The sequence below is a fragment of the Pinus tabuliformis genome, chromosome 3_1, assembly GCF_031772625.1.
Source record: "Pinus tabuliformis cultivar Carrire ecotype Pingquan chromosome 3_1, CPIR1, whole genome shotgun sequence".
NCBI classification, from domain to species: domain Eukaryota; kingdom Viridiplantae; phylum Streptophyta; class Pinopsida; order Pinales; family Pinaceae; genus Pinus; species Pinus tabuliformis.
In genome coordinates this window covers 949,310,282-949,436,334 of record NC_142301.1, presented here as the reverse complement: position 1 = coordinate 949,436,334, position 126,053 = coordinate 949,310,282, and the positions used below count along the sequence as shown (strand labels likewise).

Below are 126,053 nucleotides of genomic sequence, written 5' to 3'. Positions count from 1 at the left end.
TATGTTTCAACTCCACCTTTGTTAATCTTCTATGTTCTTATTGCGCTTACACCTATAAAACCAATATTGTTATATTTATTACTAAAATAGATGAGCCAATCATAGTGGATTTTTAAATCAATGTTAGAAAAAAATTCGATGGACTTCCTATAACAACCTAAGGTTAAAAGTTCATGTAATAAAGCTAATGTTAGGTCCCTATAATACTAGTGATTCCCCCATTACTATTGTCATTGTAGCCCTTATTTTTATTGTTGTGCCCCTATTGTCCCCATATTGTAATTATTGTGCCCCATAGAAGCCCACTATTGTTATTGTTGTGCCCTTATATTATTATTGTTATGTCGGCTTTGACTATATTGTGACCCCTTAGACTCTTATATATAGAAAGGAGGTTTTGTCATTTGTATCATCCAAGAATCATTCATTTGTGTAATGTAAATGAGGTTTCCCCATCGAAGAGGCTTATTTTAAAGGCATTGATCTATCTTTTTTTCTATTTTGTGAGCTAGTTACATAACATTTGGTATCAGAAGTTTGGATTCTAGGGTTTCACTACTCCAAACATGTCAACGTGGCATTTTCGCTATAACTTTTTCTCTACGAAGTTTCAAAAGCTAAAAAAAAACTCATTTGAGCCGAAATCGTTTTGAACCTCGGGTCCGAATTTCAGATCTTGTTTCACTATATTTTAAGAGATATGGACCAAGACATTTAGGGTTTTGTAGGCTCCCGAATTACATCCCAAACAGGTGACCTGGGAAAAATCATCATAACTTTCTCTTTGAGCATCAGATTGAAATTTCATAAGAAGTTACAGAAAGAGGACGACCTGTAGTTTTTTTTGTATCAGTTTCAGGTCCTAAGCTCGAAACAGTGACACGTGACACTTCGTACAAGTTCACTCTAATGAACCAATCTATAATCAGGCCATCGTGGGAGATTTGGCATAACCCTTCCTTAGAGGATCCAATCTTGATCAGACTTGTGGGGTTGGAAAGAGGACTCATAGGGCTACCAAAAGATGCAATTTCAAACCTTGGAGATCTAAAATTACAGATATACAACAGATTCAATATCAAGCTACTACAAAGTAAAAAAAGGTGTGCAGTTTTCTTAAAATTTTGCATAAGTTTGGTTTGAAAAATTAGTTTGAAGGAATCTAAAGGGCATAGTGAAGCATTATTATCATTAATTGATGTCCCGAAGAAAGAAAATGGAAACACCTAGTAAGCAACCTGAAATCTTTAGCATAACTCATGAGTAAGAGGAAGAAATGCAATATGATATATCAAAATTACGAGACCAAGTGCAACAAAATTCACTCTCACAAAAAGTAATAGAAGTTAAGATGGATAGTTTAAATAAAGGCATGGAAGCTAAGAAGGATGGCATGGAAGCTAAGAAGGATGGCGTGGAAGCTAAGATGGATGGCATGGAAGCTAAGATGGATGGTTTAAAGAAGGGTTTGGAAGCTAAGACAGATTTGACAAATTTGCTACAAGAAATGCTTACTAATGGAAAAAGGGTAGTAAAGGAAACTCATGAGGAGAACAAAAGAAATGTTAAGCATGATTTCATAGACTCTAACGACGGATTGAAGACCCACCATGTTCCAAAGATTGTTATGAGGAAGTTTGATGGCAAGGATCTCGTAACATGGATACTACAGATGGAGCAATATTTCAATCTCCATAATGTGAAAAACACACAAAAGGTACACATTGAAACTTTATATTTGGAACCAAAACAGTTTTTATGGTATCGATGGCTTTGCTCTCGTAAGCAAATTGTCACTTGGGCAATTTTTACGGAAGAAATGATAGCGCATTATGAGGATACAAAAAGCAACACCTTTTTTAGCTAATTGATAAATCTCAAACAAAAGGGTTCAATGATTGATCACATTGAGGACTTCCAAAGATTGAATATAAGGGTAAAAGATATTCGAGATGAGCATATGATTGATGTGTTCATAGGGACTTTAAAGGATAACATCCAACATGAGGTTCACCTTTGGGAACCTGATTCATTGGAGAAGGCATTCAGGTTGGCAAAAAAAATGGAAAGCAAAATTATGGCAACAAGGAAGCCTACCACTCACAACTATAAAGATGGAAGTGTTGTTGCCCCTAGCCTGCCACAACCTACAAAGTTGACACCACAACAATTGGAAGAAAAAAGAGCAAAAGGGCATTGTTACAGTTCTGATAGCAAATACATTAAAGGTCATAAGTGTGCTGAGAAGAAATTATTTTACATAGATTGTGAAGAGGAGGAAGAAAAGGAACAAGAAATGTCAAAAGAAGAGGATATACACCAAGAACAAACCCTAGAGAAATAAGAAATGAATCTGACCATCTCTTGTAATGCATTTGTGGGAATTACCACTCCTCAAACTATCAAGATAGAAGGACATATAAAGAAGAAAAAGGTAATAGCGTTGATTGATTCGGGAAGTACCCATAATTTTATTCATTGTAAGATAGCCAAGGAATTGAATCGCTTCCTATATCCAGCACCAGAGTCTCAAGTGATGGTTGCAAGTGGAGGAATCATAAATTTCTCTAGAAAGTGCCATAATATCAAGCTATCCATGGGAGAATATGTATTGAATAGCCCAATGCTTTCCATTCCAATGGGTGGTGCTGATGTTGTACTAAGAGTCCAATGGCTACAATCCTCGGGTATAATAGATTTTAATTTTCATGAAATTTTCTTTGGAAGGAAAGGAAATTGAATTAAGGGGTATCATAGGGAAATCAAGAAAGATAATAATCTCTAACGGAATGACAAAGCTTCTAAAGAAAGAACAACAAGGCATAATTGCACAATTATGTTCACCAGAGGTTCCCACATCGAAATCGCCCATTTCTCAAGATCTCCAAAAAGTCTTGGACAATCATTCCAAGGTATTTGATACTTCCAATGGCCTCCCACCTATTTGTGATCATGATCATGCTATTCATTTGATTCCAGGAAGTGTTCCTATAAACATCAGGCTTTACAGATATCCCTATGCCCAAAATAGTGAAATTGAACGTATGGTTGCAGAACTTCTAGAGGCTAGCATAATTCAACCTAGTCAAAGTTCTTTCTCTACTCCAGTAGTATTGGTGCACAAGAAGGGTGGGTCATGGTGCATGTGTCTGGATTATAAGGAGCTCAACAAGCTCGCTATTAAAGATAAGTTTCCCATTCCTGTCATTGATGAATTATTGGATCAATTTACTTCACCAAGTTGGATCTTCGTTCAGGATATCATCAAATCAGAATGAAGACTGGAGACATTCCAAAAACAACATTTAGAACTCATGAAGGTCATTATGAATTTTTGGTCATGTCTTTTGGCCTTACCAAAGCACCTTCTACATTTCAAGGTTTGATGAATTCCATTTTTAAACCCCTCCTTAGAAAATTTGTGTTAGTATTTCAAAATGGTATACTAATCTACAAAAAGTCTTGGAAGGATCATGTTCAACATGTTCACAGGGTTCTCAAACTATTGGAGGAGAAACAATTATATGCAAAAATATCCAAATGTTTCTTTGGAGTACAAGATGTGGAATATCTAGGTCATATTGTATCTCATGAAGATGTGAAGATAGACCCTGGCAAAATTAAAGCCATTAAGGAATGGAAAATTCTCACATCCATAAAGCATCTACGAGGATTTCTCGGGTTGACAGGATATTATCACAAGTTTGTTAAGAATTATGGATGAATAGCAACACCTCTAACAACATTATTGAAGAAAGATGCATTTTCATGGACTCCAGGAGCAACGAAGGCCTTTGAACATCTTAAAGAGGCAATGTATGAAGCACCAGTCTTAGCTACGTCGGACTTCACAAAAACCTTTAGTGTGGAATGTGATGCCTCAAGAAATGGAATTGGCGTTGTTTTAATGCAAGAAGAAAGACCCATTGCTTTCAAAAGTCGTCCAATCAACGAAAAGTATTTACCCAAAACTATTTATGAGAATGAAATGTTGGCAATACTACATGCACTTAAGAAATGGCGACCCTACCTAATGGGAAGACACTTCAAGGTAAAAACGGATCATGATAGTCTTAACTACCTTTTAGAACAAAGATTATCTTTAGAAGAGCAACAATGGGTCACAAAGATGTTGGGTTATGACAGGGAAATCATCTACAAAAAAGGGAAGCAAAATGTTGTGGCAGATGCACTCTCAAGAAAGAATGAGGATGTGGAAGCATTGCTTTGCGTCATTTCTATTATCCAACCAGATTTGATAAAAGAAACAAGGGATGAATGGAAGAATGACAAAGAAGTGTGGGCACTCATTCAAAAGATACAACAAGATCCCAGTACATCTGATACATTTAGCTGGAAAAATGATCTGTTATGGTACAAAGATTGCTTATACCTATGTAAGAATTCCCAACTCAAACAAAAGATTCTTATGGTATTGCACACCTCTCCCTTATGAGGGCACTCAGGATTTTAAAAAACTTACCCCAGGGTTAAGAAGGAATTTTTTGGGATGGCCTTAAATTGGGTATTCAAAAGTTTGTGGCGGAATGTTTGGTTTGCCAACAAAATAAAGTTGAAACAATTAAGACCCTCGGTCTATTAAAACCTTTATCCATTCCAAGCCAATGTTTGGAGGAGGTTTCAACGGATTTTATCACAGGCTTACCCAAGTCCGAAGGAAAGAGTGTCATCATGGTGGTAGTTGACAGACTTACCAATTATGCACACTTTTGTGCATTATTGCATCCATTTAAATCCAGTACAGTTTCTACTACATTTATGGAAACAATTCAAAAGCTGCATCGAAACCCAAAGATTATTGTAAGCGACAAAGATCCCATTTTCACTGGAAATTTTTGGACTAAATTATTTTCTTGTCTTGGTACTAAGTTAGGTCATAGCTCATCTTATCATCCTCAATCTGATGGGAAAACTGAGATAGTAAACAAATGTTTGTAAGGATATCTTCGTTTCTTTATATCTGATAAACAAACACAATGGGTCAAACGGTTGCCTCTGGCTAAATGGTGGTATAACACTTCCTTCCATGCTGCAGCAAAAATAACCCCATTTATGGCACTTTATGGATATCATCCACCGTCCATCACATCATATTTAAGAGAAAATTATAAGGTTCAAGTAGTGGAAGATCACATCGAGCATCAACAACAAGTTCTCCAACTCTTAAAGGATAACCTCACTTTGGTGCAGAATAGAATGAAACAACAGGAAGATCAACATCGCAACGAAAGAAATTTTGATGTAGGTGACTGGGTATTCCTATGGCTACAACCATATAAATAAATGTCCCTCAAGCAAGCTAAGAAGGATAATAAATTATCACAAAAGTATTATGGTTCGTACAAGGTATTGCAAAAGATTAGTACTATGGCATACAAATTGGAGCTTCCTGTAGCTTCCTGAGTGCACCCAATTTTCCATGTTTCATGCTTAAATAAGGTTATAGGTGACAAACTCGCAGTTCAAACAATATTGCTAGAACTTGATGAGGAAGGAAAAATAATATTGGAACCCGAAGAAGTCATAAAAACAAGAACTCGACAGCTACGAAATCGATCAATTTCGGAGTATCTCATCAAGTGGAAGAACTTACCCACTGAATATTCCACATGGGAGGGTGATAATTTTATATAGAAGCATCCAGAACTACTCAAGAGTTGAGGACAACACTTTTTTGAAGGAGAGGGGCATGTTAGGTCCCTATAATGTTAGTGATTCCCCCATTACTATTGTCATTGTAGCCCTTATTGTTATTGTTGTGCCCCTATTGTCCCCATATTGTTATTATTGTTTTCCATAGAAGCCCATTATTGTTATTGTTGTGCCTTTATATTATTATTGTTATGCCGAATTTGATTATATTGTGACCCCTTAGACTCCTATATATAGAAAGGAGATTTTGTCATTTGTATCATCCAAGAATCATTCATTTGTGTATTGTAAGGGAGGTTGCCACCTCGAAGAGGCTTATTTTGAAGGCGTTGATGTATCTTTTCTTCAATTTTGTGAGCTAGTTACATAGTGGATTTTTAAATCAATGTTAGAAAAAAATTCGTTGGACTTCCTGTAACAAATCAGGGTTAAAAGTTCATGTAATAAAGCTAATAAAGGTGAAATAAGACCAAGGTTAAGGGACACTTATTCCAAGTTGAATCTTGGATAAAACATCCTAGTGGGCATCACTTGTTGTTTATTATGGCTAAGGAAATTGGCAAAGGCTTTAGAAATGCAAAGAGGCATTATTGGCATTTATTTATGAAAATAAAGGAAAATAGGAGAAAAGGAAGGTGAAAGGTCACAGATTGCATGTGAGGAGGAAATTGAAGGAAAATATAGGAAAAATGAAGAAATTAGAGGCATCAATAATAAAAAGGCATCAGAGCATCAGTTTAGGGCCTTTTGTCAGTTTAGTTTTGGAATTGGTTTCAAAGAGGAGAAGAGCACCAAGAGGAGGAAGCAAGCAAAGGAAAGCAAAGACAAGCAAAGGAAGGACAGTATAGCAAAAGAAAACAAAGGAAAGCAAGGATCAAGTAAGGAAGAGTTGGATCAAGTGGCTACAACAGAATTACTTGCAGGTATCGAGTTGCATGTATGATTTCCTTGCTAGCTTTGGCATGCATGGTACATTCATGTGTGTATTTGGTTCATTTGTTGTCATTGGCATGGGTTTTGCCTGGTTTGATATTAGTTTTAGTCTTGCCTTTCCATTTCTTGATAGTCATGATGTGATGGGATTCATTCTTGGTTGAGCTTTGGATTGCCGGAAGGTTTTGGATCCGGATGAGGTGGTATCACGAAAATCCCAATTGTTGGGGGTGGAGATGGTTTTCTTCGAGAAGCCCTCAACAAGTGGGTGGAGACAGGAAAATTCCTCGAGGGATGGTGAAGGAATTCTAAGGCATCCGATTTTGGTTTGGTTTTGTGATCTTGGGACCAGTATAGGTGAAATCACGGTAGTGTGAGGGTGGAGGTGGTTTAACCTCTGGATTCTCTTGGTTATTTATGAATTGGTTATCCCATGAGATCCAACATTCATGCTTAGAATATGGCATGGGGGTGATTGGTTGAAAGAAATATTTGGTTCAAACCAATCTATGGTCGGGTGGTACATGGATGTCCCTGACTTTGTTGGTTTTTGAATATGTTAATAAGATTTATTTTCCCTTTGTATTTTATGAGTAAATGTACTTGTTATGATGTGCCTTTGATGGTTGTTCTATTATTGTTATTAATCTGGTTTTATGTTGGTTATAAGCATGGTTTTATAGTAGATTTCAGTTATGTTTTATCATGTTTTGATTGGTATATGAATGGCTATTAAATGCATGTTGTGCACCAACAAAACCCTCAATTACTAGCCCTTTCGACAACGACCTACAAGTAGGTCACAGTCTCACCTAAAGTAGTTATGGGTGGTTGCAAAACCAAGTTTCTGCAACCAAAGGGATATCCACGAAGTGGCATCGTGTATTTACTTCCACTGTATATCAATATTGTAACTTCGCAGGCATAAGAACTTTGCACAGATGATTAGTTTACAGAAACACATAAACTCTAACACATAATAATATATCTTACAGGTCTATGCATAATTTAGTAAAAAACATACATAATCAGGTACATAACAATTAACATATACAGAGATACAATACTTTACCAAAAAATCTTCTTTATTGAATAAATCTTCAATTACATTCACTTCTATGACCTGCGTACCTAGCTGCAGGTGGTCTATGCACTCAGTTGCAGACCCTTCAAGGTCTCCACCCACTCAGCTGTGGAGCATTCCCCAAAACTACAGACTACAGATGCGAATACAGAGATTCTATTCACTTCTAATATTTCAATACTTTCTTTTTTTCTTTTACAAAGTATTACACATCCTTTTATACAATTCATCTATGCAAAAACCATGGTCCACATACCATGGATCCATAAAACAATGAATACTATCTGATACTCGTTACAAAATAAGGGCTTTATCCCATCCCAAAAGCCCTAAAAGTCCGCGCGATGAATATATCTTCGCCAACTCCACGTAGTCTGATCCTTCTTTCACGGGGTCTTTTACCCAAAACTTGGACCAAGTTGGGTCATGCCCAATAGGCCCCAAACACTCACTCGTGAATCATCCCAAGTCACTTAGCTTCGACGCCCTTGATATTTGTCATGATCCTGTTATATACTACATTGTAATGATGGAGTGTTTCTGCCATCAACGTTTCTTCTTGTTGCACCTCCTTCAACAAAGCTTCTGTAGTAGGGCCAACGATCTTCTGCAGTAGCTCCGCTTCCATTTTTTTCAATTCCTTCAGTTGTTCATCTACTGCCTGTGAAAGTTCCAGGGCTTCCTCCTGCCACGGTTGAGTCATCTCATGCAAGATCTGTGCTTTCCTTTGTAGATCATCTATTTGCGTCTGGAGGTTCTTTCCTTAGGAAATTATGGAAAGCCTCTGCAAGACTAGTAAGGCCTTCACAACTGCCAAGATCTCATTGTGTTGCTTCTGCTTGGCCTGCAATTCTTCCTCAAAATTCAGGACGTTTGGATCCTCCTGTAGCGAGGTCCAAATCTGCATCATGTCATCGAGCAACTTACCACAATTTGCCACTATATCAGATATGCCTTTCAATGTTGCGCTGAGGTCCCTTTGTCTCTGCTCCCAAAAATTTGGTGGCGTACTTAGCTACAATCTTATTTGTAGATCTAATATCATCACTTCGTAATCAAATTTCAGCTTGGCTATAGAATTCTTTGAGTCTTTGATTGCAAGGGCAAGCTTCGCGACCTTTTCTCCTGGTGCTTCATCCTCACGAACCTTCACGTCTCAAACTATGCTGCAAGTCTCAACAATAGCCTTATCCAACTATTCTCATTACTACCTTGCTTCCTCCCTTTCCTTGGCCACTTGCTTCATCTCCTTTTCCATCATTGCTTTCTTTGACTCCGCATTTTCTTTCAACAATGACATACGTTGCTCTCGTTCATGCATCTCTGCGATGATTCCTTGATGAAATTCATGCAACACCTGGAGGGGTAGCGCAACGAAATTCATCTGGACACTGCGCCATGCCTTGGCTCACTCTTTATCTACTGTTGCTTCAAACTTCAGTGCCCTAGCTGGCACATGTAACATCCTCATTCCAAAGCTTGTTTCCAGTCTTTGTTCTTGCTGCGATGGTTGGGTTGCCTTCTCTGGTTGCTTCACTACTTGTGGCAATGCCTTTAGCTCCGCGATGCCCTGTTGTACCTCAGCCAAGATCGCTTTGTAGCGATCATCAATCTTGTCCCAGGTCTCTATGTTAATCTCCTAGATTTTCTCTACTATCTCATCAATATCCACATTAGTGAGGACAAGAGACATTGTTCCCTTACTCTTATCTGCTTTATGCTTATTTCTTGGTTGTATTTTTATCACAAAGGGTGAATCTTTTGATACCTCCACATCGTTGTGGTGTTCTTCGTGTTCCTTCCCTCCCCCTGTTTCTTTTGTTTCCTCATCGACATTCTTCTTACTTGTACCCACACCCTGTGAGGTACCTTTCTCTGCTCCCTCTCCTCCAACTGTTCCATTAGGTGGAGTCATCCATATCTTCAGTCAATCCTATACTACCATAAGGAGATCATATTTCGTTACCAGGTATGGCAATGGATGCCATGTCTCTGTTGGGTCCTTCATCGCTTTCACATATGCCCTGTGAAATTTTGCCTTAAACTTCGTTATATGACAGTATTGTTTGTACAGGCTCAGTGATAGTCTGGGATATTGATTCACCACCATATGCAAATCCATCACCATGACTACAAAGAACATCTTGTTCTCTATTGCGTGGGTCATCTCCTTCATAAACCATAGCGAAGCATACCTCACTACTTCGCATACATCCACCTCAATAGTAAAAAATTGAGAATCTTTCGGCTCCTTCCATGCAATAAGTGCAATAAGAATTAACAACCAGGCATAGTGGAAGGTCTTGCCTTCTTCCTGTGCTTCCTTGCAATCCATTAAAAACTCCTTACATAGATAAGAAGCCTAGTTGAACTAGACCCCTGCGCTACACTATTCTGCTAATGACACTACTGTTGCAGGCACTTCATTGGCCCTACACTTCCTCATGATCTTCCCCACTAAGATATGTGCGGCGAAGCACACACCCTGATCCTCGATGGAGTTTATCTCGTATCTACGGGATTTATTTACTAACCCAAACTTTTCTTTCATCATATGGGCCAACTCCTTGTCTTTGGTTTTACCACAAATCCATCTGCATGGTCCGTTCCTTGATATGGCAACCCTGCTAGTTTTCTGATGAGCATCTCATCAATTAGGATCCTTGTCCCTAACCAAATGTAATCATCATGCACCAGTGCGAGGAGTTGTCGCACACATATTGTACTAAATGGGCTTCGACCAAAGTGTGGCACATTCAACATGTTCAAAAGTCCTTCTCTCTACACTCCCACAACCCATTGTTGTGGCTCCAATCTTGTAACTCTGCTCTCCGAGTAGTGGACCTTCTTCAGGTACCTACTGGGCTCAAATTGTGGGTATTTTCTTCTATTTTTGAAATCCCAATATTACATTTTGAGTGTGGTTATCTTCCCCAACACTTCTCCTTTAAAAGGAACCTCTTCTGGCAACAACGACATATAAGTAGCAAATTTCCCTTCTTTTGGCTCCTTAACTGGCTTTGCGCCTGGTTTTCTTAGTGGCATGTATGCTGGGAGCACAGAGGGAGTCTCCACATCCTCTGTCTCCTTCCTGTGAAACTCAACTTCTTCCTCACTGTCATGGACTTGCTGAGGTCCCTCCTGCTACATCGGTCTCTTTCCTTTCTGCATGGGATTTTTTCCCTTGTCCTCTACGTTCTTCAACCGCACTTCCTTCTGTGTCTTCTTCCATGGTGATGTTCTCAATTTTGCTGCAGAGACCTCAAATGGTCTCTTCTCCTTCGTCTTCTGTGCCTACAACTGCAGTTGTGACTGTAGCACCTTCCTTGGTGACATTAAGCACGTTAGGGACATAGGTACATTTGCTCCTGCGGTCTTTCCTGCTTGTGGCTCCATGATACCATCTAGTCCTTTCTTCTTAATTATTCTAACCAACTCTTCCTAGCTCCTCTTAGACATGCAATAACTCTTCTTCACTTAGGCGCAATTTATAATGTCTCTTAGGCAACAAAGTGTCAAATGTGGCGCGTGATGCAGTTTTTATAACAATTTTGAATTCTGAGACGCATGATTGGCTCTAGATTTGGCTTATTAATGCATGAATGGGCTAGATACATCTAGTTGTGATTCATAAATGCTTTTCTCTCGTGCTCTTCAATGATACTTTCTTTTTAATGATTCCCTTTTTCCTTCCAACGGTCATATTTCTGGGCAACTTCGTATGAATTACCTTTTGGCGCAGTCACCTCTTCTTCTTCATAGCTCCTACGAACTTCTTCATACTCCTGAGTATTGCGTAGCAATCTTCCTTCAGTGAAGTCCCTTCCTGTACACTAATTTATAGTCCCATGCCCACTTTCAACTACAGGTGGCACTAAGACTTCATTCCCTTCATTCATCAGTGCAATTATCAAGGGACATAATCGTCCTTGTATATTTTTAATCTATATCCATTCAATCGTCATGGAATCATCTGACCATTTAACTTTGCGAGCTGAACAACATCACCATCTGTAATGTTCTTCACGATATATGGCCCCAACAATGCATTTTAAAATTTCCTGGGAACTTTTTGAACTTACTGTCATATAATAATACAAGATCCCCTTCGCGAAATATCTTCTTCTTGATGTGCCTGTCATGCCAGAATTTCTCCCTTGCTTTCTGCCCCTGTTGATGGAATCATGCTATGAATGTGTCTTCTTCTAAAGCTAGTATCTTCGACATTTTCTCGTTCATCATTTTGGGGTTTTCCATATTTGTGACAGCTGCAATTCTCAGACTTGACACAATGTATTCCAATGGCATAATTGCTTCTTGTCCCTATACCAACCTAAAAGGTGTCTACCCATACAATATCTTGCATGTTTTTATGTATGCCCACAACACCACTGGAATCCTCAAGTCCCAGTCATCTATGTTTACATTGCACACCTTGGTCAATGCATTCTCTAGAATCTTATTGAAAGCTTCCATTGTCCCATTTTTCTAAGGATGATAGGGAGTGCTTTTCTGATGGTAAACTTGGAATTCCTCTGCCAGTTCTTCAATCGCCTTATTCAAAAAATGTGTCCCTTGGTCACTCATCAAGATCTTCGGACAACCAAATCTAGACAATATATACTTGAAAATGAACTTCGCAGTAGTTTCTATGCTGTAATCCTTTACCGGTTTCACCTCAGCCCATCTTGTCAAATAATCCATCGTGGTGATGATATATCTTGCACCAGTATTTTTCCCCGGTGGACTGATCGGTCCAACAAAGTCAATTGCCCATTTATCAAAAGCCTGCAAAGTCACCTGGGGTACTAGTGGCATTTCATCTCTTCTAGATGGCTTTCCTGTCCTTTGACATACATCACATGCTTGACAAAAGTCTTTTGCTTCCTTATGCACTATAGGCCACCATAACCTAGCTCTCAAAATCTTCTGCGCAGTGGCTTTTCCTGCATAATGCCCACATGTGACTCCTCCATGAGCTTCCATCAGAATGTTCTGTCTTTCATGTTCAGGGACCTATCTGCGTAATACTTCTTCCTATCCCATTTTATACAAGCGTCTTGAAATTAGCGAGAAGTCAGCCTCTCGAACCACCAATTCCTTGTTTTGATTTATAGTGTACTCTACATCCACCATTCCTATGGACAAAAAATGAATAATATCCGTGAAGTGATCATATACAATTTTAATTGCAAACAACTGCAGATCAGGCAAATTATCTTCAAGACTTATAGGTTCTTCTCCTGTCTCTATCTTGGATAGATGATCCAACCCAACATTCAATCTTCCTAGCTTCACTATAACTTCAAAGTCATATTCTTGGAATAATAACAACCATAAACATATCTTTCCTCCTAAGACAGGCTTATTTACCAAATATTTCAGCGCGGAGTGATCTGTGAACATCTTAAAGTGTCCTCCCAACAAGTAATGTCTAAACTTCTATAGTGCATACACCATAGCTAACCCCTCCCTTTCTGTCATGCTGTAATTATTTTATGCCTTAGACAACTTCCTTCTTGCAAATGCAATGGGATTATCAATATCCCCTACTCCCAGTTGTGCTATTACTACTCCCAAAGCTATGCAAGATGCATTAACATGCACATTAAATTATTTCTTCCAGCCCAAAAAAACTAGAATTGGCGTAATTATCATTTTTTCTTTCAGTGCATCCAAGCTCTTCTGGCATTCTTCATCCCACTGGAAGGTCACATCCTTCTTCAACAAATTTTCCATCGGTGTAGTTATCTATGCATATCCTTTTATAAACTTCCTGTAGTAACCAGTGTGTCCTAGTATAGTATACAATTGTCTTACTGTTTTTGGTGCTAACAGGTTCACAATGACTACAATCTTCACCAGTCATACCATCAATCCTTGTTTACAAACCACATGTCCCAACAATATTCCAAATGGCGCACAAAAGATGCACTTCTTCAGGTTCAATGATATCTGATACTGCCTACATGTATCCAACATCAACCTCAAGCTCACCACATGCTTCTTTAATAGCCCAAATACTATCCAGTCATCAAAGTAAACTTCCAAAAATTTGTGTATGTACTCTTTGAAAGTTGTAATTACAAATTTGGAAAAAATGGCAGGTGTATTCTTCAACCCAAAACACATCACTGTGTACTGATAAGACCCCCATTCCGTGGCAAACGTTATCTTATGTCTATGTTCTAATGCAATTCTGATGTGGTGATACCCTGAGAAGCCATTTGTAAAAGAGTAAACCTCTTGTCCTCCTACATTATCCAACACTTCATCTATAAATGGGGTGGGAAAAGGATCATGCATGCATGCATCATTTAACTTCCTCAAGTTCACACAGATTCTTGCCTTCTTCTCCTGAACTACCATGGGACTTACCCATTCAGACTCTTTGACAGGTTCAATTATCCTCGCGACTAACATTTTGTCCAATTCTTCTTTTACATTTTCCTTATATTTTGGGTTCATTCTATAAGGCCTTTGCTTAACAGGCTTCACATCAAGCTTTAGAGGAATCCTCATAACTCCCAAATCCCCTAGGATGCCTTTCATATCTGAAAATTTAGAGGGAAACAACTCCTGGTATTCATGCAACAAATCTGTTATCTTGCTAACAATGTTGTCGTCCCAGTAATCTCCTATGGTTGCATACTTTGGTTCAACTTTTGTCCCTATATTTAATTTCTTCATTTTCAGTGGTTGCATTATATATAGTATCTCTATCTCAGGTCCATTCACTTCATGATGTCCTTCTAACTCTTTGATATCAATGTTGCGAGGATCTTCGTCCTCTTCTATAGTGAGGTTATAACATTCCATCACATTTCGGATCTACACAGCCCAATTAGGTTGCCAGATAACTGGAACTTCATTTTCAAAAATCTTCTTCTTAACTATATTCAGCGCTGCATCTATATGTGGACAATCATCTTCAAATCTGAATGTCATCACAAATCCATCCACCATTTCCGCCCAGCTAGTAGTGCCATGTCAAAGTTCAGTTTCCAAATACTAGTTCTGAGGGATCATTTCTAGGGTATGGATGAAACCATGCACCCATTCTTCTCACGAAATTTCTCTCCAAGTTGCCATACAGAGTTGTATATGGTCTCTAGGATCATTCTAGCCATCATACTTGTCTATGAGCTCTATTTCTACTTTTCCAAATCTTACCCACATCAACCTTCTACATTTTTGCCAATCTCCTATATTCTTCTTATGCATACCCCACCATCTAGCAGGCATATCCCTCAACTCTTCATCCAGTGCTCACAGTCTCTGACATTCTGGTACCCACCTTTCATAATCTTTAAATAAAGTATTTACATCACCCAAACCATCATATAAAGGTAAATCATGTACCTCAGCTGTCATGCAACACACTACTTTGGTGATCCTTGCACATCGCCTTGTAGACACTTCATGTAATCTATTCTGCTAGTTCTCCAATTCTTCTTCTGAATCTGAGGTACAGGAACTATCTTTCTCCCAATTCATCTTTCCATTTGCAGTGGTATTGATCTATTCTGCTTCCTTCGCTGTGATCTGATAAATATTATCAATGTCATCTATGTTATATTCCTCTCTGACAAGCTCTGTATACCTTGTCACTTCTTATGGATCCAATGGAACAATAACCCTCATATTATTGCTTTTGAATATCATTTTGTTGTAGATATATTTGGGCACTGCAACCCCAATCACATATGTCCATAAACCAAGGGCTTCTAAGTCCCTAAAAGTGTTGTTTCATACCCTAAAGGAGCAAGGTCAGTTGATTACATCATCTCCTAGAAGTTTTCCATGAAAAACCACTCAAAACTGGTCAAAGCAGGACCATACAGACTGCCCAGTGCAAAAGGTGCGATGCATCTCACTTGCCACATGCAAAAAGTGTGATGCATACTGAAAAGCCCTTTTGTAGGGTGCGATGAGCGAGAACAGACAAATGGCACAAGCAGTTTGCTAGGTGGAAACCCAGAGAATCTTCTAGAAACTGCTCATTTGACACTTGCCTCTCTGAGTTCGCCCAGGGATGAGTAAGAGATCTAAAATCTCCATGTGGAACTAAGAACTATCAGAGAGATGACACTAATCAAAATCCCAAAAGCTGACTCACCCCCCTGCAAATATCTATAAATGGATCCCTCATCCAAGAGATCCAAAGGTTGGAATTTGGTAATTTGCAAAGAGGTGCTGCTGGTTTCTCTTTGAAGACATTGTTGGGTGATCTTGCTTTGTGTGAGGTGAAGAGGGCTTTCAAGCTGGGAGGATGGCGCTGGGTCAGACCAAGTGGTTGTAATCCTCTCTTCTACGACTTTTACTAATAAAGCTATTTGAGTTTTCCTCCATATTCTTGTGTATCTCTGAACATTGTGTTGTTATATGCATTTATATGGTCAATATATATATGATCCTATATTGTTTACAGTGAAAGATCTCTATGCTTTGATGGTATTATGCTGCTGTGAATCTACAGGTGCTCTTTGAAGCTGGACAAGTAAGGAAGCAGTGGCGAGATTCTGTCAAAGGGGAAAGGAAACAAGCAAGGAGCCAAGCGGAAGACTGAGGTTGGTACTCTCTGCTTCTTTCTCATCTCTCTCTCGTAAAGGAAAAACAAGTGACTTTAATATGTTTGTTTCTAAGATAGCTACCCGTCTTAGTGGGACTAGCAGCTCTAAATAGACACTAGATTTCCCGATAACAAAATGGCGACTCCGCTGGGGAGCGATTAGTTTGATTGCTTGTCTCTATTTGTTTGATTCATAAACCACAGACGGAGCCTGAAGTTAAGCCAGCTAGCCTTCGAACTGCATTGCTATGCAAGTGCAGAGTAGATAAACTTTGCTTCAGTCAATCTCCGGGTTTGTTTATGAACTGAACAATTGACTTGCAAACATCCTAAATGCCCTAGAGGTAGCTTGAGTAACCTCATTAGATCAGCCCTATACTTTGTAGTTACTGACTATCATTTGCTCAGCCTAAATCCTTGAACTAAACTACAAATTGTGGCCAAAAACCAAGTTAAAGTCTCGTTCCTTGACCATCACACCCTCTCCTTTAGGAAATCTGGATGCATCGCACCTCCCATGTGCAGTAGGTGGGATGCATCCCTGTTTCCCTGTGTTACAGGTGCGATGATCAGACAAGACTAGATCTGCCTCCAGATTTTGGTTTTTTTGTTCACTGTCTTCAGTTTTATTCATGATTTTTGCTGTCTGTGATCAGTAGACCACTGTTGAAACCCCCTTCTTTGCATCATCCAACCTGTATTATACAAAGAACTGTGAATGTTTTTATGTATTGTGCACCATTTAAAGTTCTCTTTTACAAAATAGTAGCTTAATCGAACTATTGTCTTTTGATTTGGAAGTGTCGCAAGTGCCGTTTTCAGTCAAAGAAAAGAATCCTATTGTTCTTGATAGTCGATTGTATTGTTACTCTAGTATTTGATCTAAATTAGTAGTATTTCAAGTGTCGAAAGCAGTTTTCAATTCAAAATCGCAAAGTGTAGTCTTGTCTCCTTTTCGTTTTTTGAAAAGAAAATCGTTAGTACTGTCGCTTTGAAAAAAGGAATAGTTCAGATTTGTGCTTAGCATTCTTTTTGTCATTCACACATTAAGAAAGCGGAAAACAAATACATGCACGTGCATTTGCATTTAGACTGCTTGTTGATTTTGATTTAGGACAGTGCATCTAGTGTGTGCTCTCTGCTCTATGTTGAAAGGATTTCATTTCTCTTTCCTTAGTAGCTAGGATTTTCATTGCAAAAAGAAGATTAAACAACTGTTTATCATCTTAGATTGCATTTTAGGAATTGTATATCTACATCACGCGGTGAACCTAAAAGGCAAATTTCTTAAGAAAGATCAACTATAAAATAAATTTAGTGAACATAAAAACACTTTGGAACCTAACGCACAACATCTAGAAGTCTAGGATAGAGACGTATTTCGGCGTCGTAAAGCTTGGTAACTGTCGCTTTCATCGTAGGTTGGGTGATTCCTCCTCTTTGAGACGATAATTCCCAGTACGGACTTGTGCTCCCACGTACCGTCGAGTATATATTGGGAGACCACAATAGGCTATATCCTTTATCCTTAGGAAGCCGTGTCTGCTACCCTATCGATCGCAATGCACTAAACACAGCATTCGGGAAGATTGACTGTCGTACCGTAAAAAGTATTCTGCAGTTTTGCGATTGGTTTGGTAATCCCTCTGTCTAGATTTCCAGAGCAGTCTCTTTCATTCCTTTTCAGACTCCTTAAAGGAAAAGGTCCATCTGAGCACTTGTCACTTCAGGCTCATTAAAAATCGAAGGCGACTAGAGTCATCTTTAGCTTTTTCTCGACTCTTAAAAATTGAAAAAGCAAGTTGTGTCAAAGCGTCTAAAATTTATTTTAATCGGAATAACGTCACTGTTCCCTTGTTGGTCTTAGGTTGAGAAAATGGAGTCCACCAACCAAGGATTTCCCCTTGGGGGAAGTCCTAGTCCTTTCTCCTCTTGGGGAGATGTTGGTGCACCTCATATGGCCACATTGTCCCTTCCAGGACTGACAATTGGCCTGCCAGTATGGCTTTTCTTGACCTCTGTCGTTCAAAGCATTGTAATTCCTGAACAATCGAATTAGTAACTAGATGATACCAGAGTTTCCCCCCAACCTTCTACTTCATTTGTCTCTCCCTCTCCTTCTTCCTCTTCACTTGGTAAAGATAGTAAAACTAAAAACCAAGTAACTGAGAAGAAGAAGAAGGGGAAGGAGAAGAAGAAGAAGGAGCCAACGGCAAAAAGGGGCAACCGTGCATCGTCTAGCGAAAATCCACACACTACACCGTCCAAACCTAAATCTCCATGTGTCATCTGCAAAGGAGACCACTATCACCGAGATTTTCCTTGCATCCCACGGATCCTAAGGGACTGGTCTCCCCGCTTGCACAATCCGGTGTCGTCAACCTCTGACGATCATGTTGAAAGTACACCGTCAACTAGTGAAAGCAAAGTCACCGAACAAAAAGGAAAATCTAAATTTCCCTGCAGACTGTGTGAAGGTGACCATGCCCTCCACCGTTGTCCCTTCCTGGACGAAGCTAAAAGAGTCTTGGATAATCGTCCTATATCACCACAGCGACTCCCTCCTGGGTACAAGAAACTCTTGCTGAATCCATTGCTAGTTGAAAATCTGACTGACCCACCTTTGGAGTCGGTCGAAGCACCTATCATTGAAGATAAACCCTCTGAGTCCACATCAGACCAAAGTCAACAGGTCGAGATGGCAGTTGACCCCATCTTGACTTCAGAAGATTTACCTTCAGATGATACAGTCACCGAAGAGAATGAGAACGACACTGTTCAAATTCTTTTCGTAAACATAGACTCCGATGAACATGGGGGCAATCTGCCCATTCCTTTACCACAGGAAGGAAATTCGTCAGAGTTGTATCCAGCCGTTTATTCGGTCCCACCTCCAAGCAACCTAGTTGTTTCCTTCGATTGGAATCTACTAGGTAGACCCCGTTTACCATCTAATGTACCATTTCGAATCATAGTGCAAACTTACAAAATGGTCATGGTTGGTACCATCATAGATGAAGGGGCTTCTGTGAGTATCCTTTCCTCAACTGCTTGGAAAGCGCTTGGTTTGCCATCGCTTTTGCCTGAGATGCGAAATCTGACAGGCTTCGATAAAGGAACCAGTCGGCCGTTAGGGATCCTTCCAAGTTTGCCTATAACTTTGAGAAGGAAAACCGTTTATCTGAACGTAATGGTAGTCCAAGGACCTTTAGATTACAATCTACTCCTTGGGCGCGACTACATTTATAGCATGGGAGCCATCGTCTCCTCACTCTTTCAAGTAATGTGTTTTTCGCATGAAGGCAGAGTGGTCCAGCTCGTAGACCAGCTTTCATTTCCTGGTTCACAGATAGCTAATAGTCAAATGCCATCCCTAACAGGTCTTTTTGCACAAGGAATGTCTCATCAATCTCTAGTTCGTCCACCTGATGAACGTGAGTGATTCGATGGTTGTAACTGAAACCTAGGGGGCATGCACCCTGGTCTGCTTCGGTAGGGAAACTTCAGGTATAGGGTAGGTTCATGTAGAGGATATATGACTGGTTTGACACACCCGTCCATTTAGGAAAATGGGATTAGACCGGAATAAGATACCTCTGTTAGAAGGTAGGCCTTTCCCGATAGAACAAATGTTTTGTCTGCAAATTGAAGGGTAACCTGGAAAGGTAGGCCTTTCCCGATAGAACAAATGTTTTGTCTGCAAATTGAGGGGTAACCTAGGAAACTCTACTTCGCTATACCTGGGGGCATGCAAACTTTTTGCGTGAAAGTGAAAAGCGACCATTTATTTTCTTAGTTTGTAGGTTCTTAACCCTTTAAACTCGTAGGATTGGTCGTTCCTAGCTTACATAATGAAAGGAGTCGGAGCATAATTTCGAATGGTGCAAGCTCCCTAAAAAATGAACCTATCGATGAGACATCCTTATTATACGACTGGCATGAGCAGTTTTACGCGAAGTTCAAGCTCGTTAAAAATTAAACCTAGCAATGAGCATATGTTCCACCAGAGTTTAAGCTCATTAAAAAATGAACCCATCTCCGGTAAATAACCATTGTGAATGCATTATCATCAGCTTTTGAGCCTTGGTCGTGTTCTTACCATCACCTCCACTCTGTTGTTGCCGATCATTCGCCTCCATTTGATTGTTTACCCCTTTTGAGGAACAGCTGCGACGAGTGATCCTATTAGCCACCTTTTTACACTACCGTGATTGGAAAGTTCCAAACCTTACCTGGAACCAGCTGCTATCTGAAAACATCACTCGTTCCTCAAAAAACGAGTCTCCTTTAAGCTCTTTTCATCTGACTCGTAAAATATGAAAAGATTGCCGAGCGATTGGCCTCTCCAGCTCGTTAAAGTGATTGGAAGTGCTATCCCTCCTCTAGATTTTAATCTTTTTGGACCTGAGGGATTATTACACAAAAAGATCAAGTGTTTGTCTTGTTCGGCTCGTTAAAACTATCGAAAAGTCATCCCTTTCGCATTGTTTTATACTTTTTCGGACTTAAGGGATTATATTACGAAAAAGGAATATTGGAGTCTTCTTTCTGTCTCTTTTCAGACTCTCTAAAATTGAAAAGGACCGAGTTATCCTTGTCGTTAAACTTGTTAAAACAATAGCGACAAACTTGTCCATGCAGACAAGAGTGAGTTTCACTGTCGCTAGGCTCGTTAAAACATAGCGACGGGTTTGCCCAAAGGGCAAATTATAGAACAAGCATATGTTATCCTCCTCAAGCTTGAAAAAAATAAAGAGGTACTGGTCAGAAATGACTGGGGAAAATTGGGAAGAAAACTTGAAGAAACTTTATTGGTAGCAGGTCGCTCTTGAACATGACACTTTCACTCCATCACCATGATTGAGTCAGGTTGGGTTATTCCGTTCACCGGTCATATCACCATTGGTCCACCGTACCATCCACTTTTGGGGTTAATGCTACCAATCCATTTCAGTGTCACCGATATGTTCAAGAGAAGTCACTCAGAGAATTCACCTACCCAGCTTGTGTCTCATTCGCTATAATACCTTCACGCTTCATTCTTTCATGACCACCATCTTGAACCTTGTATCATCAGATCGTTTTCACCTCTACAAAATCATTTGCTCCGTTCTGTGTCGTAGATGTGGGATCCATTAATGCCCTCCTACAACGGGTCACTTCTTGTTGACATCAGCTCATTATCCAAGAAGCCGACCTAGGGACAACCCTTCCAGTACTTTGAAGCTTGCATGCCTCAATGGCAAGTTTCTCACTTCCAGCGACAAGTTTACACTAATGGCCTTCGATCGAAATATTTTGCGTGGTGTTCGACATCAACTCATGTATTCACACCACGTGAATTGTACTGCAGTACCTTGAGGGTCATCATCATCATCGGTGATTCCTCTCGCGTCTGTTAACAGCTTACATCATTGGCTAGTAATCAAGCGATGTCCTTCCATGTTCGACATCAGAACATCTTTTCACATGGATCGACTTGTACTTTCGGGCGAAGATTGAACGAGTTTTGAAGACCCTGGATCTAGTTTCATCCATCCGGGCTGCGATATAATCAGGAAAATAAAGACATCAAATGTACATCATTGCTGCACAGATAATCATCCAAACTAAGGGATGATGGCTCTACCAGAATCATCAGTCTGCACACAGACGGTTGTCTGTCCTATGTACATGAAAATTAATTTATCAAGCTGAGCATGGGAATGCCCGCCTCAGCTATATCATGAAAATATTATGAAGATAATGTATTGTATTGTATCTTATTACAGGTCACCTTCCAGTGCGAAAAACCTGGATCCTCATTATAAAGCATTTCACCCGACATCAAAATATTTACGACCTCATGCTTTAGGGGGCAACTGTTATAGACATATTTGGGAACTGCAACCCCAATCACATATGTCCATAAACCAAGGGCTTCTAAGTCCCTAAAAGTGTTTTTTCATACCCTAAAGGAGCAAGGTCAACTGATTACATCATCTCCCAGAAGTTTTCCATGAAAAACCACTCAGAACTGGTCAAAGCAGGACCATACAGACTGCCCAGTGCAAAAGGTGCGATGCATCTCACCTGCCACATGCAAAAAGTGCGATGCATACTGAAAAGCCCTTCTGTAGGGTGCGATGAGCGAGAGTAGACAAATGGCACAAGCAGTTTGCTAGGTGGAAACCCAGAGAATCTTCTAGAAACTGCTCATTTGACACTTGCCTCTCTGAGTTCACCCAGGGATGAGTAAGAGATCTAAAATATCCATGTGGAACTAAGAACTATCAAAGAGATGACACTAATCAAAATCCCAGAAGCTGACTCACCCCCCTGCAAATATCTATAAATGGATCCCTCATCCAAGAGATCCAAAGGTTGGAATTTGGTAATTTGCAAAGAGGTGCTGTTGGTTTCTCTTTGAAGACATTGTTGGGTGATCTTGCTTTGTGTGAGGTGAACAGGGCTTTCAAGCTGGGAGGATGGCGCTGGGTCAGACCAAGTGGTTGTAATCCTCTCTTCTACGATTTTTACTAATAAAGCTATTTGAGTTTTCCTCCATATTCTTGTATATCTCTGAACATTGTGTTGTTATATGCACTTATATGGTCAATATATATCTGATCCTATATTGTTTACAGTGAAAGAGCTCTATGATTTGATGGTATTATGCTGCTGTAAATCTACAGGTGCTCTTTGAAGCTGGACAAGTAAGGAAGCAGTGGCGAGATTCTGTCAAAGAGGAAAGGAAACAAGCAAGGAGCCAAGTAGAAGACTGAGGTTGGTACTCTCTGCTTCTTTCTCATCTCTCTCTCTTAAAGGAAAAACAAGTGACTTTGATCTGTTTGTTTCTAAGATAGCTACCCGTCTTAGTGGGACTAGCAGCTCTAAATAGACACTAGATTTCTCGATAACACATTTGCCTTTTCTTCAGATTAGTTATAGACACATTGTCAAACGCCCAATCCAATCCAAGCAACGTGGGCTAAGGATTACTATCATCTCTCAATCACCTTGAAGTCAGTGGTAGTGTGCACTTCGTTGATGTCCACTGTGACATTAGAGAACCTTCCTAGGGCTAAGATTTTATGTTGATTTTCCATCTTCATCTGAATAGTAGACCATTGTAGCTTTAAATTACCCATCGATTCCCAAGTTTGCCTTGGCAAGACATTGGCATCAGATCCCAGATCTAAGATAACCTGATCCATGTCATACTCTCCAATCTATGTTGTAAGCCTCATTTCTTTCCTTGTTCTCTTCTTGTGTCTATGCAGATTATTTATTGCACACATCTCGCTCTATGGTATCTCCCTAGAAGTACATGAGTCTATTAGTTCCTATAATCCCTCCATATCCTTCTAATTCCTCAACAACTTCATGCAGGTATGTAGAAAAGACTTCAAAACATTTGGATCCACCTCTTGTGTTGCAACCAATACTATTTCACAGTTATCCTTCTAAGTCGGCTACGCGACAGAGGTCGAGGCCTCATCATCCACAAAGCTTCACCTTGCCTCCATGAATGCTTTATTTTCCTTCAAGATATCAAATACATAAGAATTTTTTGTGGTTTTCCTTATCCATGTGGCTTCAAATTCCTTTTTTCCATTGGCCTTATCATTCCCAATCGTGGTTCCACTTCTTGTTACAATATCGATGCACAGTTGATCTTCTCTTGGCTCAACAGTCATCATTTATACAGTTGCTACAGGCTGCTAGTTTCTTTTCTCCTACATATTCGCAATGAGGATAGAACATTATTCTATGGAACAATAAAAAGTCTTATAATAATTGCAGGTTGTCGTCGGGTTCTGACAGTCTCTCGTGAAGTGTCCTGCCTATCCACAGTTACAGTAGACAATCTAGCTTCATCCTTAACCAACTCCTCCTCCTTGTCCTTGAAATCCTCCTCGTCCAGTGTGCTATCCTTGCTCTTCATGTGAGTGTCCTTCAACTTGCAGTCTACAACTATTAGCAATGCGCTCCATCATTAAGTCATAACTTCAACAATTTTTCTCGTCATGGCCTATTGATTTACACAAGTTACAAAATAGTTGTTTCGGGGTCTGTATATATTTCTGTAATAGATAGCAACCTTCAGAGCGATGTTGACCTCACGTCCTACAAATTTCACACCACAGACCCAAATTTACTGGATTAGGCACTCCACTTGCAATATAATCTCTGAATATTGGGCATTGATCCTTATAATGACCTTCCGCTTTGCACTTCGTACACCACACTTTTAATATTTCTGGTTTGACTTCTTTACCTTTCTTTAGATCCTACAATTCTAGGGTCAACATAGCTAGCTGATTTTGTATCTGATGTACTCCTGCATGAGTATCTCCAACTGGCGAGGCTTCCAACTTCATCGCAATCTCTAATGCTTCGGCTTGCATCCTGATCTTCTGTTGTGTCAATGGTAACCTAATATGTGGCAGTAGCATGGCTACAAACCATTCCTTATGTTGTTGTCGGGGTATCTCAAAGCTCACTTAACCCATCAAAACCATGAATCGCTAATCCAATTCCCACACAGATTAAGTCGATGCTTGCTTAATATATTTCAACTCTGTGATTCTGATTTTGGCTTCTTGAACTCTATTACTAAGGCCTTCTTAATTTCATCAAACATAGAATTCATCTTACTCATGGAGTATTTCATATACCATGTCAGTGCCCTCTCCCTCAGCGATGTGACGAGGTGTGCCTTCTTTACATCATCATTATTAATCTGTCTTTCCATCCATACTGCATCAGCTATGAACCAAAACTGGTCAGGGTCCTTTGTTCCCAGTCCTCTAAAGACAAGTAGCTTAATGTCATTAGCCATTCTTCTTCTCAAGGGGTTAGGTGGAGAGGGAGGTGGAGGTGCAGGGGATGTATGGGGAGGGGGATGGGGTGTGAGGGGGGTGGATGGATGGGGAATCCAAAAGACACCCTGATTCTTTTTAGCCCCTGACTTCGACATGCCTTCAGGATGGGTGGGGGAATATCGTGGGGTTGTAGGGTTACTTCTTTCTTCTTCGTTCTCAGATCCCAATAGAGGGCTATAGTCAGCCTTAATAAAATTCTTCAGATCTATTCTATATCGTTTTCCACTTCGTGTAGCTCCCGGTTCCGACTTATTTCTTCTTTTCCCAAACATTAATCTAACTACATCCATAGAATCTCTTTTTCACACAATAATATTTTAATCTAGAGCTTCAGAGAATTTAAAAACTTACCTCGTGGTCCTTTGAGGAATCTTCGTTCAACTTCACTATAGGACACAATTTGGTCGATCATGAACTCAGTGATAAATCCTCCCAAAATTCTATCGATCTAGAAATCAACAGCCCTTGAGAAACTGTTATCGATTCTCTTGAGCCGCTGTATCAAATCAGGGTCAATGTTACGAGGATCTTCTTCCTCTTCTATAGTGAGGTTATAACATTCCATCACATTTCGGATCTACACAGCCTAATTAGGTTGCCAGATAACTGGGACTTCATTTTCAAAAATCTTCTTCTTAACTATATTCAGCGCTGCATCTATATGTGGACAATCATCTTCAAATCTCAATGTCATCACAAATCCATCCACCATTTCCGCCCAGCTAGTAGTTCCATGTCAAAGTTCAGTTTCCAAATACTAGTTCTGAGGGATCATTTCTAGGGTATGGATGAACCATGCACCCATTCTTCTCACGAAATTTCTCTCCAAGTTGCCATACAGAGTTGTATATGGTATCTAGGATCATTCTAGCCATCATACTTGTCTATGAGCTCTATTTCTACTTTTCCAAATCTTACCCACATGAACCTTCTACATTTTTGCCAATCTCCTATATTATTCTTATGCATACCCCACCACCTAGCAGACATATCCCTCAACTCTTCATCCAGTGCTCACAGTCTCCGACATTCTGGTACCCACCTTTCATAATCTTTAAATAAATTATTTATATCACCCAAACCATCATATAAAGGTAAATCATGTACCTCAGCTATCATGCACCACACTACTTTGGTGATCCTTGCACATCGCCTTGTAGACACTTCATGTAATCTATTCTGCTAGTTCTCCAATTCTTCTTCTGAATTTGAGGTACAGGAAATATCTTTCTCCCAATTCATCTTTCCATTTGCAGTGGTATTGATCTATTCTGCTTCCTTCGCTGTGATCTGATAAATATTATCAATGTCATCTATGTTATATTCCTCTCTGACAAGCTCTGTATACCTTGTCACTTCTTATGGATCCAATGGAACAATAACCCTCATATTATTGCTTTTGAATATCATTTTGTTGTAGATATATTTGGGCACTGCAACCCCAATCACATATGTCCATAAACCAAGGGCTCCTAAGTCCCTAAAAGTGTTGTTTCATACCCTAAAGGAACAAGGTCAGTTGATTACATCATCTCCTAGAAGTTTTCCATGAAAAACCACTCAAAACTGGTCAAAGCAGGACCATACAGACTGCCCAGTGCAAAAGGTGCGATGCATCTCACTTGCCACATGCAAAAAGTGTGATGCATACTGAAAAGCCCTTTTGTAGGGTGCGATGAGCGAGAACAGGCAAATGGCACAAGCAGTTTGCTAGGTGGAAACCCAGAGAATTTTCTAGAAACTGCTCATTTGACACTTGCCTCTCTGAGTTCGCCCAGGGATGAGTAAGAGATCTAAAATCTCCATGTGGAACTAAGAACTATCAGAGAGATGACACTAATCAAAATCCCAAAAGCTGACTCACCCCCCTGCAAATATCTATAAATGGATCCCTCATCCAAGAGATCCAAAGGTTGGAATTTGGTAATTTGCAAAGAGGTGCTGCTGGTTTCTCTTTGAAGACATTGTTGGGTGATCTTGCTTTGTGTGAGGTGAAGAGGGCTTTCAAGCTGGGAGGATGGCGCTGGGTCAGACCAAGTGGTTGTAATCCTCTCTTCTACGATTTTTACTAATAAAGCTATTTGAGTTTTCCTCCATATTCTTGTATATCTCTGAACATTGTGTTGTTATATGCACTTATATGGTCAATATATATATGATCCTATATTGTTTACAGTGAAAGATCTCTATGCTTTGATGGTATTATGCTGCTGTGAATCTACAGGTGCTCTTTGAAGCTGGACAAGTAAGGAAGCAGTGGCGAGATTCTGTCAAAGGGGAAAGGAAACAAGCAAGGAGCCAAGCGGAAGACTGAGGTTGGTACTCTCTGCTTCTTTCTCATCTCTCTCTCGTAAAGGAAAAACAAGTGACTTTAATATGTTTGTTTCTAAGATAGCTACCCGTCTTAGTGGGACTAGCAGCTCTAAATAGACACTAGATTTCCCGATAACAAAATGGCGACTCCGCTGGGGAGCGATTAGTTTGATTGCTTGTCTCTATTTGTTTGATTCATAAACCACAGACGGAGCCTGAAGTTAAGCCAGCTAGCCTTCGAACTGCATTTGCTATGCAAGTGCAAAGTAGATCAACGTTGCTTCAGTCAATCTCCGGGTTTGTTTATGAACTGAACAATTGACTTGCAAACATCCTAAGTGCCCTAGAGGTAGCTTGAGTAACCTCATTAGATCAGCCCTGTACTTTGTAGTTACTGACTATCATTTGCTCAGCCTAAATCCTTGAACTAAACTACAAATTGTGGCCAAAAACCAAGTTAAAGTCTCGTTCCTTGACCATCACACCCTCTCCTTTAGGAAATCTGGATGCATCGCACCTCCCATGTGCAGTAGGTGGGATGCATCCCTGTTTCGCTGTGTTACAGGTGCGATGATCAGACAAGACTAGATCTGCCTCCAGATTTTGGTTTTTTTGTTCACTGTCTTCAGTTTTATTCATGATTTTTGCTGTCTGTGATCAGTAGACCACTGTTGAAACCCCCTTCTTTGCATCATCCAACCTGTATTATACAAAGAACTGTGAATGTTTTTATGTATTGTGCACCATTTAAAGTTCTCTTTTACAAAATAGTAGCTTAATCGAACTATTGTCTTTTGATTTGGAAGTGTCGCAAGTGTCGTTTTCAGTCAAAGAAAAGAATCCTACTGTTCTTGATAGTCGATTGTATTGTTACTCTTGTATTTGATCTAAATTAGTAGTATTTCAAGTGTCGAAAGCAGTTTTCAATTCAAAATCGCAAAGTGTAGTCTTGTCTCCTTTTCGTTTTTTGAAAAGAAAATCGTTAGTACTGTCGCTTTGAAAGAAGGAATAGTTCAGATTTGTGCTTAGCATTCTTTTTGTCATTCACACATTAAGAAAGCGGAAAACAAATACATGCACGTGCATTTGCATTTAGACTGCTTGTTGATTTTGATTTAGGACAGTGCATCTAGTGTGTGCTCTCTGCTCTATGTTGAAAGGATTTCATTTCTCTTTCCTTAGTAGCTAGGATTTTCATTGCAAAAAGAAGATTAAACAACTGTTTATCATCTTAGATTGCATTTTAGGAATTGTATATCTACATCACGCGGTGAACCTAAAAGGCAAATTTCTTAAGAAAGATCAACTATAAAATAAATTTAATGAACATAAAAACACTTTGGAACCTAACGCACAACATCTAGAAGTCTAGGATAGAGACGTATTCCGGCGTCGTAAAGCTTGGTAACTGTCGCTTTCATCGTAGGTTGGGTGATTCCTCCTCTTTGAGACGATAATTCCCAGTACGGACTTGTGCTCCCACGTACCGTCGAGTATATATTGGGAGACCACAATAGGCTATATCCTTTATCCTTAGGAAGCCGTGTCTGCTACCCTATCGATCGCAATGCACTAAACACAGCATTCGGGAAGATTGACTGTCGTTCCGTAAAAAGTATTCTGCAGTTTTGCGATTGGTTTGGTAATCCCTCTGTCTAGATTTCCAGAGCAGTCTCTTTCGTTCCTTTTCAGACTCCTTAAAGGAAAAGGTCCATCTGAGCACTTGTCACTTCAGGCTCATTAAAAATCGAAGGCGGCTAGAGTCATCTTTAGCTTTTTCTCGACTCTTAAAAATTGAAAAAGCAAGTTGTGTCAAAGCGTCTAAAATTTATTTTAATCGGAATAACGTCACTGTTCCCTTGTTGGTCTTAGGTTGAGAAAATGGAGTCCACCAACCAAGGATTTCCCCTTGGGGGAAGTCCTAGTCCTTTCTCCTCTTGGGGAGATGTTGGTGCACCTCATATGGCCACATTGTCCCTTCCAGGACTGACAATTGGCCTGCCAGTATGGCTTTTCTTGACCTCTGTCGTTCAAAGCATTGTAATTCCTGAACAATCGAATTAGTAACTAGATGATACCAGAGTTTCCCCCCAACCTTCTACTTCATTTGTCTCTCCCTCTCCTTCTTCCTCTTCACTTGGTAAAGATAGTAAAACTAAAAACCAAGTAACTGAGAAGAAGAAGAAGGGGAAGGAGAAGAAGAAGAAGGAGCCAACGGCAAAAAGGGGCAACCGTGCATCGTCTAGCGAAAATCCACACACTACACCGTCCAAACCTAAATCTCCATGTGTCATCTGCAAAGGAGACCACTATCATCGAGATTTTCCTTGCATCCCACGGATCCTAAGGGACTGGTCTCCCCGCTTGCACAATCCGGTGTCGTCAACCTCTGACGATCATGTTGAAAGTACACCGTCAACTAGTGAAAGCAAAGTCACCGAACAAAAAGGAAAATCTAAATTTCCCTGCAGACTGTGTGAAGGTGACCATGCCCTCCACCGTTGTCCCTTCCTGGACGAAGCTAAAAGAGTCTTGGATAATCGTCCTATATCACCACAGCGACTCCCTCCTGGGTACAAGAAACTCTTGCTGAATCCATCGCTAGTTGAAAATCTGACTGACCCACCTTTGGAGTCGGTCGAAGCACCTATCATTGAAGATAGACCCTCTGAGTCCACATCAGACCAAAGTCAACAGGTCGAGATGGCAGTCGACCCCATCTTGACTTCAGAAGATTTACCTTCAGATGATACAGTCACCGAAGAGAATGAGAACGACACTGTTCAAATTCTTTTCGTAAACATAGACTCCGATGAACATGGGGGCAATCTGCCCATTCCTTTACCACAGGAAGGAAATTCGTCAGAGTTGTATCCAGCCGTTTATTCGGTCCCACCTCCAAGCAACCTAGTTGTTTCCTTCGATTGGAATCTACTAGGTAGACCCCGTTTACCATCTAATGTACCATTTCGAATCATAGTGCAAACTTACAAAATGGTCATGGTTGGTACCATCATAGATGAAGGGGCTTCTGTGAGTATCCTTTCCTCAACTGCTTGGAAAGCGCTTGGTTTGCCATCGCTTTTGCCTGAGATGCGAAATCTGACAGGCTTCGATAAAGGAACCAGTCGGCCGTTAGGGATCCTTCCAAGTTTGCCTATAACTTTGAGAAGGAAAACCGTTTATCTGAACGTAATGGTAGTCCAAGGACCTTTAGATTACAATCTACTCCTTGGGCGCGACTACATTTATAGCATGGGAGCCATCGTCTCCTCACTCTTTCAAGTAATGTGTTTTTCGCATGAAGGCAGAGTGGTCCAGCTCGTAGACCAGCTTTCATTCCCTGGTTCACACATAGCTAATAGTCAAATGCCATCCCTAACAGGTCTTTTTGCACAAGGAATGTCTCATCAATCTCTAGTTCGTCCACCTGATGAACGTGAGTGATTCGATGGTTGTGACTGAAACCTAGGGGGCATGCACCCTGGTCTGCTTCGGTAGGGAAACTTCAGGTATAGGGTAGGTTCATGTAGAGGATATATGACTGGTTTGACACACCCGTCCATTTAGGAAAATGGGATTAGACCGGAATAAGATACCTCTGTTAGAAGGTAGGCCTTTCCCGATAGAACAAATGTTTTGTCTGCAAATTGAAGGGTAACCTGGAAAGGTAGGCCTTTCCCGATAGAACAAATGTTTTGTCTGCAAATTGAGGGGTAACCTAGGAAACTCTACTTCGCTATACCTGGGGGCATGCAAACTTTTTGCGTGAAAGTGAAAAGCGACCATTTATTTTCTTAGTTTGTAGGTTCTTAACCCTTTAAACTCGTAGGATTGGTCGTTCCTAGCTTACATAATGAAAGGAGTCGGAGCATAATTTCGAATGGTGCAAGCTCCCTAAAAAATGAACCTATCGATGAGACATCCTTATTATACGACTGGCATGAGCAGTTTTACGCGAAGTTCAAGCTCGTTAAAAATTAAACCTAGCAATGAGCATATGTTCCACCAGAGTTTAAGCTCATTAAAAAATGAACCCATCTCCGGTAAATAACCATTGTGAATGCATTATCATCAGCTTTTGAGCCTTGGTCGTGTTCTTACCATCACCTCCACTCTGTTGTTGCCGATCATTCGCCTCCATTTGATTGTTTACCCCTTTTGAGGAACAGCTGCGACGAGTGATCCTATTAGCCACCTTTTTACACTACCGTGATTGGAAAGTTCCAAACCTTACCTGGAACCAGCTGCTATCTGAAAACATCACTCGTTCCTCAAAAAACGAGTCTCCTTTAAGCTCTTTTCATCTGACTCGTAAAATATGAAAAGATTGCCGAGCGATTGGCCTCTCCAGCTCGTTAAAGTGATTGGAAGTGCTATCCCTCCTCTAGATTTTAATCTTTTTGGACCTGAGGGATTATTACACAAAAAGATCAAGTGTTTGTCTTGTTCGGCTCGTTAAAACTATCGAAAAGTCATCCCTTTCGCATTGTTTTATACTTTTTCGGACTTAAGGGATTATATTACGAAAAAGGAATATTGGAGTCTTCTTTCTGTCTCTTTTCAGACTCTCTAAAATTGAAAAGGACCGAGTTATCCTTGTCGTTAAACTTGTTAAAACAATAGCGACAAACTTGTCCATGCAGACAAGAGTGAGTTTCACTGTCGCTAGGCTCGTTAAAACATAGCGACGGGTTTGCCCAAAGGGCAAATTATAGAACAAGCATATGTTATCCTCCTCAAGCTTGAAAAAAATAAAGAGGTACTGGTCAGAAATGACCGGGGAAAATTGGGAAGAAAACTTGAAGAAACTTTATTGGTAGCAGGTCGCTCTTGAACATGACACTTTCACTCCATCACCATGATTGAGTCAGGTTGGGTTATTCCGTTCACCGGTCATATCACCATTGGTCCACCGTACCATCCACTTTTGGGGTTAATGCTACCAATCCATTTCAGTGTCACCGATATGTTCAAGAGAAGTCACTCAGAGAATTCACCTACCCAGCTTGTGTCTCATTCGCTATAATACCTTCACGCTTCATTCTTTCATGACCACCATCTTGAACCTTGTATCATCAGATCGTTTTCACCTCTACAAAATCATTTGCTCCGTTCTGTGTCGTAGATGTGGGATCCATTAATGCCCTCCTACAACGGGTCACTTCTTGTTGACATCAGCTCATTATCCAAGAAGCCGACCTAGGGACAACCCTTCCAGTACTTTGAAGCTTGCATGCCTCAATGGCAAGTTTCTCACTTCCAGCGACAAGTTTACACTAATGGCCTTCGATCGAAATATTTTGCGTGGTGTTCGACATCAACTCATGTATTCACACCACGTGAATTGTACTGCAGTACCTTGAGGGTCATCATCATCATCGGTGATTCCTCTCGCGTCTGTTAACAGCTTACATCATTGGCTAGTAATCAAGCGATGTCCTTCCATGTTCGACATCAGAACATCTTTTCACATGGATCGACTTGTACTTTCGGGCGAAGATTGAACGAGTTTTGAAGACCCTGGATCTAGTTTCATCCATCCGGGCTGCGATATAATCAGGAAAATAAAGACATCAAATGTACATCATTGCTGCACAGATAATCATCCAAACTAAGGGACGATGGCTCTACCAGAATCAGCAGTCTGCACACAGTCGGTTGTCTGTCCTATGTACATGAAAATTAATTTATCAAACTGAGCATGGGAATGCCCGCCTCAGCTATATCATGAAAATATTATGAAGATAATGTATTGTATTGTATCTTATTAAAGGTCACCTTCCAGTGCGAAAAACCTGGATCCTCATTATAAAGCATTTCACCCGACATCAAAACATTTACGACCTCATGCTTTAGGGGGCAACTGTTATAGACATATTTGGGAACTGCAACCCCAATCACATATGTCCATAAACCAAGGGCTCCTAAGTCCCTAAAAGTGTTTTTTCATACCCTAAAGGAGCAAGGTCAACTGATTACATCATCTCCCAGAAGTTTTCCATGAAAAACCACTCAGAACTGGTCAAAGCAGGACCATACAGACTGCCCAGTGCAAAAGGTGCGATGCATCTCACCTGCCACATGCAAAAAGTGCGATGCATACTGAAAAGCCCTTCTGTAGGGTGCGATGAGCGAGAGTAGACAAATGGCACAAGCAGTTTGCTAGGTGGAAACCCAGAGAATCTTCTAGAAACTGCTCATTTGACACTTGCCTCTCTGAGTTCACCCAGGGATGAGTAAGAGATCTAAAATATCCATGTGGAACTAAGAACTATCAAAGAGATGACACTAATCAAAATCCCAGAAGCTGACTCACCCCCCTGCAAATATCTATAAATGGATCCCTCATCCAAGAGATCCAAAGGTTGGAATTTGGTAATTTGCAAAGAGGTGCTGTTGGTTTCTCTTTGAAGACATTGTTGGGTGATCTTGCTTTGTGTGAGGTGAACAGGGCTTTCAAGCTGGGAGGATGGCGCTGGGTCAGACCAAGTGGTTGTAATCCTCTCTTCTACGATTTTTACTAATAAAGCTATTTGAGTTTTCCTCCATATTCTTGTATATCTCTGAACATTGTGTTGTTATATGCACTTATATGGTCAATATATATCTGATCCTATATTGTTTACAGTGAAAGAGCTCTATGATTTGATGGTATTATGCTGCTGTAAATCTACAGGTGCTCTTTGAAGCTGGACAAGTAAGGAAGCAGTGGCGAGATTCTGTCAAAGGGGAAAGGAAACAAGCAAGGAGCCAAGTAGAAGACTGAGGTTGGTACTCTCTGCTTCTTTCTCATCTCTCTCTCTTAAAGGAAAAACAAGTGACTTTGATCTGTTTGTTTCTAAGATAGCTACCCGTCTTAGTGGGACTAGCAGCTCTAAATAGACACTAGATTTCTCGATAACACATTTGCCTTTTCTTCAGATTAGTTATAGACACATTGTCAAACGCCCAATCCAATCCAAGCAACGTGGGCTAAGGATTACTATCATCTCTCAATCACCTTGAAGTCAGTGGTAGTGTGCACTTCGTTGATGTCCACTGTGACATTAGACAACCTTCCTAGGGGTAAGATTTTATGTTGATTTTCCATCTTCAGCTGAATAGTAGACCATTGTAGCTTTAACTTACCCATCGATTCCCAAGTTTGCCTTGGCAAGACATTGGCATCAGATCCCAGATCTAAGATAACCTGATCCATGTCATACTCTCCAATCTATGTTGTAAGCCTCATTTCTTTCCTTGTTCTCTTCTTGTGTCTATGCAGATTATTTATTGCACACATCTCGCTCTATGGTATCTCCCTAGAAGTACATGAGTCTATTAGTTCCTATAATCCCTCCATATCCTTCTAATTCCTCAACAACTTCATGCAGGTATGTAGAAAAGACTTCAAAACATTTGGATCCACCTCTTGTGTTGCAACCAATACTATTTCACAGTTATCCTTCTAAGTCGGCTACGCGACAGAGGTCGAGGCCTCATCATCCACAAAGCTTCACCTTGCCTCCATGAATGCTTTATTTTCCTTCAAGATATCAAATACATAAGAATTTTTTGTGGTTTTCCTTATCCATGTGGCTTCAAATTCCTTTTTTCCATTGGCCTTATCATTCCCAATCGTGGTTCCACTTCTTGTTACAATATCGATGCACAGTTGATCTTCTCTTGGCTCAACAGTCATCATTTATACAGTTGCTACAGGCTGCTAGTTTCTTTTCTCCTACATATTCGCAATGAGGATAGAACATTATTCTATGGAACAATAAAAAGTCTTATAATAATTGCAGGTTGTCGTCGGGTTCTGACAGTCTCTCGTGAAGTGTCCTGCCTATCCACAGTTACAGTAGACAATCTAGCTTCATCCTTAACCAACTCCTCCTCCTTGTCCTTGAAATCCTCCTCGTCCAGTGTGCTATCCTTGCTCTTCATGTGAGTGTCCTTCAACTTGCAGTCTACAACTATTAGCAATGCGCTCCATCATTAAGTCATAACTTCAACAATTTTTCTCGTCATGGCCTATTGATTTACACAAGTTACAAAATAGTTGTTTCGGGGTCTGTATATATTTCTGTAATAGATAGCAATCTTCAGAGCGATGTTGACCTCACGTCCTACAAATTTCACACCACAGACCCAGATTTACTGGATTAGGCACTCCACTTGCAATATAATCTCTGAATATTGGGCATTGATCCTTATAATGACCTTCCGCTTTGCACTTAGTACACCACACTTTTAATATTTCTAGTTTGACTTCTTTACCTATCTTTAGATCCTACAATTCTAGGGTCAACATAGCTAGCTGATTTTGTATCTGATGTACTCCTGCATGAGTATTTTCAACTGGCGAGGCTTCCAACTTCATCGCAATCTCTAATGCTTGGGCTTGCATCCTGATCTTCTGTTGTGTCAATGGTAACCTAATATGTGGCAGTAGCATGGCTACAAACCATTCCTTATGTTGTTGTCGGGGTATCTCAAAGCTCACTTAACCCATCAAAACCATGAATCGCTAATCCAATTCCCACACAGATTAAGTCGATGCTTGCTTAATATATTTCAACTCTGTGATTCTGATTTTGGCTTCTTGAACTCTATTACTAAGGCCTTCTTAATTTCATCAAACATAGAATTCATCTTACTCATGGAGTATTTCATATACCATGTCAGTGCCATCTCCCTCAGCGATGTGAAAAGGTGTGCCTTCTTTACATCATCATTATTAATCTGTCTTTCCATCCATACTGCATCAGCTATGAACCAAAACTGGTCAGGGTCCTTTGTTCCCAGTCCTCTAAAGACAAGTAGCTTAATGTCATTAGCCATTCTTCTTCTCAAGGGGCTAGGTGGAGAGGGAGGTGGAGGTGCAGGGGAAGTATGGGGAGGGGGATGGGGTGTGAGGGGGGTGGATGGATGGGGAATCCAAAAGACACCCTGATTCTTTTTAGCCCCTGACTTCGACATGCCTTCAGGATGGGTGGGGGAATATCGTGGGGTTGTAGGGTTACTTCTTTCTTCTTCGTTCTCAGATCCCAACAGAGAGCTATAGTCAGCCTCAATAAAATTCTTCAGATCTATTCTATATCGTTTTCCACTTCGTGTAGCTCCTGGTTCCGACTTATTTCTTCTTTTCCCAAACATTAATCTGACTACATCCATAGAATCTCTTTTTCACACAATAACATTTTAATCTAGAGCTTCAGAGAATTTAAAAACTTACCTTGTGGTCCTTTGAAGAATCTTCGTTCAACTTCGCTATAGGACACAATTTGGTCGATCATGAACTCAGTGATAAATCCTCCCAAAATTCTATCGATCTAGAAATCAACAGCCCTTGAGATACTGTTATCGATTCTCTTGAGCCGCTGTATCAAATCAGGGTCAATGTTACGAGGATCTTCTTCCTCTTCTATAGTGAGGTTATAACATTCCATCACATTTCGGATCTACACAGCCTAATTAGGTTGCCAGATAACTGGGACTTCATTTTCAAAAATCTTCTTCTTAACTATATTCAGCGCTGCATCTATATGTGGACAATCATCTTCAAATCTGAATGTCATCACAAATCCATCCACCATTTCCGCCCAGCTAGTAGTTCCATGTCAAAGTTCAGTTTCCAAATACTAGTTCTGAGGGATCATTTCTAGGGTATGGATGAACCATGCACCCATTCTTCTCACGAAATTTCTCTCCAAGTTGCCATACAGAGTTGTATATGGTATCTAGGATCATTCTAGCCATCATACTTGTCTATGAGCTCTATTTCTACTTTTCCAAATCTTACCCACATGAACCTTCTACATTTTTGCCAATCTCCTATATTATTCTTATGCGTACCCCACCACCTAGCAGACATATCCCTCAACTCTTGATCCAGTGCTCACAGTCTCTGACATTCTGGTACCCACCTTTCATAATCTTTAAATAAATTATTTATATCACCCAAACCATCATATAAAGGTAAATCATGTACCTCAGCTATCATGCAGCACACTACTTTGGTGATCCTTGCACATCGCCTTGTAGACACTTCATGCAATCTATTCTGCTAGTTCTCCAATTCTTCTTCTGAATTTGAGGTACAGGAACTATCTTTCTCCCAATTCATCTTTCCATTTGCAGTGGGATTGATCCATTCTTCTTCCTTCGCTGTGATCTGATAAATATTATCAATGTCATCTATGTTATATTCCTCTCTGACAAGCTCTGTATACCTTGTCACTTCTTATGGATCCAATGGAACAATAACCCTCATATTATTGCTTTTGAATATCATTTTGTTGTAGATATATTTGGGCACTGCAACCCCAATCACATATGTCCATAAACCAAGGGCTCCTAAGTCCCTAAAAGTGTTGTTTCATACCCTAAAGGAACAAGGTCAGTTGATTACATCATCTCCTAGAAGTTTTCCATGAAAAACCACTCAAAACTGGTCAAAGCAGGACCATACAGACTGCCCAGTGCAAAAGGTGCGATGCATCTCACTTGCCACATGCAAAAAGTGTGATGCATACTGAAAAGCCCTTTTGTAGGGTGCGATGAGCGAGAACAGGCAAATGGCACAAGCAGTTTGCTAGGTGGAAACCCAGAGAATTTTCTAGAAACTGCTCATTTGACACTTGCCTCTCTGAGTTCGCCCAGGGATGAGTAAGAGATCTAAAATCTCCATGTGGAACTAAGAACTATCAGAGAGATGACACTAATCAAAATCCCAAAAGCTGACTCACCCCCCTGCAAATATCTATAAATGGATCCCTCATCCAAGAGATCCAAAGGTTGGAATTTGGTAATTTGCAAAGAGGTGCTGCTGGTTTCTCTTTGAAGACATTGTTGGGTGATCTTGCTTTGTGTGAGGTGAAGAGGGCTTTCAAGCTGGGAGGATGGCGCTGGGTCAGACCAAGTGGTTGTAATCCTCTCTTCTACGATTTTTACTAATAAAGCTATTTGAGTTTTCCTCCATATTCTTGTATATCTCTGAACATTGTGTTGTTATATGCACTTATATGGTCAATATATATATGATCCTATATTGTTTACAGTGAAAGATCTCTATGCTTTGATGGTATTATGCTGCTGTAAATCTACAGGTGCTCTTTGAAGCTGGACAAGTAAGGAAGCAGTGGCGAGATTCTGTCAAAGGGAAAGGAAACAAGCAAGGAGCCAAGCGGAAGACTGAGGTTGGTACTCTCTGCTTCTTTCTCATCTCTCTCTCGTAAAGGAAAAACAAGTGACTTTAATATGTTTGTTTCTAAGATAGCTACCCGTCTTAGTGGGACTAGCAGCTCTAAATAGACACTAGATTTCCCGATAACAAAATGGCGACTCCGCTGGGGAGCGATTAGTTTGATTGCTTGTCTCTATTTGTTTGATTCATAAACCACAGACGGAGCCTGAAGTTAAGCCAGCTAGCCTTCGAACTGCATTGCTATGCAAGTGCAGAGTAGATAAACTTTGCTTCAGTCAATCTCCGGGTTTGTTTATGAACTGAACAATTGACTTGCAAACATCCTAAATGCCCTAGAGGTAGCTTGAGTAACCTCATTAGATCAGCCCTGTACTTTGTAGTTACTGACTATCATTTGCTCAGCCTAAATCCTTGAACTAAACTACAAATTGTGGCCAAAAACCAAGTTAAAGTCTCGTTCCTTGACCATCACACCCTCTCCTTTAGGAAATCTGGATGCATCGCACCTCCCATCTGCAGTAGGTGGGATGCATCCCTGTTTCGCTGTGTTACAGGTGCGATGATCAGACAAGACTAGATCTGCCTCCAGATTTTGGTTTTTTTGTTCACTGTCTTCAGTTTTATTCATGATTTTTGCTGTCTGTGATCAGTAGACCACTGTTGAAACCCCCTTCTTTGCATCATCCAACCTGTATTATACAAAGAACTGTGAATGTTTTTATGTATTGTGCACCATTTAAAGTTCTCTTTTACAAAATAGTAGCTTAATCGAACTATTGTCTTTTGATTTGGAAGTGTCGCAAGTGCCGTTTTCAGTCAAAGAAAAGAATCCTACTGTTCTTGATAGTCGATTGTATTGTTACTCTAGTATTTGATCTAAATTAGTAGTATTTCAAGTGTCGAAAGCAGTTTTCAATTCAAAATCGCAAAGTGTAGTCTTGTCTCCTTTTCGTTTTTTGAAAAGAAAATCGTTAGTACTGTCGCTTTGAAAGAAGGAATAGTTCAGATTTGTGCTTAGCATTCTTTTTGTCATTCACACATTAAGAAAGCGGAAAACAAATACATGCACGTGCATTTGCATTTAGACTGCTTGTTGATTTTGATTTAGGACAGTGCATCTAGTGTGTGCTCTCTGCTCTATGTTGAAAGGATTTCATTTCTCTTTCCTTAGTAGCTAGGATTTTCATTGCAAAAAGAAGATTAAACAACTGTTTATCATCTTAGATTGCATTTTAGGAATTGTATATCTACATCACGCGGTGAACCTGAAAGGCAAATTTCTTAAGAAAGATCAACTATAAAATAAATTTAATGAACATAAAAACACTTTGGAACCTAACGCACAACATCTAGAAGTCTAGGCTAGAGACGTATTCCGGCGTCGTAAAGCTTGGTAACTGTCGCTTTCATCGTAGGTTGGGTGATTCCTCCTCTTTGAGACGATAAGTGCCAGTACGGACTTGTGCTCCCACGTACCGTCGAGTATATATTGGGAGACCACAATAGGCTATATCCTTTATCCTTAGGAAGCCGTGTCTGCTACCCTATCGATCGCAATGCACTAAACACAGCATTCGGGAAGATTGACTGTCGTACCGTAAAAAGTATTCTGCAGTTTTGCGATTGGTTTGGTAATCCCTCTGTCTAGATTTCCAGAGCAGTCTCTTTCGTTCCTTTTCAGACTCCTTAAAGGAAAAGGTCCATCTGAGCACTTGTCACTTCAGGCTCATTAAAAATCGAAGGCGACTAGAGTCATCTTTAGCTTTTTCTCGACTCTTAAAAATTGAAAAAGCAAGTTGTGTCAAAGCGTCTAAAATTTATTTTAATCGGAATAACGTCACTGTTCCCTTGTTGGTCTTAGGTTGAGAAAATGGAGTCCACCAACCAAGGATTTCCCCTTGGGGGAAGTCCTAGTCCTTTCTCCTCTTGGGGAGATGTTGGTGCACCTCATATGGCCACATTGTCCCTTCCAGGACTGACAATTGGCCTGCCAGTATGGCTTTTCTTGACCTCTGTCGTTCAAAGCATTGTAATTCCTGAACAATCGAATTAGCAACTAGATGATACCAGAGTTTCCCCCCAACCTTCTACTTCATTTGTCTCTCCCTCTCCTTCTTCCTCTTCACTTGGTAAAGATAGTAAAACTAAAAACCAAGTAACTGAGAAGAAGAAGAAGGGGAAGGAGAAGAAGAAGAAGGAGCCAACGGCAAAAAGGGGCAACCGTGCATCGTCTAGCGAAAATCCACACACTACACCGTCCAAACCTAAATCTCCATGTGTCATCTGCAAAGGAGACCACTATCATCGAGATTTTCCTTGCATCCCACGGATCCTAAGGGACTGGTCTCCCCGCTTGCACAATCCGGTGTCGTCAACCTCTGACGATCATGTTGAAAGTACACCGTCAACTAGTGAAAGCAAAGTCACCGAACAAAAAGGAAAATCTAAATTTCCCTGCAGACTGTGTGAAGGTGACCATGCCCTCCACCGTTGTCCCTTCCTGGACGAAGCTAAAAGAGTCTTGGATAATCGTCCTATATCACCACAGCGACTCCCTCCTGGGTACAAGAAACTCTTGCTGAATCCATCGCTAGTTGAAAATCTGACTGACCCACCTTTGGAGTCGGTCGAAGCACCTATCATTGAAGATAGACCCTCTGAGTCCACATCAGACCAAAGTCAACAGGTCGAGATGGCAGTCGACCCCATCTTGACTTCAGAAGATTTACCTTCAGATGATACAGTCACCGAAGAGAATGAGAACGACACTGTTCAAATTCTTTTCGTAAACATAGACTCCGATGAACATGGGGGCAATCTGCCCATTCCTTTACCACAGGAAGGAAATTCGTCAGAGTTGTATCCAGCCGTTTATTCGGTCCCACCTCCAAGCAACCTAGTTGTTTCCTTCGATTGGAATCTACTAGGTAGACCCTGTTTACCATCTAATGTACCATTTCGAATCATAGTGCAAACTTACAAAATGGTCATGGTTGGTACCATCATAGATGAAGGGGCTTCTGTGAGTATCCTTTCCTCAACTGCTTGGAAAGCGCTTGGTTTGCCATCGCTTTTGCCTGAGATGCGAAATCTGACAGGCTTCGATAAAGGAACCAGTCGGCCGTTAGGGATCCTTCCAAGTTTGCCTATAACTTTGAGAAGGAAAACCGTTTATCTGAACGTAATGGTAGTCCAAGGACCTTTAGATTACAATCTACTCCTTGGGCGCGACTACATTTATAGCATGGGAGCCATCGTCTCCTCACTCTTTCAAGTAATGTGTTTTTCGCATGAAGGCAGAGTGGTCCAGCTCGTAGACCAGCTTTCATTCCCTGGTTCACACATAGCTAATAGTCAAATGCCATCCCTAACAGGTCTTTTTGCACAAGGAATGTCTCATCAATCTCTAGTTCGTCCACCTGATGAACGTGAGTGATTCGATGGTTGTGACTGAAACCTAGGGGGCATGCACCCTGGTCTGCTTCGGTAGGGAAACTTCAGGTATAGGGTAGGTTTATGTAGAGGATATATGACTGGTTTGACACACCCGTCCATTTAGGAAAATGGGATTAGACCGGAATAAGATACCTCTGTTAGAAGGTAGGCCTTTCCCGATAGAACAAATGTTTTGTCTGCAAATTGAAGGGTAACCTGGAAAGGTAGGCCTTTCCCGATAGAACAAATGTTTTGTCTGCAAATTGAGGGGTAACCTAGGAAACTCTACTTCGCTATACCTGGGGGCATGCAAACTTTTTGCGTGAAAGTGAAAAGCGACCATTTATTTTCTTAGTTTGTAGGTTCTTAACCCTTTAAACTCGTAGGATTGGTCGTTCCTAGCTTACATAATGAAAGGAGTCGGAGCATAATTTCGAATGGTGCAAGCTCCCTAAAAAATGAACCTATCGATGAGACATCCTTATTATACGACTGGCATGAGCAGTTTTACGCGAAGTTCAAGCTCGTTAAAAATTAAACCTAGCAATGAGCATATGTTCCACCAGAGTTTAAGCTCATTAAAAAATGAACCCATCTCCGGTAAATAACCATTGTGAATGCATTATCATCAGCTTTTGAGCCTTGGTCGTGTTCTTACCATCACCTCCACTCTGTTGTTGCCGATCATTCGCCTCCATTTGATTGTTTACCCCTTTTGAGGAACAGCTGCGACGAGTGATCCTATTAGCCACCTTTTTACACTACCGTGATTGGAAAGTTCCAAACCTTACCTGGAACCAGCTGCTATCTGAAAACATCACTCGTTCCTCAAAAAACGAGTCTCCTTTAAGCTCTTTTCATCTGACTCGTAAAATATGAAAAGATTGCCGAGCGATTGGCCTCTCCAGCTCGTTAAAGTGATTGGAAGTGCTATCCCTCCTCTAGATTTTAATCTTTTTGGACCTGAGGGATTATTACACAAAAAGATCAAGTGTTTGTCTTGTTCGGCTCGTTAAAACTATCGAAAAGTCATCCCTTTCGCATTGTTTTATACTTTTTCGGACTTAAGGGATTATATTACGAAAAAGGAATATTGGAGTCTTCTTTCTGTCTCTTTTCAGACTCTCTAAAATTGAAAAGGACCGAGTTATCCTTGTCGTTAAACTTGTTAAAACAATAGCGACAAACTTGTCCATGCAGACAAGAGTGAGTTTCACTGTCGCTAGGCTCGTTAAAACATAGCGACGGGTTTGCCCAAAGGGCAAATTATAGAACAAGCATATGTTATCCTCCTCAAGCTTGAAAAAAATAAAGAGGTACTGGTCAGAAATGACCGGGGAAAATTGGGAAGAAAACTTGAAGAAACTTTATTGGTAGCAGGTCGCTCTTGAACATGACACTTTCACTCCATCACCATGATTTTGGCAGGTTGGGTTATTCCGTTCACCGGTCATATCACCATTGGTCCACCGTACCATCCACTTTTGGGGTTAATGCTACCAATCCATTTCAGTGTCACCGATATGTTCAAGAGAAGTCACTCAGAGAATTCACCTACCCAGCTTGTGTCTCATTCGCTATAATACCTTCACGCTTCATTCTTTCATGACCACCATCTTGAACCTTGTATCATCAGATCGTTTTCACCTCTACAAAATCATTTGCTCCGTTCTGCGTCGTAGATGTGGGATCCATTAATGCCCTCCTACAACGGGTCACTTCTTGTTGACATCAGCTCATTATCCAAGAAGCCGACCTAGGGACAACCCTTCCAGTACTTTGAAGCTTGCATGCCTCAATGGCAAGTTTCTCACTTCCAGCGACAAGTTTACACTAATGGCCTTCGATCGAAATATTTTGCGTGGTGTTCGACATCAACTCATGTATTCACACCACGTGAATTGTACTGCAGTACCTTGAGGGTCATCATCATCATCGGTGATTCCTCTCGCGTCTGTTAACAGCTTACATCATTGGCTAGTAATCAAGCGATGTCCTTCCATGTTCGACATCAGAACATCTTTTCACATGGATCGACTTGTACTTTCGGGCGAAGATTGAACGAGTTTTGAAGACCCTGGATCTAGTTTCATCCATCCGGGCTGCGATATAATCAGGAAAATAAAGACATCAAATGTACATCATTGCTGCACAGATAATCATCCAAACTAAGGGACGATGGCTCTACCAGAATCAGCAGTCTGCACACAGTCGGTTGTCTGTCCTATGTACATGAAAATTAATTTATCAAACTGAGCATGGGAATGCCCGCCTCAGCTATATCATGAAAATATTATGAAGATAATGTATTGTATTGTATCTTATTAAAGGTCACCTTCCAGTGCGAAAAACCTGGATCCTCATTATAAAGCATTTCACCCGACATCAAAACATTTACGACCTCATGCTTTAGGGGGCAACTGTTATAGACATATTTGGGAACTGCAACCCCAATCACATATGTCCATAAACCAAGGGCTCCTAAGTCCCTAAAAGTGTTTTTTCATACCCTAAAGGAGCAAGGTCAGCTGATTACATCATCTCCCAGAAGTTTTCCATGAAAAACCACTCAGAACTGGTCAAAGCAGGACCATACAGACTGCCCAGTGCAAAAGGTGTGATGTATCTCACCTGCCACATGCAAAAAGTGCGATGCATACTGAAAAGCCCTTCTGTAGGGTGCGATGAGCGAGAGTAGACAAATGGCACAAGCAGTTTGCTAGGTGGAAACCCAGAGAATCTTCTAGAAACTGCTCATTTGACACTTGCCTCTCTGAGTTCACCCAGGGATGAGTAAGAGATCTAAAATATCCATGTGGAACTAAGAACTATCAAAGAGATGACACTAATCAAAATCCCAGAAGCTGACTCACCCCCCTGCAAATATCTATAAATGGATCCCTCATCCAAGAGATCCAAAGGTTGGAATTTGGTAATTTGCAAAGAGGTGCTGTTGGTTTCTCTTTGAAGACATTGTTGGGTGATCTTGCTTTGTGTGAGGTGAAGAGGGCTTTCAAGCTGGGAGGATGGCGCTGGGTCAGACCAAGTGGTTGTAATCCTCTCTTCTACGACTTTTACTAATAAAGCTATTTGAGTTTTCCTCCATATTCTTGTATATCTCTGAACATTGTGTTGTTATATGCACTTATATGGTCAATATATATCTGATCCTATATTGTTTACAGTGAAAGAGCTCTATGCTTTGATGGTATTATGCTGCTGTAAATCTACAGGTGCTCTTTGAAGCTGGACAAGTAAGGAAGCAGTGGCGAGATTCTGTCAAAGGGGAAAGGAAACAAGCAAGGAGCCAAGTAGAAGACTGAGGTTGGTACTCTCTGCTTCTTTCTCATCTCTCTCTCTTAAAGGAAAAACAAGTGACTTTGATCTGTTTGTTTCTAAGATAGCTACCCGTCTTAGTGGGACTAGCAGCTCTAAATAGACACTAGATTTCTCGATAACACATTTGCCTTTTCTTCAGATCAGTTATAGACACATTGTCAAACGCCCAATCCAATCCAAGCAACGTGGGCTAAGGATTACTATCATCTCTCAATCACCTTGAAGTCAGTGGTAGTGTGCACTTCGTTGATGTCCACTGTGACATTAGAGAACCTTCCTAGGGCTAAGATTTTATGTTGATTTTCCATCTTCATCTGACTAGTAGACCATTGTAGCTTTAAATTACCCATCGATTCCCAAGTTTGCCTTGGCAAGACATTGGCATCAGATCCCAGATCTAAGATAACCTGATCCATGTCATACTCTCCAATCTATGTTGTAAGCCTCATTTCTTTCCTTGTTCTCTTCTTGTGGCTATGCAGATTATTTATTGCACACATCTCGCTCTATGGTATCTTGCTAGAAGTACATGAGCCTATTAGTTCCTATAATCCCTCCATATCCTTCTAATTCCTCAACAACTTCATGCAGGTATGTAGAAAAGACTTCAAAACATTTGGATCCACCTCTTGTGTTGCAACCAATACTATTTCACAGTTATCCTTCTAAGTCGGCTACGCGACAGAGGTCGAGGCCTCATCATCCACAAAGCTTCACCTTGCCTCCATGAATGCTTTATTTTCCTTCAAGATATCAAATACATAAGAATTTTTTGTGGTTTTCCTTATCCATGTGGCTTCAAATTCCTTTTTTCCATTGGCCTTATCATTCCCAATCGTGGTTCCACTTCTTGTTACAATATCGATGCACAGTTGATCTTCTCTTGGCTCAACAGTCATCATTTATACAGTTGCTACAGGCTGCTAGTTTCTTTTCTCCTACATATTCGCAATGAGGATAGAACATTATTCTATGGAACAATAAAAAGTCTTATAATAATTGCAGGTTGTCGTCGGGTTCTGACAGTCTCTCGTGAAGTGTCCTGCCTATCCACAGTTATAGTAGATAATCTAGCCTCATCCTTCACCAACTCCTCCTCCTTGTCCTTGAAATCCTCCTCGTCCAGTGTGCTATCCTTGCTCTTCATGTGTGTGTCCTTCAACTTGCAGTCTATAACTATCAGCAATGCGCTCCATCATTAAGTCATAACTTCAACAATTTTTCTCATCATGGCCTACTGATCTACAGAAGTTACAAAATAGTTGTTTCGGGGTCTGTATATATTTCTGTAATAGATAGCAGTCTTCAGAGCGATGTTGACCTCACGTCCTACAAATTTCACACCACAGACCCAAATTTACTGGATTAGGCACTCCACTTGCAATATAATCTCTGAATATTGGGCATTGATCCTTATAATGACCTTCCGCTTTGCACTTCGTACACCACACTTCTAATATTTCTGGTTTGACTTCTTTACCTTTCTTTAGATCCTACAATTCTAGGGTCAACATAGCTAGCTGATTTTGTATCTGATGTACTCCTGCATGAGTATCTTCAACTGGCGAGGCTTCCAACTTCATCGCAATCTCTAATGCTTCAGCTTGCATCCTGATCTTCTGTTGTGTCAATGGTAACCTAATATGTGGCAGTAGCATGGCTATGAACCATTCCTTATGTTGTTGTGGGGGTATCTCAAAGCTCACTTGACCCATCAAAACCTTGAATCGCTAATCCAATTCCCACACAGATTTAGTGGGTGCTTGCTTAATATCTTTCAACTCTGTGATTCTGATTTTGGCTTCTTGAACTCTACTACCAAGGCCTTCTTAATTTCATCAAACATAGCATTCATCTTACTCATGGAGTATTTCATATACCATGTCAGTGCCCTCTCCCTCAGCGATGTGACAAGTTGTGCCTTCTTTACATCATCATTATTAATCTGTCTTTCCATCCATACTGCATCAGCTATGAACCAAAACTGGTCAGGGTCCTTTGTTCCCAGTCCTCTAAAGACAAGTAGCTTAATGTCATTAGCCATTCTTCTTCTCAAGGGGCTAGGTGGAGAGGGAGGTGGAGGTGTAGGGGAAGTATGGGGAGGGGGATGGGGTGTGAGGGGGGTGGATGGATGGGGAATCCCAAAGACACCCTGATTCTTTTTAGCCCCTGACTTCGACATGCCTTCAGGATGGGTGGGGGAATATCGTGGGGTTGTAGGGTTACTTCTTTCTTCTTCGTTCTTAGATCCCAATAGAGGGCTATAGTCAGCCTCAATAAAATTCTTCAGATCTATTCTATATCGTTTTCCACTTCGTGTAGCTCCTGGTTCCGACTTATTTCTTCTTTTCCCAAACATTAATCTAACTACATCCATAGAATCCCTTTTTCACACAATAACATTTTAATCTAGAGCTTCAGAGAATTTAAAAACTTACCTCGTGGTCCTTTGAAGAATCTTCGTTCAACTTCACTATAGGACACAATTTGGTCGATCATGAACTCAGTGATAAATCCTCCCAAAATTCTATCGATCTAGAAATCAACAGCCCTTGAGATACTGTTATCGATTCTCTTGAGCCGCTGTATCAAATCAGGGTTCCACTTCTTAGGTTCATCACCTTTGAAACAATTCTTATGCTCAACTAACTTAGATATCCACTCAAGCAATTCAATGTGGAACGAACCAAAGAAAATATCGTATTGATCTTCAAAGATATATCTCTGCAACCAAGCTTCAGTAGATAAACACGGGTTTCTATTCTCTTTTTATACAAATTCTCTTTCTTTTTGTTCGACCCACTCCTGGAGTTCTTTCTTTGACAAATGCCAAATCATATCCCTTTAAGTAGATCCCGGTCCCGACAATGGAACCATTTTTTGGTTTGAGGGGGCTTGACCCAGGTTCAGAGTGTGCTATGCACCAACAAAACCCTCAACTACTGGCCCTTTTAACAATGACCTGCAAGCAGGTTGCAGTCTCACCGAAAGTAGTTATGGGAGGTTGCAAAACTAGGTTTTCGCAACCGAAGGGAGATCCGTGAAGTGACGTCGTGTATTATTGTATATCAATCTTATAACTTCACATGCATAAGAACTTCACACAAATGATTAGTTTACATAAACACATAAACTCTAACACATAATATTATATCGTACAGGTCTTCACAAAATGCATTAAAAACATACATAATGAGATACATAATAATAGATAATTAACATATACAAAGATACAATACTTCGCCAAAACTTCTTCTTTTTTAAACAAATATTCAATTACATTCACTTCTCTGACGTGCACCTAGATGCAGGTGGTATGCACACTCAACTACAAACCCTTCAAGGTGTTCGAGCACTCAACTACGAAGCCTTCCCCAAAACTACAAACTACATATGCAAATACAGAGATTCAATTCACTTATGATATTTCATTACTTTCTTTTTTTCTTTTACAAAGTATTACGTATCCTTGTATACAATTCATCTATACAAAAAGCACGATCCACATACCATGGATCCATAAAACAAAGACTACTACCCGATACTCATTACAAAATAAGGGCTTTATCCCATCCCAAAAGCCCTAAAAGTCCGCGTGATGAATATATCTTCGCCAGCTCTATGTGGTCCGCTCCTTCTTTCGCGGGGTCTTTTACCCAAAACTTGGATCAAGTTGGGCCATGCCCAATATAACTTGTTCTTATTGTTTGTGGAATTTTTCTTTTAGAAGAAGGAGCACTTCCAAACTTGTTCTACAAATTCTGAGCTGGATTAGAAGGTGGTAGAATCCTTGTCGATAATTTCTTTTTAAGCTCTTTCTCAGAGATAGGTCCTTTGCTCCTAAAATCATATTGGTTGGTTGGTTGTTGAGGAGGAGCCTCACTCACTCGTATCTCATCAACACTCTATTTTTCATCATTATATATGACACGAAATGCATTAAATGAGCATTCAATACCAAAAATTTCATCGGTCATGGTAGGTTCATTCACTTCTTCAGTTTGCTCAGATTGTTCATATGCTAATAACATGTGTACAAAGTTAGTCATCATAACATTCATATTATGATTTCATTGGGGAAATTTATTCTCTAAATATTTCAGTTGATGAAAGTACAAAAGTTATCCATGCCCCAACTTTCAACATTAAACACTGCATTAGAACTTTGAGCAGATTTAGCTGGTTGAGAGTTGTCATTCCTTTTGAAGAAAGGTGGCTTAAAATACTTGTTACTGGTAGTGCCTCACTTGTCCTTCTTTTTAATTCAAATACTTCACTCATAAGAAAATTCAAAGACATAGTCAAGATTTCCATATCAAATTAATCTTTCTCTTTAGGTTTGGAGAAAGAGGCTTGAGTTTTATTACCATTTTCCTTGGAGTCTTTAGGATTGTCAGAGTCTTTAATGGCTCCAATATAATGCAGGTCATTTTCAAAAATAATAACTTCTGCAAAGTTTAAAGCCAAAGTATCCTTTGTATCCCTTTTAACGAACAAAATAATATTAGTTGGCAAGGTATCTATACAATATTTTTTTGTGTGATAGAATCATGCGGTTGTACATATGCAGACAACTTGTTCAATAAAACAGTAAATATTTGATTAAAATATTTCACTTTTTCCTTGTCCCCCATCTTAATATTCCCGAGTTCTTTTAACAACATGGTGGGAATCTTATCATTAGCAAACTTCTCTAATAATGGGTTGAATTAGCCGAAAGACTATGATACCATACTGGCGCTCTACCTTCTAGAGTATACGAAAAAAGTCTACAAGAAACGTCATCAAAACATACCTCAATCACTTGTAAATGCATGTAGAAATCATAAATATGGTCTTCAACTTTGGTCCTTTTATCAAGATCAAACTTTGATAGCAATTTTTCCTAGTGTTTAGGCATGCGGTGAAGATTATCTGAAAGAGGAAGTGGCCCTTGGGTTATCCAATCAGGGAAAGTTTCAGGGGATTATATTCATAGGTGGGCTAATTTTCCATGTTTTTTCCAAAATTTTTTTTGTTGCCAATTTCCATTTTTTCTAAAATGGTTCACCCAATTTTTATAGTACACCATTATTTTACCTTAAAAATCACAAAATTATTATATCGATTAATATAAAATCATTGGAAATCTAAATATTTCTAAAAAAATATCACCAAAAATTTTACAATTTGCATATTAGGGATTAGTAAGATTCGCTAAGCTTTCTAAACTTTAAGATAAACTTCCATCCTTAAAATTTTCCCCACATCCAATCCAAATTTGCATCATCCATGCCTTCTTCTCCTTTCTTCTCCTCTCTTTTTTGAATCAGAAGAGCCTTCTCCTTCATCGTTCAAGTCTTAGTTATAATCAGGCTACTCTTTGTCTCTTGGTTGTTCTTCATTAGAAAGTTGAAAATATTCCTCGTCACCATCCAAATCCTTGCCAATAGGTGGAAGGGTACCTTGTTGATTTCTTCTTTCCGCAAAATCAACTAATTGTTCAAGGGTGGCAATAACCAAATCTTTCGGCGAAGAAACCAATACACCACTAGGGGTTGTTTATTTCTTTACTAACTTGTGAGGAAGAATAACAGCAATGGGAAGTAACCAAGAGCTCTTGCAAACTAATGACTGATAGGCTGGATTTTCTGGAGTTGATCGTAAGTAACTTCAAATGCTTGTTCCAGACCAAGAGAAGACCCTCCTACCTCTAGAATATGAGTTGGATTAGAACTCATTATGTTACTGCCTTGCACAAAAGATGAATTATTGGGATGTGGAGAGTTATCAGTCATAAAAAGGTGGATTCCATCCTTATAGCACGAAAATGTTGACAGTGATAGAAACTACCAACATTTAAGGGGCCTCCATGAGGTGAAGTCCCAATTAGACTTCACACCATCTAGTATAGGATCACTTTCAGAAATAATGCTCAGCTACCATTCTTCTTAAAGATTTTCCTTGGCTACGATAGTTAGCACAAGAGAGAAATGTACATGTACTTTTGAATGAACAAGTGATTATGCCTTGTGGAATGTTCAATTGAAAAATGTATCAAGCTTCTTTCACTAGAGGGAAATGAAAGTGAGACTTTAGAGATAGTAATAGCAATATTCCAATAAAGACACATGCACATACATGTGAAAGAACTGTTAATCAACTAGCGAAATAGTGGACATAGAAGTAATGATCAGTAAAACAAGTACAACTGATCCAGGTTATCTTTTGTTTATAGATGCATTAAAAGAATTACATATACAGTTTGTAGCTTAACCAAAGAGAAACTTTAAATGTGCACATGTGAGAGAAAGAAGAAGAAACACATAAGAAGACAAGAAGACAAGAACTTGATAACGGAGTTCGTCCCTCCTGGACTACGTCTCTGGGCCCTGCTCGATCAATGGGGAGGCCTTCATTCATTAAAAATGGCATCAAAAGAAGTTACATTCATCAGTTACAAAAATGGAGCATTATACCTCCATGCTAAAAAATGCCCGAAAATTGGAGAGCTCTGTTGCAGAAACTAACACCACCAATGGATTCCCGTCGCCGAGAAGTGCAAAATCCATATAAAACTTGCCCAATTCTGAGTCTGGGCCAAAATCACCTTCCTGCAAAAATGCTGCTCAAGCAAGGTTCCACCAGTGTTTCTCAGCTGCTCAGGATTCCGCCACCTGGTCTCAAAATCCGTCCCTGTTGATCTCTCCCTCCTAATGGTAAAAAAATGAGTTTAAATAAACCTGGGCGGATTATTCCATAATGTTGTTATGGTTTATTTTTATCAAAACCCATTTTAACATAACTATTTACCAAACTTAATGAAACTGTATTCCATAATATATAAAATATGTTTCTTTGACTTTGATTGGGGAGTGGGCCCGTACTCCACGGGACCGCACTCACCCACCCTACGGAGCATGCTTAACTCAGGCTGTACATTGGGGGTGGCGGGACCACCACGTGGCTGCCCCCAACCACCATATCTCCATACGTATATTTACATCTCCGTTCATGGCATGACCGTTGGTAACTTCGTTGGGTTTCAAACTTTATAGCACCATATATACTAGCATTTGCACCTGATGTTGCAAAGGAAACGCCGTAAGGCATAGAGTGTGGAAGAATAGCGACATGTGAATGGGCATTGTTGAAAGCAAGGGTGGATGATAATGAGTTGCAATTGAAATTGTTAGTTATGTGTATGCTGAATATGGATATTTTGTAAATAATAGTGTGTAAAAGAATAGTGACATGTGAATGGACATTGTTGAAAGCAAGCGTGGATGATATTGAGTTACACTTGAAACTATTAGTTATGTGTGTTTTGAATAGGGATATTTTGTAAGTAATAGTAGTTTGTGGAAGAATAGCAACATGTGAATGGACATTCTTGAAAGCATGGGTGGATGATAATGAGTTATAGTTAATGTCAGGTAGAGGTTATCCATTATCCATGTAGTAGTTGTTGTTTATGTGAACGTGTTTTTGTACATTATTTTAAGGTTTTTCAAATGGGCATCTTTGAAATTTTGGAAAAGAAATTGAAGTGTTTGGCAAGTTTTGGCCTACTACTCATAAACATCAATCCGAAAAAGGGGTATGTGTTGTAGTATTTGTAAATGAGTAAACATTTAAAATTTGGTTTTATATGAAAAAAAGATTTAGTATGCATAATGAAACATTAAATCAAAACAATAATAATAAAACAATTTTGCATACCGTCATCTACAGATATTGTAAAGCAACTCTAGCCACATTTTGAATATTGCTACAGGGGCTTACGCTGTAAAGACTCCACATTCAAAACAAAATGGAAAGGTAGGATGAGAAACATATTGGATCATAAAGCAATAGAGAGTATAGTGGAAGCATGGGATCCTTATAATTATCGTTGGTCCTCCTTAAGCCTTACTAGGATTGGTGCCTTTTGGTGGCTTAGGCAAGAAGAGTGATTTTCTAGGTATCATTTTCATTTTGTTGCTCCTATGGGGCTTCTTAGATTCAGAATTTGAAGGGACCCAACATCGTAAAAGTGTTGTTTGGTGGCTTGGGCTTGTAACACATGAACTGGTACTTAGCCCCAAACAACTCGAGAGTGTACAAATTTCCGAGGGCAAAGGATAAAAAGGAGTTACTATTAAAATTTAAAATTCCCGCTTAACAAACTCTACTTGGGATTCCTTGAAAATTTTAATTTACCAGCCTCCACATTTCATCAAAAGATAAGAGCCTTACTGTAAAATAAGGATTGACAATGAAAAGTAATGAGTTGTTATCATTTTTTTCCATTCCACCAGTCACAAAACATTAAACATGTATGTACCAGTTCACTCTACATGATTCATGATTTATTGCAGAAATGGTAAAAAAACTCAATGCTTATTTCTTCTGATCTCAACAGAAATTTCATTTTGAAATCTTATAAATCTATTAAAATAGTAACAATAGTACAAAATTATATCTTATTTGTGATCAAGAACTTTATGGCCCTAAAATTTTTATTATGAGTAAAAGCTTATAATTTCATTGTCTTCTAACAGTTTTGTGTGAACGAACTCTAAATTTCTTGCACCATTCTGACTTAAAGTAAATGCACAGGTGGTATATTGTAGGGAGACAGAGTCAACCTGCAATTGTTTTGGAGAAACCGATAGAGCTTGTCAATCAGTAATCCTTCAAAAGGCCTAGCGCTCTTATTAGTCTTCAATGTGATTTTTCCTAGAAGATACACAAACCTTGTATTCTTTGCCAATTCAATCTACTACAATTCCTCATCTAAGAGTAGTTACTTTCTTCCACTGTATTTCTGCTTGCATAACTTCTGTCATGTGAGGAGGAATGAGTTCCTCTAAGCTTGAGATAGTCTTTTATGCTTCCAAAAACCTAGTTGATAAATTCAGAGCCTTCAATGTTTGGGGCATCTTTGTAACCATATTGGGCTACACATTTATATTACACTGTACAAAACAATTATTCAAGTGACACCTTCCATTACTTCCATTTCAGCAAACAACAATCTCAGTTGTATACCATGAACCATGTCGTCAAAATTTTGAGGTTTAGGGTAAATAACCAAGATTGCTTTTGTTGAAACAGAACTTATGGGATGTGTCGCTCGAATAATTGTTTTGTACAGTTTAATTTCTTGATGTACATTTGGATTACGTGGTTCATGGTATGTAATTGAGATTGTCGTTGCTCAGATGGAATTGATAGCAGATGTCTCTTTAATACTTGTATTGTACAGTGTAATTTCTTGATGTACATTGGCCTCAAATATAGAAAAGAAAGTATAGACACTAAGGGCTCACTCCTAGATGAGGATCTAAATTGGTGAAAGTTAGTCCTGGCTATTTAGTATTGTTTTTATATTACAGTACCATTTCCTATTAACGAACGATAAAAGATAAGATAAGACTAGTTTTACTAATGGCAGTGGGTGACCAAAAGAGAGGTCAACAGGGCTCAAAAGTACACCAGTTACAACATACTGTGGAAGTGCCCATTACTTGTCATTAGGTATAGATGTAAAAAGTAGAGGAGGGAGAAGAAGCATCCACATCTGTATCAATCACTCTGTAGCTACCGATGTGCTGCTTGATAATGTCACCTAGGGAGTGCCTGAGTAGTACCAATCTATAGTCTACATATTTAAATTAGTGCTGGAAAGGAGTTTAGCAAATTTCAGTGCTTTCATTAGTTGAGTAGGGTTTGATTCCCAACTTAAATCGTAATCTAGAATGAGATTCTTGATTTTTCCCACAAAGAAACTCTCTAAATTAGCTAATTTGTAAGTCTATTTCAATTGTTACCAACCTACATCCTTTCTGAGCTGGATGATAGGTATCACGCCTCGTTACCAAATGCATATATTTTTTATTATCTTATTTTTGAGCCCTGGGGTTGGCTTGATTGGCCTTGGAGTTAGACATTAAACTTCTCAGAAATGGGATGCCACAAGTTCAACTCTTACGATTCCTTTGGGGTTATGCATTGTAATCAACGCTGATGGTCTACCTGGTTTACCATCTATGAATCATGGGGAATACTTGTAATCAATGCTGATGGTCTACTTGGTTTACCATCTATGAATCATGGGGAATACTTGTAATAAATGTTGATGGTCTACCTGGTTTAGCATCTATGAATCATAGGGAATACTTGGAAGGTCTCTGTGAATTTAACAACATCTATTTAAATTCAACATCTATTTAAATTTTATAGTTGATTGTATTGTGACATGTATTGTTTTGCTATCGCTAGTCAATCAAAAATTAAAATTATACATTAAATTGGAGCAGATTCAAAGTTTCTTTCCATTTTCCAAATTGCATATGTTTATCTCAATTGCCTAACTTGATTGTAACTTGTGAAACAATTTCGTTTTCTCCTCTATTGGTTCTATTATGATGTTTCTACTTGCATTGACTTCATGGGTTAATTTCCTGTGTTTTATCTTTGGCATATGATATATATTGTTAATTGTAACATTGATCTTTGGCATATGATATATATTGTTAATTGTAACAATGATCTGCATCTATGAACAAGATTTTTCTAGTTGTGATATATCGCCATGTCCATTTCTCAAACCTCAAAGGCGAAGATTCTCCAACATTTTACTTCTCACATATAATGAATTTCTTGTTTTTCCCCATCATATTTCTAGTTGAATATGTTTCATGTGTAAATCCACTATTTTTCAAATAGCTTAAACTGTTCATATATTTCCTATACTTATATGTTCATGTGTCTCTTGCACCTATCCAAACAAAAAATGTCCAGTAGTAGCATCACGTCATGGCATAAAGCAATAGTGCTTCCTTATTGCAAAAATTGCATTTGCGACAAATCGTTATCATTTTTGATAATTTCCTTCATTTATATAAATATGATGGTTCTCAAATGACTCTTTAGAAAAAAATTGTATATCAGATGAGATTTCTGACTCTGATGCACATCCAGTAAAATGCTTTTACAGCTGATTTGCCATTTGTTGTATTGGTTGTCACTTGCTATTTTCAAAGTTTCGTATGGTGTAAAATGCTAATTAAGTATTTTAGTGCTGAGAAGTATCTCTGATAATAATGGAGCCGAAGTTCTGGACAGACCCAGAAAGTGCCATCAAGAATGCATACAACCGGACTGATGGGAAAATTTTAGCAAAGGCAGCTGATTTAGGGCCCGTTGGCTCCACAGCAGTCACTGCTATTTTAGTTGATGGGAAAAAACTCTTTGTAGCAAATACAAGACATTCCAAGGTTGTTATAAAAAACTCTTTGTAGCAAATACAGGAGATTCTAGGGCTGTTATATGTAAAAACGGCACTGCTATTCAGCTGACTGTTGATCATGAGCCAAGTATTGAACACCAGAACATCGAGAAGGGTGGATTTGTGACACTCTTGCCAGGTACCACTACAAATGTTGTGCAGAGATTAATTTTAATGAAAACATGCTTAAATAATTTCTAGCTCAAGAGTAACATTTGAATGGTCACAGGGAGAATTTGTATACTTAATGGCGTTCTTTTTTGATATATTAGGAGATGTACCTCGAGTTAATGGTCAGCTTGCTGTAGCTTGTGTGTTTGGTGACAGGAGTCTGAAGCAACATTTAAGTTCAGAACCAGATGTGAGAGACACAAAATTTCTCATTTTGGCTAGTGATGGATTGTGGAAGGCAAGGCATTTTTTCCAATCATTGACTTATTTGCATAGTTACTATACTCATAGATGACTATACTTGAAAGCCATCTAGGAAAAAATGTTTTACTCAATACTCAAATCTTGACTAGTCTGATTCAGCACCGTGGAAGGTATTTCAACAGAAAAACATCAATGCATCGTTACATCTTTATCTGTGACTTTCTGACTTGATTTGATGTGATAGTATTTCTTAATCAATAATAACATAATCACAAGAAAACGTAATTACTGTCATCAATAGTAATATAATCACAATTACCCTCATCAACAATAATATAATAACATAGAAGGTTATAGTTCATGGAAATGGCGGAACGCGCGCGCATTTTTCAGGATTCAAAGACTCCCATTTCCTCCATTCCGATCCTTATTTCTGCTTTGTCTGAACAGTTTTGATTCTGATGGTTATATACTGCCGTCCTTCAGGGATCTCTTTTTAATTTGGCTGTTATGGGTCTTCTGTATATACGATCTGCTCGTTTTGATTCTGATGCTTTTCCATGGACCTCTTTTGAGGGACTGTTATGATGGACTGATATGTCTTTTCGGTGTATTTATCTGCTCATCTGGCATATATCTTCCCATATCTGCTCAGCATCTGTCTATTTCTGGCCTATTCTTTTTGGTTAGATCATATGGTCTGATAATTGTATTAAGCCTATTATATCTCCTTAATATAATATCATGTCGCTTTTCTCTCTGAAAAAAAAATAGTTCATTAAGAACCTTATGATTATACGAAAAAGAGGTTAACTTTATACTTGGTAATGTGGGTAATTTAAAAAAGAGAGCTGATCCAGAGGAAAAACAAAAGGTTAAAAGTTAAAAAATCTTGAGGAAGAAATATTGTTCCAAATAAACAGATTACCCGTAGGTTTCATCTATTGATCAAGCTGTGTGGAATTGATATTATTACGATTCTCCAGATCATATACACATTTCAACATAGTTAGAAATTATAGGAGTTTCTTGGGCAAGAAGCAAAACACAAGATTACGGATAACATGAGTTTCCTCTAACCATAGTCAAACGCCCTAAAGGGAACAGTCTACTTCTCTGTTCCCTCATTCAATCAGACCATGGATTATGCAGTGACAACAGTTTCAATAGTTGCACCCGCTCGTCTTGAACGCACAACATATCTCCTTCTTCCCATATCTCAGGCAGGGCTTCTCTAATGTTGTGAATACTTTCAAGGGCAAAATCTGCTCCCTCTGTCCGGACCGAAGTGCCCACCTGTTGATGGTGAAAACGAATATTAAAATTAGATGAAGATTCAACCAATTATGCCTTTTTACAAAAGCATCAGATCCCATTAAGAATTATATGGTCTTACCAATACAGTATGCAGGCCTGCACGCTTTCCTGCGGCTATATTCCGGGGACTGTCATCAAAGAAAATCTTACAATAGATGCTGTTGAAATGATATGCATAAGGTAAAGAAAAATGGATGTTGTAATGTCTGCCAGAAGGCAGATGTCGAATTGCAGGTTGCCGAATTGTTTTGAGACTAGATTATGATTGAGTAAAACAGTCCCTTTCTAGCTCCTCTCTGCTGAAAAGAGGGGTTATGAGGTGAAACAGTTCATATCTTTTATAATTACGTGACCTCCTTGCCCCACAACATACAGCATTTAACAATCAATAAATTGTCTTTCTCCCACAAATTGAACTGATTTACTTCCTCTGTAGTAGGGGACTGAACAACACGTCTAGAAATGGTCCTTGTCAAGGTCATTATCACCGATAGAGATATTTTGACAAAGGAAATTTGACACTGCATGCAATCTACAATCACAAACAAATAAGAGATGGATTAAAAATAAAATTCCTATTTCCCACAGCCAAAGTGATGATCAAAGATTTTAGTCGATATTTTCAATACATCATAACAACACTAAACATTGATAAATCACAAACAAAAAGAGGCATACCTTCATTGCAAGTTCCTGATCGATGTTGCAACGATATCTAGCAGCACCTTCTAGGGGACAGTTTGTTCCTTTATACAAAAGATTGATATTACAAAGAGTTGAGAGCTGCATAAGAGCATCAGCCATAGGCCCCAAACCATTTTCATCAACTGCAGATATATTGTCAGATTGTAGATTTTCAAATTCTTCATCTGCCATTGCTGTGATGCATTGGAAGATTACAAGCAGCCTCTCCAGAGGGAAACTCCCTGGACCTTTAAGGAACTTTTCTTGCTCCTCATGTTCCTTTCTCTCTGTGGATTTTACACTCCTATTCAAAAACCAACAAAAGAGAGTATACAATAATTACTCCAAAGTGATGCTTGGGATTGCATAATTATATGGAGGAAACGTTAACTTCTTGCTAAAAGAAATCATATCCTTCCTTATGTGAAATCAACTAAATTTATTTTTAAGAATCAGATGAAAAGAAAAACAAAAAAGGATAAAAGCAAAGGATCAAAGGAACTAAAGTTCTTACTTTTTCCTTCGCTTACGATTATCTAATCCCCCAGACGAATCAAACAACGTGGCATCAAGAGTCGCAGGGTTCCTTGATGCAATGAAGGCAGAGATGAGCAAGTACTTGCCACAAACAGAAAGATGAAAATCTAGATCTTCATGTATTTCATCAAAACCTTGTCTTCTTGTCATGATTTTCCTTCTAACCTTGTCTCTAGAAGTAGGGACATTGAATATTTGGTTCAAGGCCGGTGCAATGTGTGGCTCAAGATAAGAAAACAGCCTCCGCTTTCCGTTTTCAGCAGGAACCACAGCTTCTTTGCTAATTGGTTCACAGTATTTTTGAAACAAAGGTTCCAATGTTGTAGAGAGTTCTGTAACTCACCTGCAAGCTCTACTGAAGGGCTTCAAAATAGCATTGTTCAATATCAGAAACAAAAAGAAAACAAGTGTAAATCAAGCAGCCACATATTTCATTGAAACTTTTAAAAACTTCGAAAGCCCCTTAACTTGAACAGCAAAGAGAACCATGGCACGGTTTGGACACCTAAGATCAGAGAAGCCCAACTTTCTTGCTGTTGGGTGGATCTTCCCATACAAAATAAGCAAGTGTATAGTGTGCAGAAGAGACAGAACTTTCAGCAAACCAAACTAATAACCTCATTGACAGGAGCCAATCAACAAGATTTACACATTGCGACATACTCCTATGGACGCAGAGAAATAGTAGACACATGAACCCAAATTTGCCTCGCGTTTTTCTAATAAGATTTGAGCATTATTGTTTCATTAACAGAAATCTATAAGCATATTTGAAGAAAAAGGTAGGCACAGGTACTTACTTGAGAAATGAGGCATACAGCTCAGTATTAGGCTACCCTTTGATAAGGATTTGATACAACTCATCATCAGTATAGTCCCGAAAGTACATTGTCAATGGCTCCAGAGCACCAGTATGGGAATAGAAGGAATCTGGAGTGATATTGCTGATAAAAATCAAACCCAAATTGGGCATTCTTGTCAAATCAGATAGCTTGAACAATGTCGAGATGAGGTTGAAACCATTATTCCACTCATGCAGAAGTTCAATATTTGTCAAATATCAAGTACACCACCTCTGGAAAATCCAATCTCCTGACTTCTTTACTAAAAGAATCATTGTCCCTCTTCCCTTTGTCTTTCTACGAAGGATCATCGCAACCAGAAGCCTGAAGCCCCCTTCCTGTATTTTTTTTGGAGGAACCCTTAAGCCCCTTTTCTGGACTTTTTTGGGTATTCTTGCGAGGGGAGCCCTTAAACCCTGATTCCTGAAACCCTTTCTGTGGACTTATTTGGGTATCCTCGTGGGGAGATCCCTTAAACACTGATTCCTTCAGCCCTTTATCTGGGATTTTTTGGGAATCCCTGGGAGGAAGCCTGTAAACCCTGGTTCCCCATCTTTCCGAGATTCTATAGACCCACCTACCAATTTATTTTCATATTTTTTCTCAATGGCCTGAATACAGGCTTCTTTCAAATACACAACAAAATCTGCAATTTTCTCGCAACGCTTCGCACTGCTATAGTTATTAGCTTTTGTTCTTCTGTGGGATATCAGCTGGTTTAGAATGGATTCAAACAACAGACGAGGGCTAAAACAAGATCTACAACATGCATAGGCAAAAGGGCGGTTCAAACGCTTAAATATATCTAAAACTACACTGGTTTTCCCAGTGGAAGGGCCCCCATAAACAAGCAATGGCGTCATAAAATCCCTTGGACCCCCAACGAGCGATATGAGCTCTTTAATCTGTCTTTGTCGCCCAGGAAATCCATCGCAGAGGCATTGGTGATCCGCCTTTTATTGCATGTAAAGTGAAACGTTTTTTTAAAACATTTTTTATCAAATCAGACGGCTGATTTTTGTTCAATCGTCTAACAAAAAATCTAATGACTACGAAACAAAAAATCTAACCGCTACAATTAAGACAGAAAGGCAATCCGAAATTTTTTTCTTGAGCACAATACCATAAAATTGATTTCCTTATGAAGAGTTCATTTCAGAGAAAAACGCTTTACGGTGTAAATATGCTCAAAAAATGTCACTCAAATTTATATTGTTATTTTCCATTCATATATATATACACGATTACACAATTAATCGAATTTGGTAATTTTAATTTACATTTCCTCTTTTTACAATTATTAATTTTTTTTTAATTTATATTCATTTTTTCTTTTGTCTTTAGAGTAATCTAAAATGTTTAACGTCACTTTTAAATTTTTAAAATACGTCAGAAATTGCAATAATCTATGCACCTTTATCATAATTCATGAAACTTAATTTTCGCGGGTTGTGGATTTCTTGTTTAGAAATTAAAATTTTAATTTCGCCATTAAATTTTAAAAAATATTTTAAAATCTCAATTTATACACCATTTTCATATTTCATCCCACCAAAATTACTTGGCCATTAAATTTTCAAAACTTGATTTTCGTGGTACTGGAATTTTTTGTTCAGATATGTGTCCATTCAATAATGTATTCGATATGGCAAATTAATGTTTATGTCCTCGTCGATCTTTATGATATTACAACTGTGAGCAATAGTTTCTCCACGTAGTTGTAACTACCGCACTGTAGGTGCATCTATCGCTTTTCTCGCTGTTATGGCTGTTGTGTCACTTTCATAGCTACTCTGTTCCTACCTACAGTAGTTAATAGCGCCGGTTTTTGGAGTTCTTCGCTGATACAGTTCCTCCTATACTTCGATAGCGTCCATGGCCCACTATACTTGGGTATGTGTCTGGCCACAGCCACCTGCTCGGGCATACAACTGTAGCCAGCTATATTTGATAGATATGACCCACCGAAACTCAAATAAGCATCCAGTTACCTATTTTGAACAGCAAACAACTAAATATATAATAAAAAATAAACTATTACTCTTCACTCAGTGGCAGGGACTTGCAAAGCTGCCGTCGCTAATTTTTCTGTGACTCTGGCTTTCCGGGTAAGCATGTGATAATGAAAAAGTGTATTGGGAAATAAATGTATTTATTAATGGAGTCGTTTTTAGTGTGATTTTTTGGATTTTTTAGTGTTCAAATTTGATGAAAAAATTTGAGGTGAAATCTTGATTTGTATTATTTAAACTAGTTTTTTTGATTCTATATATAGATTCAGCACCGTGGAAAACCCCAAGGTATTTCGATTGCACAGAATTATCCATAAACTTGTGATTTTAATAAATTCTTGCGGAATTTTAGAAAAATTTGACCAGAAAAACCCATCATAAAAACTTCCAAAAAATCACACTAAAAACAACTCCCTTACTAATTACAATTTTGCATCGTTACATCTTTATCTGTGACTTTCTGACTTGATTTGATGTGATAGTATTTCTTAATCAATAATAACATAATCACAAGAAAACGTAATTACTGTCATCAATAGTAATATAATCACAATTACCCTCATCAACAATAATATAATAACATAGAAGGTTATAGTTCATGGAAATGGCGGAACGCGCGCGCATTTTTCAGGATTCAAAGACTCCCATTTCCTCCATTCCGATCCTTATTTCTGCTTTGTCTGAACAGTTTTGATTCTGATGGTTATATACTGCCGTCCTTCAGGGATCTCTTTTTAATTTGGCTGTTATGGGTCTTCTGTATATACGATCTGCTCGTTTTGATTCTGATGCTTTTCCATGGACCTCTTTTGAGGGACTGTTATGATGGACTGATATGTCTTTTCGGTGTATTTATCTGCTCATCTGGCATATATCTTCCCATATCTGCTCAGCATCTGTCTATTTCTGGCCTATTCTTTTTGGTTAGATCATATGGTCTGATAATTGTATTAAGCCTATTATATCTCCTTAATATAATATCATGTCGCTTTTCTCTCTGAAAAAAAAATAGTTCATTAAGAACCTTATGATTATACGAAAAAGAGGTTAACTTTATACTTGGTAATGTGGGTAATTTAAAAAAGAGAGCTGATCCAGAGGAAAAACAAAAGGTTAAAAGTTAAAAAATCTTGAGGGAAGAAATATTGTTCCAAATAAACAGATTACCCGTAGGTTTCATCTATTGATCAAGCTGTGTGGAATTGATATTATTACGATTCTCCAGATCATATACACATTTCAACATAGTTAGAAATTATAGGAGTTTCTTGGGCAAGAAGCAAAACACAAGATTACGGATAACATGAGTTTCCTCTAACCATAGTCAAACGCCCTAAAGGGAACAGTCTACTTCTCTGTTCCCTCATTCAATCAGACCATGGATTATGCAGTGACAACAGTTTCAATAGTTGCACCCGCTCGTCTTGAACGCACAACATTTTTGGCGCTCTCTGCATCTCCTTCTTCCCATATCTCAGGCAGGGCTTCTCTAATGTTGTGAATACTTTCAAGGGCAAAATCTGCTCCCTCTGTCCGGACCGAAGTGCCCACCTGTTGATGGTGAAAACGAATATTAAAATTAGATGAAGATTCAACCAATTATGCCTTTTTACAAAAGCATCAGATCCCATTAAGAATTATATGGTCTTACCAATACAGTATGCAGGCCTGCACGCTTTCCTGCGGCTATATTCCGGGGACTGTCATCAAAGAAAATCTTACAATAGATGCTGTTGAAATGATATGCATAAGGTAAAGAAAAATGGATGTTGTAATGTCTGCCAGAAGGCAGATGTCGAATTGCAGGTTGCCGAATTGTTTTGAGACTAGATTATGATTGAGTAAAACAGTCCCTTTCTAGCTCCTCTCTGCTGAAAAGAGGGGGTTATGAGGTGAAACAGTTCATATCTTTTATAATTACGTGACCTCCTTGCCCCACAACATACAGCATTTAACAATCAATAAATTGTCTTTCTCCCACAAATTGAACTGATTTACTTCCTCTGTAGTAGGGGACTGAACAACACGTCTAGAAATGGTCCTTGTCAAGGTCATTATCACCGATAGAGATATTTTGACAAAGGAAATTTGACACTGCATGCAATCTACAATCACAAACAAATAAGAGATGGATTAAAAATAAAATTCCTATTTCCCACAGCCAAAGTGATGATCAAAGATTTTAGTCGATATTTTCAATACATCATAACAACACTAAACATTGATAAATCACAAACAAAAAGAGGCATACCTTCATTGCAAGTTCCTGATCGATGTTGCAACGATATCTAGCAGCACCTTCTAGGGGACAGTTTGTTCCTTTATACAAAAGATTGATATTACAAAGAGTTGAGAGCTGCATAAGAGCATCAGCCATAGGCCCCAAACCATTTTCATCAACTGCAGATATATTGTCAGATTGTAGATTTTCAAATTCTTCATCTGCCATTGCTGTGATGCATTGGAAGATTACAAGCAGCCTCTCCAGAGGGAAACTCCCTGGACCTTTAAGGAACTTTTCTTGCTCCTCATGTTCCTTTCTCTCTGTGGATTTTACACTCCTATTCAAAAACCAACAAAAGAGAGTATACAATAATTACTCCAAAGTGATGCTTGGGATTGCATAATTATATGGAGGAAACGTTAACTTCTTGCTAAAAGAAATCATATCCTTCCTTATGTGAAATCAACTAAATTTATTTTTAAGAATCAGATGAAAAGAAAAACAAAAAAGGATAAAAGCAAAGGATCAAAGGAACTAAAGTTCTTACTTTTTCCTTCGCTTACGATTATCTAATCCCCCAGACGAATCAAACAACGTGGCATCAAGAGTCGCAGGGTTCCTTGATGCAATGAAGGCAGAGATGAGCAAGTACTTGCCACAAACAGAAAGATGAAAATCTAGATCTTCATGTATTTCATCAAAACCTTGTCTTCTTGTCATGATTTTCCTTCTAACCTTGTCTCTAGAAGTAGGGACATTGAATATTTGGTTCAAGGCCGGTGCAATGTGTGGCTCAAGATAAGAAAACAGCCTCCGCTTTCCGTTTTCAGCAGGAACCACAGCTTCTTTGCTAATTGGTTCACAGTATTTTTGAAACAAAGGTTCCAATGTTGTAGAGAGTTCTGTAACTCACCTGCAAGCTCTACTGAAGGGCTTCAAAATAGCATTGTTCAATATCAGAAACAAAAAGAAAACAAGTGTAAATCAAGCAGCCACATATTTCATTGAAACTTTTAAAAACTTCGAAAGCCCCTTAACTTGAACAGCAAAGAGAACCATGGCACGGTTTGGACACCTAAGATCAGAGAAGCCCAACTTTCTTGCTGTTGGGTGGATCTTCCCATACAAAATAAGCAAGTGTATAGTGTGCAGAAGAGACAGAACTTTCAGCAAACCAAACTAATAACCTCATTGACAGGAGCCAATCAACAAGATTTACACATTGCGACATACTCCTATGGACGCAGAGAAATAGTAGACACATGAACCCAAATTTGCCTCGCGTTTTTCTAATAAGATTTGAGCATTATTGTTTCATTAACAGAAATCTATAAGCATATTTGAAGAAAAAGGTAGGCACAGGTACTTACTTGAGAAATGAGGCATACAGCTCAGTATTAGGCTACCCTTTGATAAGGATTTGATACAACTCATCATCAGTATAGTCCCGAAAGTACATTGTCAATGGCTCCAGAGCACCAGTATGGGAATAGAAGGAATCTGGAGTGATATTGCTGATAAAAATCAAACCCAAATTGGGCATTCTTGTCAAATCAGATAGCTTGAACAATGTCGAGATGAGGTTGAAACCATTATTCCACTCATGCAGAAGTTCAATATTTGTCAAATATCAAGTACACCACCTCTGGAAAATCCAATCTCCTGACTTCTTTACTAAAAGAATCATTGTCCCTCTTCCCTTTGTCTTTCTACGAAGGATCATCGCAACCAGAAGCCTGAAGCCCCCTTCCTGTATTTTTTTTGGAGGAACCCTTAAGCCCCTTTTCTGGACTTTTTTGGGTATTCTTGCGAGGGGAGCCCTTAAACCCTGATTCCTGAAACCCTTTCTGTGGACTTATTTGGGTATCCTCGTGGGGAGATCCCTTAAACACTGATTCCTTCAGCCCTTTATCTGGGATTTTTTGGGAATCCCTGGGAGGAAGCCTGTAAACCCTGGTTCCCCATCTTTCCGAGATTCTATAGACCCACCTACCAATTTATTTTCATATTTTTTCTCAATGGCCTGAATACAGGCTTCTTTCAAATACACAACAAAATCTGCAATTTTCTCGCAACGCTTCGCACTGCTATAGTTATTAGCTTTTGTTCTTCTGTGGGATATCAGCTGGTTTAGAATGGATTCAAACAACAGACGAGGGCTAAAACAAGATCTACAACATGCATAGGCAAAAGGGCGGTTCAAACGCTTAAATATATCTAAAACTACACTGGTTTTCCCAGTGGAAGGGCCCCCATAAACAAGCAATGGCGTCATAAAATCCCTTGGACCCCCAACGAGCGATATGAGCTCTTTAATCTGTCTTTGTCGCCCAGGAAATCCATCGCAGAGGCATTGGTGATCCGCCTTTTATTGCATGTAAAGTGAAACGTTTTTTTAAAACATTTTTTATCAAATCAGACGGCTGATTTTTGTTCAATCGTCTAACAAAAAATCTAATGACTACGAAACAAAAAATCTAACCGCTACAATTAAGACAGAAAGGCAATCCGAAATTTTTTTCTTGAGCACAATACCATAAAATTGATTTCCTTATGAAGAGTTCATTTCAGAGAAAAACGCTTTACGGTGTAAATATGCTCAAAAAATGTCACTCAAATTTATATTGTTATTTTCCATTCATATATATATACACGATTACACAATTAATCGAATTTGGTAATTTTAATTTACATTTCCTCTTTTTACAATTATTAATTTTTTTTTAATTTATATTCATTTTTTCTTTTGTCTTTAGAGTAATCTAAAATGTTTAACGTCACTTTTAAATTTTTAAAATACGTCAGAAATTGCAATAATCTATGCACCTTTATCATAATTCATGAAACTTAATTTTCGCGGGTTGTGGATTTCTTGTTTAGAAATTAAAATTTTAATTTCGCCATTAAATTTTAAAAAATATTTTAAAATCTCAATTTATACACCATTTTCATATTTCATCCCACCAAAATTACTTGGCCATTAAATTTTCAAAACTTGATTTTCGTGGTACTGGAATTTTTTGTTCAGATATGTGTCCATTCAATAATGTATTCGATATGGCAAATTAATGTTTATGTCCTCGTCGATCTTTATGATATTACAACTGTGAGCAATAGTTTCTCCACGTAGTTGTAACTACCGCACTGTAGGTGCATCTATCGCTTTTCTCGCTGTTATGGCTGTTGTGTCACTTTCATAGCTACTCTGTTCCTACCTACAGTAGTTAATAGCGCCGGTTTTTGGAGTTCTTCGCTGATACAGTTCCTCCTATACTTCGATAGCGTCCATGGCCCACTATACTTGGGTATGTGTCTGGCCACAGCCACCTGCTCGGGCATACAACTGTAGCCAGCTATATTTGATAGATATGACCCACCGAAACTCAAATAAGCATCCAGTTACCTATTTTGAACAGCAAACAACTAAATATATAATAAAAAATAAACTATTACTCTTCACTCAGTGGCAGGGACTTGCAAAGCTGCCGTCGCTAATTTTTCTGTGACTCTGGCTTTCCGGGTAAGCATGTGATAATGAAAAAGTGTATTGGGAAATAAATGTATTTATTAATGGAGTCGTTTTTAGTGTGATTTTTTGGATTTTTTAGTGTTCAAATTTGATGAAAAAATTTGAGGTGAAATCTTGATTTGTATTATTTAAACTAGTTTTTTTGATTCTATATATAGATTCAGCACCGTGGAAAACCCCAAGGTATTTCGATTGCACAGAATTATCCATAAACTTGTGATTTTAATAAATTCTTGCGGAATTTTAGAAAAATTTGACCAGAAAAACCCATCATAAAAACTTCCAAAAAAACACACTAAAAACAACTCCCTTACTAATTACAATTTTGCATCGTTACATCTTTATCTGTGACTTTCTGACTTGATTTGATGTGATAGTATTTCTTAATCAATAATAACATAATCACAAGAAAACGTAATTACTGTCATCAATAGTAATATAATCACAATTACCCTCATCAACAATAATATAATAACATAGAAGGTTATAGTTCATGGAAATGGCGGAACGCGCGCGCATTTTTCAGGATTCAAAGACTCCCATTTCCTCCATTCCGATCCTTATTTCTGCTTTGTCTGAACAGTTTTGATTCTGATGGTTATATACTGCCGTCCTTCAGGGATCTCTTTTTAATTTGGCTGTTATGGGTCTTCTGTATATACGATCTGCTCGTTTTGATTCTGATGCTTTTCCATGGACCTCTTTTGAGGGACTGTTATGATGGACTGATATGTCTTTTCGGTGTATTTATCTGCTCATCTGGCATATATCTTCCCATATCTGCTCAGCATCTGTCTATTTCTGGCCTATTCTTTTTGGTTAGATCATATGGTCTGATAATTGTATTAAGCCTATTATATCTCCTTAATATAATATCATGTCGCTTTTCTCTCTGAAAAAAAAATAGTTCATTAAGAACCTTATGATTATACGAAAAAGAGGTTAACTTTATACTTGGTAATGTGGGTAATTTAAAAAAGAGAGCTGATCCAGAGGAAAAACAAAAGGTTAAAAGTTAAAAAATCTTGAGGGAAGAAATATTGTTCCAAATAAACAGATTACCCGTAGGTTTCATTTATTGATCAAGCTGTGTGGAATTGATATTATTACGATTCTCCAGATCATATACACATTTCAACATAGTTAGAAATTATAGGAGTTTCTTGGGCAAGAAGCAAAACACAAGATTACGGATAACATGAGTTTCCTCTAACCATAGTCAAACGCCCTAAAGGGAACAGTCTACTTCTCTGTTCCCTCATTCAATCAGACCATGGATTATGCAGTGACAACAGTTTCAATAGTTGCACCCGCTCGTCTTGAACGCACAACATTTTTGGCGCTCTCTGCATCTCCTTCTTCCCATATCTCAGGCAGGGCTTCTCTAATGTTGTGAATACTTTCAAGGGCAAAATCTGCTCCCTCTGTCCGGACCGAAGTGCCCACCTGTTGATGGTGAAAACGAATATTAAAATTAGATGAAGATTCAACCAATTATGCCTTTTTACAAAAGCATCAGATCCCATTAAGAATTATATGGTCTTACCAATACAGTATGCAGGCCTGCACGCTTTCCTGCGGCTATATTCCGGGGACTGTCATCAAAGAAAATCTTACAATAGATGCTGTTGAAATGATATGCATAAGGTAAAGAAAAATGGATGTTGTAATGTCTGCCAGAAGGCAGATGTCGAATTGCAGGTTGCCGAATTGTTTTGAGACTAGATTATGATTGAGTAAAACAGTCCCTTTCTAGCTCCTCTCTGCTGAAAAGAGGGGGTTATGAGGTGAAACAGTTCATATCTTTTATAATTACGTGACCTCCTTGCCCCACAACATACAGCATTTAACAATCAATAAATTGTCTTTCTCCCACAAATTGAACTGATTTACTTCCTCTGTAGTAGGGGACTGAACAACACGTCTAGAAATGGTCCTTGTCAAGGTCATTATCACCGATAGAGATATTTTGACAAAGGAAATTTGACACTGCATGCAATCTACAATCACAAACAAATAAGAGATGGATTAAAAATAAAATTCCTATTTCCCACAGCCAAAGTGATGATCAAAGATTTTAGTCGATATTTTCAATACATCATAACAACACTAAACATTGATAAATCACAAACAAAACGAGGCATACCTTCATTGCAAGTTCCTGATCGATGTTGCAACGATATCTAGCAGCACCTTCTAGGGGACAGTTTGTTCCTTTATACAAAAGATTGATATTACAAAGAGTTGAGAGCTGCATAAGAGCATCAGCCATAGGCCCCAAACCATTTTCATCAACTGCAGATATATTGTCAGATTGTAGATTTTCAAATTCTTCATCTGCCATTGCTGTGATGCATTGGAAGATTACAAGCAGCCTCTCCAGAGGGAAACTCCCTGGACCTTTAAGGAACTTTTCTTGCTCCTCATGTTCCTTTCTCTCTGTGGATTTTACACTCCTATTCAAAAACCAACAAAAGAGAGTATACAATAATTACTCCAAAGTGATGCTTGGGATTGCATAATTATATGGAGGAAACGTTAACTTCTTGCTAAAAGAAATCATATCCTTCCTTATGTGAAATCAACTAAATTTATTTTTAAGAATCAGATGAAAAGAAAAACAAAAAAGGATAAAAGCAAAGGATCAAAGGAACTAAAGTTCTTACTTTTTCCTTCGCTTACGATTATCTAATCCCCCAGACGAATCAAACAACGTGGCATCAAGAGTCGCAGGGTTCCTTGATGCAATGAAGGCAGAGATGAGCAAGTACTTGCCACAAACAGAAAGATGAAAATCTAGATCTTCATGTATTTCATCAAAACCTTGTCTTCTTGTCATGATTTTCCTTCTAACCTTGTCTCTAGAAGTAGGGACATTGAATATTTGGTTCAAGGCCGGTGCAATGTGTGGCTCAAGATAAGAAAACAGCCTCCGCTTTCCGTTTTCAGCAGGAACCACAGCTTCTTTGCTAATTGGTTCACAGTATTTTTGAAACAAAGGTTCCAATGTTGTAGAGAGTTCTGTAACTCACCTGCAAGCTCTACTGAAGGGCTTCAAAATAGCATTGTTCAATATCAGAAACAAAAAGAAAACAAGTGTAAATCAAGCAGCCACATATTTCATTGAAACTTTTAAAAACTTCGAAAGCCCCTTAACTTGAACAGCAAAGAGAACCATGGCACGGTTTGGACACCTAAGATCAGAGAAGCCCAACTTTCTTGCTGTTGGGTGGATCTTCCCATACAAAATAAGCAAGTGTATAGTGTGCAGAAGAGACAGAACTTTCAGCAAACCAAACTAATAACCTCATTGACAGGAGCCAATCAACAAGATTTACACATTGCGACATACTCCTATGGACGCAGAGAAATAGTAGACACATGAACCCAAATTTGCCTCGCGTTTTTCTAATAAGATTTGAGCATTATTGTTTCATTAACAGAAATCTATAAGCATATTTGAAGAAAAAGGTAGGCACAGGTACTTACTTGAGAAATGAGGCATACAGCTCAGTATTAGGCTACCCTTTGATAAGGATTTGATACAACTCATCATCAGTATAGTCCCGAAAGTACATTGTCAATGGCTCCAGAGCACCAGTATGGGAATAGAAGGAATCTGGAGTGATATTGCTGATAAAAATCAAACCCAAATTGGGCATTCTTGTCAAATCAGATAGCTTGAACAATGTCGAGATGAGGTTGAAACCATTATTCCACTCATGCAGAAGTTCAATATTTGTCAAATATCAAGTACACCACCTCTGGAAAATCCAATCTCCTGACTTCTTTACTAAAAGAATCATTGTCCCTCTTCCCTTTGTCTTTCTACGAAGGATCATCGCAACCAGAAGCCTGAAGCCCCCTTCCTGTATTTTTTTTGGAGGAACCCTTAAGCCCCTTTTCTGGACTTTTTTGGGTATTCTTGCGAGGGGAGCCCTTAAACCCTGATTCCTGAAACCCTTTCTGTGGACTTATTTGGGTATCCTCGTGGGGAGATCCCTTAAACACTGATTCCTTCAGCCCTTTATCTGGGATTTTTTGGGAATCCCTGGGAGGAAGCCTGTAAACCCTGGTTCCCCATCTTTCCGAGATTCTATAGACCCACCTACCAATTTATTTTCATATTTTTTCTCAATGGCCTGAATACAGGCTTCTTTCAAATACACAACAAAATCTGCAATTTTCTCGCAACGCTTCGCACTGCTATAGTTATTAGCTTTTGTTCTTCTGTGGGATATCAGCTGGTTTAGAATGGATTCAAACAACAGACGAGGGCTAAAACAAGATCTACAACATGCATAGGCAAAAGGGCGGTTCAAACGCTTAAATATATCTAAAACTACACTGGTTTTCCCAGTGGAAGGGCCCCCATAAACAAGCAATGGCGTCATAAAATCCCTTGGACCCCCAACGAGCGATATGAGCTCTTTAATCTGTCTTTGTCGCCCAGGAAATCCATCGCAGAGGCATTGGTGATCCGCCTTTTATTGCATGTAAAGTGAAACGTTTTTTTAAAACATTTTTTATCAAATCAGACGGCTGATTTTTGTTCAATCGTCTAACAAAAAATCTAATGACTACGAAACAAAAAATCTAACCGCTACAATTAAGACAGAAAGGCAATCCGAAATTTTTTTCTTGAGCACAATACCATAAAATTGATTTCCTTATGAAGAGTTCATTTCAGAGAAAAACGCTTTACGGTGTAAATATGCTCAAAAAATGTCACTCAAATTTATATTGTTATTTTCCATTCATATATATATACACGATTACACAATTAATCGAATTTGGTAATTTTAATTTACATTTCCTCTTTTTACAATTATTAATTTTTTTTTAATTTATATTCATTTTTTCTTTTGTCTTTAGAGTAATCTAAAATGTTTAACGTCACTTTTAAATTTTTAAAATACGTCAGAAATTGCAATAATCTATGCACCTTTATCATAATTCATGAAACTTAATTTTCGCGGGTTGTGGATTTCTTGTTTAGAAATTAAAATTTTAATTTCGCCATTAAATTTTAAAAAATATTTTAAAATCTCAATTTATACACCATTTTCATATTTCATCCCACCAAAATTACTTGGCCATTAAATTTTCAAAACTTGATTTTCGTGGTACTGGAATTTTTTGTTCAGATATGTGTCCATTCAATAATGTATTCGATATGGCAAATTAATGTTTATGTCCTCGTCGATCTTTATGATATTACAACTGTGAGCAATAGTTTCTCCACGTAGTTGTAACTACCGCACTGTAGGTGCATCTATCGCTTTTCTCGCTGTTATGGCTGTTGTGTCACTTTCATAGCTACTCTGTTCCTACCTACAGTAGTTAATAGCGCCGGTTTTTGGAGTTCTTCGCTGATACAGTTCCTCCTATACTTCGATAGCGTCCATGGCCCACTATACTTGGGTATGTGTCTGGCCACAGCCACCTGCTCGGGCATACAACTGTAGCCAGCTATATTTGATAGATATGACCCACCGAAACTCAAATAAGCATCCAGTTACCTATTTTGAACAGCAAACAACTAAATATATAATAAAAAATAAACTATTACTCTTCACTCAGTGGCAGGGACTTGCAAAGCTGCCGTCGCTAATTTTTCTGTGACTCTGGCTTTCCGGGTAAGCATGTGATAATGAAAAAGTGTATTGGGAAATAAATGTATTTATTAATGGAGTCGTTTTTAGTGTGATTTTTTGGATTTTTTAGTGTTCAAATTTGATGAAAAAATTTGAGGTGAAATCTTGATTTGTATTATTTAAACTAGTTTTTTTGATTCTATATATAGATTCAGCACCGTGGAAAACCCCAAGGTATTTCGATTGCACAGAATTATCCATAAACTTGTGATTTTAATAAATTCTTGCGGAATTTTAGAAAAATTTGACCAGAAAAACCCATCATAAAAACTTCCAAAAAAACACACTAAAAACAACTCCCTTACTAATTACAATTTTGCATCGTTACATCTTTATCTGTGACTTTCTGACTTGATTTGATGTGATAGTATTTCTTAATCAATAATAACATAATCACAAGAAAACGTAATTACTGTCATCAATAGTAATATAATCACAATTACCCTCATCAACAATAATATAATAACATAGAAGGTTATAGTTCATGGAAATGGCGGAACGCGCGCGCATTTTTCAGGATTCAAAGACTCCCATTTCCTCCATTCCGATCCTTATTTCTGCTTTGTCTGAACAGTTTTGATTCTGATGGTTATATACTGCCGTCCTTCAGGGATCTCTTTTTAATTTGGCTGTTATGGGTCTTCTGTATATACGATCTGCTCGTTTTGATTCTGATGCTTTTCCATGGACCTCTTTTGAGGGACTGTTATGATGGACTGATATGTCTTTTCGGTGTATTTATCTGCTCATCTGGCATATATCTTCCCATATCTGCTCAGCATCTGTCTATTTCTGGCCTATTCTTTTTGGTTAGATCATATGGTCTGATAATTGTATTAAGCCTATTATATCTCCTTAATATAATATCATGTCGCTTTTCTCTCTGAAAAAAAAATAGTTCATTAAGAACCTTATGATTATACGAAAAAGAGGTTAACTTTATACTTGGTAATGTGGGTAATTTAAAAAAGAGAGCTGATCCAGAGGAAAAACAAAAGGTTAAAAGTTAAAAAATCTTGAGGGAAGAAATATTGTTCCAAATAAACAGATTACCCGTAGGTTTCATTTATTGATCAAGCTGTGTGGAATTGATATTATTACGATTCTCCAGATCATATACACATTTCAACATAGTTAGAAATTATAGGAGTTTCTTGGGCAAGAAGCAAAACACAAGATTACGGATAACATGAGTTTCCTCTAACCATAGTCAAACGCCCTAAAGGGAACAGTCTACTTCTCTGTTCCCTCATTCAATCAGACCATGGATTATGCAGTGACAACAGTTTCAATAGTTGCACCCGCTCGTCTTGAACGCACAACATTTTTGGCGCTCTCTGCATCTCCTTCTTCCCATATCTCAGGCAGGGCTTCTCTAATGTTGTGAATACTTTCAAGGGCAAAATCTGCTCCCTCTGTCCGGACCGAAGTGCCCACCTGTTGATGGTGAAAACGAATATTAAAATTAGATGAAGATTCAACCAATTATGCCTTTTTACAAAAGCATCAGATCCCATTAAGAATTATATGGTCTTACCAATACAGTATGCAGGCCTGCACGCTTTCCTGCGGCTATATTCCGGGGACTGTCATCAAAGAAAATCTTACAATAGATGCTGTTGAAATGATATGCATAAGGTAAAGAAAAATGGATGTTGTAATGTCTGCCAGAAGGCAGATGTCGAATTGCAGGTTGCCGAATTGTTTTGAGACTAGATTATGATTGAGTAAAACAGTCCCTTTCTAGCTCCTCTCTGCTGAAAAGAGGGGGTTATGAGGTGAAACAGTTCATATCTTTTATAATTACGTGACCTCCTTGCCCCACAACATACAGCATTTAACAATCAATAAATTGTCTTTCTCCCACAAATTGAACTGATTTACTTCCTCTGTAGTAGGGGACTGAACAACACGTCTAGAAATGGTCCTTGTCAAGGTCATTATCACCGATAGAGATATTTTGACAAAGGAAATTTGACACTGCATGCAATCTACAATCACAAACAAATAAGAGATGGATTAAAAATAAAATTCCTATTTCCCACAGCCAAAGTGATGATCAAAGATTTTAGTCGATATTTTCAATACATCATAACAACACTAAACATTGATAAATCACAAACAAAAAGAGGCATACCTTCATTGCAAGTTCCTGATCGATGTTGCAACGATATCTAGCAGCACCTTCTAGGGGACAGTTTGTTCCTTTATACAAAAGATTGATATTACAAAGAGTTGAGAGCTGCATAAGAGCATCAGCCATAGGCCCCAAACCATTTTCATCAACTGCAGATATATTGTCAGATTGTAGATTTTCAAATTCTTCATCTGCCATTGCTGTGATGCATTGGAAGATTACAAGCAGCCTCTCCAGAGGGAAACTCCCTGGACCTTTAAGGAACTTTTCTTGCTCCTCATGTTCCTTTCTCTCTGTGGATTTTACACTCCTATTCAAAAACCAACAAAAGAGAGTATACAATAATTACTCCAAAGTGATGCTTGGGATTGCATAATTATATGGAGGAAACGTTAACTTCTTGCTAAAAGAAATCATATCCTTCCTTATGTGAAATCAACTAAATTTATTTTTAAGAATCAGATGAAAAGAAAAACAAAAAAGGATAAAAGCAAAGGATCAAAGGAACTAAAGTTCTTACTTTTTCCTTCGCTTACGATTATCTAATCCCCCAGACGAATCAAACAACGTGGCATCAAGAGTCGCAGGGTTCCTTGATGCAATGAAGGCAGAGATGAGCAAGTACTTGCCACAAACAGAAAGATGAAAATCTAGATCTTCATGTATTTCATCAAAACCTTGTCTTCTTGTCATGATTTTCCTTCTAACCTTGTCTCTAGAAGTAGGGACATTGAATATTTGGTTCAAGGCCGGTGCAATGTGTGGCTCAAGATAAGAAAACAGCCTCCGCTTTCCGTTTTCAGCAGGAACCACAGCTTCTTTGCTAATTGGTTCACAGTATTTTTGAAACAAAGGTTCCAATGTTGTAGAGAGTTCTGTAACTCACCTGCAAGCTCTACTGAAGGGCTTCAAAATAGCATTGTTCAATATCAGAAACAAAAAGAAAACAAGTGTAAATCAAGCAGCCACATATTTCATTGAAACTTTTAAAAACTTCGAAAGCCCCTTAACTTGAACAGCAAAGAGAACCATGGCACGGTTTGGACACCTAAGATCAGAGAAGCCCAACTTTCTTGCTGTTGGGTGGATCTTCCCATACAAAATAAGCAAGTGTATAGTGTGCAGAAGAGACAGAACTTTCAGCAAACCAAACTAATAACCTCATTGACAGGAGCCAATCAACAAGATTTACACATTGCGACATACTCCTATGGACGCAGAGAAATAGTAGACACATGAACCCAAATTTGCCTCGCGTTTTTCTAATAAGATTTGAGCATTATTGTTTCATTAACAGAAATCTATAAGCATATTTGAAGAAAAAGGTAGGCACAGGTACTTACTTGAGAAATGAGGCATACAGCTCAGTATTAGGCTACCCTTTGATAAGGATTTGATACAACTCATCATCAGTATAGTCCCGAAAGTACATTGTCAATGGCTCCAGAGCACCAGTATGGGAATAGAAGGAATCTGGAGTGATATTGCTGATAAAAATCAAACCCAAATTGGGCATTCTTGTCAAATCAGATAGCTTGAACAATGTCGAGATGAGGTTGAAACCATTATTCCACTCATGCAGAAGTTCAATATTTGTCAAATATCAAGTACACCACCTCTGGAAAATCCAATCTCCTGACTTCTTTACTAAAAGAATCATTGTCCCTCTTCCCTTTGTCTTTCTACGAAGGATCATCGCAACCAGAAGCCTGAAGCCCCCTTCCTGTATTTTTTTTGGAGGAACCCTTAAGCCCCTTTTCTGGACTTTTTTGGGTATTCTTGCGAGGGGAGCCCTTAAACCCTGATTCCTGAAACCCTTTCTGTGGACTTATTTGGGTATCCTCGTGGGGAGATCCCTTAAACACTGATTCCTTCAGCCCTTTATCTGGGATTTTTTGGGAATCCCTGGGAGGAAGCCTGTAAACCCTGGTTCCCCATCTTTCCGAGATTCTATAGACCCACCTACCAATTTATTTTCATATTTTTTCTCAATGGCCTGAATACAGGCTTCTTTCAAATACACAACAAAATCTGCAATTTTCTCGCAACGCTTCGCACTGCTATAGTTATTAGCTTTTGTTCTTCTGTGGGATATCAGCTGGTTTAGAATGGATTCAAACAACAGACGAGGGCTAAAACAAGATCTACAACATGCATAGGCAAAAGGGCGGTTCAAACGCTTAAATATATCTAAAACTACACTGGTTTTCCCAGTGGAAGGGCCCCCATAAACAAGCAATGGCGTCATAAAATCCCTTGGACCCCCAACGAGCGATATGAGCTCTTTAATCTGTCTTTGTCGCCCAGGAAATCCATCGCAGAGGCATTGGTGATCCGCCTTTTATTGCATGTAAAGTGAAACGTTTTTTTAAAACATTTTTTATCAAATCAGACGGCTGATTTTTGTTCAATCGTCTAACAAAAAATCTAATGACTACGAAACAAAAAATCTAACCGCTACAATTAAGACAGAAAGGCAATCCGAAATTTTTTTCTTGAGCACAATACCATAAAATTGATTTCCTTATGAAGAGTTCATTTCAGAGAAAAACGCTTTACGGTGTAAATATGCTCAAAAAATGTCACTCAAATTTATATTGTTATTTTCCATTCATATATATATACACGATTACACAATTAATCGAATTTGGTAATTTTAATTTACATTTCCTCTTTTTACAATTATTAATTTTTTTTTAATTTATATTCATTTTTTCTTTTGTCTTTAGAGTAATCTAAAATGTTTAACGTCACTTTTAAATTTTTAAAATACGTCAGAAATTGCAATAATCTATGCACCTTTATCATAATTCATGAAACTTAATTTTCGCGGGTTGTGGATTTCTTGTTTAGAAATTAAAATTTTAATTTCGCCATTAAATTTTAAAAAATATTTTAAAATCTCAATTTATACACCATTTTCATATTTCATCCCACCAAAATTACTTGGCCATTAAATTTTCAAAACTTGATTTTCGTGGTACTGGAATTTTTTGTTCAGATATGTGTCCATTCAATAATGTATTCGATATGGCAAATTAATGTTTATGTCCTCGTCGATCTTTATGATATTACAACTGTGAGCAATAGTTTCTCCACGTAGTTGTAACTACCGCACTGTAGGTGCATCTATCGCTTTTCTCGCTGTTATGGCTGTTGTGTCACTTTCATAGCTACTCTGTTCCTACCTACAGTAGTTAATAGCGCCGGTTTTTGGAGTTCTTCGCTGATACAGTTCCTCCTATACTTCGATAGCGTCCATGGCCCACTATACTTGGGTATGTGTCTGGCCACAGCCACCTGCTCGGGCATACAACTGTAGCCAGCTATATTTGATAGATATGACCCACCGAAACTCAAATAAGCATCCAGTTACCTATTTTGAACAGCAAACAACTAAATATATAATAAAAAATAAACTATTACTCTTCACTCAGTGGCAGGGACTTGCAAAGCTGCCGTCGCTAATTTTTCTGTGACTCTGGCTTTCCGGGTAAGCATGTGATAATGAAAAAGTGTATTGGGAAATAAATGTATTTATTAATGGAGTCGTTTTTAGTGTGATTTTTTGGATTTTTTAGTGTTCAAATTTGATGAAAAAATTTGAGGTGAAATCTTGATTTGTATTATTTAAACTAGTTTTTTTGATTCTATATATAGATTCAGCACCGTGGAAAACCCCAAGGTATTTCGATTGCACAGAATTATCCATAAACTTGTGATTTTAATAAATTCTTGCGGAATTTTAGAAAAATTTGACCAGAAAAACCCATCATAAAAACTTCCAAAAAAACACACTAAAAACAACTCCCTTACTAATTACAATTTTGCATCGTTACATCTTTATCTGTGACTTTCTGACTTGATTTGATGTGATAGTATTTCTTAATCAATAATAACATAATCACAAGAAAACGTAATTACTGTCATCAATAGTAATATAATCACAATTACCCTCATCAACAATAATATAATAACATAGAAGGTTATAGTTCATGGAAATGGCGGAACGCGCGCGCATTTTTCAGGATTCAAAGACTCCCATTTCCTCCATTCCGATCCTTATTTCTGCTTTGTCTGAACAGTTTTGATTCTGATGGTTATATACTGCCGTCCTTCAGGGATCTCTTTTTAATTTGGCTGTTATGGGTCTTCTGTATATACGATCTGCTCGTTTTGATTCTGATGCTTTTCCATGGACCTCTTTTGAGGGACTGTTATGATGGACTGATATGTCTTTTCGGTGTATTTATCTGCTCATCTGGCATATATCTTCCCATATCTGCTCAGCATCTGTCTATTTCTGGCCTATTCTTTTTGGTTAGATCATATGGTCTGATAATTGTATTAAGCCTATTATATCTCCTTAATATAATATCATGTCGCTTTTCTCTCTGAAAAAAAAATAGTTCATTAAGAACCTTATGATTATACGAAAAAGAGGTTAACTTTATACTTGGTAATGTGGGTAATTTAAAAAAGAGAGCTGATCCAGAGGAAAAACAAAAGGTTAAAAGTTAAAAAATCTTGAGGGAAGAAATATTGTTCCAAATAAACAGATTACCCGTAGGTTTCATCTATTGATCAAGCTGTGTGGAATTGATATTATTACGATTCTCCAGATCATATACACATTTCAACATAGTTAGAAATTATAGGAGTTTCTTGGGCAAGAAGCAAAACACAAGATTACGGATAACATGAGTTTCCTCTAACCATAGTCAAACGCCCTAAAGGGAACAGTCTACTTCTCTGTTCCCTCATTCAATCAGACCATGGATTATGCAGTGACAACAGTTTCAATAGTTGCACCCGCTCGTCTTGAACGCACAACATTTTTGGCGCTCTCTGCATCTCCTTCTTCCCATATCTCAGGCAGGGCTTCTCTAATGTTGTGAATACTTTCAAGGGCAAAATCTGCTCCCTCTGTCCGGACCGAAGTGCCCACCTGTTGATGGTGAAAACGAATATTAAAATTAGATGAAGATTCAACCAATTATGCCTTTTTACAAAAGCATCAGATCCCATTAAGAATTATATGGTCTTACCAATACAGTATGCAGGCCTGCACGCTTTCCTGCGGCTATATTCCGGGGACTGTCATCAAAGAAAATCTTACAATAGATGCTGTTGAAATGATATGCATAAGGTAAAGAAAAATGGATGTTGTAATGTCTGCCAGAAGGCAGATGTCGAATTGCAGGTTGCCGAATTGTTTTGAGACTAGATTATGATTGAGTAAAACAGTCCCTTTCTAGCTCCTCTCTGCTGAAAAGAGGGGGTTATGAGGTGAAACAGTTCATATCTTTTATAATTACGTGACCTCCTTGCCCCACAACATACAGCATTTAACAATCAATAAATTGTCTTTCTCCCACAAATTGAACTGATTTACTTCCTCTGTAGTAGGGGACTGAACAACACGTCTAGAAATGGTCCTTGTCAAGGTCATTATCACCGATAGAGATATTTTGACAAAGGAAATTTGACACTGCATGCAATCTACAATCACAAACAAATAAGAGATGGATTAAAAATAAAATTCCTATTTCCCACAGCCAAAGTGATGATCAAAGATTTTAGTCGATATTTTCAATACATCATAACAACACTAAACATTGATAAATCACAAACAAAAAGAGGCATACCTTCATTGCAAGTTCCTGATCGATGTTGCAACGATATCTAGCAGCACCTTCTAGGGGACAGTTTGTTCCTTTATACAAAAGATTGATATTACAAAGAGTTGAGAGCTGCATAAGAGCATCAGCCATAGGCCCCAAACCATTTTCATCAACTGCAGATATATTGTCAGATTGTAGATTTTCAAATTCTTCATCTGCCATTGCTGTGATGCATTGGAAGATTACAAGCAGCCTCTCCAGAGGGAAACTCCCTGGACCTTTAAGGAACTTTTCTTGCTCCTCATGTTCCTTTCTCTCTGTGGATTTTACACTCCTATTCAAAAACCAACAAAAGAGAGTATACAATAATTACTCCAAAGTGATGCTTGGGATTGCATAATTATATGGAGGAAACGTTAACTTCTTGCTAAAAGAAATCATATCCTTCCTTATGTGAAATCAACTAAATTTATTTTTAAGAATCAGATGAAAAGAAAAACAAAAAAGGATAAAAGCAAAGGATCAAAGGAACTAAAGTTCTTACTTTTTCCTTCGCTTACGATTATCTAATCCCCCAGACGAATCAAACAACGTGGCATCAAGAGTCGCAGGGTTCCTTGATGCAATGAAGGCAGAGATGAGCAAGTACTTGCCACAAACAGAAAGATGAAAATCTAGATCTTCATGTATTTCATCAAAACCTTGTCTTCTTGTCATGATTTTCCTTCTAACCTTGTCTCTAGAAGTAGGGACATTGAATATTTGGTTCAAGGCCGGTGCAATGTGTGGCTCAAGATAAGAAAACAGCCTCCGCTTTCCGTTTTCAGCAGGAACCACAGCTTCTTTGCTAATTGGTTCACAGTATTTTTGAAACAAAGGTTCCAATGTTGTAGAGAGTTCTGTAACTCACCTGCAAGCTCTACTGAAGGGCTTCAAAATAGCATTGTTCAATATCAGAAACAAAAAGAAAACAAGTGTAAATCAAGCAGCCACATATTTCATTGAAACTTTTAAAAACTTCGAAAGCCCCTTAACTTGAACAGCAAAGAGAACCATGGCACGGTTTGGACACCTAAGATCAGAGAAGCCCAACTTTCTTGCTGTTGGGTGGATCTTCCCATACAAAATAAGCAAGTGTATAGTGTGCAGAAGAGACAGAACTTTCAGCAAACCAAACTAATAACCTCATTGACAGGAGCCAATCAACAAGATTTACACATTGCGACATACTCCTATGGACGCAGAGAAATAGTAGACACATGAACCCAAATTTGCCTCGCGTTTTTCTAATAAGATTTGAGCATTATTGTTTCATTAACAGAAATCTATAAGCATATTTGAAGAAAAAGGTAGGCACAGGTACTTACTTGAGAAATGAGGCATACAGCTCAGTATTAGGCTACCCTTTGATAAGGATTTGATACAACTCATCATCAGTATAGTCCCGAAAGTACATTGTCAATGGCTCCAGAGCACCAGTATGGGAATAGAAGGAATCTGGAGTGATATTGCTGATAAAAATCAAACCCAAATTGGGCATTCTTGTCAAATCAGATAGCTTGAACAATGTTGAGATGAGGTTGAAACCATTATTCCACTCATGCAGAAGTTCAATATTTGTCAAATATCAAGTACACCACCTCTGGAAAATCCAATCTCCTGACTTCTTTACTAAAAGAACCATTGTCCCTCTTCCCTTTGTCTTTCTACAAAGGATCATCGCAACCAGAAGCCTGAAGCCCCCTTCCTGTATTTTTTTTGGAGGAACCCTTAAGCCCCTTTTCTGGACTTTTTTGGGTATTCTTGCGAGGGGAGCCCTTAAACCCTGATTCCTGAAACCCTTTCTGTGGACTTATTTGGGTATCCTCGTGGGGAGATCCCTTAAACACTGATTCCTTCAGCCCTTTATCTGGGATTTTTTGGGAATCCCTGGGAGGAAGCCTGTAAACCCTGGTTCCCCATCTTTCCGAGATTCTATAGACCCACCTACCAATTTATTTTCATATTTTTTCTCAATGGCCTGAATACAGGCTTCTTTCAAATACACAACAAAATCTGCAATTTTCTCGCAACGCTTCGCACTGCTATAGTTATTAGCTTTTGTTCTTCTGTGGGATATCAGCTGGTTTAGAATGGATTCAAACAACAGACGAGGGCTAAAACAAGATCTACAACATGCATAGGCAAAAGGGCGGTTCAAACGCTTAAATATATCTAAAACTACACTGGTTTTCCCAGTGGAAGGGCCCCCATAAACAAGCAATGGCGTCATAAAATCCCTTGGACCCCCAACGAGCGATATGAGCTCTTTAATCTGTCTTTGTCGCCCAGGAAATCCATCGCAGAGGCATTGGTGATCTGCCTTTTATTGCATGTAAAGTGAAACGTTTTTTTAAAACATTTTTTATCAAATCAGACGGCTGATTTTTGTTCAATCGTCTAACAAAAAATCTAATGACTACGAAACAAAAAATCTAACCGCTACAATTAAGACAGAAAGGCAATCCGAAATTTTTTTCTTGAGCACAATACCATAAAATTGATTTCCTTATGAAGAGTTCATTTCAGAGAAAAACGCTTTACGGTGTAAATATGCTCAAAAAATGTCACTCAAATTTATATTGTTATTTTCCATTCATATATATATACACGATTACACAATTAATCGAATTTGGTAATTTTAATTTACATTTCCTCTTTTTACAATTATTAATTTTTTTTTTAATTTATATTCATTTTTTCTTTTGTCTTTAGAGTAATCTAAAATGTTTAACGTCACTTTTAAATTTTTAAAATACGTCAGAAATTGCAATAATCTATGCACCTTTATCATAATTCATGAAACTTAATTTTCGCGGGTTGTGGATTTCTTGTTTAGAAATTAAAATTTTAATTTCGCCATTAAATTTTAAAAAATATTTTAAAATCTCAATTTATACACCATTTTCATATTTCATCCCACCAAAATTACTTGGCCATTAAATTTTCAAAACTTGATTTTCGTGGTACTGGAATTTTTTGTTCAGATATGTGTCCATTCAATAATGTATTCGATATGGCAAATTAATGTTTATGTCCTCGTCGATCTTTATGATATTACAACTGTGAGCAATAGTTTCTCCACGTAGTTGTAACTACCGCACTGTAGGTGCATCTATCGCTTTTCTCGCTGTTATGGCTGTTGTGTCACTTTCATAGCTACTCTGTTCCTACCTACAGTAGTTAATAGCGCCGGTTTTTGGAGTTCTTCGCTGATACAGTTCCTCCTATACTTCGATAGCGTCCATGGCCCACTATACTTGGGTATGTGTCTGGCCACAGCCACCTGCTCGGGCATACAACTGTAGCCAGCTATATTTGATAGATATGACCCACCGAAACTCAAATAAGCATCCAGTTACCTATTTTGAACAGCAAACAACTAAATATATAATAAAAAATAAACTATTACTCTTCACTCAGTGGCAGGGACTTGCAAAGCTGCCGTCGCTAATTTTTCTGTGACTCTGGCTTTCCGGGTAAGCATGTGATAATGAAAAAGTGTATTGGGAAATAAATGTATTTATTAATGGAGTCGTTTTTAGTGTGATTTTTTGGATATTTTAGTGTTCAAATTTGATGAAAAAATTTGAGGTGAAATCTTGATTTGTATTATTTAAACTAGTTTTTTTGATTCTATATATAGATTCAGCACCGTGGAAAACCCCAAGGTATTTCGATTGCACAGAATTATCCATAAACTTGTGATTTTAATAAATTCTTGCGGAATTTTAGAAAAATTTGACCAGAAAAACCCATCATAAAAACTTCCAAAAAATCACACTAAAAACAACTCCCTTACTAATTACAATTTTGCATCGTTACATCTTTATCTGTGACTTTCTGACTTGATTTGATGTGATAGTATTTCTTAATCAATAATAACATAATCACAAGAAAACGTAATTACTGTCATCAATAGTAATATAATCACAATTACCCTCATCAACAATAATATAATAACATAGAAGGTTATAGTTCATGGAAATGGCGGAACGCGCGCGCATTTTTCAGGATTCAAAGACTCCCATTTCCTCCATTCCGATCCTTATTTCTGCTTTGTCTGAACAGTTTTGATTCTGATGGTTATATACTGCCGTCCTTCAGGGATCTCTTTTTAATTTGGCTGTTATGGGTCTTCTGTATATACGATCTGCTCGTTTTGATTCTGATGCTTTTCCATGGACCTCTTTTGAGGGACTGTTATGATGGACTGATATGTCTTTTCGGTGTATTTATCTGCTCATCTGGCATATATCTTCCCATATCTGCTCAGCATCTGTCTATTTCTGGCCTATTCTTTTTGGTTAGATCATATGGTCTGATAATTGTATTAAGCCTATTATATCTCCTTAATATAATATCATGTCGCTTTTCTCTCTGAAAAAAAAATAGTTCATTAAGAACCTTATGATTATACGAAAAAGAGGTTAACTTTATACTTGGTAATGTGGGTAATTTAAAAAAGAGAGCTGATCCAGAGGAAAAACAAAAGGTTAAAAGTTAAAAAATCTTGAGGGAAGAAATATTGTTCCAAATAAACAGATTACCCGTAGGTTTCATCTATTGATCAAGCTGTGTGGAATTGATATTATTACGATTCTCCAGATCATATACACATTTCAACATAGTTAGAAATTATAGGAGTTTCTTGGGCAAGAAGCAAAACACAAGATTACGGATAACATGAGTTTCCTCTAACCATAGTCAAACGCCCTAAAGGGAACAGTCTACTTCTCTGTTCCCTCATTCAATCAGACCATGGATTATGCAGTGACAACAGTTTCAATAGTTGCACCCGCTCGTCTTGAACGCACAACATTTTTGGCGCTCTCTGCATCTCCTTCTTCCCATATCTCAGGCAGGGCTTCTCTAATGTTGTGAATACTTTCAAGGGCAAAATCTGCTCCCTCTGTCCGGACCGAAGTGCCCACCTGTTGATGGTGAAAACGAATATTAAAATTAGATGAAGATTCAACCAATTATGCCTTTTTACAAAAGCATCAGATCCCATTAAGAATTATATGGTCTTACCAATACAGTATGCAGGCCTGCACGCTTTCCTGCGGCTATATTCCGGGGACTGTCATCAAAGAAAATCTTACAATAGATGCTGTTGAAATGATATGCATAAGGTAAAGAAAAATGGATGTTGTAATGTCTGCCAGAAGGCAGATGTCGAATTGCAGGTTGCCGAATTGTTTTGAGACTAGATTATGATTGAGTAAAACAGTCCCTTTCTAGCTCCTCTCTGCTGAAAAGAGGCTGTTCGGGAATAGATGTATAATTGAACGGTTGTGATCAGACTAACAAGCATCTCTTTCTTGTTTAAACAGCTCTGTCACACACCTTCAGCTTTATGTTTTGTGACTGAATTATTGCTGATTCTCTTTGTAGATCCTCTTTGTTGAAAAGGGATTGTGTTTAGAAACAAGTGGATAATTGGGCAGTATATGGAACATGATCAGAAAAACATGCATCTCTTTCTTGTCAAAATACAACTGCAACACAACTTCTCAAAAGACAAGTAAGTCTTTCACCCTGGGCCAAGTTTTTACATTTAAATGAGAATTGGCTCTCCAGATTTCAGCAACAATGGCCATTTTTAGTAAACTTATAGATATAGATACCCCTGGGCCCTCCCACTGGGGCCAAAGCAGAGATGGTAGCTATCCTTGTTTGTTTACTAAGGGGAATATGGTATAAACTTTCTACGGTACCTGGATGAGTCAATCTTGATGTAAATCTATACTGATTTCTGATGTATTATATAAATCATTTTCATGAAAAAATGAATAGCTGAAAGAAAAAGGTCATCAAAATCTTTAGTGCCTTACCGTTCTTTGTGGATCAGCGTTTGCAAGGCGAAGCGCCTGCTCCATGGCCTCTTTTGAGGGCTTGCAAATTATGGGTGTCTTCGGGATTTTAGAGTTATCAGTGGGCATATTCCGTTTATTATTTTTTTCAGCAATTTTTGAAGGAGGATTAAGTGTCTCAAAGCATATTATGCCCTCAAAGCAATCTTTCAATCCCAGCCTGTTAAGGACCTTTGCAGCATGAACTTTGTCACCATTTGTAAATATTTGTTTTACATAACAAAGTTACAAGCGGTTAAGAAATATGGTTATAAATTTACAAGAAAACCTAGGACTTTATCATGTGTTATCATTATATAAAGAATTTGAAGGGATCCAAATGATCTTACAATTTTCCTTTGAGGCATGCTTAATAACAAATTCTTCAGCACAGGATCTGGTTTAAGATTCTCATATGGCAATCTTCCGTGAACAAAACTGTATAAGAAATATTTGTTTCAAGTGAGTGAAGATAGCGTTTAAGGCCAAAAGCAATCAATGGTATTCCAAACAGTCTAAACAATGAAAGTCAAACCAGTGGCTCATTCTCTGGTTTTGTTCAAATTTGAAATATTAGATAGCTGTAAATTCACCAGCCAGAAGATACAAGATTTCTTAGGTACCTGTGGTAATCGTCATAGTCAAATTCATAGCCCACTGCCTGCATAGATCAAAGAATATTGGCAAAAAAATAAGCAATGAAATCATGAACATGAAAGTCGAGAAAGAGGATCTCAATTCAATTGCAATTCTAAGCCATGATGTTGATCATAAATCCGTAAGTGGCATATTTTAGAAATTGACAAGGGTAATAATTGTTAAATAAAGACATCTAGAACACCTTCAATTTGTATTCATACATCATCATTACTGGGGCAACAAGAGAGATCCTTCAGGCTTAAAGACCACAGATGAGAAACAGGGTTTCAGTCTCATGAAATTGCAAAAGGGCTCTTGGCAGAGTGGTGGCCAGTAAAATCATAAAAACCCATAGAGTAATTATGGATAATATGTCTCAGATGTTCTGCAGCCATTCCAGGAAGCAGGTTCTGATTTAAAGCAGCTGATAACCCCACTCTTAAGCTACTCGCTAACCAATTACACATGAGGGGGTTGCAGAATTCCTTAGTAATCAGCTATAGAAGGATCCCAATGCTAAAAATCAGTCATTTTAATCTTAAAAGTTGATATATCATGCTGAATTACATAAAACAATAGGGATTGAACGCTTACCCTGAGTCCAGCCATGGTTGTCCCATAAGTTTTATACAGCTCTCTGGTGAAGTCAGGGACTCTGCTCTTTTCATCTCCCAGTTTTTTATTCACATAATCTGTTATACAACAACCAGACCGCACACACAATTCAAACCTCAAAAGTTCCCTCAATTCCAAATGCGAAGTCTTAATTGCATCTAAAACAGGAGTAGGATTGGGGTGATCCAACTCTATGTGTGTGCAACAGTGCATTGAATCTGCACAATATATTGGGCGTATTGGATATGAACACTAAGCCCATAGTCCATCTGGGTTTGATCACCTTCAAGTTGCAAAGTTGGAGATGCATATAACAAGCTCATGTAAATTCTAAGGAATTAATCAGTGGCAATCTAAATATGCAACTCCAAGCTTTCCGGGTTGCATTTCAGACTCTGGTTTAGATTAAAATCTAAAGATTAATATTTCCTTAAAAAGAACACTTAAATTACATAATTTTTGAAGGGCAGATTAGCTACAAGATGCTGCAGCTAGTCCGGAGCTTAAGGGATATAATGTGTCATCCATATCTAAAACAGCAGATTGAAATCAGAAACGAATACATAGAGCAGCAGTTCGATACCCATTGAAAAAAGCAAAAACGTAAAAAACAAAGAAAGAAGTGTGATACTCACCAAACAGAAGGCAGTCATATCGAGACCCATGCTCTGTCACGCATCGTTTGTGATCCAGCACCATTATTGATCACTCTGCAGTACATATACCAAACAATTATCATCCCATCCCCATCCCCCTAGACACTAATAAGCCGTTGACACCCCTGTGACCGCACTAGACAACTTTGAAGGAATAGTACCCCTATGGCCGCACCATAGACAAAGGGAAGTGCTGGTCTTAATGGTACAACCTTCGAGAGACATTCCTCTCACACAGACAGGTATCCTGTGTTATCAATAAGTCAATATAAACTGCACCATTTACAAAACCCTAACTCCAGTCAGATATTAAATCAAACTTACCACTTACGCAGATAATTTCGTCGATCCCTTTTCCTTTCAACTCCTCCGCCTTCTCAACAAACCCCGGAACATGCTTCATACTGCCACGGCGACAACATCTCAGTGTGTATTTTATTGATTTAATAGCAAGAAGAAACTCAATGAGCCATTAACCTTACAGCCTGATAATTAAATCCAGACTCTAATAATCCAAATGCCAGAGCATAGCACTATCAATCATATCTCAAATCAAGCGTTCAAGCAGAAATTCAAGTTACAGAAGACTTATTGATTTAATAGCCAGAAGAGGTTCAATCAGCCATTTAACCGTACAACCTAATAATTAAATCAAGATTCTAATAATCCGAAAGCCAGAGCATAGAACTATCAATCATAGCTCAAACCAAGCAAAAATTCAAGTTACAGAAGAATTAAAAAAACCCTGACCTGCAACTGGGAGTGAAAGCCCCCCGGGACGCCGAAGAGAATAATCTTCTTCCCAGCGGCCAAAGAGTGGACGGAAACTTGCTGGAGCTTGCTCTCTTCGTCAAAATAGGCCAGAACGCCATCTGGAATCTTATCACCGACTGCTATGGGTGCCATTGTAAACTCTCTTATCAAAATCTAACACAGCCCACGGGGATTGGAACTCAAGCGCAGCTGCAAATACTCGATCCCAATACCTGAGTGTCTCTTTGTGATGCAGTTACATGAAGGGAGAGCAACGGGCCGAGGGAGTCCCAACCGGTCACCAACCAATTCAAATCAACGGCTGAGGATAATCTAATCGTCTAACAAAGGATCTAACAGCGTAGAGTGATGACAGAGAGGCAGTTGGGAGAATTGATTTCAGAGGGGAACGCCTTACGGCGTAAATATCCACCCTACGTTGGTTACGGCATGCGTATTTGGTGGTTCAAACCTTTACCCTGTATGGATCATAATGCGTTTGTTTGGATAAGATGTATGAACTATAATATATAGTTTGAATATTTGTTTTATACGGTTTTGTTTACCATATATGTGATTTGTTATATGGTATATAATATAACCATATTATATGTTTTGTTTGGGATATGGCTATATATATATATATATATATTTTGGATTTTGGTTATGAATTTGGGTTTTGTTTATATAGTTAAGTTAATAATTATATAAAAATAATGATTTTTGTTGCTTGTGCAGGTTTAGGAGGCTATTGGAGGAATGCCAAGTGTCAAGCTGCCATGTGGGTCCCACGTGCTGACTGGGATGCCATGTGGCATCCTGTGGGCCCCATTTTTCCTCTGTCATACCAATCTTTGAAGAGCTCTATCTTTTGCATACGAGCTCAGATTGACACCCCGTTCGCGCCACCGCGATTAGGAAGATGAGCCCTCTCAGCTGATGCCATCAAATTCTCGTTTCTACCATTTTGAATTTCGAGCTTTTATCGATCCCCTTCCTGTCTCGAGATCCTCTTGGATCAACAACACACATTCAACAAAGTGAGAACCAAAGCCAATGAAATAGTTCAATTTCTTTAGTACAAATGAGAACAACATATACCACAAACATTCAAAGAATATTATTATAACATTTAAAATATATGCATTAAATTGTGTTGGCTCAATGAGCTTCAATTATTAAGTGAAAGTTCCAAGATACATCGATACAATGAATACCATTAGCTCCAATAGTGGAGCATTAAGCCATAACTTTCTCTCCAAAACAACTATCTTCCTCTCTAATGACTAGTTGGAGAAGCCAAGGCGAAAAGTCCTTTGCTTGAGTTATGAGGGTGTATATATAACAAATGAGGTGACTCTCCACATCTCCTATGACTCTATAGCTCCCCTCATCACTCTTGAACTTCCATATGACTTTTCAAATTCTCATGAGACACTTTGAAATCTACATGACCTTTCAAATTCTATAGGTGACCTTTCGACTTCCACTTACTTTACATTTCTCATTTTATTGAAAATTACATAATTACATCCACAATGATGTGGAACATGAGGACTCATACGACTCTTGAGATGAAGCTTTGACAAGACATGACTTGACATTGATGAAATAGACTTGATGGTTATGTGTCAATGTCAAGTTTCTCCTCTTGCTTCTATCCTTGTGTCTTCATGAAATATGCAACATGTTCTTTTTCTTCCTCCTCTAAAAGGTTTGAGGTTAAAGAGTCTTCATTATGATCTTAATTCTTCATCTTTTGTCGCAATCTAGTGTCCCTTCATATTCTTTTTCAACGATCATCTTGTCTTCATAAATTCATAAGTGTCTTCTAGCATAGTCTCCTTCTCCTCCTTTCTGAGCATCATCTTATCATGTCAAGATATGGTACCTGCAAACAGGGAAAATTGTAAGGATGGATGTTTATCTTAAATTTTAGCAACCTTGGTGAATCTTACTAGTCCCTAATATCCAAATTTAAAAATGTTTGATGATAATTTTGTAAAAATGTTTAGATTTCTGATTATTTTATATTAGACAATATATAATGTTGGTGATTTTTAAGGTAAAATATTTTTATACTATAAAATTTGGGCAAATTCATCTTTAGAAAAATGAAAATTAGCGAACCTTTTTTTGGAAAATGCATGGAATATTAGCCCACCTACGAATATTAACCCCTAAAATTTTCCCTGCCTGCAAATGAAATTCAGTCATGAGAAGACGACATCTTTCTGGAAATATCCTAGTATAATTTTTTTCATGAGAATCACTTATTGGCATGGAATTGAGTATTAGACCGAGAGGAAGGCTTAGGGATTGCAAGTGCATAATTTTATAGGACAGGGGTGAGGGATAGATGGCTGTGACTGCGCAATGCACAATAATTGGAAGCCTAAGAAGTAAGGTTGCACAATTGAGGGTCACAGTGAGGCAGCCTTGCCCACTATAACTTTTTAATGTGTAGTTTTACAAGGATATTTAGCAACTGGATTGCACAATTATGCAGTTCAAGTAGACAAAGAGAGAAATTGTTGAATGAAACTACGCAGTGCATAGAAAGAGGTTGGTTTGAAGGCAGGATTGCATAGTTTTGAGGAGCAAGAGGTTGTTGTTGAGCATTGTGAATGCACAATGTGCAATCCTTGGAGGAAATGAATACACATTGAATAGTTTCAGGAGGCAGGGATGAAAACTAAGGCTTGAAATTGCACAATGCACAATTTAGAGGGGCAGAGTGAGTCCAGGTTGGTTAGGCATGAAACTTTCCAGAAATTGGCTAACTGTGGGATCAGTGAGATAGAGATGAAACCAAGATAAAATTTGAACATGATCACACAGTTGGAACAATCAATGAAACAAAATTGAACACTTAGCACCTAGAATCAACATAATCCCTTTGATATGATAGGAAAACAAAACTTCCCCCCAATTGTGACACTTAAGATACACTTTATAATGCCAATGAAAAAACTAATAAAACAATGCATAAAACTTTAGGAATGAGTATCGTACATGTAGACATGGTAAATAGTCCCCATTGGCACCAAATATTCCTCTTATATCGAATCATAACTCTGCTTTTACAACATGCGACACTTTCGATGCCAAAGGATGACACTTATGTTTTCTTCAAAAAAGGACTAGAAAACTTAGAGGATTTACATAGGATGGATCTTGCTACTAGAAATGACAACTTCCAAGGTCAAAATAGGATTTAAAATTTGGATATTGGCCAAAAGTTTGCAGGGTGTTGTAGCAGCGACAACAAAGCTATTCTTTCTTTACCCATCATCCTATTTAGAGATAGTCCTCATTATAGATAAAACACAATATTGTTGTACCAATCATATGATCATAGGAAATAATCTTGACTTTCTTCATTACAAGACTCTATATTCACTTATTTGACCCCTACAATTAATTTACATAAGCTATTTTTCTTTACAAATTTTAGGGGCTTGATTTCAATATTATATTATTGTATTTCGGCTAACTAGCCAAGCCATTTCCCTTCTCGCAAATGGTGTGGAAACATCATCTTAATGGATGGATACAATACATAAACTATTACATCTGATGTTAAAATGTAACTTCTAAAGTATGTAATAGATTTAACCAAGGGATAATATTGTTTTCAATCGAGGAATAATTTAATTCATGTTTTGGTAATGACTTACTCATAAAAGAAATAAGATGATCTTCTTTTATTTCCTTTTGTTGAGTCAAGACTGTCGCAATGTTTTTGTTTGATGCGAAGGTGTACATGATAAAATCCTTTGTGAGCTCAAGTCTAATCAAAATAGGATAAGAGGTTATTTATATGTCAATATCATTGAATGCCTTCTGAGTGTCCATTCAAACTTGACATCCTTCTTCAACAGTTTTTTCGGAGGTTTAACAATATATGAAAAATATGGAAGAAGGTGCCTTACAAAATTTGTTTTCCCAAAAAATGTTTGGACTTCTTTTCTTGTAGTATAAGGCTTCAATTCACATATTTATTTGATTTCCTTTGGGTCTATATAAATCCCTTTTTGTCTCAATACATGGCCAAGAAATAATCCATCCGATATTGTAAATAAATGCTTCCTATGATTAATGGATACTCCATATTGTATATATCTTTCAAAGATTTGTTGTAAATGATCCTAGTGAGATGTATTGAGTATGCAATACACAATCAAGTAATCTTGATAAATTTTCAAGATTTTCCTATTGTTTATCTAATTGTGTAATCCATGGCCCTCCAAAATGTTTCCCTAATGTTTTTCCATCCAAAATGGAATTTAAGAATAAGAATAAGTTCTCCATTGTGTAGTGAATATAATCTTATGTCTATCCTCTTATGCCAGTAATATTTGATTATATCTAGAAAATCCATTTAAGATCGAGATTACTGCTACTCCAGTCACTTGTTGTGATAGCCATTCCATATCTAGAAGGGGCTAATTATCTTTAAGGGATGCTTTATTAAGATCATGGAAATCAATGCATAACCTTATTTCTCCACTTTTATTTCTAACAACGATTGGATTTGTAATCCATTTATAATTCCTTATTAGAAAATAATTCTAGCCTTTTCCACTTTTTATATTTCTAACTTAATCAAAGGTTTTAATTTCATATTAATTATTCATGGTTTTTTTTTAACTAGCTTAGCCCCTTCTTTCAAAGGAATGACATGTTTGAGGATCCTTTTATCATACTTCAACTATTGATATGTCCATGCAAATATATTCTAGATTTTCTTAAACAAGGTGATATATTGATCAACTTCATATTGAGTACAAGTTGTCCCAATATTTAACCGTTTGGAGCTTTAGGAATTCCAATATTTATCTTTCTAATTTCTTGGATTTTCTTGCTTGATGATTCTTTTGATAACTGGAACATCTGAATAAACATTGATTCAAAATACACTAATGTCTTCTCTTTTTCTAACATCTCTTCATTCTCTTCATCTTCTTGAACAATAAATTCATAATATGTTCTTCATTATTATTTTATTTTTTTTGGTCGGTAAGCACCCACGGGGGATTTGAACCAGTGACCTACCGCAAGGAGTGCCTTAACAACACACCCATTCACTGTCAATCCAAAGCCCCATGGGCAATATGTTCTTCATTATCAAGACCTTGTGAGATTTCCTATTTTTTTCGGGACAAATTAGTGACCTAAAACTTCATGATGATATGAATTATCAATTAGTTTATAATTAAATAGAGAAAATTCCATTGCGAAAGAATCAACCTTTTGATCTTGTTCGTGTGGGATAAAAAATATTTTGTAGGAACCAAAATCATGTAGTAACTCCAAAATTCTCTTTGGATAACTTTTAATCTATTCCTCCTTATATTAGACTTATTTCTAATATGTTTGAAAATCAACTTGAAATCTCCAAAAAAGGTAATATTTTTAATTCGTTTTTGTTGAGCAAGAATCAAACCTTGAACAAAAACCTCATATTCCACTTCATTTTTTGTACATGAAAATTGCAAACAAAAATCATATGAAAACCGCTCTACATTTGGGATTTGGAATACTATACCAATTTTGGATTCCATGTTTTGTGAAACACCATTGAAGATAATTTTTCATTTTTGTTGGGATAAATGAAAAATATGGCGTACTTTCCATGGCAATTGTAAATATACCCAATTTCTTGATGAATCTCTTTCTTCTTGAAAAATACCGGACTCCTCAATTCTCTTGGTATTCTTATCACATGACCATATTTGCCTAGAAGCATCATGCAACTTCTATCATTCATCATGTATCCTCCTAAAGCAAAACTCCACTCTCTTTCCAAGACAAGTCAATATGAAATAGTTAGTTCCACCACTACTACGGTAAAGGGAATAGTGATGCTTGGTGTTGAACTTATAGAAGAATAAAAATGTTTAATTTCACTTTAATTTGGCACTGGTCTTGAATCGATTGCACAAATACTTTCCCATGTCTCATAATGTTTAGTGCAATCTAGGCCTATTTATTTCATGATGTGAAGTGGCATGATGATATTTGTTGCACCATTATCCACCAAAAAATATATATAAGAGGTAAAAAGGAGGCATTTTATCTTGAGTCTTGACAAGAGGGGTAGGATTGCTTTTTTGGGTGTGATATAATAGATGCCTCTACACTCGTATTGGATAAATCTTCATTTTCAAAAGATTTGAGAAGGTTTTATCTTTGCTAAGGAATCTTTATCACCTCAAAAAATGGCAAAGTAGTTTGAAGATTACACAAGTAATCCATAATATCATAAAAGAATTTAGCTAGATTGACTGGATTATTTTTCATTACTTGAGTTAGTCCAGATTTTCCTTGTGCACTTTTTGGTACTAATGTTTCTCCTTGATTCCTTGTATTCGCCTATTGAACTTGAACCTTCAATTTTTCTTTATTCAACTAAACTCTTATTTTTATAATATTTTGTTTCTCCATGAAATATTCATTTTCTTTGATAAGATCTTCCTCTAGTAAATATGCTTGGACATCTCCCATATCCATGGACTTTGACGTGGTCAAATATTCCATGGGAATTTTAGGCAAATCTACATCTTCTTCTTCTTTGATTTCTCATTATTCCATGACCAAAACACTTGTATTTTGAAATATTTGAGGTCTCTATCCCCTTGGAGCTACATTACTAACATTCTAACCTCTATCTCATTTCTCTCTAAGCCATGTGTTAGTCCTCCAAAATTTTGTTCACACTGAGGCCTCTATTCATTGTCTATTTTTTTTATCTTATTCTTTAATTTTGCATTTCCATGATTTTTTTATTCAATTGGAAAATTTCTACATATATCTTTGAAGAATATGATTCTTATAATGTAGGGATATTTCACACATAAGGAGGAATTCCATGAAAAATCCCTCTTCCAAATGATGTATATTGAAAACATCAAACTAGCATTAGTTTCTTTGTTTTTGATATCTTCAAGGAAGACATGTCTCTTTATACTTTTGCAAGAATACTTTCCAAATCAAAATTACTTTCTAACATATGTTCTTCCATCTCTTTTTCTCTTCACATGGCTTCCTGTAATGTATTGATATGTGCAAAATTTATAGCATACTTAACATTTGCCAACATTGCATTTATATAACAACCAAATATGATTGGATCATATGGAAAAGCATCTTGGTTTTTTTTTTTTTTTTTTTGAATAAATACTAATTCTATTAAGATAAGAAATGTATAGTACAAGCAAGCTTGCTTGCAAGAGAAGCAGAAAAGCAAGGGAGCCGTAGGTGAAAGGCTATCTACCTCGCTTCTTAGAGACAGTCAAGGAAAGGGCCATAGAAAACACAGGAATACAAAAAGATAGAACTAAGCAGAGAAAACTACCCCGAGGGGTCAGTTCCTGCCACACAACATTTTTTGCCTTTTTTCTTGCTTACTTTGACCCATCCAGTGGAGTTTGGCTGAGCCATAACAAGTTGTAGACTATTCTGCACTGGCGATGGAATATCCTTATCAGAGTCTGAGGATGAAGATAAATGAGTGTGTTTCTGAGAAATCTGAGGGTTAGGGGGGACTGCCGGACCGACCGAGGGAGCGTCCATCAGAATCTCATCATTCTGCACATCTGCTTCAATTTCCTCCTCATTCAAACTAGAGGAATCTGTATCGTCCATAGGAGGGGGTGGCACACAAGGATTCCAGCTCTTGGATTTGGGTTTGCGTTTCAGATTCTTCTTTTTGTCGAGGAACTGGGTACATGTACTCTGGAGGTGCCCCGTTTGATGACAATGGCGGCAACGGAAGGCTGTATTCTCGTAATCCAAGGTTTGAGTCCAGTGGAAATCTCCAATCTTGAGATTAATCTGATCCGACAGTCCTTTGCTGATATCTATTTCTGCACAAAGTCTGCCGTAGGTGTAGAGTCCATTTTCCTTTCTTGAAGAATCTGTAGCCAGGTAGCGTCCTAAAGTGTCTCCAATGGCTAAGAAGACAGAGATATGCCATAGATGTGCCGGAAGATTCGGGAGCCTGACCCAAATGGGAAGCTTGGTGATGACAACTGTAGAAGGGTCGAAGTCTGGAAACCAAGGGGTGAGAAAAAGCCCAGCCGAACCCCAGAACCAAGGGCCTCCCGTTAAGGCCTTCTGGTAATCTTCATTTAAGTCAAAAACCACAATGAAGAATCCTTTTGAACATAAGTAGATCTTGCTTTTTTTAGTCCAAGTGGTATGGATCCATTGGTATAGATCTGTTGTGCGAGGCCAAAGCCCATTAAATCTACATATGAGTGCGGATTCTGCAAATATCTGGTAGCGATTTTCAATCTCAGGATGAGAGAAATTGATGGAAGGAATTTCCTCTGATTTGTCTACCAAAAATGGCTTTGGAGCCCCAGTTGGTTGGGCTGCTTTCGAAGAGGACTGAGGTTGGGCAGCGTCTTTGCGAGCTGCATCTTTATAAGAGAAAGAAGGGGCAGAGGAGGTCTGCCCAAAGGAACCACCTCTTAAACGAAAAGAAGCCCCAATAGAAGCGTCCTTATGAATGCTGTAAGAGGAGAGAGGAAGGGGATTCATAAGTTGCTTACCCTTATATAGCAATCTGAGGTAAGAGGAGGGGATCCCCAGCCAGCGTTCGAGTTTTTGCAAAAGATCCTACACGAGATCTGTTGCGCGTACCCATTGCATCATCATCTTGCCCAAGAGTTTGACTTGGATCTGAAATGCATGTGTTTCTTTAGACAGATCTAGCTGGTTCAAGAGAGGAACCTGCTTCCAACAACCCAGATTCGCCAGTCTTTGAGCATTGACCAAAGCTGGACAAGGAGCAGAGTGGTTGTGTGCTGCTAACCTTAATACCTCTACAAGCAAATCTGGTGAGAACGAGACGCAGATCCGCTGGTTGCTTACGACAGAGAGGAAATCTGGAGCATTCCTGCCGCGGAAAAGGGATGATATGGAGACAGAGATCCATGGCTGAATCCTTGGCCTGTTGCTTCGGAAATTAAAATCAGCCCTGTTTGTCGCAGGAGAAAAGGGGCATAGCGGTTTCCTGGCATCGCTCTCTTTTTCTTTAGCTGCGGGAGAAACATCTGTGCGCCGAATCACCAGATTTGGGAATTTTGCGGAGCAGGTCTTCGATCTCTGGATGCAAGTTACAGCGATAGCCATAGCTTAGGGTTCAGAGCTCTTCCCTCCAATTTATGCATCCTCTAGCTTCTAGTCAAAGATTTGTACTCTATTAATATAATCTTGTTTATGGGGTATCTATTGTAAAGTCTCAAGAAATTTAAGATTTAAATCTCTAATATTCTCATTCTTTTCAAGATGGATCTCAGTGAATTGAGTAAGAAAGGGATGATATCGAATAGGATGGGAATATATTCCTATGAAATCTTCTTGTATATCAACAAAGTAAGTAATTGAAGAAACAAGAAAGGAAATATACCAGTCATAAATAGGTATAGTTAGAGTTTGAAGAAATAATGTAGCCATAACAACTTCATATACAATCCCCTGTATATCACAAATGGATAGGAATTAAGCCATATGTTTATCTGGATAAATAACACCATCCTCATTAAGTATAGGTAAAAATCTAGAAGATATAGTAGGAGGGGGATGTTTCTCACCTTTTAAAGCGAGAGGACTTGCCCTTATTAATGTTTAATTCCTTATATTTCCACCCTCTTGCCTTTCTTTCCATCTTTCTTCATGGTCTTCCATTTCTTCCTTTCTTATAGTGGAGAGAAATATATGACTCTTCTTCTTAGAATTTCTAGCCTTCTTAGCAAGCTTCTTTTTTGTGTTTCTGGTCAAGGGCATTTTGAATTCTCTAACTTCTCTACTTCCAAATTTATATTGCAATGCAGTCACCTCTATGGATTTTGGGAATGTAGGAAATTCCTACTAGGCTAAAACTTTCCACGATCATTCAAGGTTTTCTTGGGTTCATGCAGTCTCCAAGACCAAGTTATATAACTAACAAGATATGATTCAATGGAATTCCAATCCAATGGGAAGGTAAGGTTGAACTTGAATAGGATGAGTCATTTATTATGAAAAAATATTGGTCATTCTATCCTCCCCAATAGGGTCACCAACAAATGTCAATTCCTTTTCTTGATAGGGAAAAAGGTTCAACCTCGTAGTTTCTATTTCCAAAATCCTTGTACATTTTTAAAGAGGTGGTTCTCCTCTATTTATCACACTCTAGTATATATAACTTGAATATTAAGGATTAAACATTCAATTGATGCACATGTGAGGAAAAATATTTGAAGCCAATTCAATCATACATAAATAGAAATTATTGGTCCACATATTTAGAGAACTATAAAATGATATAACACATTTAAAATCGCATGAGCATAAGAAAACATTCACAAGGCTCTTCTTTTTTGAAAATTAAAGTTAGTAGAATTATAAATGAAATGCCTTCTCAAAATAAGCTATCTATGAGAGTCAAAGAATAATTTATGGACTTAAAGTCTTAGAATAGAGTCATGTTCCTAAAGCACAATAACAAAATCATGTTACTTAAGTGTAAAAGTGATTGTATTCATCAAAAGGGATTGAGATTGGGCTCCCATGGACCAAATGGTAATGATGAAAGGTACTTGGGAGAGACGAGAAGAAATACAATTAGGGATTGGCTTTAAAAACATGCAACTATTCATTAAAGTCATATTGATCCAAGAATGAGAAGTTAGTAGGGAATTGCTTCAAAGAAAAATAAACTCACAAAATTGTAGGAGATCACATGTGGAATGGGTGTCGCCTTGATGTTGAAGAAGTGTCTATTTATATGGTTTCATCAAAGATAATTATCTTAATTTATTGGGATGTTACTAAGGATTAATGATTTATTTTAATAATTGATATAACCATTCTTCAATATACTATTTGATTAGAGGAATGATGATGTATTTATTTACTCATAACTCAAATATTTCTTCCTTTATTTATGGGGCATCTGAGTGTAATTTTCTAGCCATAGACAATTGGTCCTCATTTTCATTGACAAAATTAACCAACCACTTCTTAATTTGAGTCTCTTGAATGTTTGTTAAGGTTTTTAACTTAGAACGCCAATGATGTTTAATAATGTCTAATTCTTAATTCAGTATATACTTCAGAATAATTATGGGATATCTGATCATTCATGGGCCATGATTGTCTTCAATAACTTTAATATATTTGAGAAAGGTGTTACTCCTACAATCATCAATACTCAAACACTTAGTAATGGAATCTTGTAACATTTTTATTCTAGCAAACCTTCCATATTTGGTTTTCTTTATCCTTTTCAGGCATTGAAGGCCTTGTTGGGTTCTTTGGAATTAACTTAGAGTATTGACCTTATTTACAAAAGTTAGACAATTGATTATCAACAATTTTTTTATTATCATGAATATCCTTCTTCATATATTCAATAAATGATCAAATCATTTGGGATAAGTTCCTCAAATGTAATGCAATTTCCAACACTTCTTCAATAATTTCTAGTTGCATATTAATATTGGATACAATATATGATATAACACCATTCAGTAGATGTGCTGATTTCCTAATTTTCTAGGGGGTGTTGGGTGTAGTAGTTCTGATATTTAGTTCTTGAATATCCAACAAGGTCATAAACAATGAAGCAAGATTAAGAGCTTCATCAAGTTCATTTATCGTCTTTTGAGCTTTAAATTCTCTAATTTTTTTTAATGACAAAGTGTGTGAGACCTTCATCTATATCCTAATGTAACTTTATAATACATGTGGTTCTAGCTTCAGAAACATCAACCTTTGGCTTCTTCTCGATAGTAACATTCTTATTTCGAACCTTAGCATTTTCAAATTACATTCTCTTGGTTGACTAGTCATACTAGGTATTCTATATGGTTAAGGAATGGTCTTCAAAAGTGGCCAGTTCCTCAACAAAATTTTTCTCTATTATTCTTTGGGCTTTGACCATACGTATTGTAACCCCATCAGGTATTGTAACACTTTCAATCTCCATGTCATTGGGTCCTTTTTCACTATGAAACCCTTTTTTCTAGAATTCTTAATCTTGAATGAAATAATAATATGTGGTTTTTCCAAAGTCACTCAAAGTGGTGGCTCCTTTCCATCTCCTCCACCAAAGAACCTTTCATTACTATCTCTCTAATATAGATAATGTCTCTTCTCTTGTGATTAGAAGAGGAACTTGGGAATGCTTGTGGTATTGAAGTTGGATGAGCACTCATATAATTCTAACCTCTTTGTTTGGTTTTCCCTCCCATGTTGGTGTTGGTTTCCATGATCACTTGTTTAGCACGGGTGGATACTTCCTTTTCTTTGGTTGGAATGGTATGAATTTATTCACTTTCTTTAGAAATAATTGTAAATAAATTTTTGTATCTAACTACATCTATGTGCTTTGAGAATATCTCTTAAGGGTTGAATCCCTAGATGGGTTTTGCTTCAGTTAAAATTAAAGAATTTAACTACTCAGAGTATTATTCTAGATGAGAAAAAATTATTACTGTAATCTATCCAATGGTAAAAAGTAAGGATATGCACTTATTTTCCTTTTTTCATTTAAACAGAATTAACCATAGGTTCTAAAGTTGGCAGACTTCAATAATAAAGTATCAATCGAGCATGAAATTAGGGAGTAAGAAGGGTTTGTATTGAAATCCATAAATTATGACAAGAGTGTGGTATTCTCTTTCCTCATGTATTTCCTTTCCTCATAGGAATGTTTGTACTTCAGTAGAAATCCTTCAGGGATCCTTCTTAGTCAACATATAATTTTGTTTGACAAATAAATCTTGAATTCGATGAAAATGAATGGAGCCTTATGCTTCAATAGTATGGGATCTGAGATTGTATTGGCTCGACATGTAGAATTAGGTTACTTTCATGTGGTAACTCACGAAAAATATGACATGAAATAAGATCCATAACTAGATAAAAAATCAGGGAAAACCTGTGAGTATTAAATGAATTTACTAAATAAAAGGAAATCTCATTGGAGATGACCTCCACCTAGTTGGAGACAAAATATTCGTTAGCAACATAATACAACACATACAAAATTGGCCTGGGAACAATTAATGTTGTTTGTTGTCACATTAGTTGTGTAAATAGCTAGGATAAATCTTTTTATGGCAGAGAAAATATAGAAATATCAATAAAATAGTTGTTGCGTAGGACTTATGTTGAGTGTGGTAAGAAAATTTGGATGATATTCATTCCATCACCTTGAGAATCAAGAAAAGCAATGGCTTCAAACAAATTGAGCTACTTAGTGGGATCTAGTAGTTTCAATATTTACCTGAAGACCTTGAGAGTCATTGGAATTGGAATCTTATTTATGAATAGCTTGATAGTTTTAGCCTTTGGGTTGAATTGCTTGGCCCATAGATAAATATTTCTCTAAAGATCAAACACTTATGGTACACATGCAACATTTACTAGCCCTGTGGTCCAAATTTTGTTGTTTTTTCTTTCTTTTGGGGCTAGATTCAAGTACCATTTGTATGTAGTGGAGTAGTGAAAAATCTTACCTTTGCGAGGGAGTGAATTAGTTGTATCCCCACAAATTGCATGCTTCTTTCTTTTAGTAGCCATCTGTACTACCCATTTGTTTTCTATGCTAATGATTGACTATTTTTAGACGTGGCCTATTTTTAGATTGGATGGATAAGGAAATCGTGTTAGACTTGTGAAATAATGTGATCAATAAAATTATTGTGATGTAACTAATAAATTATTACTAATAAATAAAAAAGTTGGAAATTACTCAAGAAAGAAGCACTAGAGTTAGAATATTCTTTCCAAGATGGAAACAACTATTGGTGGTTAAATTCAAGATAAATCTTTCCCTAAATATCTCCTAAAAATCCCTAGGAGGAAATATAAAGGATTTAATATCATGGGAGAGAAAGATCTTATTAAATCACTTAGTTGGAGAAATATACTAAATTTGGGTGAAACAAAGCGACGTGGGAGAAAAAGGTAGGATTTATGGAAAAAGGAAAAGAACCTTTTTTGAGAAAAAACAAAAAAAAAAGGCCTAGGCACGTGGGTTGGCAAACCCAAAAAACGGGTTGATGCTAAAATTTACTAGGGAAGGAAAAATTTATAAAATACACCATCCCAGAATAAATGAGGCTGTTGATTCCATTGGCAAGCATATATTAGCTCGGGGGGAACTGGTGGAGTCAGTTCGTGGTCAAGAGGAACATCCTCAGTTCCTAAGTGATTTCCTAAGTAGTAATTTCGGTTAGGATTATGGTTATATTCTTTCAATTATGATGCATTTTAATTATAATATCATAATTCTATTCATTTTTGGATGATAGAGGATTATTATTTCGGTTCACTAGCTACAATAGAGACTAAACAATCTCTCATAAAGGACTAACTTGCTACAATAGAGACTAAACAATCTCTCATAAAGGACTAACTTTGTCCGTGCATGTGTTGTGTACTTGTATGTGTAATAGTTATAAATGAGATTATTATCGTGTAGGTATTTAAATGGGTTTGAAGTACTATGGATTTGTGAGGAATCCTTAAGTGAAGAAAATGCAAGGTGAAGGACATAAATATATATTATTGTAGATATATAGAAAAGTTAATTGGAAAAACAAAAAAAAAAACTTGGGATTCTTTTCCTTAAGGTAATGAAGAGTAGAAAATTTATGTTGGAATCTATTTTCTTGAGCGATATCATTATAATGAGTTCATTCAATTTTCTTAAACTAGAAATAGTCAGGTACATTCGCAGAGAGGGGGAGACTCTAATACAAAGACCCTGCAATCTAGAAGGTGTAGAAGTACTCATAAATATATGACGGTTGGAGAATAATTACCATGTAAGGGTTTGAGTGCCTCTAACTCTACTTTAGAAGCCCCACTACCCTTTAGTATTTTTGGATCCTGTATGCTCTTGGGTTTTAATAAGGGGAGAGATACATAGATTTTCCTTGAACCTAAAGAGAAATTGACAAGCATTGAAAAGGAATGTACTTTTATTTTAGTGAAATTTTTGAAAGGAATTAATAAGTGTTGGTGGTAATATTAATGACAAAGTAGATATCAAGTAGTTATTATTCTGTATGCAAGGGATCGCAACTAGGTAGTATAAAGTTTGTAGAGTGCGAGAAAATATACTCTGTTGCCTTATAGGTTACAACAAAATTTTAGAAAATAAAGTGAATACCACGCACCCAATACCAATTAACCAAACTTTAAATAACTATGAGAGTTGGAGGATAGAGTTAACGCTCATGCGAGTAATGGATATCAAAACATTACTAGATTCAAGCAACCAAAGACATGGAGTCCATACAGGTCATATTTAAATGACATGCCTCCAGCAAAGCAATTTGCAGTCATGCAAAGCATACAACAAAAGTACAATATGAAAACAATTTTACAATGATTTCCTAGTATAAATATTGTGACAAACTTCAAATCTAGACACAAAATTGTTGTAAATGGAATGGTATGAACTAGGGGCCATATTATACAAAATCAAATTTAGAAGCAATAATCTAGAACTGAAAGTAATTAACAATTTTTTTTGCTTAAACGCTATTATAAATTCCCAAAGAGAGAACTTTCTAGAGAAATCAAAATCCATTCACTATAAAAACTATCACTCTGTTTTCTTTTAAAAAAAGAAGAACATACATACATCATTATGCAAGAGAATTCAAAACATGGCATATACAGGGAAATATACATTTGATTTAATTAAAAGAAAAAAAAAAACCTTTAATGTATTGGGTACATTGTGATAACATAATCCACCTCAGAAGGATCTCAAATTTCCAAGTTGCAAACCCTTGAGGGCTCCCAGTTCAGAGTATATTGGATACACAACATCAAATAAGGAGTATAGGCATCATGATACAAAAATTATACAAAGTTTAGTAGGAAATGTCCTTGGAATTCATATACATAACAGGCCATAAGCCATACTATTAAACTTGATGCTAGTAGTGTGATAATTTCCCTAAATAAATTACCCTCATAAGAAGGAGTTAGTAGCACTCACTCTATATCGAGTGACTATGACGAGAATTGTAAGCCAAATCTCAATGTGCCTTGAGTTTAACAGTAAGAAACCCAGAAGAAAACCTGATGGAAACTGACCTTTGGCATATAAGGAAAAAATTAGTGATGGGAGGCACATCCTCTGTCATTTGAATCAGAGCTAACAATGGCTTCATACATATCTAAATTTATATTCATATAAGAGGTGAGTGTGAGTATAATTTAGGATAGTTCAACTAAATAAAATCTAGAAATCACTATAGAAGAACGAAAGTATAACTATTGCAGAGATGATCTTGAGCACTTCCCCTTATACATTTCAATATGACCACTATTAGTGCAGTGAGAGTATACATAGACTTATACACACCATAAAAATACATGGTAAATCATTAAAGATAAAGAAAGGAAAATATATTAAGATAATAGACACCTGAGTGACCCGAGCCTTCTCTTGAGACTAATAGAGAAGGCATGGATCGAATTTTGCAAATCCATCACACCCATTTTGGAAAAACACATAAAACCCTCAAAAGAAGATTACATGCTCCTTTGCTAGAGTGAAGACTACTCCAAGAGAATCCCACCAAACCCTACGTAGTAAGTATTAACATCCTAAGTCAATGAAACAAGTGGAAAAGGAACATTTAAGCACCCCAGAAGTCGAATTACTAACAAAGTTAAAGTACAAGCAATAAATCCACATTAAAGGATAAATATCACAGTTACCTGTAGGAACCGTCATGGAAGAGTTTTCTATAGGAAGTTACAATGACAACTATAAACTGGAGTCGAACTCACCTTATCACGGTAGGCTTAAGGAAAACCCTAGAATGGCATACAAATAAAATTATTCCATATAAATAAAAACAAATCTTCTCAAACTACTAATGCGATGAAAAAGAAGAAATGTAGGTAACCCTTACCAGTGTCCATATGGAACAAATCACAGAGGAGAGTAGAGGATATAATTGCCAAGAAACCCTAGTAACAATACAGATTCTAGTTCACAAACACCTCTCATCGCAATGCTCTACAAGCATGACGCAATCCAACAATAGAGAAAACCAAAATGAAATGGAGGCAAATTTGACTTCGTAATTTTAGGGTTTGGGTGAATGAATTCCCATCTTTGGATTGGTAAATCGAATATCCACCAATGAGATGAGGAGGGTACTGATAATCATTTGATATTCACATGGGTCGTGGGTATGTGGCCACTATAATTTCGCCTCGCTCATCTCTATGGCCACTTACCCATCGTTTCCGTTAATCCCACATGAGCACCATTGATAGGAAGAACCATATAATATAATGTAGAAATCAACAATTTCTTAATAGTGGTCAAGTGAATCCACTATCCAAAGCCTTAGTTTCATCTGTGATAATTTATGGAAACCATATATTATCATCTATGCGCCTTAAGGGGGAATAATAACAACCTTGTTTTGGGGTTGATTTCATTAGTATAGGAGAAGTCCTAGTGAAATGGAGGTAGGGGATTATTAAATGAGATAATAACATTAGGTGTGTAAACCATAAGTGGGGAAAAATAAAGACCCAAACCTTTATGTCAAGATGTATGGAACATCCCATTACTTATGAAGAAAATGACATATATGGACCAACCCATTAGTTGTGAAGAAATTGTATAAAAAACAAATTTGTTGGAATCTAGGTAGTTGACATATGGTATCAGAGCATCAACTTCAAAATTGGCCTATGGGGAACCATCACATTTGGAATATAATTATGAGTAGAATTGTGAATCATGTTTAAGAGGGGTATAATAATGTTGGGCTATGTTGACTGTAAGGTACTCAAGCAAAGCAAGATTATAACAAAGAATGGAAAATGATTCCAATTCATATGCAATAGAGGGAGAATGAATATATGTGGAGTTAGGAGGAGGAACTACCTCACCAAAAACTCAACTTATGGAGATTGTGAAAGTTTACAACAAGAGATGATTCACCTTAGAACCAGTAATGAATGTTTGTTGAAGGCTAGTGAAGAACAAGAAAGGATGATAAGAGATCTAACTGAAAAACCTAGTAAAAAATTAATAGAAACAAGAGAAGATGGAGAAAAAATAGAACCACTGAAAAGAAAAAATGCTAAGATCGAAACAAAAAGTTTGAAAGTGGGGATGAATCAGACAAAACCTATCCAAAAACACAGAAAAGGAAGAATAAATTGGAGTTTCAAGGGGAGTTCAAAAAAATAAAACTCCCTACAATTGATGGTGAAAAAGAAGAGAATGCAGAAACATGGATTCTGAATATGACAAAGTACTTCCAATTTTATGAGTATGAGAGTAATTTGAAGGTCATATTGGCCATTTATCAACTAGAGGGGAAATATTCCCTCTGGTGGGAGGAGGTCAAATCAGTGCACTCATTGGAAGAAAAGGAAGTTTCTTGGGAAGAGTTTCAGAAATAATTCAAATCTAGATATTTAAATGAACGATATTAATCGAGCAAAGGAATTCCACGAGTTAGGATTGGGAAGTTAACCATTGACGAGTTTGTGGCTAAATTCACCAATTTTCTGTGTTATGTTCCCTACAATAAGGAAGAAAATGTCAAAGTGAAAAGTTTTTTAAGTTACTTACTGGTTTATTATAAAGAAAGGATTGAGTTTGACAATCCTAAAACAATGGACGAAGCAGTGAGAAAACAAATATTGTGTTATCAGCAGTTTAAAAATAGAGGAGAAGGATTGAAACCTTGGCAAGGTAAGGATTGAAATAAATCTGTAGTGGGGGCAAGAAAACAAAAGCCTGCATATATAAAAAATTTGGAAGAGATCACCATTGAAATAAATTCAACAGAGGGAATTCAACTTAGCTGACACAATCTCAAACTAGGTCCAAGCCCATGGATTTAAATAATAAACATATAGGTGGGCTCAAAGAGAGAGAACCAGTGAAGTGTTGGGGGTGTGGGGAACCTCATTTATTGACGGATTATCTCCATAACCCTAGGTATATTCAAAACATACATGCAATACATGAAATAATGATAGTAAATGATATTGCGAGAAACATCCCAAAGATAAGTGCAATGCCGGAGGATAGACAAGCAGAGCACTAATCCACTATGATCAAGATTCAAGGTACTATTTTGAACCATTCTGTCTCAATCTTGATTGAACCATGGGCTAGCCTTAGCTATATTAGTCCTCAGATCATGGAAAAATGTAAGCAAAAAACTGAATAATTTAAGAATGCACAGCTGGTACAAATAGCAACTCGCACAAAAATGAAGGTTACTTCCATGTAAAATAATGTCCCACAGATTTAAACACCTATCCCACTGAAGTAAATTTAAATGTACTTCCATTAGGGTCATATGATCTGTTAATAGGTATGGATTGGTTGGAAAAACATGGAGTGGTAATAAACTGTTTAGAGAAAATAATAATTTATGTAAATCACTAGGGACAAACATAGTTAATAAAAGGCATACCAAAACCAATTTCAGTTAGACAGATCTCAGCATTACAGCTAAAAAAGAGTGCTAGGAAAGGGTGTCAATTATTTGCAGTGCATGTTGAAGTAAATGAGCAACAAACAAATAAACAAAAACTAGATGAATTTCCAATTATCAGAGATTTTAAGGATGTTTTTTCTAGAATAGATTTGAGGTCTACCTCCCCATAGAGATATATTTCTCAATTGATCTAGTGCTAGGAGAAACCCCAATGTCTAGAGCACCTTATCGAATGAGCATTTTAGAACTATTAGAATTGAATATGCAATTGCAGGAACTACTCAATAAAGGCTATATTGGACCCATTGTTTCAATGCGGTGGGCCCCAATGTTATTTGTGAAGAAGAAGGATGACACATTTACAATGTGCATAGATTATTGAAAATTAAATAAATTGACCATTAAAAATAAATACCCATTGCCATGTATCCATTTGATCAAATAAGAGGGGGAACCATATTCTCAAAAAATTATTTGAGAACCGGGTATCACTAGTTTAGAATAAAGGATGAAGACATTCATAAGACAACTTTTAGAACCATATATGGTCACTACAAATTTGTAGTGTTACAATTTGGTTTTACCAATGCATCAACGACATATATGTGTTTAATGAATACCATTCTTAGTAAATGCCTTGATAAATTTGTGCGGGTGTTTATTCATGACATTCTAGTGTATTCCAAAAATTAAGAGGAGCAGAAGGAACATTTGATTCTAGTACTACAAACCTTAAGAGAACATCCATTGTATGAAAGGTTTAGTAAATGCGAGTTCTACAAGGACAAAATACAATTGTTGGGCCATATCATTTCAAAGGAGGGACTATTTATTGACCTTGAAAAGGTTAGAGCCATTTTGAATTGACCCATACCAAAGGGTGTGTTAGATGTTTGATCCTTCATAGGAATTATAGGATACTAAAAAATATTGATTGAAGGTTTCTCAAAGTTGGTATATCGTATTCCTTTATTACAAAATAAAGGAACAAAATTTGAGTGGATAACTAGGTGTCAGGAAAATTTTGACAAACTAAAACATTTGTTAACAGTAGCACCTATTTTGAGAATTGTGGATCTAGAAAAGGAATTCGTTGTATGTACAGATTCTTGTTTGGAGGGTCTAGGTGGAATTTTAATGCAGGATAATTATGAAGTGGCCTATGAATCTATAAAATTAAAACCACCTGTAAAGAACTATGCAATGTATGATTTAGAATTGGCTGCTGATACACAATTTAAAAATGTGGAGACACTACTTGTTAGGAAAAAAATTCACTTTGATAACAAATCACATTATCTTAAAATATTTTTTCAGCCAACCAGATCTTAATGCCATACATGCTAGGTGGATGGATTTCCTCAGTGAATTTGATTTTGAGATAAAACATATTAAGAGTAATGAAAGTAAACTAGCAGATGCTTTAAGTAGACATGCACATGTCCTTATGGAAATTTCTGTTAGTAGTGTCACTACAAATTTTGTGGAGCATATAAGGAATTCAATACATGAAGATCAAAATTATCTGAAAAGTAAACAAAAATTACAATAGGTAGAAATTTCGGGTTATGATGAAAATTCAGAAAAAATGTTAACCTACAAAACCAAACTCTACATTCCAAACACAATGACGAGCCTCAATATTGCAACAAGAATGTTGCAACTCCCAAGGCTACCTACTTTAATTATCAACCCGGGGTTCGTACAAACTTAAGAGGTATCGACATTATATGTGAAACATACAATGTGCCCTTCCTTTGTTGTCATGATGTAATGAAATCAAATCCTAAACTAATTGCAGAAAATGAAATGCTTGAATTAGAAACCTTAACCTATTGCAAGAAAGAAAGTACAAGGAAAGAAACCTATTCTAATTGAAAAAAATAAAGATCATGAACTAAATTTCAACCATTAAATTTCAAAGAGTTTAGATCCATTAACAAAGTTCATTGGATGTGTCAATCAAGAAAATCATCTTTCTATTATCCAGTTCATAAATTTGTCCATTAACCCAAATCGCTGAGATGTTTTGCATGGGTAAAAAGGCAAGTCCTAAGTGGTCTTTAGTCTTCCACAATCATTGATTTAGAGCCTAGGGGTATTGATTCAACACTAAGGGACAATAACCAAGCTTCTTGAGCAAATCTGGGTAAGTATAGACATGTTGGAAGGCTGCTACAGGAGATCTTGTAGTTACTACAGGAAACTATAATTCACCGATAGACCAAACAAATCAAATCGAAATTGGATGGGACAATTTTTTTTATTGAATATGATGTCTCATGTCTCCATTCCAAGTGGAATCACTCAAAAATACCTCTGTTAACCCATGCTAAAAAATAGTAGAAAATTACTAGTCTAAATCTAGAAAGTGGAAAACTAGTGAGTTAGTAAATCTATCAAATGCCTAACCTAATAATGTGCAAATGCAATGGGGTAATTTTTGTTATTAAATAGAATGTTTTTGTGATCTAATGCAAGTGGAATCTACTTGATTGAAACTCATTAGCATGCTCTAAAAAATAGCAAAAATATACTGTTATTTGCCACAAAGGACTTCTAGTTATCGTGAACAAGCTATCTTAGTCAAATCTGGCCTTCTTGGAGTGCTGGGCTGGGCCATGGGTGATGTTCACCTTCCCCACACTTTTCACAACTGTCATGCCCCTTACCATCACTTCATTTCACCTTCCCTACCTTCCTATAACCTTCATGTTAAAATTGGCAACTAGGGCCAAACTCCATGTAGGTCCTCTTATTTATGGCAGTTGATATTTTTCTTGGATCCCTCTCATCGAAAGGTGTAGGATTGATCTAAAGATCATCCAATTCCGATAAGTATTCATGGAGTTATGAATTTATTTGTGTTATAAGACAATTTGTCAAGGTTGGCCAGCAACCAAATAAACCCCACATGTGCACAACGTTTTAGTATAAATAGAGTTGGCCTTCAAGTCATTTCAACACACACTTGGCATCTCTTCCTCTCTCTACTTGTCTTTGGGTTTTAGTAGGAGGAGAGATCCTAAGGGATAACGCTGCCTTGATCCAGAGGGCAGAAAGTCGAAACTGCCGAAAAAGTCGGAATTGATGGAAACTGCTGGAACTGCCGGAAAAGTCGGAACTGACGGAAAATCTGGAATTGCCGGAAAAGCAGGAAAAGCCAGAAAAGCCAAAACTGCCGAAACTACTAGAAAAGTAGGAAAAGCTGGAAAAGCCAAAACTACCGAAACTGCCGGAAAAGCCGGAACTATTGGAAAAGCTAAAACTGCTGGAAAATTCGGAATTGCCAGAACTGCCGGAAAAGCCGAAACTGCCAGAAAAGCTGGAACTGCCAGAAAAGCCGGAATTGCTGGAAAAGCTGGAAAAGTAGGAAAAGTCGAAAAAGCTGGAATTGTTGGGAAAGCCGAAAAAGTCGGAACTTCTGGAAAAGCCGGAAAAGCCAGAACTGCCAAAAAAGTCGGAACTGCTGGAAAAGCAGGAAAAGCCGGAAAAGCTGAAACTGCCAGAATTTTCGGGAACAGCCGGAACTGTCGGGAACAGCCGAAACTGTCGGTAATAACAAGAACTACCAGAACTGTCAGGAACTGCCAGAACTGCCGGAACAGCTGGAGCATCTGTCTCCGAAGGAGAGCAGCATGCAAGGGACAACTAACTAACATTGGGACAATTGTATGGTACTTAGCAGCAAATACACCAAGCATGCAAGGGACAACTAGCATGCAACAACAAGCATGCTAAGGACAACAAGAATGCTAGGGACAACAAGCAAGCAAGGGACAACAAGCAAGCAAGGTGCAACCAACACATAGGTCAGGATGGCAACATGGTGCAACAATGTCACATAATGTAGTACAGTGATGGGTACAGTCATGATTAATGAAGCATGATGAGATACAACATAGTGATGATGGGTGCAGCATGGTACAGCACGGTGAGGTGCAACATGATGATGAAATGCAGCTCAACGATAGGTGAAGGAGTCACCTTGGAGAATCAGTTGAAGCAACATGTCTTCAACTGATCTCATGTATCATCTTCTTAGAGATGATCTATGCTCTTATCTAGATATGTCAAAGTGTTGACTTTTGTTGTAAACATACTATCTCTCTCTCTCTCTGCTGAACTATTGAAGAACATATAAGAAGAATTGATCAAGGGTTTCCCCACATTGGCGTTTTTCCCTAGCTAGCGCCACATCTTGTGTCCTCTTGTCTTGGCTTGTCTTCTGCGATTTATGTTTATGTTCTATCTGCAGTTTAATGCTGATGTGATTGCTAATCTGGAAAAGATATGGAGCTAACTGTGAAAATTGAAATAAATTGCTCTAAGCATAGAACATACCTAAAATTAACATGGTATCAGAGCTGAGGTGAAGGCAATGCCCAAGCAAGAGTGAAAGAGCAATCATCGAAGACAGTTGGGAAAAAAAAAGGATCAATGGATTCCTCATCCCTCTTCAAATTCACCAAGAGTGAAGTCGAAGCAGAGAATATTATCAGAATGGCGCAGTAGAATATGGCCTACCTAAAGATCACTTCATTGGAAGAACGGATCTCAGGGTGGAAGGAAAGGCAGATAACTAGTTCGGCCATTATGCGAAGGAGTGTCCGAATGGTAGGGACACATCACTTGATGATTATAACAATCATTCCAGGGACATCTTCAATGATCAAAGGATGACAGGTAATGCAGGTCATCAAGGAAATGGCCTACTCTTCAAAGAAAGCAATGAACTCCATGTATGAAGAATCAAATGTTGTTTATGATAAGATAAAGAAGCGTTATATTGTATTGGCCCTCTCCTTCAAATTGTTTGGGAATCTTGCTTATTGATTGTAGTGCTTCAAGGAACTTCATCGGATAGACAGGTGCACTCTCTAATTTGGTAGAGATGGAAAGAATCGTGGGATTATACTTGGAGCTAATGCCACCTATCCCGGAAAGGGTGTAGGGAATGTTAACCCTCAATTGAATGAGGGTAACTTGATTCATTTACAAAATCTCTTTTATGTGCCTAATCGCAAGAAGAACATGGTGTCCATCTCGGAAATGGAAGTCAAAGGTTTCAGGGTGGCATTCAGTGATGGAAAGGTACGTGTTAAAAAAAAATAGAATTTTCAAAGATGCTTTTTCTCATGGGTTCTGGGTTGAAAATTTGTATCAAGTTGCAGGATGGTCCATTGGGGATCATGTCAATTGAAATATCGCATCTATAACATTGGAGGTCTACCTATGGAGCCCTACCCGATGTGAGTCAGATGGTGATAGGGATGTCTGAATTCAAGTAGAGCATGAAGGTACATGTCTGAGATGTAACGAAGGAAAATCTTATAAGGGGACCATTCCCCTCATGCAACAAGTCCATAGGTTTGGAACACCCCGAGGAGTTTGAGATTCATGATCGGGAATCTCATGTATACAGGTGGAAGAAAAACCTCTATGGCTTGAAGAAAAACACCCCTGGTGTAGTATGAGAGGATTGATAGCTGTCTGATGAAGCTGAGATTCACTAGGAGTGAAACCGATCCAAACCATTACCCGAAGGTTGTGGATGATAGGCCTCTCATACCGGCACCTTAGGAGGACGACCTATTTCTGACACGCGCAGACCCTCTCATTTGCAGAAGTAAGATGGAGTTGGATTCCGGATGTGGAATGATAAACTGCAAGCCTGTGATGTAATGCCCCACTTAAATCTTATCTTGCAAATTTTGTTAATGTTTACATTATCTGAAAATATTGAGAAATATTGGTATAATATAAAATTCATGATTTCTATTATTCAAATTCCCAACTTGCCTTCTCAAATTGAATCTTAGGAAGGATATGGTCTCCTTCCATTATTTCAAATAATATATGTATTCATCTCACATTCCCCAATGTACCCTCACATTTACTAGGGAGAAGACATGGTCCTCTCCATTTAATTACATCTCACATTCTTCAATGTACCCTCACATTTACTTGGGAGAAGACATGGTCCTCTCCAACTCATTATCAATATATATATTCATCTCACATTCCCCAATGTACCCTCACATTTACTAGGGAGAAGACATGGTCCTCTCCATTTGATTACATCTCACATTCCCCAATGTATCCTCACATTTACAAGGGGAAGAAATAGTCCTCTCCATTTAATTATCAATATATATATATATATATATATTCATCTCACATTCCCAAATGTACTTTCAGATTTACTTGGGAGAAGACATGGTCCTCTCCCATTAATTTCCCAATTTTATATTCATGTCACATTTCCAAATGTACTCCTAGCTTTACTTGGGAGAAGGGAAGTCAACTGTAAGGATGGATGAGAAGTTAATGACATTAATGAGGGGTGGTTGAGATGGAGAAGAGAGGGAGGGTATAAAAAGGGAAGGGGGAAGGGAGAAAAGGGGAGGTTGGGTCTTGCTTATGATTGTGGGGTTGGCTGTGATTTGAGGACTTGTTGTGTTTTTGGAGACCTTAGGAACCTGTGGAGGTTTCTTGGGTTTTTGAGAGGAGGGAAATATTGTTATCTTGGTTTGAATCATTCATCTTAGACACACACACTACATCTGGTTGGACTTGGGCTCGGAGGGCTAGGGAACCTGTGGAGGTTTCTTGGGCTAGGGATTATTTCCTAGTTGGCTGGGAGGTAAATCCAGTTGGGTCTGTTAAGAGGAGCGTTCAGCAGGAGCAGCAGGACAAAGACATCTCCACCAGCCACTGGTACAGGTATTCCTCCATAGATTACTCATGTAAATTTTATTAGAATTTAAATGGTAAAACTTTATTTGTCCAAAAGTCTTGTAAGTAAGTAGACTACTGCCTCTTATTGCGTTTATTTTTTTTTAGAAATAGATCAGTTAGCAGACCCTAGGACAGGGCTCTTACACATGGTATCAGAGCCAGGTTCAAAATCTAGACCCAAAGCCCACTAAACCCCAAATACCGCTAGAAGGAGGGCTTGAACCTCCAACCTTGTAGCGGTTAAGTTGTTGTGGTTAACAGCCTTTACCCATCAGAGCATCTTAATTTTGGTGCTTAGCAACAACCCCATTAGGGCATCTTAATTCTGGTGCATGTAATATTAAAGAAATGAAATAAAGGGCCAACTTATTGATCCTCCTAATAATGACGTGGAGGCGTAGTAAGAGGGGTCTCTAACCAGAAGTCAATGGCGGCCTGCGAATGAAAGTGGGTGTAAGGCGGACGAGTTGAATAACCAAACATTGCATTGCAGACACGCATTGCAGAAGGATATGGCATCAGTGCGTCCATCCCATTTCTTCTTATGGCTATGTCTATTGCCTTTCTATTTCTCAGACGCAGAAGCCCATGGTCACGGATCGGCTCTTAACGTGACTCTGTTTAGGTAGATTTAGGGTTTATAGATAGAGAACCCTATGTATATGCTCATTCTCGTGGTGTATACGTTTATGATTTGTTGGTATGTGTTTTTGATTTGTATTCTGGCTGAGAAAACTTTGTCCCTGTGTATACATACTCTTTTTTTCGTATGGCTATTTTTGTTTTAACTTCTGTTGTGGATAAATTATCCGCTAAGGCCCCGGTGCAGAAGAAAATAGAAGAAATGGAGTTGCAAACCCTGCACGGGTTACTTGAAGAGGGGTAAGAAGAGCAACATAAAGGAATGTCGTAGGTTTTGTAACCTCTATGGACCGTTTTTAGGGGGAATTTACAGAGGTGGATTTCTTGGTTTTGATTTTGAACGATTTCGTTCGGATTTTAGTGTTTGGGGTTTTGATTTCAACTGGTTGTTTTCGTCCGAGTCAGGGGTTGATTCCGGTTTGGCATTTTCTTGGAAGGTGATGTAGTTCGAATGCCCTTATGGAGCCCGGGGACGTGACAGAGAGTTATACATTGTGCATTTCAGCTTGTATATGATTTCTGTGGTTATTTCTGTCGGTGTTGAATGTTTTGGTTAAGAGTTGCAGGTAATTTGAGAGTCCTGGTCCTGGTCAAAATGCTTTTGGATATTGAAATGTTCCCCATATATCTGATGCAATGTATGAGCGATGGACGTGCTTGGCTTTCCATGTACAAGCTTTGCACTGGCTTTCCATTACTTGATAGGGCTGAATACCTTATGCATTCCTTCAAAATGAATATTTAAACTCGTGTTAACAATATTTTTCCCTTCTTTCCAAATTGGAATAAATAGATTAAGTAATATGTCAACTTGGCTAGAAAATACTATCAGATAGTTTAGGGGTGCCTTTAATTTAATTCCTGAGAGCAAATTGGCTTGGGTGTCTCTAATCAACATTCCAAATGTATTTCCTGACTAAATTATCTTCATACTCTATTAGAACTTTAGAACATAGGGCCAACATTCTCAAGAAAGTTCAGGGGAGGTTACTTTTAGATTTTGTGAATGATATCCATCTATGCCTCTATTCCATACAACTTGAAAATGCCAAAATGGTATGCTGTAGAAAGTATCAAGAAAAAAAGCATTAAGCTAAAGGGACCAAGGACATTCTATTTATGAGTTATTTGAATGTTGGCTTCTAGGAGTTGTACAATTGACCTTAATGCACAATTGACCTTAATGCTCCATACGGCTCTAGTTCATATAAATAGTATTTGAATCTGATTGTAAAGAGGAAAAATGTTTGCATCTCTAACAGCATGTCAAATCTGTGACCTATATTATGCTTAATTTCAAATTCTCCTTTAAAATTAGATAATCTAGCTTCTATTTTCACCTACGGGCCGAATTTTCTTCTCTTTGTATCATTTTTTATCTATTGGAATGTCAATGGGTGTGCAATCCTTTTTGTCTAAATTTCAAACGGCTCTTGGTATAAGCATCATATCATCTTTTGTTTCCTCAAGTGGACCTCATTTGAGGCTATTGTAGTATTGTACAAACTTTCTCACCTGCAAGTTTCAAGCAACAAGCATTATATCAACTTTTTTTTGTTCCATTAGTTGTTTTAACTTTTTATCAAATGGAGCCTATTAGAAACCCTCAAATTTCCAAGGGGGTTCATCAAAACACATCTATTTGAAAACAACATCTGGCAGACTGACCTTGTCGCCCTTTTCTTTCAAGGGGATTGAGAGTGCAAGTTGCACAAAGATTTCAAGAATATTATCATAGGGAGCAAGGGTTCATTTCCTGAGAATTTATCCGCAGGTCAAGAGTTGTTTTCTCAACCATCATCTCTGTGATGAATTAGCTCTCCACACTCAGTCATTAGGGGCACCCATTATTATATCAAATAGAAGAAACAATACCGCTATTAGAAATTTTAGGAAGATTGTCAGCAGAATTGGCTGTTTATTACTTAAGGATGGCATTCATCATCATGTGTACCATTTCACATTCACCGGTGTCATGGTACCCAACAGACCTCTGTTTTGGAACCTGGAACACAGGAAAGTTTGAACATTCACCCAATCATGCTTTCTGTAGAGAATAGCATTGTAATATGATGAGCTATAGATGAGGGCCAACAAAAGGTCATATGAGAATTTCACATGGATTAAAAGAGGGTACTTGAAGCCTGAGGCAGTTTATCCCTCTTTGAAGTGATACTTCATTCCAATAAAATGTGAAGCTATCTTTTTCTAATGAGTCGCAACTTGTTAGCCTTTAAAGCTTTATTAAGCTCATGTGCAACAACTGTTCCTAACTAGATTCCAGGGTAAATTGGCATTTGGCGGCACCCTTTCTCTTGCATAGCTTTCATTTTGCTGTAAAAATGGCCAAGTTCCTCAGTTAGCCTTGCATCTCTCAAAGTGTAATTGTAGTTGTAATCTCCCTAATATTCCATGTCATACATGGGTTTTCTTACCAGACCACAACTAAAACATGTCTTCACCAATTTTGGATAGAGTATAGCAACACATTACTTGCAATAGAGCATCTATCAATTTCCCATGTTTGATGAAGACACAAAAACACACTATCTTTCCAATATCCAATTTTATTAAAAAGACCAAGGACAGAGAGAGCATATTAATATTTGTTAGAGCCTAGAGGTTCATTAGGATAACTCCACTTCATTAGGTTCATTAGAGTTTTCATTAAGGATGAAATTTAGCAAGGACCAAAATTGGCCTAAATGAAAAAAAAATATAACATAATTTCAACACCCTGATTAACTATATATATATATATATATGCAACTAAATAACAGTGGTGGTATATGAAGAGCACTATACCATGATTCAAATTCATGAAGGGACGTGAAAATTTGAGGGAGGATGAAATTTAGCAATGACCAAAGCTCTCCCAGGTTATTATGCAATGGAGTACCAGTCAATAGCAATGTATTATCAACAGGTAACATCTTCAGGTGTCTTAGCAACTTGCAATTGAAATTCTTCAGCCGATGTCCCTAACACACAAACAAACCTCCAGTCAGATTCCCAGACAAACGATGCCAATCAAAAATATATAAATTGATGAAAAGCTACTTTCCAGTTTACCTCATCAACAACAAGATATTTCCACTTGTATCGAGCCAAAACCTTATAATCATTCAACGCCACATCATAAGATGTGATAACAACAGGGAATGTTGGGCCCATTGTTACGGGCATATACTTGATCCTCAACTCAGCTCGTTCTTTCTTTGATCCATGATAAAGGAGCACACTCATGCTTGGAACAAATCTACACGAGAATGCAATTAGTTAATAACAAATGGTCTCAACTTAAACGCAACCTCATATAGGCACAATAAGTAGATAACTAACAACCTGTTAAATTCATTCACCCAATTTGAGAGAGTAGAAAGAGGAGCAACTATCGAGAAAGGTCCATGTATTCCCATTCCCTTCAGATGTGCAAGGAATCCAATAGTCTGAATAGTCTTTCCAAGACCCATTTGATCAGCAAGAATTCCATTAAGACCATTCTGCCATAGTGAAATCATCCACTTCACCCCCTTTCATTTGATAAGATCTGAGCCTCCCTCCAATTAATAAGGGTACGAGTTCCATCTGTTCTTTCCAAAGCCTCTCTTCCTCAGTTAAATTATCAGAACCTTCCTCAGTTTTCTCTTCCTTGCAACTAACAAGCATTGCCTCAACTACTATTCTTGCTTGCTTGCGGGCCTGATAGTCATAAATAAGAATCAGAGAGTTAGGACTAGTATGCTAGATCCTATTATGCATGGAAGAAAAAACAGTTTCACTTTTACTTCTATATTTATTATATTTTCCATTTTAGCTTGCAAATATTACAAGGTTTCTATTTTCTATTCTATTGATGATTCAGGTGTAAACATTCCACCTCGATGACCAACTCCCAACCATGAGATGTCATCCACTACCTTGCAAAATTTCATAAGAAACCAGATGCCTTCCACAAAAATGATCATACAAATATTCTTTCAGAGAAGATATCAAAGAAAAAAAAAATGGAAGAAAGGTCGAACATATTTTCAATTAGTAGGCTTTTGGTGTGCATAAAACATATTAGACATGAAATATATCTTTTAATTGGAAAAGCAGAGGACACTCACTGAACTAAAATAATTAATCATAGGGTACTCACATAATATCACAAGAAATTGAACATCTATGTCAATTTAGCACTTAGACATTTGTTGAAGGACAAAAGTAAGGCGATACTTGAGATGAGTTAAAATTACCACATTACGAACAACAGTTGATTTTCTTTTGCGAGATCTTTTTTGCATTAGTCCCTTGAGTTGATTGTGCATTGTCATCTGCACCTGCATACTGAGCACAGGGATTAAAAACTTAGAAAATGGCCAAGATACATTGAGAAACAACAAATAAAAGAAGCCTTGGTAAAACTTACAGAAGTCATGTCATCCATCTTTTCCAGTAGAAACTTTGTATACATCTCAGTCTGATTCAGAAGTTCATCCAATTTGCTAAACATGGAATCATTCATTTCTAAAGTTTCACTCTTGATTGATATTTCCATTTCTGCACCCTGGTGTTTCAAACGTGCTTCTTCAAGTCTTTTCTCCTCCTCGACCATTTCCTTTGTAATTACTGATTCTGCATCTCCTCCATTCATAATCTTTTCTTCTTCAGGTATTTTCTCCTCTTCAACAATTTCCTCCTTAATTATTGTCATTTGAAAATTCTCTACATTGAGTGGTATTTCATTGTTCTCTCCTCGCACTTCAACTCCAGTAAATTTTTGCTGTTTATCAGAATATTAATGTCAAATCCCTATGTCTTCCGTATGCACAAAAATTAGGAATGTGCCAAGAATTTGACATGAACATTAAAGCGCCACATAGATAATAGAGAACTTAAATCCCTATCTAATTTTATCAATACAGTGAGGTTGGATTTACCTCTTCCAAAACAGATATAAATGCCTCTGCATCTTCTCCATTTACAGCCTTTTCTTCTTCGACTATTTTCTCCTCTTCAGCCATTTCCTTTGTAATTACTGAAATTTGGCCATTCTCTAAGTTGAGTGGTTTCACATTATCCTCTCTTTGGAGATGCACTTCAATTCCGGTACATGTTTGCTGTTTATCATACTAATGATGTCAAACCCCAGTACTGTTTGTGTGCACAAAAATTATGAACCAGCTAATAACTTGACATGAATGTTGAAATAGATAAAAAGAAACGTGAGAAAAAGATAAATGATGAATAGATTTCACAAAAGGAGAAATGAACCCAATTGAATGCAAAGGGATACTACCTTGCATGGTGCTTAAGGAACTACAAAAAATATATATTAAATCTCATTAAACAATAAGGTTGGATTACCTCTTTTTTCCAAACAGAAACTAGTGACTCTCTGTCTCCTCCATTCATAGGCCTCGCCACCTTAACCTCCATTTCTTACTTCTGCTCAAAGTTCAAAGAAATTAGAGCAGAATAATGAAGTTCTTAATCATTATTAGACACAAGATTTATCAAAGCATGCCTAACTCCAGAACAAGATATCAACTACTATTAAGAATAAAACTTCATATCATCTAACAAATGGTAAAAAAGTTATACCTTTGGGGATACTCTGCTAGGCTTGAAGCATACATGTATAAGCAAACGTCTTTGATAATAGGACCAATAAGAGTCAGAATGTAAGGGGGGTTAAAAGCATGAAATCTCGATAGCATCTATTGTCACAATCAGTATATAAGAATAGACAAATATGGTCCCAACTTGAGAACTAAGATTCTCAGGGGTTGGAGTTGGGTAAGGGATAACAATTTTGAATATTCTTGATTACGTCTAATACCCTGAAGCACTGATAACACAGAGGATGTATTTCCATGAAAACCTGCAAATCCTCTAGAAAAGATAGGATATGTAGATAAATTTGGAGAATGTTGGAGCCATGGAATATCTGAAGGGTTTAACCCTATTAATAATTGTCACTGTCTTAGGTCTATCCAGAAACCTATGTTTCAGGCTCAGATGACTATCATCAGTAAATGTTTTATCTAGTAAAGATGAAGATTCCACTAATAAAGAACCACGATTATTAGCAGTCAACATTAGAAGGCACTAATGGAACTCTAGAGAAGACATGGGCATTCCCTCTTAAAAAAAAAAAAAAAAAAAAAAAAAAAAAACGATTTGAAAAACAAAAGACCTCTCAAACATCTTTAGATAAGAATAAATTCAGTCCTGAAATACATTTTTAAGAAAAAAAAAAGGAAGTCAATGGGCAAGCTGGCAGAGTTGGTATATTAGGAAGGGTTCAGGAGTTTGCAACCATTAAATAACTTGGATCTGATGTTTAGGAAGAAGACTTTCCAGCATTGCCAGTCATATATTATCACTAAGGATCTAGTAGCTAGTTATGATTTTCTAGGTCTAAGGAAACTTGCATATCTGTTAATTGCTCATATAAACCACCTGCAGAGATAACTTATTGATATGAAAACATCCCTCAAGAAGTGATCTTGTTATGAATAAGTAATACAATAATCCCATTGCATCCTACAGAGAATCTAATATGCTTCTATTAATAATTAGTGATATTCAGTTAGGCTATAGGTCCTTACGTGGATATCTGGCAATTGGAGATATAGAGATAATAAGATTGCACATTTAGTTTCCAAGTCTTCTACCTATTCCACTAAATTCATGTCAGTTAGTTTGGGTTTCATGCTTCTAAAACCAATCCTAGAAATTGACACAAAGAAAAATATCTTCACCCTTTTTTTTGCAAAGACTGTTTCTTAGCATGAAGTGCTGCACTTTCTTGTCTAAACAGTGTATTTTCAAGGGCTTCTTGTTGGAAACCTATCATTTGAGAAGTAAAGTTTCATTTTGAGATTCAACCTGACCTTTCAATTATATTTTCATTTTGTACAAAAACAGCTCAACCTTTTATAGAAAATACAAAGTTTTGACTGATAACAAAGGTAAAGTTGAACCCAGTGAAAATCTTAAATTAATGGGAAAGTTTGTTAGAAAATAATATACTTGGAGTTTTCTCAATGGTTTGATTGCATTTTGTAATTTCATAGTTTTGAGAGGCAACTTTTTCTTGTATGCAACCCGTAGCTTCTTGAGCCTTTAAATGATAATCCTCCAAAGAAGCACTACAATTTATTCAGATATACCTAATGCCAAATGTAAAATTAGACAAGTTGAACATTAAATTGCTTTGTTATACATATTATAAATTAATCAGTTTCTTTGTTGACAAATTCAAAGAATGTGCCTCCAGTAATCATTAAGAAGGTATGCGAGGAGTTCAAATGCACTAGTCAGGACAAAGGCTATCAAATTGTGTTTTAAATTTTAAAATTAAACTATTCTTCTCCTACACAATGGCTTCATTAAGGAGAACACTGGTAGAATAAAGTAGATTAAAGTGAATGATGCTAATAGATAGGTTAGATTTAATAAAATGTCTGAAGACCTTTTGAGGCAATTTTCAAACTGCTCATTGAGAGTCTTAATATTGTTCAATACAGTTAGAAAAGTTGTAATTGCATGATTTATACTTTACACTTATATTGATGATCTTGGATCTTCAAAAAATGGGTGGTTTTTATTTTTATTTTAGTGGAGTACTATATAATGATGCTTTAGAAATGATGAACTGAATAATGGTCAAAGTTCTGACTTGAAAGAAAGGAGATGGCATTTCAGATCCCAAGTTGGTTATTTTATGTTCGGGTCACTCTAGAAATTTCACTCATCAATTCAGAAGCCTATATTTTTTTAAAGGCTCAGGGCTGGGTGCATGTATGAATTCTTACTCTGCTAGCAAAGTGGGAGAAACTGTAAGATAAGAGAGTAAACAAGGGACTTATAGCCTACTCATTTCACCACCAGAGATATTTTTATAAATAAATCTTATTATGTATTCTAGAATCTAGATGCAATTCTGAGTGCATTACCTTCTTAGCTACTAATCATAATTGTGACAATGAAAGGATCTGCATATTGGCTCCAAGGCTTGGTCTTCTTGATGTGGAAAGCCAAGACCAAAACTAACCACCAATGCCAAAAATAAACAAGCCTATGTTATCAATTTGCAGCCCTCTAAATCTGCTTTGATAGTGCATAGAACCAATGGTAATTTTCCTGTTCATCTTTTGTAGGTTTAAATATGAATTGCTGTACCTGAGTTCCCATGCTCACACCTTGTTATTAGATGCCAAAAGTACACAATCGTGTGCTAGTTATTAGTTTGTGAAAGAAAGCACGAGTTTTTCCCAAACTGGCAAATTCCAGAACAACATATACAAGCTGTTAGTATAATAGTCCAAGCTATTAGTATAATAGAACAACATATACAAGCTGTTTTGCAGTTCCATGTTATTTATTTATGAACATTATATACATTTGGTTGGACACGTAAAAATCAATTGATGGATTTGGTATTGATGATGGAAATGTTGGATGTATGACTTACTTGGTTACAATTTATCTAGTATATGACTCGTCAGAGTTATTGTTGCATCGTATAGGCTTATATAGATATGATTTATCTAATCAATGACTTAGTGAAATTATGATTTATTTAATGTAAGATTTATTTCCAGTATGAACAACAAAAATTGACACGTGGACACTGGGCTTAATAAACATGATGTTTAAGATCATGTATCTATATCTATTTTGTGGTTATATATATGCATGGATGAGAACTAAACTATAGATTGGAAAGAACCGTATGATAACCAAGATCTACTATTCCATTGGGGAAGGTTGAGATGACCAATGAGGAAAGGTACGATGTACATTGTTCTATTACATTTGGTATCTACTTGATATGCACTCTTATGACACGAGTAAAATGAAAATGACAGGTGGCTAGACGAACTGACTGGATTATTCAATGACAAGTCCAACCAGCTCTGTAGTGTGGTCCGTGTTAGGGCGTTGACCCTAGTCCTGAAGGAGGGGTGGAGGCATTTCCCACTATGTATCCTCTGAAACTTGGAA

At 37.7% G+C, this 126,053-nt stretch overlaps 4 protein-coding genes, 2 long non-coding RNA genes and 6 pseudogenes across 7 annotated transcripts; 1 reads left to right on the top strand and 11 right to left on the bottom strand.

Moving 5' to 3' along the window:
* Positions 1–56,479: 56,479 nt before the first annotated feature.
* On the top strand, positions 56,480–57,265 carry LOC149190927 (putative protein phosphatase 2C 44). Its single transcript, XM_089410622.1, has 4 exons — positions 56,480–56,616; positions 56,661–56,803; positions 56,937–57,078; positions 57,199–57,265. The coding sequence occupies exons 1-4, from the start codon at positions 56,480–56,482 to the stop codon at positions 57,263–57,265; spliced, it is 489 nt and encodes a 162-aa protein (XP_089266748.1).
* A 1,492-nt stretch (positions 57,266–58,757) lies between these two features.
* Positions 58,758–62,346, bottom strand: LOC149190926 (origin of replication complex subunit 5-like; annotated as a pseudogene).
* Positions 62,347–63,576: 1,230 nt separating this feature from the next.
* On the bottom strand, positions 63,577–64,307 carry LOC149190925 (uncharacterized). Its single transcript, XR_016256533.1, has 2 exons — positions 64,083–64,307; positions 63,577–63,982 (listed from the first exon to the last, which is right to left on the bottom strand). It is a non-coding gene; the product is annotated as an uncharacterized LOC149190925 (long non-coding RNA).
* Positions 64,308–64,405: 98 nt separating this feature from the next.
* Positions 64,406–67,994, bottom strand: LOC149190924 (origin of replication complex subunit 5-like; annotated as a pseudogene).
* A 2,059-nt stretch (positions 67,995–70,053) lies between these two features.
* On the bottom strand, positions 70,054–73,642 carry LOC149190923 (origin of replication complex subunit 5-like; annotated as a pseudogene).
* A 2,059-nt stretch (positions 73,643–75,701) lies between these two features.
* Positions 75,702–79,290, bottom strand: LOC149190922 (origin of replication complex subunit 5-like; annotated as a pseudogene).
* A 1,230-nt stretch (positions 79,291–80,520) lies between these two features.
* Positions 80,521–81,251, bottom strand: LOC149190921 (uncharacterized). The gene is made up of 2 exons (XR_016256532.1): positions 81,027–81,251; positions 80,521–80,926 (listed from the first exon to the last, which is right to left on the bottom strand). It is a non-coding gene; the product is annotated as an uncharacterized LOC149190921 (long non-coding RNA).
* A 98-nt stretch (positions 81,252–81,349) lies between these two features.
* LOC149190920 (origin of replication complex subunit 5-like) lies at positions 81,350–84,939 on the bottom strand (annotated as a pseudogene).
* A 1,230-nt stretch (positions 84,940–86,169) lies between these two features.
* On the bottom strand, positions 86,170–89,089 carry LOC149190919 (uncharacterized protein C24B11.05-like). Its single transcript, XM_089412303.1, has 6 exons — positions 88,730–89,089; positions 88,120–88,157; positions 87,848–87,934; positions 87,479–87,725; positions 86,676–86,741; positions 86,170–86,575 (listed from the first exon to the last, which is right to left on the bottom strand). Exons 1-6 carry the CDS (start codon positions 88,961–88,963, stop codon positions 86,408–86,410), a joined length of 840 nt encoding a protein of 279 aa, XP_089268429.1. The 5' UTR covers positions 88,964–89,089; the 3' UTR covers positions 86,170–86,407.
* A 143-nt stretch (positions 89,090–89,232) lies between these two features.
* LOC149190918 (peroxiredoxin-2B-like) lies at positions 89,233–90,511 on the bottom strand (annotated as a pseudogene). Its single transcript, XR_016256024.1, has 4 exons — positions 90,157–90,511; positions 89,731–89,810; positions 89,386–89,460; positions 89,233–89,280 (listed from the first exon to the last, which is right to left on the bottom strand). The product of XR_016256024.1 is annotated as a peroxiredoxin-2B-like (transcript).
* A 28,486-nt stretch (positions 90,512–118,997) lies between these two features.
* Positions 118,998–120,574, bottom strand: LOC149190917 (chromatin remodeling protein DDM1-like). The gene is made up of 4 exons (XM_089410620.1): positions 120,399–120,574; positions 120,126–120,312; positions 119,859–120,034; positions 118,998–119,058 (listed from the first exon to the last, which is right to left on the bottom strand). Exons 1-4 carry the CDS (start codon positions 120,572–120,574, stop codon positions 118,998–119,000), a joined length of 600 nt encoding a protein of 199 aa, XP_089266746.1.
* A 724-nt stretch (positions 120,575–121,298) lies between these two features.
* On the bottom strand, positions 121,299–122,158 carry LOC149190916 (uncharacterized). Its single transcript, XM_089410619.1, has 3 exons — positions 121,979–122,158; positions 121,468–121,821; positions 121,299–121,385 (listed from the first exon to the last, which is right to left on the bottom strand). The coding sequence occupies exons 1-3, from the start codon at positions 122,060–122,062 to the stop codon at positions 121,299–121,301; spliced, it is 525 nt and encodes a 174-aa protein (XP_089266745.1). The 5' UTR covers positions 122,063–122,158.
* Positions 122,159–126,053: the final 3,895 nt, after the last annotated feature.

Excerpts from the sequence above, each read along its gene's own strand:
- LOC149190927 (XM_089410622.1), top strand. The coding sequence starts at position 56,480 with ATGGAGCCGAAGTTCTGGACAGACCCAGAAAGTGCCATCAAGAATGCA. Across the intron at positions 56,617-56,660 it reads ACTGCTATTTTAGTTGATGG|TAAAAAACTCTTTGTAGCAA; the intron begins GAAAAAACTCTT and ends CCAAGGTTGTTA. Across the intron at positions 56,804-56,936 it reads ATTTGTGACACTCTTGCCAG|GAGATGTACCTCGAGTTAAT; the intron begins GTACCACTACAA and ends TTGATATATTAG.
- LOC149190919 (XM_089412303.1), bottom strand. The coding sequence starts at position 88,963 with ATGCACTGTTGCACACACATAGAGTTGGATCACCCCAATCCTACTCCT. Across the intron at positions 88,158-88,729 it reads CAACCATGGCTGGACTCAGG|GCAGTGGGCTATGAATTTGA; the intron begins GTAAGCGTTCAA and ends TGATCTATGCAG. Across the intron at positions 86,742-87,478 it reads ACGCTGATCCACAAAGAACG|ATTTTCTTTGATGACAGTCC; the intron begins GTAAGGCACTAA and ends ATCTATTGTAAG.
- LOC149190917 (XM_089410620.1), bottom strand. The coding sequence starts at position 120,574 with ATGATTTCACTATGGCAGAATGGTCTTAATGGAATTCTTGCTGATCAA. Across the intron at positions 120,035-120,125 it reads AATATCTTGTTGTTGATGAG|GGACATCGGCTGAAGAATTT; the intron begins GTAAACTGGAAA and ends TTTGTGTGTTAG. Across the intron at positions 119,059-119,858 it reads CTTCATGAATTTGAATCATG|GTTCCAAAACAGAGGTCTGT; the intron begins GTATAGTGCTCT and ends CCTGTGTTCCAG.
- LOC149190916 (XM_089410619.1), bottom strand. The coding sequence starts at position 122,062 with ATGGCTGAAGAGGAGAAAATAGTCGAAGAAGAAAAGGCTGTAAATGGA. Across the intron at positions 121,822-121,978 it reads TTATATCTGTTTTGGAAGAG|CAAAAATTTACTGGAGTTGA; the intron begins GTAAATCCAACC and ends TCTGATAAACAG. Across the intron at positions 121,386-121,467 it reads AGATGGATGACATGACTTCT|TATGCAGGTGCAGATGACAA; the intron begins GTAAGTTTTACC and ends CCCTGTGCTCAG.